Below are 144,179 nucleotides of genomic sequence, written 5' to 3'. Positions count from 1 at the left end.
CTTTCTGTGTGGAGTTTGCATGTTGTCTGCGTGGGTTTCCTCCGAGTACTCCGGTTTCCCCCACAGTCCAAAGACATGCAGGTTAGGTTAACTGGTGACTCTAAATTGACCGTAGGTGTGAATGTGAGTGTGAATGGTTGTCTGTGTCTATGTGTCAGCCCTGTGATGACCTGGCGACTTGTCCAGGGTGTACCCCGCCTTTCGCCCGTAGTCAGCTGGGATAGGCTCCAGCTTGCCTGCGACCCTGTAGAAGGATAAAGCGGCTAGAGATAATGAGATGAGACAAGTTATATAGAGCATAGATCTCTGTGTGTGTGTTTTTCTCAATATGTGGGGCCTGTTTAGTGTACCACATGCAACTGAGAGGAAATCAGACCAAAAGTCTGAAACTGAGCACATTTTTTATACATGGAACCCGGGGAGCCCACAGAAGGGCATTTTTCAAAGGAGAATTAATTGTCATTCTCCAAAGGAGAATGCTCAGCAGTAGTTGGTGAATTTTTAAACATGCCTCAACTAAAATGAGTGTAAAGAGAGCTGAAGGGAACCACCTTTTCATCCATTCATGATTAAAGAAGGGGGAAGGGTCATTTCCCTCTACCAACCATAAATGAAGATTACAATAAGCAACAGTTCATCTTTCCAGTCTTCAAACTGGAGATTTTTGCAAGACAGGGACTTCTGAGTGTAAAAAAGTATTTTGTGTTGCTTTTTTGTCTTATCTAGGTGTAACTTGTGAAGTTGTCACAAACATCTCTCTCTAGTATAAAAACATTTTCATTGTAAAGTTTGCTGAGCACCAAGAAAATAAACAAAATAAATATAGATTGTACTATACTTTTTAATAGTTAGAACTTGTCCATGCAAGTTTTTAATTGCCTGAAGTCTAAAAGTTCTTAAAAAGATGGGTATTTCACTGCTTGCCTTTCCTCTGTTCAATGCACCACTAATGTTTATAACAGCTATAATTAGCATTCTGATACCCCATAGGCATGAACCATGAACAAATTTTCTCTCCTAATTAGTATCATTTGATGAAATACAAAAAGCTATTTTGGTTTTGTGCTATTCAAAATAAATAAGATATTTATAGAACTGTTTCACTGTTATTATTTCCTATTTGTTGGATTCTTACATTTCTTACAATTCTTACATACTTTAAAAAATAATTAAATGTAAAACAAATTATAACCCCAAATCAGAAAAATTTGGAATGGCATGTTGAAATTAGATGATTGGGTCAACACATATCCAAAACTGTAGGTCATGGGGGTGTTCCCAGTATGTAGTGATTTATCATCTATCAGAAAGTGGTCCAAGGAAGGACAATCAGTGAACCACAGAAAAGCACCTGCACAACTGCTGAAAAAAGTTAATGCTGGCTATGATAGATGTTAGAACACACAGCACATCACAGCTTGCTTTGTATGGGCTGAGTAGCTGCAGACTGGTCAAGGTGCTCATGCTGACTCCTGTCAACCAGGAAAATGCCTACAATAGGCATGTGAGCATCGGAAATGGACCATGGAGCAATGGAAGAAAGTAGCCTGGACTGGGTTGTGAACAGGCGTCAATGATACAGAAATGACATTGATTAAAGTCAGACAGCAGAAAAGGGGTGGAGTTGAGGTGGAGGTGGGTTGCAAAATGGCTTGCAGAGGAAGCAACAAAGGTAGGCAGTTTAAAGCAGCTTAAATAAGGTGCTCTATGAGAGATTTGCCAATAGAATGCATAGAAGGGAATCAGCTGAGCTGACAGCTGATGTGGGCTGGTTTGAGACCAGCTGCAGTCAGCTGATGTAGCTGGGATTGAGGGCTGAGCTTGACTTTGTGGCCTGCCAGAACACTATGCTCGATAAATCACTGCTTTCTTTTTGATTTGCATTTTCCATACAATCGCAACTTTTTCTGATTTGGGGTTGTACATTTAAAGTATTGTTAACTACTTCTAGACAAAAAAAAAGCTTTACCATTTTACTTAATATATTTTTTATTTTTGTCAATAAATTAAAAAAAAAACTGTAGAGTATTCAAGGAAAATAAGGTCTCTCATATCAATGCATATACTTACCTTAACATAGATATATTTAATTTGTACAAGCTATAACAATGTCAGATGTAAATCCTATTCAACCACCACTTTGATAGTATGAACCAACAAGATGTAAATTTTATGGCAATATTGCAGTCTTTTATATGCATATGTCTTTTTTACAACCCCAATTCCAAAAAAAGTTGGGATGCTGTGTAAACTGTAAATAAAAACAGAATGCAATAATTTGCAAATCACAGAAACCCTATATTTCATTGAAAATGGTACAAACAAAGACAACATATCAAATGTTGAAATGGATAAATGTTATTGTTTTTTGAAAAAATATATATGTTCATTTTGAATTTGATGTCAGCAACATGTTTCAAAAAAGTTAGGCCAGGGGCATGTTTACCACTGTGTTGCATCAACAGTACTTTTAGCAACACTCTCTGTAAATGTTTGGGAAATGAAGAGACCAATTGCTGTAGTTTTGAAAGAGAAATGTTGTCCTATTCTTGCCTGATATACAATTTCAGTTGCTCAACAGGTCAGGGTCTCCTTTGTCATATTTTGTGCTTCATAATGCGCCAAAAGTTTTAAATGGGAGACAGGTCTTGACTGCAGGCGGGCCAGTTTAGCACTCGGACTCTCTTACTATGGAGCCATGCAGTCTTAATATGTGCAGAAAGCGGATTGGCATTGTCTTGCTGAAAGAATGAAGGCCTTCCCTGAAAAAGATTTTGTCTGGATGGCAGCATATTGCTCTGAAACATGTATATATCATTCAGCATTAATGATGCCTTCCCAGATTTAAAGCTACCCATGTCATGTGCACTAATGCACCCTCATACCATCACAGATGCTGGGTTTGAACTGTGCACTGATAACAAGCCGGATGGTCCCTCTCCTCTTTAGCCTGGAGAACATGGTGTCCATGATTTCTAAAAAGAATTTCTACTTTTGATGCATCAGACCTTGTGACAATTTTCCACTTTGTGTCAGTCCATCATAAAAGAGCTCGGGCCCAGAGAAGGTGGCCGTGTTTTTAATGCAGTGTCGCCTGAGGGCCTAGAGAGCACAGGTATCCAGTGTGATCTATTTTTCACCTTGTCTCTTGAAGACAGAGATTTCTCCAGATTCTCTGAATCTTTTAATGATATTATATACCACAGATGAGGTGATCCCCAAATTCTTTGCAATTTTACATTGAGGAACGTTATTCTTAAATTGTTGGACTGTTTTCCCACACAGTCTTTCACAGAGTGGTGAACCCCTCCCCATCTTTACTTCTGAGAGACTCAGCCTCTCTGGGAGGCTCTTTTTATTCCCAATCATATTACTGACCTGTGACCAATTAACCAAATTAGTTGGTTTTTTTTTTTGCATTACACAAATTTTTCAGTCTTTTGTTGCCCCGTCCCAACTTTTCTGAAACATGTTGCTGACATCAAATTCAAAATAAGCATATTTTTTCAAAAACCAATAAAATTTCTCAGTTTCAACATTTGACATGCTGTCTTTGTACTATTTTCAATGAAATATTGGGTTTCCATGATTTGCAAATCTTCACATTCTGTTTTTATTTATGCTTTACTGTGTCCCAACTTTTTTGGAATTGGGGTTATAATATACAATTTGTATATCCAGTCCACTACAAAAGTATTGGAATGGTAAAATCAATTATTATTATTATACTCTGAAGACATTTGTGTTTGAGATTAAAAGATGAATGTTAGAACATGGCACCTTTGGTGGCAGCCCATCCCATCGAAAAGTATTGGATCAGATATTCTTCATGTACGGTAAATGACACTTAATATCAATATACCCAGTCTGCTGATATTTAGTGTTGGTGGTGCTTTCTTATACTCCCCTGATCACTGAAGAAGGGTGAAGAGAGGCACCGCTTAGTGCCAGCTGTGACTACTTGCTCTGCCTCACCCTGTATCTCTGTGCTTTGTGTCTGTCCACAACAACTGTCCTGAAGGGAGCTGTCCATTCAGCTCCCACAGAGTAGTGTGAAGAGTGGTGAGCTCAGAAGGAGGGTTTTTTAGAGCCATCACCACAGATATTACTGAAGAAGTACTTTACAGAAAATATGTTTTACAGTTGTCATAGTCATCCCTGATGCAAGTAGATTACTGAAAAAGCTGCATTAAAATTTTTACTGCATATATATGTGTGTGTGTGTGTGTGTGTGTGTGCGCATGTGTAGTTAACTATAGCTTCTGCTTACACAACTGACAGGGCTTTATTCTGAAATGGTCTGTTTTACTGTACACATTGCATCTTATGCTGAATGTCTATCACCTCTATCATTATATACAGTGGTGCTTGAAAGTTTGTGAACCCTTTAGAATTTTCTATATTTCTGCATAAGTATAACCTAAAACATCATCAGATTTTCACACAAGTCCTAAAAGTAGATAGAGAACCCAGTTAAACAAAGGAGACAAAAAATATTATACTTGGTCATTTATTTATTGAGGAAAATGATCCAATATTGCATATCTGTGGGTGACAACAGTATGTGAACCTCTAGGATTAGCAGTTAATTTGAAGGTGAAATTAGAGTCAGGTGTTTTCAATCAGTGGGATGACAATCAGGTGTGAGTGGGCACCCTGTTTTATTTAAAGAACAGGGATCTATCAAAGTCTGATCTTCACAACACATGTTTGTGGAAGTGTATCATGGCACGAACAAAGGAGATTTCTGAGGACCTCAGAAAAAGCATTGTTGATGCTCATCAGGCTGGAAAAGATTACAAAACCATCTCTAAAGAATTTGGACTCCACCAATCCACAGTCAGACAGACTGTGTACAAATGGAGGAAATTCAAGACCATTGTTACCCTCCCCAGGAGTGGTCGATCACTCTGAGAGCAAGGCATGTAATAGTCGGTGAGGTCACAAAGGACCCCAGGGTAACTTCTAAGCAACTGAAGGCCTCTCTCACATTGGCAATTGTTAATGTTCATGAGTCCACCATCAGGAGAATACTGAACAAACAATGGTGTACATGGCAAGGTTGCAAGGAGAAAGCCACTGCTCTCCAAAAAGAACATTGCTGCTCGTCTGCAGTTTGCTAAAGATCATGTGGACAAGCCAGTAGGCTATTGGAAAAAGTTTTTGTGGACGGATGGGACCAAAATAGAACTTTTTGGTTTAAATGAGAAGCATTATGTTTGGAGAAAGGAAAACACTGTATTCCAGCATAAGAACCTTATCCCATCTGTGAAACATGGTGGTGGTAGTATCATGGTTTGGGCCTGTTTTGCTGCATCTGGGCCAGGACGGCTTGCCATCATTGATGAAACAATGAATTCTGAATTATACCAGTGAATTCTAAAGGAAAATGTCAGGACATCTGTCCATGAACTGAATCTCAAGAGAAGGTGGGTCGTGCAGCAAGATAATGACCCTAACCACACAACTCGTTCTACCAAAGAACGGTTAAAGAAGAATAAAGTTGATGTTTTGGAATGGCCAAGTCAAAGTCCTGACCTTAATCCAATCGAAATATTGTGGAAGGACCTGAAGCGAGCAGTTCATGTGAGGAAACCCATCAACATCCCAGAGTTGAAGCTGTTCTGTATGGAGGAATGGGCTAAAATTCCTCCAAGCCGGTGTGCAGGACTGATCAATAGTTACCAGAAACGTTTAGTTGCAGTTATTGCTGCACAAGGGGGTCACACCAGATACTGAAAGCAAAGGTTCACATACTTTTGCAACTCACAGATATGTAATATTGGATGATTTTCCTCAATAAATAAATGACCAAGTATAATATTTTTGTCTCATTTGTTTAACTGGGTTCTCTTTATCTACTTTTAGGACTTGTGTGAAAATCTGATGATATTTTAGGTCATATTTTGCAGAAATCTGGAAAATTCTAAAGGGTTCACAAACTTTCAAACACCACTGTAGCATATACAGCATAATATATATATATATATATATATATATATATATATATATATATATATATATATATATATATACTCAGTTTAAGTTAGACAATGGCTGTAGCTATCACACACTGGTTTAGTTAACTTGTTTAATTAAGTAATTACAGCTACAATTGCTGGCATTTCTGTTGCGGATTACTTATTTGGTTATCATTATCATAAATCAACTTTATGAAGGAAAAATATAAATATAGAAGGAAATAGGATCTGAATTCTGGAGAAGATGAACACATTACCATGTGCTCACACCTCACTGCTTACATTTTTTTCTTTTTTCCCCCCATTTTTCCCCACTAACGTTCACATTTTCACTGATATCCTCACTGGAGGTCTGATGCCTCATTTTAGTCTTAAACAGTCAATAAATCACTTTCAAATGAAAATATTTCTTTAATTTATTTTTTAAGAATGTACTTTGTAATATGTAAACATGATTAAAGATAATTCTATTGGGGAAAAAAATAAACAAGTCTTTTTGAGGTGTGACCAATCATCTGATAACCTATTCAGTTTACTGGAATTAATTAGTGACACCATCTGCATGAAGTTCAGTCAGTGCAATGCAACACTGAATGAATAATAATCAAATTTCAGTATTGTCTTGCTTTTGTCTCAATGGAAAAAAATTGAATCAAAATTGCACTCTACAGAGTGCAAGGTCACAGAAATTTGATTCAGTGAAATCATCAGGAAAATATTCAGTTAGATATCAACACCTTACAAAAACAACATGTAATATAAGCAATGTTGTGTTCTGAGTATGTGCTGCTTTCCACAGGAAGTCAGGACTGAGAAGGCCTACCCGTATGCACAAAAAGCTGACACCTCTACCAGCCTATGGTTGTTTGGTTTGTCCCACTATGGAAAATATTAAAGCAGGCCACATCTATTAAATATGAATGGAGTCGCACATAACACCCAAAACAACCCCTGCATTGTGTAGGTCTTAACATTAAAAAAAAAAACCTTCTTGGCAAAGGTCTAAAAAGAAAAATATCAGGTCTAGAGGATTCTTACACCGATCCACTGACTGACAGCCTTACCTGGTTTTAGATTAATGCAATGAAAGTTTCAAAAGTGGTCCTTTTCAGAATTTGATAGTTTTCCCAATAGGTTTCACATATTTCCTAGAATACTGCACACCTTTTCCTAAAACTACAAGCACCCAGTATGATACCCAACTATTAAACACCCAGTACCTAATTCTCAAACCTGATATAAACAGGGAAATGCTGAAATTTCTCTCAAGAGCACTATACACAAACACCTGGAAGCCAAATAATCCAGTTAAACATACATGAAGCATACACATATGCACATTGACCACCAAGTAGCACACTGTGTTACAAAACACAAATGGTCTTGTCAAATTACACATACCATATAAAAATATATTAATATATGTTTTACATTTTTAAATCAAACAATTTGTTAAAAAAATATTTGGACTATTTCTATACGAAGAAAGCAAACCAAAAAAGAATGTTTCAGCATCGTCTTATCAATCACGACAATTTGGCCATAGATTTTCAGCCACATCATAGCCGATGTCTTCCCTGGCCAAACAATAAGGATAGTAGCACATAGTATGCTGAATCCATCCTTGGCATGACTCTTGAGTCTGCAAATGCTTTGTGGCTTCCAGTCATATCCATCCCCAAGCTGAAAAAAATCAATTCAATTGAACTGAGGAACTGAGGATATCCTATTTGATGGGAGAAAGCTCGTCTGTACGTGTGAATGGTGATGAACCATCTATGCACATCACATACAAGAATGGTTGGAAAGTTTGGAAAAAAGATCTTTATGGTGCACTGAGGAATTTTATTAAGATTGCTGCATTATATGTGCCAGTCCATCAGACTAATAAGCTGATGAACCGTTAAGACTGATGACAGCACAGGTTCGAATTATTCCAACCACAGTATGATGGCACAGATGTGGCTGGACTTGCTTTCCAGCTTCCCTCATGCTCATACCATGATAAATAACACTATCAATGAAGAAGTTATTGCATGCTAGCAATTTAACCTGATTTAGTATGACAATATTGTTGATGTCTGACTTACAGTGCCAGTCAAAATTTGGACACACTTACTCATTATAATGAATGGGTAAGTGTGTCCAAACCTTTGACTGGTACTGTATGTGTTCAAGACTATTAGGACATTTGCTCTGACTGATGATCTGAGAGGGTGGCACGGTGGTGTAGTGGTTAGTGCTGTTGCCTCACAGCAAGACGGTCCGGGTTCGAGCCCCGTGGCCGGCGAGGGCCTTTCTGTGCGGAGTTTGCATGTTCTCCGGGTGCTCTGTTTTCCCCCACAGTCCAAAGACATGCAGGTTATTAACTGGTGACTCTAAATTGACTGTAGGTGTGAATGTGACTGTGAATGGTTGTCTGTGTGTATGTGTCAGCCCTGCGATGACCTGGCGACTTGTCCAGGGTGTACCCCGCCTTTCGCCCGTAGTCAGCTGGGATAGGCTCCAGCTTGCCTGCGACCCTGTAGAACAGGATAAAGCAGCTAGAGATAATGAGATGAGATGAGAATGATGAGCTGAGAGAGAGAGAGAGAGAGAGAATACCCATTTATATGTACACCTCACCAGTGTGCTATGTATTCTTATGTCATGAGGGGATATCTGGAGATATTGCTTATAATAAGTCAAATATTTCACTATTTGTGGTTGGCTTGCAATACTGCACTTAGAATCTTGAAATGCAGGTTTCTATCATCCCACACTCACATACTATATAGCAGTATGACGCTTTGATGGATCAAGGGATTTGTCATTTTATCACTGAGTGGCTATATCTTGTTTTAAATAGATTTCAAAACAGAATATATAACAATTTATACTGAGCTTTTAATAATGATGAAGCATATAGTGATATGTTCTGTGCTTGTGATAAATGTTGACTCTGTGTGTGTGTGTGTGTGTCTGTCTGTCTGTGTGTGTGTAAGTGAGTGAGTGAGTGTCTTGTGATGCAGGACTATAAGGGGATTCTCTTTTAAATGCAACCTGATGCTGCCTGCACCTCACATAGCACTCAGCACACCTGCTCATGGAGTGGAGTGTAAACAAGAAGAGGAAATCAAAACCCTATTCATCTCTCTCTCTCTCTCTGGCTCAATACTGAAATCATACAGAAAGCTAGGAATGAATAACTAAAAAACCCTGTCAATTCTTGTTAACTGAAATAATGAATTACCTAATTTATCTTTATTGAGGAATTTTATTGTTTTATACTTATTTTATCCACTTTAGTTTAATTTTTTTAATTAGTGCAGTTTTTCTTCATAACAAATTTATGTTAAATGCTAAATGTCAAGTTAAACGTCACATTAAAGATATTGACTTTCACCGGCTCCTTTTTAGACTGGATTTTGATGTATGTAAGTCATCTCTCTCTTGCTTTGATTTGCCTCTCTTTAGTTGGCACTCCTTTCCTAGATGGTATTACCAAATGTAACATTATGATATTTTAATGTTACATACGCTTAATATTGGATTATTGAATTGACTGAATCAACAGCCAAATGTTAGTTTGTTAGTTAGTCGAAACATGTCAATAATATAAAATACAGTATGTACAGCAAAAAAAAAAAGTATAGATGGAAGAAAATGTTTCTTCATAGTTTGTCCAAAATTTGCTTTGGTAAAAGTACTGAGAAATTATATGTAGGTGAAAGTACAGATCATATTATAATATAATGTTACTCAATTAAAAGTAGAAGTATACAGGCAAAAAATGCACTCAAGTGTAAGCAAAAAAAAAAAATCCCCCTTATAAATGTACTCAAGTATTTAAAATGTAATGTTTTAAATAATGAAATTAAGAAGAACCTAAGAAAATTGAATAGGTGCTTTAACCTGAAATTTAAGTTTAAAAAAAAAAAGTACATAAAATGCCTAGGAGCCCATTCTACCACTATATTTTATATATATATATATATATATATATATATATATATATATATATATATATATATATATATATATATACACACACACACACACACCACTGCTTGCTTTTAATGTAGACAGATATTCTGTGTGTGTGTTTCAGTGCTGATATAAAAATTGGGGCACCAGTTTAAAAAATGGTAAAAGAGTGTACAATTTCAGTTGTAGTAATTTATAAGCTTGTATTCAAGGTTAGAACTTGGATTTAGGAATTGGGGAACCATCCTTCTTTCATAAGTACCAATAATGCAGAAACAGTACTGTTCAACTGATGAATTATTATACGTATCACTCAGTGGCGGTTCTAGACCAAAATTACTAGGGGGGCCGAGGTGGGGCCAGTGTTTTTTCAGGGGGGCACATATGGACAAAACATGGCAATATTTAAGCGTTCAAAATGTTTAGTTTAGTTTATTTAAAACCAAAACAAAATACATTGAGCATAAATACAATGAGATAAACATTCTGTCTCAATAGCCTAAACATAAAATAAATTGTGCTCAATAAATCTTAAAACCATGTTTCTCTTTTTTGTAAAATAAGATTTCTATTTTTGCATACAGTGAATCTTTTCTTCAGATGTGGCTGCACTGGAGTGTCGTCCAAGCACTTGCTGATATCTGGAGAAAGATGAATACAGTAAATGAGAGTGCTACTGAGAACAACATTTATTTATCATTATTCATTTATTAATTTATTATTATTTATATTTTAGGGGCGGCACGGTGGTGTAGTGGTTAGCGCTGTTGCCTCACAGCAAGAAGGTCCTGGGTTCGAGCCCCGGGGCCGGCGAGGGCCTTTCTGTGTGGAGTTTGCATGTTCTCCCCGTGTCCGCGTGGGTTTCCTCCGGGTGCTCCGGTTTCCCCCACAGTCCAAAGACATGCAGGTTAGGTTAACTGGTGACTCTAAATTGACCGTAGGTGTGAATGTGAGTGTGAATGGTTGTCTGTGTCTATGTGTCAGCCCTGTGATGACCTGGCGACTTGTCCAGGGTGTACCCCGCCTTTCGCCCGTAGTCAGCTGGGATAGGCTCCAGCTTGCCTGCGACCCTGTAGAAGGATAAAGCGGCTAGAGATAATGAGATGAGATGAGATTTATATTTTATATTTATTAATTATTATTCAGACTTCACACTTTCAGGGTAGGCTATATGAATTGTAGGCCAACACTGCTCACACACATGCATTTGTTCAACATCACAAACCTGATGGTGCTGTACTTGATATGCATGGTGAATCTGGTTGTCCCAATGACTTGTTGGGTTGTCCCTCATTCTGTCCCTCAATCTGATCCTGAATGTCTTCATCCTCACTCTCAGATTGCCTTTCAGATGCTTCACTTTCCACCTCTCCAACCACCACCTCTGGCTCTCTCTCCACCTCTGGCTCTCTCTCCTCTTTCATAATCTTCATCTTCCTTACTCTCTCTATGTTGCTTTTTGCCAACAGGGGCAAAAAAGGACATAATGTCCTTCTTGCTCCTTTTCATGATGATAGCCTACAGTAGGTCTATACTAAAAAGTAAACGGAGAGGAATGTAGCCTCTACATATCACAAGGCCATTCGAGTTTTACAAGAAGGTTAAACTGTCAGTTATTTTACCCATTTCCCAAAAATATTAAAAGTTAGGCTACTTATTGCTGTGCAACGCACTTTTAAGAAAGCGCAATAAAACGGATTTATTATTGTAGTGAACAACAGTAAAACACAGATATGTGCAAACACTGATGTTACAAAATTGAATAATTTTCCTTACCTTCGCCCCTTTGCAATAGCCTAGTTCTTGCAGGGCTGCAGCTGTTATCTCTCACGTCCGAAGTTTACAATTCACGCTGCTGCTGATCTTTCTGCTGCAGGTAACAGTGTGCGTGTAGCGCTTTAAGGAGTCCATGTAGAACACTCCGTCATGTCAGTTCCGATCTTCGAGCCAGCGCACGTCGAAATTAATAAAGCTTATTATCTGTTCAGCACAGGGGCCAGGAGCAATTTTACAGGGGCACTGGCCCCCCCTGGCCCCCGTTTAAAACCGCCTATGGTATCACTTTTCAAGTTCGCCTTTGTTTTCAGTTTGGGAATCAATGACACATGATAATTAAATGAGGCAATGAAAATTTCATACTATCAAAGTGAGTATATTTTGCTTTAGTGATGAAATGCAAGTACACAATTGTCTTGACTGAAGGAAGAAGAAGAAAGAAACCTTTATTTGTCATATGCACACTTCAAGCACAGTGAAATTCATCCTCTGCATTTAACCCATCTAAAGCAGTGAACACACACACACACACACACAGAGCAGTGGGCAGCCACACCAAAGTGCCCAGGGAGCAGTCAGGGGTCAGGTACCTTGCTCAAGGGCACCTCAGCCCAAGGCCGCCTCACGTTAACCTAACTGCATGTCTTTGGATTGTGGGGGAAACCGGAGCACCCAGAGGAAACCCACACAGACAAGGGGAGAACATGCAAACTCCACACAGAAAGGCCCTCGCTGGCCACTGGGTTCGAACCCAGAACCTTCGTGCTGTGAGGCGAGCATGTTAACCACTACACCACCATGCCACCACTGGAAGTAACTTTTTTTTTTTCATTTTTAAATGAAACAGTTTATACAGTAGTGATTAAACTGTATGTATGCTGTCAGAAAAGTGTCAATATTATTATATATGTGTATGAATTGTGTTTGCTGTGTACATACACTATATTGCCAAAAGTATTTGCTCACCTGCCTTGACTCACATATGAGCTTAAGTGATATCCCATTCCTAATCCATAGGGTTCAATATGACGTCGGTCCACCCTTTGCAGCTAGAACAGCTTCAACTCTTCTGGGAAGGCTGTCCCAGAGTTTAGGAGTGCGTTTATGGGAATTTTTGACCCTTCTTCCAGAAGCGCATTTGTGAGGTCACACACTGATGTTGGACAAGAAGGCCTGGCTCTCAGTCTCCGCTCTAATTCATCCCAAAGGTGTTCTATCGGGTTGAGGTCAGGACTCTGTGCAGGTCAGTCAAGTTCATCCACACCAGACTCTGTCATCCATGTCTTTATGGACCTTGCTTTGTGCACTGGTGCACAGTCATGCTGGAAGAGGAAGGGGCAGCTCCAAACTGTAAAAACAGTCTGCATGCCGAGGTGCTTGATTTTATACACCTGTGGCCATGGAAGTGATTGGAACACCTGATTCCGATAATTTGGATGGGTGAGCAAATACTTTTGGCAATATAGTTTATTATTTCCCATGTGTGAATCTAAAATCACATCTCAATATTATTGTAATTTTTCTGATTCCATAATTATGCCATGCTATAGTTTCCATTTTTCTCAAATTATAGTACCATAGTTCAGCTGTGCTTGCCATTTACATAAACCAAAGATGATGGGCCTCTGCTTCAACGTATTCCTTCCAGTCAACCCCAGAATATATTAAAAGTATACAGGACACCACAAAGTTGCCTGAAAAAGGCTGTCAAACCTTTAGGATATATATTAGTATGTGTACAAGCCAGACAGTGAGAGAGAGGGAAATAACTCATTTTATTGATATTTTAACACTAACTCAGTTTGTCTCCAATAGATTTTTCTGCTATTTTCTTGGAACTCACACACATACACACACACAAGCAAATTCCAGACGCTTCATTGAAACATGCTTGTCAAGGCACTGAACATTGAGAAACTAAAGTCAGTCCATAAATCACAAATGAAATAATATGAATGAATGAATGAATGAATGAATGAATGAATGATTTCTAACACCTGATTTACTAGCATACTGTAACTACTCTGAAAGATATGGAGTCTGGTGTTTGAGACATTAAATATATGCAGGAATATCCAGTTGGGGTGAGCAAAGCAACCAAATGCAGTCATCAAAAGTTCACTACTTTTTGAAAGAAAAAAAAAATGCTGACTGAACTTTAATTCTGGAAAACAGAATTACTGATTAGTGAGGGCTAGCTCAATAATAATACAATTCTTACTGCTTTTCTCATGAATTATTAATAAGACCTTCATAGCCCCATGTGTGGTTAGAAATGTCACATTTACTTACACAACAAGAGAAACAGTGAAAAAGTGAAAAAAAAACTGATATTACAGGTTTTCTTCAATGGCATTAGAGATCTTTAATTTTTAGGATTTTCATCACAAGTATTGTAATAGAATAAAAAGGGAATAAATCATGAAAATCAATTATGTCATCTTTGTTATGTTTGGTGTGTGAGTGAGTGAGTGAGTGAGTGAGTGAGTGAGTGAGTGAATGAGTGAGTGAGAGAGAGAGAGAGAGAGAGAGAGATTGTCTGTATCATGCCTTGTGCCCTGTATAATTGTGCCCTTTTCAACTCAAGCTCATTAACAAAGGTGTGAGTACAGTATACTGTAACCCAAAGGTGTGTGTGTGTGAGTGTGTGCCTTGTTCAACCCACAGGAGGCTAATTGGCCAGTGGCATTTAACATGCTGTTCAGAGAGAAATGACAAAAACAGTGCACTGTGTGATATTGCCACACATAGTTCTATTCAATTTAGAGGAGCCCATAGTAGGGCGATTTTTTTCATTGACACAAATGGAAACAAAACACAGTGATTAGTATTTTATGCAATAATACCCCATTGGTTTTACTTACTGAAAATGCATATGGTGGATCCAAATAACTGGACTTAGTAATTACACACAAACAAGAGTGCTGTTGTAGTGACTATCAGCATGATTGTGTTTTGGTCATAGACACAAGGCTGCTGGTAGTCAGAGCCATGCCGATATTCAGAGCAACAGCATGACTGCCAGTGTGATTTTTTTTTTTAATATAACAGTTCTATAAATAAAAATTAATATGATGTAACTGACATCAGACACAGCATGGTCAAATATTTTGCTTATTTTTGCTCCATCAACAAAAATACAGTAGTTTGCAAGGAAGCCACAGCTAGATAGAGCATTGCATTTTGCTTTGCAATGTACTGTACAGACTGACAGACAGCATGTATGAAGCGTACTAATGGTTTCAATTAAAACAAACAAATAAACAAAAAAAAACACTATTGCTAAAATTGGCATTTTATACATAGCAAACATATACAAGTAGAGTGATACAAACAATGGAATGTACCAGTGTTGGTATACTGCATATCAGCACTCTTGGAATGTCACTTGTCCAATCAAATTAGTGGACCTGAACTAAAATACTCATCAAAAGTTTGGACACGCCTTCTAATTCAATGTTTTTTTCTTTATTTTTGTACATTAAAAGACATTTAATGTCTTAAAGTAATGATAGATGTCATTTCTCTTTACTTAGTTGAGTGGCTCTTGTCATAATATGGATTACTACAGTTGTGGAACAGGGCTATTTACTGTATTTTTATTATTTACTATTTACTGTTTGATCTCAAACACATTAAGAAGGCAAGAAATTGCACATATTAACTTTTGATGAAGCACCTATTAATTGAAAAGCATTCCAGGTGACTACCTCATGAAGCTAGTTAAGATAATGCCAATAGTGTGCAAAATGTCATCAAGGTAAACACTGGGTACTTTGAAGAATCTAAAATATGAAACATATTTTGTTTAACACTTGTTTGTTTACCACATACAGTAATTCCATATATGTTCCAGATGTTATTTCATAGTTTAGATGTCTTCAATATTGTTCTACAATGTAGAAAATAATCAAAATACAGAAAAACCTCTGAATGAGTAGGGGTGTCCAAACTTTTGACTGGTACTGTAACTGTTGTATAATGTGTATTTAATCAATAATGTGTAAAATTATTAGTTATATTATTGCTTATTAATATTAGACTCACTACACTCTTTAATCAAGTATTATTAAAAGTTTCTATTTGGGTTAAGAATGAATTGGAGATAAAACCTTGTACACTAAGGTCATGATTTCTAACTAAGGAATCTTACACTACAAAGTGGTCTGTTTGTCTTATACCACAGTAATTGTCAGCAATTTTAATTTTAATTTATTGTGACAGATCAGTCTTTGTAACTGTAGAAAGAACCTGATGTGGGTGGAGCACAGAAGCACAGCAGGCGGTTGTTTGTATCTTAGTTCTTTCCTTTATTGCTGCTTTTCAGCACAAAACTCAAAAACTCTTTCTCGCTCGTGTGCACACACATACACACAGGCTACAAGCAAACCCTCGGTGCAGACCTCCCTATTCTCACTCTCCTTTTATCGGGCACGGTCACTGGAGGAGACACACAAACACACGTTAATTGACAACAGGTGTAGTGACACAACCACTCACCTTCCCTGACTCCGCCCTCCATTCACAGACTGATGCTCAGCCATGCCCCCGCTGCCACATACCCCCACTGCCCGACTCAGGCTGGGGAGCCATCCGGCCTGAAGCTGACCCCCCCCCCGACTGGACAGGAAGTCCACCACCACCATCTGCACCCCCAGCCTGTGGACCACCTCAAATCTAAATGGCTGGAGTGCAAGATACCAACGGGTGATCCGTGCATTTTTATCCTTCATGCAGTGGAGCCACTGGAGGGGCACATAGTCTGAACAGAAGGTGAAAGGGCATCCCAGCAGGTAGTACTGGAGGGCGAGGACCACCCACTTGATGGCTAGGCACTCTTTTTCAATCGTGCTGTACCTGCCTTCCTGCATCAACAGCTTCTGGCTAATGTACAGCACGAGATGCTCCTCCCCCTCCACCTTCTGGGACAGAACGGCCCCCAGCCCTCTGTCCGACCCATCTGTCTGTAAAATAAAAGGGAGAAAAAAGTCAGGGGAGTGCAGCAGTGGCCCCCCACACAGTGCAGCCTTTACCCTAGAGAAAGCCTGTTGGCATTGCTCCATCCAGTGGACCGGATCTGGTGCTCCCTTTTTAGTGAGATCTGTCAGCGGGCTGGTGATGTTCGAATAATTAGGTATGCACCTCCGATAGTAGCCAGCCAGCCCCAGGAACTGTCTCACCCCCTTTTTGGTCTTGGGCCTCGGGCAGGCCGCAATCACTGCCGTCTTATTAATTTGGGGCCGCACCTGCCCATGGCCTAAGTGGAAACCCAGATACCGTACTTCCACCTGCCCAATCGCACATTTCTTTGGATTGGCTGTGAGACCCACCCGCCTCAGCGACTTTAGGATGGCCCTAAGGTGTTCAAGGTGCCGTGGCCAGTCATTGCTGTAGATGATATCATCAAGATACGCGGCTGTGTAGGTGGCGTGGGGGCGGAAGACCCTGTCCATAAGCTGCTGGAACGTAGCGGGCACCCCGAACAGCCCAAAAGGAAGTGTGATGAATTAGTGTAAGCCAAACGGTGTGGAAAAGGCCATTTTCTCTCGGGACAGAGGAGTCAAGGGGATCTGCCAACATCCCTTCATTAAATCCAGTGTCGAATAAAAACGAGCAGTGCCTAATTGATCAAGCAACTTGTCAATGCGAGGCATTGGATACACATCAAATTTAGACACCTTGTTGACTTTCCTATAGTCCACACAGAACCGAACCGACCCATCGGTCTTGGGGACCAGGATCACTGGGCTGCTCCAGTCACTGTGGGACTCCTCGATTATGCCCATTTCAAGCGTGGCTTCAAGTTCATCCCGGACCACCTTTTTTTAATGTTTGGGCAGGCGGTAAGGGCAGCTGCACACTACCACCCCCAGGGGTGTCTCAATGTGGTGTTCTATGAGGTGGGTGTGGCTGGGCAGGGGCGAAAACACGTTGGAAAATTCTTTCTGCAACTGGGCTACCTCCGTGAGCTGGGTCGGGGTGAGGTGGTCTCCACAGGGGACCGGAGCGGTGGGCGGTCAATTTTCTTTTTTGAACCTCCGGCCCCAGCTCCGCCTTCTCCAGAATTACCGACACCAATACTATGGGGACCTCCTCATTCCAATGTTTTAATAGATTAAGGTGGTAAATTTGTAATGCCCCACCCCTATCCATTCGCCTCACTTCATTGTTGATGTCCCTGACTCGCTATGTGACCTCGAAGGGCCCTTGCCACTTGGTGACCAATTTGGAGCTCGACGTGGGCAGTAATACAAGTACTTTGTCTCCTGGTGTGAACTCCCTAAGGCGCGTACCCCTGTCATACAGTCAGACTTGACATTCTTGCACCTGCTGCAAATTCTCCTGTGTTAAATGCGTGAGTGTGGAGTTTGGCACACAGGTCGAGAACATATTGAATTTCGTTCTTACTAGGTGAAGGTCCCTCCTCCCAATTTTCACGTAGCATGTCCAAAATGCCACACGGCTTATGCCCAGATAACAATTCAAATGGTGAAAACCCTGTGGAGGCTTGAGGGACCTCTCATACTGCAAATAACAAGGGCTCGAGCCAATTATCCCAATTATGTGCATCTTCGCTTACGAACTTCAGAATTATATTTTTGGGAGTTCGATTAAACCGTTCCACTAAGCCATCCGTTTGTGGATGATAGACGCTGGTGTGGATAGGCTTAATCCCCAGTAACCCTTACAGCTCGTGCAGTGTGCGTGACATGAATGTAGTGCCTTGGTCTGCCAGGATTTCTTTTGGAATCCTGACCCGGGAGATAAAGCAAAAGAGTGCTTCTGCAATACTGCGTGCTGAGATGTTGCAAAGTGGCACTGCCTCTGGGTATCACATTGCAAATTCTCCTGTGTTAAATGCGTGAGTGTGGAGTTTGGCACACAGGTCGAGAACATATTGAATTTCGTTCTTACTAGGTGACCAGGACTAAAATAAAGCAACATCCCCGTGCTGACCGATCTAATGGCCTGACGAGATCCATCCCAATTCTTTCAAAAGGGGTCTCGATTAAAGGGAGAGGGCACAAAGGCTCTTTTGGAGTGGCCGTGGGATTTACTAATTGGCATTCGCAGCACGCTGCACACCACCGACGGACATCCCCGCGAATCCCTGGCCAATAGAACCGGGCCATTATCCAGGCTAGTGTCTTATCCTGCCCTAAGTGTCCGGCCATGGGATTAAAGTGAGCCGCCTGGAATATGAATTCCCGGCGGCTCTTTGGAATTAATAGCTGCGTTATCTTTTCACCAGTTTGAGTGTCCTGCGTCACTTGGTATAACCTATCCTTAATAATAGCAAAGTAGGGGAAGGCCGGCGTCGCATTTGGCTGGAGAATTTGACCATTGATTACTCTCGTTTGGTCAAATGCATACCGCAGAGTCCCGTCTCATGACTGCTCTAATGGGAAATCCTCAAGGGAATCCCCGAGAGAGGGAGGAGGGGCAGGGCGCTCCTCACTCTGTGTATCGCCCTGACGTGGTGCTGACATAGACGGCTCTGTGACAGCTTCTCCCACCAATGCTACTTCAAGGCTTTCCCCAGACGGATTACTGCAGGACCCACTCTTCACTATGTGCATCATTAACTCTTTAAAACCCGGCCAATCAGTCCCCAAAATCAGTGAGTGGGTGAGACAAGGGTTAAACGCCGCCTTTACACTATGCTTTTGCCCCCGAAATAGAATGTGGACGGACACCAAAGGGTAGTCGTGAACATTCCCGTGCACACACAACACCTTCACCACTCATGCTCTCTCCAATGCCTCACCTTGCACCAGGCTTTGGTGGATTGAGGTCTGGTTACAGCTGAAATCCACCAAAGCCTGGTACGTATCCCCTTGGACACTTACCGGTATACGATACGCTCCGGCCCGATTGAGGGCGGTTTCTGGTGCGTCAGGGACCCGGACCACTGCGCCCACCTCCATCGCGGAGCACTGATGTTGAAGATGTCCTGGCTCCCCGCAGTGCCAGCACACCAGCCCAGGCTCTCCCTCTGCACTGGTGTTATGGGAATCACTTACCTGAGGGGAAGGAGACACAGACAAGGAAGGGGAAAATGGAAGGACACCACGGGTGCACCGGGCCGGCTGAGGGGGAGCCGGCCCCCACCTCCATGGTGGGGGAATGGGGCAAGGATGGGAAGCAGAGGGAGAGGGAGAGAGAGAGGAGAAGAGGAGACACACCTCCCTGCCGTTGGAACTGCCGCCATGTGGTCCTCTGCCAGCTTGATAGCTTGGTCCAGTGATGCCAGGCAATGACACTGGACCCACACCACTGTTCCTTCCAGAAGTCGCACAACGAATTGCTCCAGTGTCATCAGGTCAATCACTCCCTCGGCGTCACGGTCGTCTGCCCTCAGCCACCACTGGCAGGCGTCCCGGACTTGTTGCCCGAACATGAACGGTCGGCCGACCTCCTCCAAACACAGCGAGCGGAAGCGCTGCCATTGTTGCTCCGGGGAGCGGCCGACACACTGGAGGATGGCTCGCCCGAGGTCAGTGTACATGAGCCAGCTGTCGGTGGGGAGCTGCAGCGTGGCCAGTTGCGCCTCGCCCATCAGCAGGGGGAGGAGGCGCGCCACGCGCTGGTCGACCGGACGACACCAGGCCTCCGTTGCTTGCTCAAAGAGCGTGAGGATGGCCTCTGGATCATCGTGCGGACCCATCTTCATTAGGGTGAGGGGGGGAGGGTCCGCTCTGCTGGCAGTCGTGGGCTCCGCCAACGCGAGCAGGTGCTGGAATGCCTGACGGTCTTCCTGTTGGGCCAGCACCAAGGCTTCAAATCGTTGTTCTTGCTCCTTCCGGAGGGTGACCAGCGCATGGTGCTGGTTCTGCTGGGCTGTGATGAGGGCATGGATCAGCTCCTTGAATGGCGAGGACTCCATGGGGCTGTTCCCTTCTGCACTCTCCTGGGTTTCAGCACCACTGTAGAAAGAACCTGATGTGGGTGGAGCACAGAAGCACAGTAGGCGGTTGTTTGTATCTTAGTTCTTTTCTTTATTGCTGCTTTTCAGCACAAAACTCAAAAACTCTCTCTTGCTCACGCGCGCACACATACACACACAGGCTACAAGAAAACCCTCAGCGCCAACCTCCCCCTTCTCACTCTCCTTTTATCGAGCACGGTCACTGGAGGAGACACACAAACACACGTTAATTGACAACAGGTATAGTGACACAACCACTCACCTTCCCTGACTCCACCCTCCATTCACAGACTGATGCTCGGCCACGCCCCCACTGCCACAGTAACCATTTATAAATACATTTAATTTTATGGAATGTCCAGGAAACAAGTTAGTTCCTGTTATTGCTCACATTTTAGCAGCTATAAACAGGCCTACCCTCTCCAGCCTCTCTTTTATTCTCTCTCTTGAACTTAACACACAGCTTGTTATGTTACAAAGAAACCAGAAAGTTCTCCATCCAACTGTCCTACATACAGAGCTCAACAACAAAATAAAAATTCATTCAAGCAAACTGGTCTGGTTAAGGTCAGGGCTCTCCTTTGTATTGAACAATGTGAAACCATTCTTTCCCATCAGTGTTCCTACACATTCTGAAAGATCTGTTTGGTGATATGGATGATGTGATACAATTTGTTGTGTAACCTATTACACAAAAATTGGAAAGAAATGTTTGAAAGGAAGCAAATCACATCAAATGGCTTGTTATGAAAATTAGGAAAATACTGGTCCAACAGAAACTACTACAATAATTAAAAAAATATAAATGAAGTACCCTGGAAGTTTCTGTATGAGCCTGCATGCATGTGGTGTTGAGATTTTAATACATGCTTAATATTACAGAGCTAGGAGTGAAGAATAAGATGTGAATGCTGATATGTCATTCCAACCTAATACATAATCTTTGTGTCAAGAAGAAAATGAGAAAACACAATATCAAAAGGCCCCATTTGATCAACAGCAGAAACCACACACACACATCAAACCACATGGAAATGACATACATCCAGCAGAGAGAGTACGTTTGTTCGGGGTAATAAGTATTTTCAATAGTCTGTCATTTCTTTGCCTTGTAATGATGTTCTGTCCCCTCTCCCTCTTTCTCTATATGCCTCATGCAGTAATATTTTTAAGATACGTCTTACAAAGTTGTAAATCTGTAAAATGTTCTATATCTCCTGATATAATTTGTGGATTTTAAAATTAAATCATAAATACTGGATGAAAGTCTACAATGAAATTATGAGTTCCTGGATTCCTTCAGAAACAAAGAAATAAGAACACCAGGACACATTTGAATATATTGCCCATCAATCTACAATTAATTGCCCATAATGACAAAGTGAAAACATGTTTTTAAAGGTTTTTGAAAAATTAATTCTCATCTCATTATCTCTAGCCACTTTATCCTGTTCTACAGGGTCGCAGGCAAGCTGGAGCCTATCCCAGCTGACTACGGGCGAAAGGTGGGGTACAGCCTGGACAAGTCGCCAGGTCATCACAGGGCTGACACAGACACAGACAACCATTCACACTCACTTTAGAGTCACCAGTTAACCTAACCTGCATGTCTTTGGACTGTGGGGGAAACTGGAGCACCTGGAGGAAACCCATGCAGACACAGGGAGAACATGCAAACTCCGCACAGAGAGGCCCTCGCCGGCCACGGGGCTCGAACCCGGACCTTCTTGCTGTGAGGCGACAGTGCTAACCACTACACCACCGTGCCGCCTGAAAAATTAATTAAAAATCAAAAAGTTCTTATTCACAAAAGTACTCAGACTCTCTGCTCTAGCACTCCAAATTGTGGTCAGGCACATCTTGTTTGCTTTATATATCCTTGAGATGTGTCTAGAACTCAGTTAGAGTCCACCTGTTGCAAGTTAAACTGATTGAACGTAGTTTACTAAGGCACACACCAGGGTCTAAGGGTCAAAAATTTACACTGCATTGTCACACAAAAACCAAGCCATGAAGTCCAAGAAACTGTCTGTGGATCTCTGTGATCAAATTGTGGCAAGACATCGATCAGAGTAAGCGTATAAAGCAATTTCTAAGGCTTTGAGTATTCCTAGGACCACCACAGTGGCCTCAGTGATTTTGAAACAGCAGAAGTTTGCCTTGCACCTTCTTTGAGTTGGCCATTCATCCAAATTGGTCATCGAAGGAAGAAGGAAGGTAAGAAAGAATCCAAAAATCACTCTAAAAGAGCTCCAAAAGCCCTGTGAGGAGATGGCTCTCTTTGGTCGGATGAAACCAAACTCTTTGGGCAGAAAAGCAAGCATTATGTATGGTGAAAAACAGGCACTGCACATCTCCTGGCTAATACCATCCCCATGATGAAACATGGTGGTGGCATCATCATGATATGGGTATGTTTTTCAGCCACAGGGACATGGAAACTGGTAACAATTGAGAGATGGATGAATGTAGCCAAATATAGGAACATCCTTGAAGAAAATTGCCTCAAATTCTGGGGCTACAAACTGGGTCTACAGTTCACCTTTCAACATCGCAATGGAGTGGCTTTGGGGGCAAGTCTCTGAATGTCCACTGAATGCCCAGCTAAAGCCCAAACTTAAACCCCATTGAACACCTGTGGAAGGACCTGAAGGTGGCAGTTCACAGGTGCTGGCCATCCAATCTGATGAAACTTTAGAAGATCTGACTTTTGCACGCATTGTACATCACTCTGGATAAGAGTGTCTGCTAAATGCCATGTAATGTAATGTAATGCCATGAAGAATAGGACAAATGGCTCAAATCCAAGTCTGCAAAGCTTATAGAGATGTAGCCAAGAAGACTTATAGCTGTAATTGCTGCCAATGGGGCTTCTATAAAGTAGTGTAAAAAAGGATCTGAGAACTTTTGTGAATAAGAGGGTTTTTTTTCTTTTTTTTCATTTTTAATTAATTATTGAAAATAACTTTTTAAAAAAAGGCTGGTCTGATTATTTTAGAAACTGCTAATCTACTGGGGGTTTTTTACACACAAAAAACTTGAGTTTACAAAGAATGATGCAAAAACAAAAGACATTGCGTGAGAGACAGTTCTGTGGGTTGAAACACCTTGTTAATAAGAGAGGTCAGAGGAAAGTGGCCAGAAGCTGCCAGAAATTATTTAGTACCTCATATAATTACGCTTTACAATCATAGTGAGCAGAAAAGTATCTCAGCATGCCCAAAACACTGAACCTTGAAGTGTATGGGTTACACCAGCAGAAGATCACACTGGGTTCCACTCCTGTTGACCAATAACATGGGCACAGACTATCACAGATCCTATCATGGGCACAGACTCACCCAAACTGGATAGTTGAAGATTAAAAGAAAGAAAAAAAAACACCTGGTCTTTTTCCAGTCTTCAACTGTCCACTTTGGGTGAGCCTGTGCACATGATGGCCTCAGATTCCTGTTCTTGGCTGATGGTAGGAGAAGTGATGTAGTTGGAGCTCATCAACCTCAAAGTTTATGTTGTGCATTCTGAGATGTTTTCTGCTCGCACAATTGTAAAGAGTGATCATATGAGGTACTACAGTCTCATCAGCTCAGACCAGTCTGTTCATTCTCCTCTGATGTCTCTCATCAACAAGTTGTTTCAGCCTGCAGACCCTACATGCACAAGATTTTTTGTTTGTTTGTTTGTTTGTTTGCACCATTCTTTATGAACTCTAGAGACTGTTGTGGATGAAAATCCCAGGAGACCAGCAGTTTCTGAAATACTCAATCCAGCACCAACAACCACACCACAGTTAAAGTCACAAGGCCATATTTATAAATAGTGTTTTTTTTTCTCTTAGATGCATCTATCTTGGCTAATCACACAACTATCAGGTATAACTAATACAGTTCCAATTCACAAAGGGTGATTATCCAAGAGGCATTTAAATCTTAGTCACCTGTGACTAATGACAATGAAAAAATTAAGATGTTTGTGGGGTTTTATGGTTGTCTAATGCAATTGTATGGGCAGTTGGCAAAATGGATGCACAGCAAATACCTGAGGTTCCTTAAGAGGAGATCCAAGAACATAAGCACTGCCAAAGGGGATTGCAAATATTTCGCAATAGGAGCAATCCACTTGAAGACTTTGATGAAAAAAAAAAATTCATAACACAATATAAAATTTCCTAAGAGTCATTTTGCTGGGTTCTCAATCTTATAACAGATGGCCTACAACACCCTACAAACAGGAGCCATGCACTCCCAGGAGTCACAACAGCAGTTGTCTGTTGCTCTTCATTTCTATGCAAAGGCATTATTCCAGTTAGATATTGGAGATATGTGTGGAGTGTGACAGCCAATGTGTCCATTAGGTGCTAAAGAAGGCAACTGGACTTGCTTGAAATCCTTGAAGACGTTTCACCTCTCATCCAAAAGGCTTCTTCAGTTCTGTCTGACTTATGGGGAGTTTCAGGTACTTATTCTCTAGTGGACCAAAAGCAACCCTAAGGCCAAGTTTACATTAGACCATATCTGTCTCGTTTTCTTCGCGGATGCACTGTCCGTTTACATTAAACCGCCTGGAAACGCCGGGAAACGGGAATCCGCCAGGGTCCACGTATTCAATCCAGATCGTGTCAGCTCCGGTGCTGTTTAAACATTGAGAATACGCGGATATGCTGTGCTGAGCTCTAGCTGGCGTCATCATTGGACAACGTCACTGTGACATCCACCTTCCTGATTTGCTGGCGTTGGTCATGTGACGCGACTGCTGAAAAACAGCGCGGACTTCCGCCTTGTATCACCTTTCATTAAAGAGTATAAAAGTATGAAAATACTGCAAATACTGATGCAAATACTGCCCATTGTGTAGTTATGATTGTCTTTAGGCTTGCCATCCTTCCACTTGCAAGTGGTAAGTGATATGCGCTGGGATCACACACACAGCGGCTCAGTCCCGAATCACTGCTTGTGCACTACACTCGCGCGCTCTGTGAGCTGCACAGGGCCAGAGTGTGCACCCTCCAGAGGGCACTCGCTGTTCAGGGCGGAGTGATTTGGAGCGCAGGATGCCTGCGGAGCCGAGCGTATCCGTGTATTGGTGTTGCTGTGTGCACGCAAATCGTGTATTGGTGTTGCTGTGTGCACACTAATCGTTTTAAAAACGTTAATCTGATGATCCGCTGATACGGTCTAATGTAAACCCCACCTAAGGAGAGTCATTGAGGTCACATGGGTCATTGACCCTCTCAGTCATCCTGTAGGTTGTTAGGCCCTGTCCACACGGCAACGGATTCAGGTGACTCCGATACAATTGCTTATCATTTAGGCCTGGCGTCCACACGGCACCGGCGTTTTGGGTGCCCAAAACGCAATCTTTTTGAGAACGGGTTCCAGAGTGGAAAGATCTGGCAACGTTGCCGTTGTGAAGTCGTCTGGATGAGTAGAACGGATTTGTTTACGATGACGTCACAACCACATGACTGTGAGTGCTTCATGCCGGGTAGAAGTGTAACGAATATCACCAGGAAAAAGCCTTACAGAGCACTAGTGAGAGTGAAACACGAGCTTGGATATTATTATTATTATTATTATTATTATTATTATTATTATTATTATTATGTTCAGTGTTAGTTCACAGTAGTAATGCAAGAAGCAGAATAGTGACAGTAATAGTGAAGCAAAAACATGCAATTGTACAAACACTGCAGCTCTACAGCAAAATATTCATTTATGAAATGGTCTGATTCTTAACACCAGTAGTGCCAATGATCTTCTCATTGCGATGCGATGCGAGTTGTCAACAAATCCTATAACTTGGTTCATGAAATGCGCTTACAAAATATTTAAACTGTGAATATTTATTGTGTAATGGTGCAAAGTGAGAGACAGAGAGAGAGAGAGAGACTCTGCCCTTAGGGCAGAGTCAATCTCGCCGGGAAAAAAAGGAGCGATCTCACCTCTTCAGATGTTGGTTTAAGTCCGACAATACATTCCTCAAAAAGGGCGTAGAGGAGCAAATTAATCCATCAACGTGTAGCATTCAATTTATTCCGGACCATTAAAGACGCCGCCTTCCGCGTAGAATCATACGTCATCCTTGCCGCCATATTGGATAGGTCAAAGCGGAGAATAAAGATTCATGTGCTGCCTTTAACTGTACCAACAGGTTTACCGTCCAAACGAGATCACATGGGATTACCTTTCACAGGTGAGAAACAACAAATTAATCCATCAACGTGTAGTATTCAATTTAATCCGGACCATTAAAGACGCCGCCTTCCGCGTAGAATCATACGTCATCCTCGCCGCCATATTGGATAGGTCAAAACGGAGAATAAAGATTAGCTGCGTTTAACTGTACTAACAGGTTTGCCGTCCAAACGAGATCACATGGGATGACCTTTCACAGGTGAGACTGGAAAAATACTTTTCATTGTATTTGGTCATTATAATGTAATTTTACAAACAGATTTTCCTGACTTTGTGGCTAATATGAAGTCTCGCGCATAATAGTTTATGCGCATGCGTCCTTACTTCTTCTATTGTTCTGGTGTCTCCGAAGGGACCGTCTTACAGCGCCCCTAGAGGTGTGGCATGTGTATTGCATCGTTTTCAGCAAGCATTGCGTTGCCATATGGACCTGATATTTTACTGATCGTTGCCCATTTGGACGCGATATATTTTTAAATAACATCTCGTTGCCGTTGTCGTGTGGATGTAGCCTTAGGGTCACTGGAGGCCTGATGTGAACGGTGTTAGCAGCCTAAAGGGTTGTTAGGGTGATCTGTGGGTTGTTTGCTCTCTCTCTGCCATTATGTGAGTCATTGAAGTCAGCCGAGTCTTGGTGTGGATGTGTATTCAGTTTTCTGGGAAGTGTGCCAAGGACTGCATTGTAGGTGGCTGATAAGTGGCTGATAAGTGGTGCTTTCTCTCTCACTTTCACTTTCTCTCCCTCTCTCTCCACCTTTCTCTCCTAGCCCGTCCCCTACCCCAGCCCCACAGAAATGGGGTCCAATTCCCCTGAAACCCACTCCCCGCACTCATGTCTGTCCTCATGTTTCTCCTCTCCCTTCTCCTTCTGTGTCTGTGCCACCATTAACCCCCTCTCTCTCTCCACAGGTGAACTCATCTATGCCCACCAGAACTGAGAGCGAGCCCAGGCAGGTCTGTCAGTGCAGAGGGAAGGCAGAGAATCAGCGCTTCCGCAAGGAAGCAGGGCTACTGATTCGCATCCCTGATGCACCACAGGCTTCCCCTGCTCGAGCGAGGGCGTACAGGATAGTTATGGAGTATTCAAGAAGGTACACTTCAGGCTTTGGTGGATTCTGGCTGTAATTCAATTCAATTCAATTTCCTTTTATTGTCATTGCACAATGTACAACGAAATTCTATTTCTCTAGTGGATCATATAAAAAGACATAAAAACATAAATAGGTCATAAGAAACAAAGACATAAAAAACACATAAGATAATAATGAAACACCATAAGACAATAAAAGGTGAGGTAAAAGCCATAAATAGGGGACAATCACAACAGTAAATAAAGTGCATATTACACAGGACTGATCATATTGCACATCCAAAGATATGTTGCACACTCCAAAAAATCAGTTCTTAGAGTTTAGTTCTCTAATAGCACTTGGATAAAAAGTGTTCTTAAGTCTGGAGGTGCAAGTTTTTAAGGACCTGAAGCACCTCCCAAAGGGCAACAGAATGAAAACATGGTGATCAGGGGGTGATAAGTATCTAATGATGTTGGTTGTGCGGTGGAGGCACTGTGTCCTGTAAATGTCCTATAGTGTTTGTAACAGAGTTCCAATGATTTTCTGTGCTGCTGTGATTACTCTCTGCAGGGCCTTCTTGTCAGCTGCTGTGCAGCTCACAAACCACACCAGCATGCTATAGGTGAGAATGCTTTCAATAAAACAGTGATAGAATGAAAGAAGCAGCTGATGTGATATGTCCAGTCTTTTCAATGTCCAAAGGAAATACAGTCACTGCTGTGCTTTCTTCACCAGGGCAGTGATATTTGTAGTCCATGTGAGGTCTTGTGTGATGTATGTGCCCAGAAATTTAAATGAGGACACTCTCTCAACTGCATTACCCCTAATGTATAGGGGAGTAGGGCCTTCACGTTGTCTCCTGAAATCAATGATCATCTCTTTCGTTTTGGAGATGTTGAGTGCCAGGTTGTTCATGGAGCACCAGTCTGTTAGTCTGTGGACCTCATCCCTGTATGCAGATTCATCACTATTGTGTATCAGGCCAACTACAGTAGTGTCATCTGCAAATTTAATGATGGTATTGGTGCTATACTGTAGGTTGCTATGTGGTCATGTGTATAAAGGGAAAACAGGAGAGGACTTAGCATGCACCCTTGCAGGGCCCCAGTGTTGATTGTCAGAGAGGAGGAGTGATAAGTCCCCATCCAGACAACCTGAGAATGGTTGGTTAAAAAGTCCCTGATCCAGCTGCACATGTGCTGATTCATACCCAGGTCCAACAGTTTGTTCTCCATTCTGCTGGGTATGATCATGTTAAATGCTGAACTGAAGTCCAGAAACAGCATCCTCACATGTTTTAGGGTGTTCCAGATGGGACAGAGTGGTATGTAGTGCTGTATTAATGGCATCTTCCATTGACCTGTTGGCTCAATATGTGAACTGGTGCTTGTCCAGGATGGGTAGGAGTGCTGCTTTGATATAACTCAAGACCAGCTTCTCAAAACACTTCATAACAGTAATCAGACCTCCATGCATCAAAGCCTGATTCAGTGCAGGGCACTGGGAAATGCACAATTGGTGAAGGTCAAGTGTGTGCATGGGGACATTCATAAATATTCGCTAATGCCCATCACTATTCAGACATACTGTGTCTGTGCTTGAAATGTTCTCAAGTTCAGTTCTCTGTTTAATTAATGAAATTTGCTCCAAACTATACTGAGAGAGTGTATTTAACTTACAATTTCTGTTGTATGTTAGTTTATGGCAGTCAGAATCTTTCTTTAGTCCAATTCCTATAGAACAGGGAGGAAGTTCAGCCATTTCTAGATGTCTAAGAACAAACTCATTTATACTGATCTCAAATTGAAAGCAACTACAATTAAATTCCCTAGTCAACTATTCAAAATAGCCAATCCTTGCAAAGAAACACATTCAGTTAATAACATTGGTAAATTTTCTCAGTGCTCTGTATTACAATGTATTTAATATAATCCAAGCAATATAATGTTATCTGAACAAGTATGCAGTTTACAGACTCTAAAACTATAAGATATGAGCCACCTGTTCTGGTATCAAAGGTCACCTATTGTGCTGTGTTGATATTGATAAGGCTGGCTGTTGACTGGTACACAGTAGCTGGTCATTGATTGCTAATGTTACACAGTCTTAGATTAAAATCAATTTACAAATAATTAATACTGAGCATTAATTGAAATTTTATTTAAAATTGAGGAAGAAACATGTCTCCTAACCTACTTGAGCCTTACTGAAGCATTTATTAACCCTCAAATATCAGTTATATGAAAATATATCAAAAATTTGAATTTGGTGAAAATGGATTTTTTAAACCCCTGTAGTTTAAAAATACTTGCGAGACACAGAACAAAAATTTTGAAATATAAAATATGGGTCTTGGGGATTACTGAAAAAAATTTACAAGTTCCTAACTGCTATCCCACATTGGATTTCTTGCTACTGAAAATGGCATGTTTTAGAAATCGGCGAATTTCAAAACCCTATTACAGACAAACTAGGAATAGTGGAGACTTGGTAAAACTGAAATTGGTAGATATTTCTGTGTAGATTTGAATAACATTCTTAGTTTAAGCATTACTGCCACAGGCAAGCTTCCAGAATGAGTTAAAAATGCAAAAAAAATGCAAATTTGTCTTTTTAATTTCCTTGTTAAAATCACCATCTAATATACAATGACCATTGAAATTCTAAGTTGAAGCTTGTAGTACAAGACATTGAGTCTCTCTGTGCAAAATTTTAGGTTTCTATCTTGCATAATAAAGATTATATTGCACTTTGAAATATGTATGTTTTGAGCAAAATGCAAAAAAATCGAAAAATTCAAATGCCTGTATCTCTGAAACCGTTGGAGATAGGAAGCTCAAATTTTGGGGATTAACTTCTTTTAATAGTATCTCTGAGCCCTCCAAATTTCATTGAAATCTGAGATGGTTGAGCATAAATTTGTCAGATATTTGTTGATTTGGCATGGAATGACCCCAATACATTCTTGACCTGAGAGCAAAACTCCATGCACTGAGTCACATAACCCAGGAGAATTTGCTACAGGCCCAAGAACGTCAATCTTGCCTGTACAACAGAGGGGCACAGCTAAGGGACTTTGCATTGGGAGATCAAGTCTTCATTTTACTGCCCACCTCAAGTTCAAAATTACTCACCAAGTGGCAAGGGCCCTTTGAGGTCACACTGCAAATTGGGGAGACGAACTCTGAGGTCAAATGTCCAGATAGAGATGACACATCAAATTTACCACCTCAGTCTCCTGAAACCGTGGAGAGAGGAAGTCCCTGTGGCTCTGGTGACAATAGTTCCGGAGAGGGCAGAGCTGGAACCGGAGGTAAGTCTAAAAAGTGTGGCCCAATTCACTCCGGTCCCCTGTGGAGACCACCTCTCACTGTTCCAGAGAGCACAGGTGATTAGGTTGCAGGAGGAATTCTGCAATGTGTTCTCCCCCCTCCCTGGTCACACTGACCTCATAGAACACTACATTGATACTCCCCCAGGGTTGGTGGTGTGCAACCACCCATGTTGGCTCCCTGAGCACAAGAAAAATGTGGTTCAGGACGAACTCCAGACAATGCTTAAGGTGGGGGTAATTGAGGAGTCACACAGCGACTGGAGCAGCCTGGTGGTTTTGGTTCCCAAGACTGACAGGTTGGTCCGGTTCTGTGCGGACTATAGAAAAGTCAACACAGTGTCTAAATTTGACACATATTCAATTTCTCGCATTGATGAACTGCTTGATCGGTTAGGCACAGCTCGCTTTTACTTGACACTGGAGTACACAAAGGGATATTGGCAGATCCCCTTGACTCCATTATCCTGTGAGAAAATGGCCTTTTCCACACCGTTTGGCTTACACCAATTTGTCACCCTTCCTTTTGGGTTGTTTGGGGCTCCAGTGATGTTTCAGCATCTCATGGACCGAATTCTCCATCCCCACAATACATATGCGGCAGCCTACTTAGATTATATAATAATTTATAGTAATGATTGGGAGCAGCATTTACAACATCTTAGGGTGGTCCTGAGGTCACTGAGGCACACTGGGCTCACAATAAACCTGAAGAAGTGTGCAATTGGACAGGTGGAAGTACAATCCCAATTCCGAAAAAGTTGGGACAAAGTACAAATTGTAAATAAAAATGGAATGCAATGATGTGGAAGTTTCAAAATTCCATATTTTATTCAGAATAGAACATAGATGACATATCAAATGTTTAAACTGAGAAAATGTATCATTTAAAGAGAAAAATTAGGTGATTTTAAATTTCATGACAACAACACATCTCAAAAAAGTTGGGACAAGGCCATGTTTACCACTGTGAGACATCCCCTTTTCTCTTTACAACAGTCTGTAAACGTCTGGGGACTGAGGAGACAAGTTGCTCAAGTTTAGGGATAGGAATGTTAACCCATTCTTGTCTAATGTAGGATTCTAGTTGCTCAACTGTCTTAGGTCTTTTTTGTCATATCTTCCATTTTATGATGCGCCAAATGTTTTCTATGGGTGAAAGATCTGGACTGCAGGCTGGCCAGTTCAGTACCCGGACCCTTCTTCTATGCAGCCACGATGCTGTAATTGATGCAGTATGTGGTTTGGCATTGTCATGTTGGAAAATGCAAGGTCTTCCCTGAAAGAGACGTCGTCTGGATGGGAGCATATGTTGCTCTAGAACCTGGATATACCTTTCAGCAGTGATGGTGTCTTTCCAGATGTGTAAGCTGCCCATGTCACACGCACTAATGCAACCCCATATGATCAGAGATGCAGGCTTCTGAACTGAGCACTGATAACAACTTGGGTCATCCTTCTCCTCTTTAGTCCGAATGACGCGGCGTCCCTGATTTCCATAAAGAACTTCAAATTTTGATTTGTCTGACCACAGGACAGTTTTCCACTTTGCCACAGTCCATGTTAAATGAGCCTTGGCCCAGAGAAGACATCTGCGTTTCTGGATCATGTTTAGATACGACTTCTTATTTGAACTATAGAGTTTTAGCTGGCAACGGCGGATGGCACAGTGAATTGTGTTCACAATGTTCTCTGGAAATATTCCTGAGCCCATTTTGTGATTTCCAATACAGAAGCATGCCTGTATGTGATGCAGTGCCGTCTAAGGGCCCGAAGATCACGGGCACCCAGTATGGTTTTCCAGCCTTGACCCTTACGCACAGAGATTCTTCCAGATTCTCTGAATCTTTTGATGATATTATGCACTGTAGATGATAGTATGTTCAAACTCTTTGCAATTTTACACTGTCGAACTCCTTTCTGATATTGCTCCACTATTTGTCAATGCAGAATTAGGGGGATTGGTGATCCTCTTCCCATCTTTACTTCTGAGAGCCGCTGCCACTCCAAGATGCTCTTTTTATACCCAGTCATGTTAATGACCTGTTGCCAATTGACCTAATGAGTTGCAATTTGGTCCTCCAGCTGTTCCTTTTTTGTACCTTTAACTTTTCCAGCCTCTTATTGCCCCTGTCCCAACTTTTTTGAGATGTGTTGCTGTCATGACATTTCAAATGAGCCAATATTTGGCATGAAATTTCAAAATCTCACTTTCGACATTTGATATGTTGTCTATGTTCTATTGTGGATACAATATCAGTTTTTGAGATTTGTAAATTATTGCATTCTGTTTTTATTTACAATTTGTACTTTGTCCCAACTTTTTTGGAATCAGGGTTGTATGGTATCTGAGCTTCCACTTGAGGCATGGGCAGGTGCATCCCCAAATTGATAAGACTGCAGCAATTGTGGCCTGCCCAAGACCTAAGACCAAAAAGGGGGTGAGGTAATTTCTGGGGCTGGCTGGCTATTATAGGCAGTTCATGTCTAACTTTTCGAACATCACCAGCCCACTGACTGACCTCATTCAAAAGGTGGCTCCAGATCAGACCTAGTGGATGAAGTCATGCGAATGGGCTTTTCTTCAGGTAAAGGCAGTTTTGTGTGGGGGCCCGCTGTTGCATTCTCCTGACTTTTCTCTCCCTTTTGTTTTACAGAACGACATGTTGGACAGGGGGCTGGGGGCCGTTTTGTTCCAGGTGGTGGAGGGGGAGGAGCGTCCGGCGCTGTACATCAGCTGCAAGCTCTCTATGTGAGAGTCAAAGTACAGCACCATAGAAAAGGAGTGTCTGGCCATCAAGTGGGTGGTCCTCACTCTCCAGTGTTCATCTGTCGTATCGACGATGACCACTTTGTCATCCTAGGGCTGTGAGGTTGGCCTGTGAGTCCTCAGGTGGCTGATTAGGCCAATCTGGGCCTGAAAAGTCCTGTTGCAGTGTGGACAGGGGAGGTGGGTGATATCATCTGGAGGGTTTCTGTCCCGCTTCTTCCTGGCCTGTCTCTTCTGTTGAGCTGTGGTAATGTGTGATTCCTCGTGGATGACAGCTCTCTCACAGGTTAGGTGTCGCCATTTGGGTTGGTCAGTGGCATTTTGTTCCCATGTGTTGAAGTCTATTCCAAATGATTTCAAAGAAGCTTTCAGTGGGTCTTTGAAACGCTTTTTCTGGCCACCACGGAGTCGAGCACCTTTTTCAAGTTCACAGTAGAATAGCCTCTTGGGCAGCCGGTGGTCTGGCATACGAACCAGGTGTCCTGCCCATTGAAGTTGGTGCTGCTTTAGAATGGTGTGGATGCTGGGTAGGTCTGCTGTGGTGAGTACATCCATGTCTGGGATTTTGTCCTGCCATTTGATGTTGAGTAATTTCCTGAGACATGAAGTGTGAAAGTGGTTTAGCTTCATAGCATGGCGTTGGTAGACTGTCCATGTTTCACAAGCATACAGGAGTGTTGGGAGAACAACTGCTTTGTACACCTTCAGTTTTGTCTCCATGCAGATGCCTCTTCTGTTCCAGATGCTGCCGTGTAGTCTGCCAAAGGTAGCACTTGCTTTTGCGATCCTGACATTTACTTCATCATCACTGTTGACATTCTGGGAAAGTGTGCTGCCAAGGTAAGTGAACTTAATCACCACATTGAGTTTTCATTGTTGACTGTGATGTTAGGCTCCACAAAGGGTTTTCCTGGGTCTGGTTGGTGAAGCACTTCTGTCTTTGCGCTTATTGTCAAGCCAAAGTTTTTACAGCCAGACGAAAACTTATTGACGCTCTGAGCCAGCATTGAGGGCACAGTCATCTGTGAACAGAAAGTCTCTAACAAGGTCTGTCTTGGTTTTGGTTTTAGCCTGCAGTCTTCTTAAGTTGAATAACTTAACATCAGTTCTGTATCTGATGTTGATGCCAATGTCTCCTTCCCTGAAGGCATCTGACAGCATTGCAGAGAACATAATGCTGAACAAGGGGTGGCACGGTGGTGTAGTGGTTAGCGCTGTTGCCTCACAGCAAGAAGGTCTGGGTTCGAGCCCCGTGGCTGGCGAGGGCCGTTCTGTGCGGAGTTTGCATGTTGTCTGCGTGGGTTTCCTCCGGGTGCTCCGGTTTCCCCCACAGTCCAAAGACATGCAGGTTAGGTTAACTGGTGACTCTAAATTGACCGTAAGTGTGAGTGTGAATGGTTGTCTGTGTCTATGTGTCAGCCCTGTGATGACCTGGCAACTTGTCCAGGGTGTACCCCGCCTTTCGCCCGTAGTCAGCTGGGATAGGCTCCAGCTTGCCTGCGACCCTGTAGAACAGGATAAAGCGGCTAGAGATAATGAGATGAGATAATGCTGAACAAAGTGGGTGCTAGTACACAGCCTCGTTTTACACAATTTGTGGCAGGAAATGGGTTGGAGAAATTGCCATTCTCCTGAACATGTACTTGCATGCCATTGTGAAACTGTTTGATAGTGTTAATGAACTTAGGTGGGCACCCATATTTGGCCATGATCTTCCATAGGCCTTCTCTTGAAACAGAGTCAAAGGCCTTTGTTAGGTCGACATAGGTGGAGAATAGCTCAACATTCTGTTCCTGGCACTTCTCTTGCAACTGTCTTGCAGCAAAGATCATGTCTATGGTTCCTCTGTCTTTCCTAAATCTACACTGGCTCTCTGGTAGGAGTCCTTGGTTGAGGTGTCCTATGAGTCTGTCAAGGAGAATTCTGGCAAGTATCTTTCCTGCAGAAGAGAGAAGGGATATGCCTCTATGATTGTCACAAGCCTGATGGTTCCCTTTGCGTTTGTACAGGTGAATAATTGTTGCATCTTTGAATTCCTGTGGAATTATCTCTTATTGCCATATTTGAGAGAATAGCTGATGGAGCTTGTCAGTCATTGCTGTGCCACCTTCCTTGTAGATCTCAGCTGGGATGGAGTCTGGGCCAGGAGCTTTACCATTAGAGAGTAGACTTACTGCTTTCTGTATCTCTGAAGGGATTGGGGGGGTCATCAAGCTTATCGTTTATTGGCGCTTGTGGAAGCCAGTCAATGGCTGCATTGTTGATTGATGAGGGACAATTTAGTACACTGTTGAAGTGTTCAGCTGATTGTTTCAGGATCTTTTCCTTCTCTGTGATCAGTGTGCTTCCATCTGCACTCAACAGGGGGGATGATCCTGATGATGTAGGTCCATAGATTTCTTTTAGGGCATCATAGAAGTTCTTGAGGTCGTGCCTGTCAGCATAGCTTTGAATTTCATCAGCTTTATTCCTCAGCCATGTGTCTTGCATGTTTCGTAGTTTCACCTGCACGGTCCTCCGAATATTGGTGAATGCATCATTCTTTGAGGTAGATTTGGGGTCGTTAAGGTAGTTTTTGTGTAATTTGTTTGTCATTGAGTAGTTGCTGGATTTCCTCATTGTTTTTCATCGAACCAGTCCTTGTGATTCCTGTTTGTGGGCCCCAAGACCTCCAGTGCAGTGTTGTAGATTATGTCTCTGAGGTTTGCCCAGTTGACTTCTACATCCTGATCATCCAGTGAGGTGGATTCCAGGTGATCTTGTAATATTTCAGCAAGGGATTGCTTGGTTTCAGCATTCTGTAGCTGCTTGGTGTTTAGTCATTTCAGAGCTTTCCTGCCCTGTGGGCGCCTCTTGGGTTGAATTTGAATGTTGAGTTTTGTTGTTATGAGATGGTGGTCAGTCCAGCATTCAGCACCACACATGGATTTGGTAGTTCTTACATCTTGTCTGTCCCTCTTTCTGACGATGATATAGTCAATACGATGCCAATGTTTGGACCATGGATGCATCCAAGAAGTTTTGTTGCGTGTGGGGAGTTGAAATATGATGTTGGTTATCAGCAGTTCATGTTCAGCACAGGTCCGGAGCAGCAACAGACCATTACTATTACAGTGTCCTAGACCATGTTTACCAATGACGGTCTCCCAGACACTGTCAGATTCTACCCGAGCATTGAAGTCGCCAAGTATGACAAGCTTGTCAGCTCTTGGGACATCCATAATTGTAGTGCAGGTCTTCGTAGAATTTGTCTTTTACTGCATCAGGATTTGACATGGTTAGGGCATAGGCACTGATGAGAGTAAGGTGCTTTTTCCCCAGACAGAAGGGAAAGTTTCATAATCATCAACCTGTCATTCACTCCCTTGGGAAGTCCTGCTAGCTTGCTGATCAGGGATGTCTTCACTGCAAAACTGACACCTGCCTCACGTCTCTCTTCATCTCTTCTTCCACTCCAGAAGGTGTAACCAGAGCCCCTTTTGCATAGCTCACCTGTGCCAGCAAGTCGGGTCTCACTCAATGCTGCTATGTCAATACTGTAGCATGCAAGTTCCTTTCCAATAAGTGCTGTTCGTCTTTGGGGCCTGTCTGTCTTTTCTCTATCAAGAAGGGTGCATACATTCCATGCACCAAGAATTAGGGGAACAGTCCTCATCTTTTTCTTTGATTCTTGACTGCTGTACATAGGGCCCCCTCCAGCCACAGAGAACTGGATAGGGTTAGGCGGAGCAGGCAATTTTTAGGGCACCTTTTCTAGCCCCTTCCTCAGGCTACAGAGATGAGCAGTGCTGTCCTGAATAGGGCTGCTCAGACACCCAGACGATTGCTGGATTCCCCATCTGCTCCAGTTCTGAGAAAAAATGACCATATAGCCTGGGCTGCCCGTGTGTAAGTCTGCAGCTATGGCTTCCAGTGTACCCACACCTGTCACTTCATCACTCACCCATTGCCATGGGACTTAAGGGATGACAAAGGGACTTGCGCAGTGAATTGGTTTATAGTGTGGAGGAGTTGCACACATCGTCGACCACACTCTCTCATCCAAAACCATCTCGGTCCAGTAGCAAGACGATGTCAAGACAGCTGGGGATGGAGTCGGATGCAGTGGATGACCATGACGTCCTTGTGCCTTGTCATGTCCTATGTGTCCCACAACACATTGTTGGCCTTTGCCTTTCTGCCCATTGAACCTGTCTTGTGGTTTCCTCTGCACAGTCTGCTGAGAGTCCAGACTTCACATGCTTGGGTAGGCATGCCCAAAAGTCACCGAGGGCCCAAGGCCGGCCCATTGGCTACCCTCACCTGGTTTAGCCAGCCTGTCGAAGCTGTTGCCTGGGGTGTGGCTGCTGCACATGTTACAGCTTCTTGGAGCCACAGGTGAGAGTTGGATGCCAGGTGAGGACCAATGGTAGATGAACAGCCCTGAGGACTCGACAGTCTCCCAGCCAGAGGTACTACCCCTCCCAAAACACCCCATTCACCCCAACTCTCCAGTACTACCTGCTAGGATGCCCATTCACTATATACCCAATCATGATACTGACCAATTGACAATTAACTTAATCAGTTGTGAGATGTTCTTTTCCAGTCTTTTGTTGCCCCTGTCCTGACTTTTCTGAAATGTGTTGCTGGCATAAAATTCAAAGTTATATATTTTTATAAAAACAATAAGATTTCTCAGTTTCAACTGAGATATATTGTCTTTATATTATTTTCAAAGAAATACCGGGGTTTCCATGATTTGCAAATAATCGCATTCTGTTTTTATTTACATTTTACACAGCATACCAACTTTTTTGGAAACGGGGTTGTATAAAAATAAAGATTATATTGAGATAAGTGACAAATCTTTAGAATTGTATATGACACTGGTGTACACACACACACACACACACACACACACACACACACACACACACACACACACACACACACACACACACACTTTTCAGGTCCCCTTTTCTCAGGTATTTCTGAAAGCATCAAGTTTATGATGATTAAGGACCCTGTTGTGCTTTAGGTAATCCAATAACTTTTCTCCACTGGGCTAGACTGTACAGACGTAATACTATTATGAGAAAAGTAGCAGGAGACAGAGGGCGCCAGCATGCATTCCCTGCCCTTCAGGACTGACTCATAAATGCCACTCATACCTGAAATGTGTAGCATGATGTCATGAGTCAAGGGCCAGCTTTTTGAAAAGAAAGCCTTGGACTATAAAGATATGAAAAATATGGTCCCCTGAGCTGTTCTACAGACATTAAAAACATTTCAACAAATCATCCATGGAAAACAATTCCTAAATAAATTCATATAACTGGTTCTTAATTTCTATTTCTGAGATTCACGCAGACATCACTTCTACAAATAAGTTAATTTTACAGATAAGATATAAAATACTTTATTCAGAACAGGAAATAACAGAACAGTAAATAACTGAACAAGCAACAAATGTTTCACATATTTAAACCTTGTTAGATGTACAAGTAGTTGTGGTGGGGAAAAAAAATATATATATTTTTTACTGAATCTTAATCATTAGAACTGACTTGTAGTTTTGTTCCAGACTAATCAATATTTATATTTTAACAAAATAAGTTTGTATTTTCAAATCAGACTATTATTGTGAATCGACAAATTATAAATAATAACCCTCTCCAATTTCCTTTGTCACAACTACTTTTACTTTTAGACAACTTTTTTTCTTATTTTTTTTTATCCATTTAGTAGTGTTTCAAAAGTCTACATATTGGAGCAGGCGGCACGGTGGTGTAGTGGTTAGCACTGTCGCCTCACAGCAAGAAGGTCCGGGTTCGAGCCCGGTGGCCAGTGAGGGCCTTTCTGTGTGGAGTTTGCATGTTGTCCACATGGGTTTCTTCCGGGTGCTCCGGTTTCCCCCACAGTCCAAAGACATGCAGGTTAGGTTTGGTGACTCTAAATTGACCGTAGATGTGAGTGTGAATGGTTGTCTGTGTCTATGTGTCAGCCCTGTGATGACCTGGCAACTTGTCCAGGGTGTACCCCGCCTTTCTGGGATAGGCTCCAGCTTGCCTGCGACCCTGTAGAACAGGATAAAGCGGCTAGAGGTAATGAGATGAGACATATTGGAGCAGTCAAAAATTGTCTCTCATTTGCAAGAATAATTTATTCAAAGATGTGACAGTGAACTACATACTGTTAAGGTTTTTGCTTGCAGGCACATCAATTTGTTTACTTTCCAGCAATGTATCATCTGAATCAACTAAAGACCCAATTTATTGGATTACCCAGAAGTGCATACTCGTCTAGTATTCCCAACAGTCATAAAATTATTATCTTCAACACTAACAGGATATTGCATTTACTTTTGAAAATTACAGTGTGTGTAGCTCAGTTGTATACACATGTATCTGCTGGTGCCAGTCACAAAAGCAATAATACGTTTATTATTAAACAAACATGCGTACATATTCTTTTATATCAGAAATATAAATACACCAAGACATGTTTTCACTTGATTGTTTATTTGGCATTTAATGCATTGGCCTATTGCTTTAGTGAGTGTACCTTAGGTGCGCGCACACACACGCGTGCACGCACCTGTCACTGTTGTAAACCTGTTTGATGTGGAATGGAACATTATTACTAGATAGTAATCCACATAACTCTTTAATATGAGGGAGGTTTGGTACAGTTACACAAACACACTTGCACACTCATCTATCTGAAACAAGGTGCCATAAAAAGCAATAAATCCTGCTCATGTATTTCCAAACTAAAGCTGTCAGTTTGAAAAGATCAACTCAAAGGACAGAGACTAAGAGAGAAAAAAAGATAAATTATCATAAGAGAGCCTCACTACACTGCCAACAATGAATATATAAAATAAGAGAGTAAGCAATGTACAGTTTCAGATAGAAATTTACATACATAGACACGATGTCATAGCAATATTGGACTTTCAATGATTTCTTTGGATTGTTCTTTTCCTGTGGTAGAATGATTGTACAACATACATATTTAATAGCAAAAAAAACCCAAGAATTCGATGCACAAATTTTAATTTTCTTTGTGGTTTCTGAAATAAACACAGGGTCAAAATTATGCATACAGGTTTAAGAATATACATTGAGCACATCTAATATTTAGTTAAATGTCCCTTAGCAAGTTTCACCTTGAACAGATGCTTTTGGTAGGCATTAACAAGATTCTGGCAGAATTCTGGTTGGATATTTGACCACTCTTCTTGGCAGAATTGGGAGAGTTCAAGTAAATTTGTGTTTTCCATGGCAGGACCACAACCTTTAAGTACAGTCCAAATATTTCCAATAGGGTTGACATCCAGACTTGTTTTAAACTTCATGTTAGCGTGCTTTATACATTAATCCACGGGCGCAGATAGAGGGGGGGACGGGGGGGACTCGTCCCACCCAGATTTAAATTCACCTCGTTCGGTCCCCCCCACTTATAGGGAGGAAAAAACGTCTATGCTGTCTTTCTTTGCATAAGGCAAACCTCACGGAAAAATCAAAAGACTAATTACCATTCGGTTTATTGAGGTGCACAGCAGTATATACTTAGTTGCAACAACTCACATAAAACAAAGACTGATATTCGGTTGGTTGAGCTGCGCAGACTGCACAGGTTGCGAGCTCGAGCTTGGTTGCTATGGAAACCCATAACAAGTTTGACAGGCGTATCGGGGTTGGGGTTGGTTTGCTGGCAGCTTTGTCCCCCCCAGTTTTTTGTCCCCCCAGTTCAAAAAACGTATCTGCACCCCTGCATTAATCAACCAGCTTTGGTGTATATTTGGGGTCATTGTCCTGTTGGAACACCCAATTGTGTCCAATTTCTGATAATTCAAGGCTTTGCTGAAACTTCTTCATTATTCCATCCACTTTGTACAATGCACCAGTTCCACTAGCCCCAATGTATGATGCTACCACCATCATGATTAACCATGGTACAGTATTCTTCTGTAACTCTGGGTATTGTGGCCAAACAACTTAATCTTTGTCTCATCTAACCATGAACTTTCTTCCAGAAGGCTATAATTTGTCCATGTGATCAATTGAAAACTTAACATGAAGGTGTCAATTTGGAGCAGGGGCTTCTTTCTTGGATGGCAGCCTCTTAGTCCATGGCAATGTAAAACTCACTTGACTGTATACAGTGTTCCAGCAGCTTCCAGTTAATGGCAGGCCTGTGCCTTGGTGGTTCTTGGGTTGTTCCTGATCATCCAAACCAGTTCCCTCTTGGCTGAGGGTAACAGTTTAGGTCTTCTTCCAGCAAAGGGGCTTGACAAAGTGGCTACATGACCCAATAACTTGTACTAACATCCAGTCATTTGAACTGATGATCTTCGAATATGCAGTTGTTTAGAAATGGCTCCAAGAGACATTCCGTAGCTGTGTAAATTTATGATCCTTTTTCTCATATCTGCATTGACTTTCCCATTGTACTGTGTGTTGGTCAATCCAATGAGTGCTGTCAAATAAACCCATTTTATATTGGCACAGAGAAGCACCATCCATCAATCCATCCATTATCTATACTATTTATCCATCAAGGTCACTGGAGAAGCTGGAGCCAATCCCAGCTGAGTTCAGGTGAGAGACAGGGTACACCCTGGGCAGGTCGCCAATCTATCACAGGGCCAACACAGAGACAAACAACCATTCACACTCACATTCAGACCTATACTCAATTTAGAGTAGCCAGTTGACCTCATCTGGATGTCTTTGGACTGTGGGAGGAAACTGGAGCAAAAGGGTGGAAACCCATGCAGGCATGCAGAGAACATGCAAACTTTCAGCACCGCTGAATTTGTAATCTAAGTGGGCACATCTCAGTTTTTGATTCTGTATGTATAATTTTGAGCCTGTGTTGATTTCAGAAAACCCAAAATAAATAAACATTTGTGCACCAAATTATTGTTTTTTCTATTAAACATATATGCTGTACAATAATTCTGCCACAGAAAAAGAACAGATCAAAGAAATCACTGAAAGCCCAAGAGTGCCATGATATTTGTGTCCCTATTTGTAAACTTTTGACTTCTGACCGTAGTTTTGGACCCAACAATGGGCCCTGGGAATGTATGGTAAGAAGCTAAAGAGCTTTAGACTTACAATATTGTTTGCAAGTTTCCAAATTAATCACCCAACATGTGTCATATTAGGTTCAGACTGAATAAAATAAAAAAGAAAGATATTTATATGTTATATGAAAATAGATACATTAAATGTGTAAAGCAATCTCAGTCTGTATCTATTTAGTGTTCCATTCATATCTGTGTGGGCATGGACCAGATATTTTAGCTACACAAAAACACTAGAAAACACTGAAAAAGTAATTTGAGAAATTTGCATAACATAAGAAATTACTAACTTAGTAAAAACAAACAAACAAACAAACAAACAAACAAACAAAAAACTAACTGTGGGTGTTTAGGTTTGATTTTCCCAGAGGGTTTTGTTGTACACACATACAGTAAATAGAGTAATGAAAACATTCAGAATCTTTTGTGAGAAATAAATGTCAAATTTATTCATGCAGCTATATGACAACCTGAGGACTTTCTACTGTTATTCTTCAACCTGTACGGGTGTCTGTGGAAATATTGTTTTGTTTTTTGTTTGAAGTAATCAGACAAGCATAGGTGTGTTTGTGTGTGTGTAGATGTTGCTCTTTGCATCTCTATGGAGCATCTCATTTCATTCCAGAGATCAATCAGTAAGACCAGACAGGAAGGTAAATTCATAAGAACACCTTTGCCCCCCTTTGCCCACATACTCAAAAACACAAATTGATCATAAAACATATACTGCATTGAACATTGACCAAATAAAATAAATATGGGTTATTCATAGTAAAATGTTTGGTAGCAGAGATAAACAGATCTCTTTTGACTGTTTAACAGTATGTAAGCTCAGTAGGAGCTGTAATATGGACCAACGACTCAACAGTGTCTTATCAAATTATGTAATTATTGAATTATGTGGCTTGCATGCTGCTGTCATTGAGTGTTGCATATTAGAAGCCACAGTTATTGTCACAAATTTTGGTTTATGTGTTACCACTGTGATCATTTTGAAAAAGTATCAATAATATGTTATGATATCATCTTTATCATTTAGTTTAGATTTAATATGACCACAGATGTACGGTTATAAATCTTCTTCTGCTTGATGTTATCTGCCTGCCATGTCTCCTGTTAATGAGTTTATGGAGTTCACTGGGAACAACACTGTAAACAGAGTTTTAATTAGAATTCCTTTTAATAGGCAAATCCAATCGCTCTGGTTCACCTTTATTGACTATCTTTGGTTACCTCATAGAAACCAGGTTTATTCACAAACACTGAGAATATATGCACAAGCCCAGATCAGAAAGCCAAAGTTGGGAGAACATTGATATGAATAGAAGAAATATTAAATAGTTTAACTTCATTGTCATTATAGTATTGAGCACAATGAAACTACTGTATTTTTTTACATATCACACATTGGTAATCATTGGAATCAGACTGCAGGTTCAGATACTGGGAAGACCCCACTGCAGTTCACAAATAATTTGGAGAAGCCCTTGTATTTTAACTTCCAATCCTCTGACTTAGACAACCTTTATTGTCATCCAGTACGCAACAAGTGTACACAGAATGACATTTCGTTGCAATTTGGCTCAGCACAGAATTATATGAAGTGTATTAAATTAAATTATGCAGCAGCAAAAAAATTATAAAGTGCAATAGTATAAAGTGACCTGTGGAATTAGGAAATGTTCAAGTTATAAATAGTAGTTTATTAACATCTCATTCTCATCTCATTATCTCTAGCCGCTTTATCCTTCTACAGGGTCGCAGGCAAGCTGGAGCCTATCCCAGCTGACTATGGGCGAAAGGCGGGGTACACCCTGGACAAATCGCCAGGTCATCACAGGGCTGACACATAGACACAGACAACCATTCACACTCACATTCACACCTACGGTCAGTTTAGAGTCACCAGTCAACCTAACCTGCATGTCTTTGGACTGTGGGGGAAACCGGAGCACCCGGAGGAAACCCACGCGGACACGGGGAGAACATGCAAACTCCACACAGAAAGGCCCTCGCCGGCCCCAGGGCTCGAACCCAGGACCTTCTTGCTGTGAGGCGACAGCGCTAACCACTACACCACCGTGCCGCCCTAGTTTATTAACATTGTGCTCATTAACACAACATATTCAGACATTTTAATTTGAATATGCATATTAATAACAGACTATTTACCACATAGGATGGCACAGAGGTGCAGTGGTTAATACTGTCGCTTCACAGCAAGAAGGTTCTAAGTTCGAACCTCATGGCCTGCTGGGGCCTTTCTGTCAGAATTTGCATGTTCTTCAGAGTTTGCTCTGGGTTCCTCACACAGTCCAAAGACACATATGGGGCTTTTCCACTACCAACGCGGCTGAGTTGGGCTGAGTCGAGCTGAGTGGGGCTGTTGGGGTTGCATTTCGACTACAACCACGCTGAACCGTGCTGGCTGGAAGTGGGTGGACACATTGGGTGGAGTTAGCGAAAGTGGGTGGACGTCACGTGATGTCGTTAGGCGGCGCAAACAGTGACATCAGTGACCTTTTAAGCGGTAGTCACGACCCGGATAGTAAACAATAAACATGGAGGACATGGAGTCGTTAGTGTTGCTGGTCTTGGTGCTGTGGCTTGTTGTCACCGACAACGCCAACAGATACTGGCAAGAGCGTATAGATGAGGCGAGGCGCATAAGGCTTCAGAAAGAGAATTCTTCTTCTTCCGGGTTTACGGTGTTTACAGATCCCAGCGTGCTCGCGGGGCGTGTGTGGGCATGTGAGGACACTCCTCCTCACCAATCAGTGCACAGGGGAGTGTCTCCTCACACCCCTAGCCCCACTCGGCTCAGTTGGGCTCACTTCAGCCCCACTCCAAAACCATGCGAGTTTTGGGTGCTGAGTAAGGCTGAAGTGAGCTCAGTCATGCTGCTCTGAGGTAGTCGAAACGTGAGCCATGTTGGGCTGAAGTGAGCTGAAGTGAGCTGAAAAAGGGTAGTGGAAAAGGCCCAATAGATTAGGTCAACTGGGTACTCTAAATTGCCCATAGGTGTGAGTGTGAATGGTTGCTCATCAGTGTGTTAGCTCTGCTATGGACCCTTTTCAGTCACGTGACCTTCGTAAACGTGACCGCCATTTTGGACATGTAGTGGACTTCAGCTCAAATCGGTTTGAATGCGAGGAAGGCGACAAACATAAAAGAAAAAGGAGCGAGATGCAGAAAACTGTATTTACTAGTTTACTGTAATTATGATCTGGCAGCTATTTACACCGGATCCAGTGTAAATAGCTGCCGGAGCCAACGTCCGGCCGGGCCGCGAGCAAGCGCGCTCCGGAACCTCGGACGTTGGCTCCGGCGGCTATTTACACTGGATCCGGTGTAAATAGCTGCCAGATCATAATTACAGTAAACTAGAATGGAATGTTAACAGCAATGTAATGCCTTTTCTGGCTAATTTTATTCGTCTTACCTCCAACAAAGTGGTCACTACACAAGTGCTGGTATGCCACTATCCATCTTCTCCGTCGGTCAGCATCTACCGGGATCCGATAAAATGATAACCCTTGCCTTGTTTGTTGATGGTTACTACATCCAGGTGCACAACAACATAGTGGCATGATGGAAGTCTTGCTGAAAATAAACACTTTCTTTGCTGCCGTTCCTCAATATTGGCTGTGGTAAACTACTGGTAGTACATGTCCAAAATGGCGGCCGCGTTTGTCGTGACGTCATGTGAAAAGGGTCCATAGACTGGCGACCTGCCCAGGGTGTACCCTGCCTCTTGCCTGAAGTCAGCCGGGATTGGCTCCAGCTTCCCCATGACCCTGATGGATAAACAGTATAGATGATGGATGGACTCTTTAGCACACTTGATCAGTATCTGTTTCAACAGTACAACCGTGCTCTGTGTATAGATCAGATTTTCTGCAGTTCCATAGCCTTGATTATTATCACATTCATATAATAAACAGATTGTCTGAGGAACCACAGGAAAAAACATGACATACATACTGTTCATAACATAATGAAAATCTGTCCTTCATGAAATGACTATGATGCATGCATAAGTTCCTTTAAAAATTAATTCCAAATGAAATTATTTGATCTCTAATCACTAATGAAGGCAAATGGTAATCACCACATAAGTTGCTTTCTTAATTTCTATGAAATTAAATAAAATCTATCACCATCCCTTGTTTCCTAAATTCAATAAGAATTACCCATGAGAAGAGCTTGAATAATATACATTACGATAAATACAGAGGTGATTATAGGAAATTGTGCACATTGATTGGTTGAAAAATTCGGACTATTTCTCTATAATCACTTCAACTGACTCAGCAAAATGGCGGCCAATTGCTTTGTCACCTGAGGAAGAATTACAAATTATAAAAGAAAATGCTGTTCCTAAATGCACTAAAATGCTTCGAAGTTTGGTCTCAAACTATTGAAAGGTAAGGTGGAATTGTGATTTATTTTATCTATTTAAAAACAAAGTAGGTGGCACAGTGATGTGTAATGGTTAGTACTGTCACCTCACAGCAAGAAGGCTCTGGGTTCGAGCCCAGCGGCTGACGGGGGCCTTTCTGTGTGGGGTTTGCATGTTCTTCCCATGTTTGCATAGGTTTCCTCTGGGTGCTCCGGTTTCCCCCACAATCCAAAGATGTGCAGGTTAGGCTAATTGGGGGCTCCAAATTTTCTGTAGGTGTGAATGTGAATTTGAGAATAGTTTGGCATTCTCAAGTGGCATTCTAGTGGACACACAGTGCAATATACACCGATCAGCCATAATATTAAAAACACAGACAGGTGAAGTGAATAACATCGATTATCTCATTACAATGGCACCTATCAAGGGGTGAGATATATTAGCGGAGCTCCAGCGGAGCACCATACCTAAGAAAAAATGGTAAACCCATCGAGTCGATTTTTTGTGGTTTGTCCATGTACATGTACCATCACTCATACACACCACCTAGTGGTCAGTGTTAGTAATTACCAGTCATACACACCGCCTAGTGGCCAGTGTTAGTAATTACCAGTCATACACACCGCCTAGTGGCCAGTGCTAGCCAGTAAAGAAATAAAACAAAAGAGACTGGCTATGATATAAGAAAATTCTACAACCCAGAAACAGATGGGGGCTCTGCTTTTAGGCAGTGCCTAAATCTATATATTAGGCAGCAAGAGAACAGTCAGTTCTTGAAGTTGATGTGTTGGAAGCAGGAAAAATGGGCAAGTGTAAGGATCTGAGTGACTTTGACAATGGCCAAATTGTGATGGCTAGATGACTGGGTCTGAGCATCTCCAAAGTGGCACATCTTGTGGGGTGTTCCCAGTATGCAGTAGTTATTACCTACCAAAAGTGGTCCAAGGAAGCACAACCAGTGAACTGGCGACAGGGTCATGGGTGGCCAAGGCTCACTGATTCACATGAGGCATGAAGGCTAGCTCATATGGTCCAATCCCACAGAAGAGCTACTGTAGCACAAACTGCTGAAAAAGTTAGTGCTGGCTAAAACAGAAAGGTGTCAGCATTGACTCATTGCCACATTACAGTCTTGTACTTTTGTAGGTTACTGTTGTATTTTATTTTATTTTCCTTGACTGGCTAAATGAAAGCAACAAACCAATGTGATCGTGTGCTCTACTGAGGATACCTATAATAATACATGTAGACATTTACATTTTAGACAGTGAGATATTGGAATAAATTGAGGTATATTTAACAGTTATTCCATGAAATTGAGTCATACATGAGCTGATAGCCAATGAGGCGTGTAGCGCCGAGTTGGCTATAAGCCATGTATAACAAGACTGATGGTTTTATTATATCCATATTCACTTGATTTTGAGAAACAGAGCATTTTTATTTTTTGCAAATTCGATAAATAAAAACTTGATACAAAACATCTGACAAAATCATTTCTGTTTAGAATGTAAACAAACTGGTGAAATGACAGTAGTAATTTGTGAAAAATGCAACAATAATAATTCTTGAAAAATTTTAAAAAGATATGTTCTTACCATCAAATACTTTTATTCCATATTTTCTTCCTTTTTTGTGGTTTTGTTTTTGAGTAGAGTTTTTATTTCATCCTTGGTTGGCTCAGCAGCACACTCCATCATTTTGTTTTTCTCTACTCATGGTATAAGAGTTGATAGCCTAGTAGTAGAGTACCCAATCAGAGCACACGATTGCTCTTATCCAGTGAATGTGGATAGAATAATAGGTAATAGATCTCCAGGAGGAAGGTAAGGCTCAGCTATTGGGAATTAATGTTGATGTGAAGAGTAATTAATAAAAAGCCATAAGTAACTGGTAGTTTTACAGGAGAAATTAGGTACTCAGTAATGCTTTAGATTCAATTAATTACTGCTTAGTTAATAGTGAACTCCTACTGACATACTTATTGAGTAACCAACTAATAATTCTTAGTAGTTAATAAGGAGATAATCATCCATCCATCCATCCATCCATCCATCCATCCATCCATTATCTGTAACCGCTTATCCTGTACAGGGTTGCAGGCAAGCTGGAGCCTATCCCAGCTGACTACGGGCGAAAGGCGGGGTACACCCTGGACAAGTCGCCAGATCATCGCAGGGCTGACACACAGAAACAAACAACCATTCACACTCAAATTCACACCCACGGTCAGTTTAGAACCACCGATTAACATAACCCGCATGTCTTTGGACTGTGGGGGAAACCGGAGCACCCAGAGGAAACCCACGCAGACACGGGGAGAACATGCAAACTCCACACAGAAAGGCCCCTGTCGGCCTTTGCTGTGAGGCGACAGTGCTAACCACTACACCACTGTGTTGCCCAAGAGTTAATCAAGAACTACTAAATTGTTCCTGCCTATTTTCTGCATTATTACCTGTGAGATACTAAAGAGTATTGCAAAGTGTTTCCTACATTTACATCAGAAAGAAATACTCTACTGTTTCATCTTGGAAAACATCTGAGAAGATAAACTGGCTCAAACAAAGACTAAACAGGCGGTAAGTCAAATTAAACACATTATGATCTCCGTTCAAATCTTCAGCTTCTGCATTGCTCCCAGAATGGCAGCCTCAGATTGCAGCTTCATTTTTTGTGTATAATTGAGGCTAATTGCAGTGATTGGATGAAACTAAATGCAATATGACTGCACTACAAAGAGACATTATTAGATCTGGGTACAAGATGAATGTTAGTTATTACAAGGATCCAAACAGAAAAGTCCTTTCATATATGAACAATCAGTTAACAGACAATACAGAGGACACTATGAAGTTAGTATATATACCAGTGTTGTGTAAGCAAGGTTTTTCTTTCATCACTTGATCCATCTAGCCTTGCTGTTCTATTGGGTTGATTATACTATCTCTCTCTCTCTCTCTCACACACACACACACACACATGTACACACATGCATGTACACAGATACACACAACAGAAACAGCACGTATGCACACATAGTATACTTCTGTCTATATTTAGAGTGTTAATTAACTCTGTTCCTCCTTCCCCTGAAACTTCCTGCTGCTCACTCCTGTTTGTCTCTTCCAGGACTCCTTACTTTAAATAAGCATATTTTTCCTCTTTTCCTGTATCCCTCATACACCTCTCAGTTGTTTTTAAAGGTATGTGAGCATTTGGGTTGAAATATACTGTAATGGGAATTCATAAGCATTCTGATTCGATCTGTAGACTTTTACACAACAGTGTGAGGACAGTTTGATGAGTGGTTGCTAGGCAATGGTGTCACTGCCATCTGTTGACTTCTTGGTACATGGTGAACCCCACCTCTGTAGTGTTAGTTTGTGTCAGTGGGGAGAGGGTGCATGGCTCATTTGTGTTCTCTTTGTTTTTTATCGAAAACAAAAATGCACAGAAAGAGACACATACAAATAGTTCACACCAGGTATTATTACATTTGATGATTTAACAGACAGAACAAAGGTGAAAGCTTAATGAAATGTTAAAGGTCAGTGAAAATATCTATGAATAAAAAATATCTATGAATAAAATTCAGTTTAATTGTAAGATCCATCATAACATATTTAGAATTATTTTTGAAAATGATCAACTACATTTAGACATTAAACAAATAAATAATTGAATAATATAATGCGTGTTTGGTCATGCAACTCTTTCAGACATGGTGTGAGAAGAGAAGAGCTACACTGGTGGTGGAGAGATTTTGTGTGGGTGGGAGAGAGACAGGGACAGAGAGGGAGAGAGAGATGACAAGTGGGTGCTGGGAGAAGAAAATGAAAGTAATATATATAGAGAGGAAGAATCAGGAAAGGTCAGTGTTCTGTACTTACCTTTAAAGTCCAATTTAACATTACTAGTGCTAAGGTACTATAAATAAATCTACTGTACCTAAGCAGATGGATGAATGAATGAATGAACATTATGAATATGGACCATAGAAGCTTTTCTCACAGCCTTTAACCAACTAAATTCCATAGAATCACTGACAGTTCCACACTTCCCCACCTGCTGTTATGACTTACAATTTGCTTAATTATTTTCTTTTTTTTTGTCATGTAGTTACCAGATAATAAGACTTGATAAAGGTAAAGGAGCATGAGAGTTAATCAACTATGCCACCTCTCTTGCACAGAAACAAATGGGTCTAAATAGAACAAACATCACAAGGTACCATAGGAAATGTACATTCACTGAACACTTTATTACAAATGCCTGTACACCTACTCATTCATGCAATTATCTAAATCAGCCAATTGTGTGGTGGCAGTGCAATGTATAAAATCATGCAGATATGGGCCAGCAGCTTTGGGTAATGTCCAAACCATCAGAATGGGGGTAAAAAAAATTATCTCCATGATTTTGACTGTGGCATGATTGTTGGTGCCAGATTGGCACCAACCACTCTGTACAAATGTTTTGAGCAGAAAAGCATCTCAGAATGCACAACATGTCAAACATTGAGGCAGATGGGCTACCACAGCAGAAGGCCATTTCGGGTGCCACGTCTGTCAGCCAAGAACAGAAAGCTGAGGCTGCAGTGCATAAAGTCTCACCAAAACTGGACAGTCAAAGACTGGAAAAATGTGGCATCATCTAATGAATCTTGAGGCACAAAGATGGTATGGTCAGAATTTGGCACCAACAGCATGAATCCATGGAAACAACCTACCTTGTGGCAAAAGTTGAGGCTGGTGGAGGTGGTGTAATAGTGTGGGAAAATTTCTTGGCACATTTTGGGCCTGTTAATACCAATCAATCATTACTTGAATGCCATAGCCTATTTGAGTATTGTTGCTGACCATGTGCATCCATTCAGAGCCACAATGTATCTATCTTCTAATGGCTATTTCCAGTATGATAATGTACGTACCATGTCACAAAGCAAAAGCAAAGCAAATAGACTTCCTGCCTGGAACATAATCTCCAAACAGTTGGGCCTATCCACTGTCAGTCTCAGATACATGCACAATTAAGGAGTATGTGCAGGGGGCTTGGGGTCCTTCCATTTCACCAGCAGCTACAGACTTCTTCTTTGTGGATAAAAGTGCATTTATTACAGAGGTCTGAATGAAGTTACAGACTCCAGTAAAGTATTGCTATCCTTTACCTTTAATGGCAACAGTGTTGGAACAGGTACAGTGGGCCCAAGATTTATGCAGTCTACACAATCTATTCTGCATCAGAGAAGGGGATGAGTGGAAGACAGTCTCCATCAGAACATCTGGTCACTATGAATATTGAGTTATGTACTATGGACTGGTTGATGTCCCTTTTGTGTTTCAACCTTTGACAGAATACTGTGAGTTTCTAAAAAAAAAGTGGTGGACTGTACTGATTCATATCCTCATCTTCTAAACAGGAACAGATGCAATACTTCTGAATGGTTCTCCTTAAAATCACCTCCTGGAAAATCATCAGTCATCAATGAAGCCATAGTAGCTTTCTTACATGAGATTCTCCCATGATTCTACTCATAATCCAGGGCTTCAGTTCAGTGGCTGTTCCACATCATTGCTCAAGAGCAAGTCCAAATCCCAGATCATTCAAGTCTTTAAGGAATGATTCATAATTGCAAGCTGATATCCTGACTCATTATTACCATTATAGTATAGCATAAGGCATATAGGCAGTCTTGAATTGATGCACTGCCTGGAAATAGCAGAGCACCCCTTCCTTATCCTGACAAACCACCACAACTTAAAAAAAGAAAATGAATCTTTGACACGTGTAATGGGCAACCTTTTTTGTGTTGTTTAAATTTACCCTTAAAAACAGACTTGGAGCCAAGAATTCAAAGGCAGGCACTCTCTCTAGAATTTATAAAGGAAACATTGAATATATAAAATGGAACAGACCATCCTTCCAACAACTTGCATCTTAGCTCCCATCCAATGGGAAATTAGAGATGAATTATGTCCCCTGGACAAACTGTAAGCAACAAATTCTGGTGGTCCCCCTTGATCATGATATCAACAATGGAATCACAAGTGGCATCAAAGAATGCTCAGTTGTGTCCAAACCTAGAATCTCCTGCCATCTGTCCTTAGGACTCTAAGAACCCTTTCCCTGTTCTAACATTACTACTAGACTTCATCTACCAGTGATTCACCACCATCCTCATTGTCTGACAGTTTCTCAAAACTATGGTGTCTGGTACCTCTGCCCAAACTCCTCACATCCCAAGAGAAGCAGCAAAGATAAGCAGAGTTTGGGTAGGTATTTAGGTATTATGGGATCCCAGTCTACATCACTGTTGATAAGGGAATGCAATTTACACTAGTCTTTGCAGTGGTTTGTCAGTCTTTCATCGAGTTACCATATCCAAATAAGTTGAACAGCTGAATCAAGAAATTGGAAGATTCCTAAACTTGTATTGATCTGATAACCAGTATGACTTAAACCATTATCTCTCCTGAGCAGAGTAAATGGAGAATTCCCTCGCCCACTCTTGTACAGGGTACAAACTGTTCTAGTGTGTCCTAGGATACCAACCCCCACTATTTTAATGATCTGGTGAACCTTCAGAAGTCAGGAGGAGAAGTATCTAAAATACCTGGGAAGCAGTACACTTTCATCTACAGTGAGTCATCCATATTCATAAGTCTCAAGCTGAAAACAGATGCAGGTCACATCCACATTTATGCACAAGGCAAACATTCTGGTTGTCCACCATGGATCTCCACCATGGATGGTTCCCCTCTCACAGGTTCAAGGGTTAGAGTAAGTTCAAGGTACATTGGTCCTTTCAATATGCTTAAATCAATTCTGTCATTTACCACATTGAGTTATCAAAGTTATGAATATCAAACACTTTTCTTGTATCATTACACAATCCTGTGTCTTCTTCTTCTGTTCAGAGGCAAGCAACCAAAGCTGAGTCATGTTCAATGCTGGAGATTTGTGGCAGCAAGGGTGTGGTCGAGCATTGGCTCTGAATGGTGAGGAGTCAGGCTGAACCAGTAGGTAATGTGTGACGAGGTGCACCTGTGTCTAATTACTGGCTGTTTATTAATGTGTGTCTTTCAAACAGCCAGGAACGAGAGAGAGAGAGCTGTCACCCCATCGTGTGTGTGTCTAGTAGCAAAAGTCACTGAAAAGTGCCAATAAAGTCAAAGCAGACCTCGAATTGCAGTGCCTGTTTCCAGTTCCTCAGTGACCACTCCTATAAAGTTGTTATAAGATCAATGGTAGACAAGGCTAAAACAGAGGTTACTCAGATCCAAGTAATGGGACTGTTGCATGCATCACTTATCACAGATTTCCATTGTAAACATCTGCACTGACATGCACCCAGATGACCTTTTCCAATCTCCAATTGTCCTATTCTTGGCTGAGAGTATTGGAACCCAATATGGTCTTCTGCTGTTGAAACCCATCTGCCTCAAAGTTCAACATGGTGTGTGTTCTGAGGTGCTTTTCTGCTCACAATGGTTGTAAGGAGTGGTTATTTGAGTTACCATATCCTTCCTGTCATCTCAAACCAGACTGACCATTCTTCTCTGACCTCTTTCATCAACATTGCACTTCTCTTTTCAGAACTGTTACTCAGTAGAATATTTTTTTTGTTTGTTTCTTTTTAAAACCATTCCTTGTAAACTCTAGAGACTTGTTGTGCATGAAAATCCCAGGAAATTAGCAGTTTAAAGTGTATGGTAAATGCGTTTTCTTTCATTCATACATCTTGAGTACCCACATTATACTGGATAGGGTCACAAAAGATGTGGTGCTAAGTGTCCCAGGAACACTGGGTATGAGAATACATGCTGCATCAGAGCACCATTATAGGACACCATACACACATACACACCTAGATGCAATTTATTGTGGACAATACCCATACATGCATGCTTTCTGGGAAGTAGTAGGAAACCAGAGAATCCCACAAGAAAACAGAAACCCACACAGACAATAGGAAAACATGCTAAACTCTGCACAGATAGTAACCTGAGCCTTGAATTGAACCAGGGACCCTGGAGCCGTGAAGCAGTAATGCTACCTACTGTATCACTATGCTGCTTTTGAGATTTATTTTTATTTTATTTTATTTTATTTGGATCCCCATTAGCTGATGCCGAAGACATCAGATACTCTTCCTGGGGTCCACACACAACATATAACACACAAGAAATCAACATACAAGGCAACAGAAAATAAAAAATAAAAAAAATAACTAAACCATCAGCACCCAAAACAGACATCAATACAAAACAAATAGAATTACCAAAAAAGAAAAAAAGTATAACTGAGTAAATACAAGTAAAATTTAATGATACAATGTATCATAAGGATTCAGTGCTAACAGCCATGAGATGTTGCTTCACTTGTTTTTTAAACCTAACTTTATTCTGGATTTTTGAAATTTGATCTGGAAGCAGGGCGGCACGGTGGTGTAGTGGTTAGCGCTGTCGCCTCACAGCAAGAAGGTCCGGGTTCAAGCCCCATGGCCGGCGAGGGCCTTTCTGTGTGGAGTTTGCATGTTCTCCCCGTGTCTGCGTGGGTTTCTTCCGGGTGCTCCGGTTTCCCCCACAGTCCAAAGACATGCAGGTTAGGTTAACTGGTGACTCTAAATTGACCGTAGGTGTGAATGGTTGTCTGTGTCTATGTGTCAGCCCTGTGATGACCTGGTGACTTGTCCAGGGTGTACCCCGCCTTTCGCCCGTAGTCAGCTGGGATAGGCTCCAGCTTGCCTGCGACCCTGTAGAACAGGATAAAGCGGCTAGAGATAATGAGATGAGATGAGATCTGGAAGCAAGTTCCATTCAACCATAGCGCTACATAGTACTGTACGTTGTTTTGAGTTTGTCTTAATTGCTGGTATAATGTAGTTGCCACTAGTGGCATGTCTAGTGGGATACGTATGCGCATTAGAGCTAAGTGTGAGCTGTCTACTCAAACACTTAGGGTTGTTTAATGTATTAATATTTTTTATGAAAGAAATAAGTGATGCTCTCAACCTTACATCAGCTTTCATCCAGGAGAGTTGATCATGCATATTATTTATGCTGGCTCTCGGTGTGCATTTAAGGGCAAGCCTAGCTGCTCTGTTTTGTACCCGTTGCAGCTTCCCTAGATTCATTTTTGTGGTACCTGACCAGACCACTGAGCAGTAACCTAGATGTGGCAGTACGAGGGTCTGCAGGACCTTTTTGATCAGGTGAGGTGTTAGAAAAGAGGAGCATCTTTTGACTACAGATATATTCCTCACCATCTTTTGCGCCAGTAAATCTATATGTCTTGGCCATGATAATTTACAGACTAAAGTTACCCCCAGAAGCTTTGTTTCCTGTACTTGCTCAATAGCAACATTGTTCATTACCAGATTCAGCTGTGGTTTAGAGCTTAATGAGTGTTTTGTTCCAAATACAATACTCTTGGTTTTAGATATGTTCAGGACAAGTTTGTTATCAGAAACCCATTTGAATACCATCTGCAGCTCTTTATTGAGGGCTGAGGTGATTTCGTCAACTGTTCGTGCAGACATATAGAGTGTTGAATCATCTGCATACATAGACACACAAGCTTTTTTACAAACAAGTGGAAGATCATTTGTAAAAATTGACAAGAGCAGTGGCCCTAGTGAAGAACCCTGTGGAATTCCACACTGTATGTGTCTTGCATTTGAGAGGCTTCTGTTAATATTCCGATATATTTTCTGAGAACAATGTTACTTCAATTAAAGTTTAGATTTCAATTATATTAAGCTAATTATTCACAAAGCTATTATTTATTTATTTATTTTTATTCAGCAATACAATAATACACCTAGCTGTCAATTTGTCAGTGACATGAATGCAGTTTGAGGTCCAGGGCAGGAGAGAAAGTCTCTCTCTCTCACACACACACACACACACACACACACACTGATCAGCCATAACATTATGAGCACTGACAGGTGAAGTGAATAAGATTGATTATCTCATTACAGTGGCACCTGTTAAGGGGTGGGATATATTAGGCAGCAAGAGAGCAGTCAGTTCTCAAAGTTGAAGTGCTGGAAGCAGGAAAAATGGGCAAGCGTAAGGATCTGAGTGACTTTGACAAGGACCAAATTGTTATGGCTAGATGACTAGGTCTGAGCATCTCCAAAATGGCACATCTTGTGGGGTGTTTCCGGGATGCAGTGGTTAGTACCTACCAAAAGTGGTCCAAGGAAGCACAACTGGTGAACCAGTGACAGGGCCATGGGTGGCCAAAGCTCACTGATTTGCATAGGGCACGAAAGCTAGCCCACATGGTCCAATCCCACAGAAAAGCTACTGTCGCACAAACCACTGAAAAAGTTAATGCTGGCTAAAACAGAAAGGTGTCAGTGTAGACTTTAGTGTTGCTTATCAAACAGCAGTATGGACATAGAACTCATGTGTTAAGCAAAATGGTAGTCAGCTATTTTCCCGTGCTGGTTCACATTTACTAAATGCATAACATGGTCTGGTCACTGTTCAGCTACTCATAATAAACCACTTTAACATAGTCACATAATATATTTATTGTCAAACTATGTGAAAAATAGATAAAAGTAATATAAACTGCTATGAATTAAAAAGAATATATGGCCCAACAATACCTTGACCACACCCTTATTAACTAACCTACATCCAAGTATATTTCAGACATTTGGGAAACACTGTAAATCTTGATTTACAGCTGTTAGGACTATAGATTTCTGATAAAGCATTAAAAAAAATCACGACATATAATTAATCTCTAAATCCACAAGTATCACATGGATTTGGTGCTGTGTTAAAAATTGTTGCAGCTCTTCTAAATTGTGGCAGTACAATTTTAAGACAAATTACCACCTCTCTACGTTTTGTCCCCACAACATTCACAATCATATGAAGTTCATGAATAATTATGAAACTGCTATTTGCATTTAATACAGAGACTTGGTATTGGTGCACACTTATAATTCACTTAATTGCCTTCCATTAAAATGCCATTAATGTTTCATGGTAGTTTGCTTTCATTTACTGTTTGGATTCATGAGATGCAATTAAACCTCACTCAGTGAAACAATCCTGTCATCTCAGAGGACACAGCCTGTTCCACCACAATCCTCATTATTTTTTTCTTCTTTCTTTCATGCACATACTTTCTGAGTGTAAAATATCACTGAACAGCAATGAGACAGATGTTAGGAGAGGTAATTGAATGGAGAGAAGGCTAAGTCTGAGTAACTCAACAGTTGTTAACTATTTAATATTGGGGGCTCATATTTTACACTTTCCTGAAAAGAAATGAAAGTAATTATAATGAAATTACATGCATTTGTACTGATAAACAGAAGTGTACCTGTAGCAAGTGAAATGTACTGTAGGCATCTTTGTTCATAGAGATAAATGATGCTGTAGTTAAAGTGATTACATTAACTCACTTATGTGCAGCTCTCCAAAGTTTTAATACACCCAGATGTTAAAACTAATGTTAATTGTTAATTACAAAATAAAATGTTCTTGCCTGTTATTTGTATCAGTATAGTTATTAGTGTTTTGTGGATGGTCAGACAAGGTCACAGAACATAGATGTTCACCTATAACCTAAACTATCTTATTGATTTTATAGTAATTAAGGCTACATGAGTAGAATTAATTCTTTTTTTCAGGTTTTCAGGTGCAGTACACACACACGCACACACACACACACACACACACACACACACACACACACACACACACACACACACACACACGTTCACACTCATAAACACCTGAACATCTGATGTGTTACTCCTAATGAACAAGTGTCTATTCTGGTTAAGGTTTTAATTTGACTTCTGGGTTATCTTTCTCAAAAACATAAAGGATTTTGATATTGCCTAAGCTAATTAGTCTACATCTACAGCTGAAAGAGTAATTTACAGGGGAACATTGCATTACTTAAAATGAATCCAGGAAGAATATCACGCCATAAAACAAAGAGCTCAGTGATTGTTAAACATGGAAGCCAGATGGATGCACATGCAATGTGTCTTTATTAGAGCTTAACTAGGGTTATAATCTGGAGCAAGGGTGAATGTTTAACAAAGGTTTATTAGGTTTGATAGAGGAATATTAAAAGAAATACAATTACAAAGGATTGCCTACTGGAGGAAGCTGAGGGTGGGGAGGGGACGAGGGGGACTTGAGTGTTCTGGCAGTGAGATTGCAGAAAGACCTGAGGCCTTGATAATCGCTCATGATTTTGAGACTGGACACAATATCACAAAGTTTTCTTGAACAGAGTGTCACTAATATATGTGACTCAGAAGATGTTTATGTAAAAACAATATTGTAGGCTCACACTGTTAAACTGTGTTTCCATAAGATTTCTATAATATTTTACTGTGCACCATTTTAACCAACTTATAACAATTTAACCATCCTAAGACTGTCATCAAATACAACCCTGATTCCAAAAAAGTTGGGACAAAGTACAAATTGTAAATAAAAATGGAATGCAATAATTTACAAATCTCAAAAACTGATATTGTATTCATAATAGAACATAGACAACATATCAAATGTCGAAAGTGAGACATTTTGAAATTTCATGCCAAATATTGGTTCATTTGAAATTTCATGACAGCAACACATCTCAAAAAAGTTGGGACAGGGGCAATAAGAAGCTGGCAAAGTTAAAGGTACAAAAAAGGAACAGCTGGAGGACCAAATTGCAACTCATTAGGTCAATTGGCAATAGGTCATTAACATGACTGGGTTTAAAAAGAGCATCTTGGAGTGGCAGTGGCTCTCAGAAGTAAAGATGGGAAGAGGATCACCAATCCCCCTAATTCTGCGCCAACAAATAGTGGAGCAATATCAGAAAGGAGTTCGACAGTGTAAAATTGCAAAGAGTTTGAACATATCATCATCTACCATATAGTGCATAATATCATCAAAAGATTCAGAGAATCTGGAAGAATCTCTGTGTGTAAGGGTCAAGGCCGGAAAACCATACTGGGTGCCCGTGATCTTCGGGCCCTTAGACGGCACTGCATCACATACAGGCATGCTTCTGTATTGGAAATCACAAAATGGGCTCAGGAATATTTCCAGAGAACATTATCTGTGAACACAATTCACCGTGCCAGCCACCATTGCCAGCTAAAACTCTATAGTTCAAAGAAGAAGCCATATCTAAACATGATCCAGGAGCGCAGATGTCTTCTCTGGGCCAAGGCTTATTTAAAATGGACTGTGGCAAAGTGGAAAACTGTTCTGTGGTCAGACGAATCAAAATTTGAAGTTCTTTATGGAAATCAGGGACGCCGTGTCATTTGGACAAAAGAGGAGAAGGACCACCCAAGTTGTTATCAGCGCTCAGTTCAGAAGCCTGCATCTCTGATGGTATGGGGTTGCATTAGTGCATGTGGCATGGGCAGCTTACACATCTGTAAAGACACCATCAATGCTGAAAGGTATATCCAGGTTCTAGAGCAACATATGCTCCCATCCAGACGACGTCTCCTTCAGGGAAGACCTTGCATTTTCCAACATGACAATGCCAAACCACATACTGCATCAATTACACCATCATGGCTGCGTAGAAGAAGGGTCCGGGTACTGAACTGGAACTGAATTTTTTTTTTAAATCATGCCATCAAGAACTGAAACCATGTCTTCTTAACATATATAACCATCAAAGGTCCTCTATGAGTGAAATATAAAGAGAATAAGCAGAATTTGCTAAACACATATAGCACAAAATAGTCAATATAATTAGTGAGCAGTACGTACAGCTACCATCTGGATTACTGTCCCCGAGGACAAAATAAAGGAGGGGGATAGTGAGAAAGAAAAGTGTGTGAATATTCTGACCATAGCAGATGTTGCACCGTGTGACCAAATAAATAATGTCCAACAGGAGACAACTGTGACATCACACTCTCTACAGGCATGCAGGCATACACTCACATACAGTCTTTCACCTTCCTTCCGACACATTATACTGTATACACTCCCAATTGCTTCAGGTATATGTGTTTGAAGGAATGATATAATCACGTCTTACTTTTGCTTTTGACATTTTGCTTTAACACCTTCTGTTTCTCTTAGTCTTGCTTTTCAACACTTTCTGAGTTCTGTCTATCCAGTTTAATAGTGACCTCGCATCTGCTCAAATTGTGGCATAAATTTAGATGTGATGGAAGGGAGGGAAAAAAAAACTTTCACTACCTAAGGCAGTTGTAGCAAGCACTGATGAAAGCGCTGAGAACCCATATTTATTTATGGAAAAGACCAGATGGTGGCAGCTGCTAAAAAATCTTTTTTTGTTGTTGCAAAAAACTGGTGTTACGGTTGTGGCCCTTTCTTTGTCTCAAACGCATCTGTGTTTTGGATACATGTGCAATAAATCATCAGCAGATATTGTATGTCCTTCTGTACAGAAAGTCTTTGTTTTGTCAAATGGGTCCATACTTTCATGTGCTGCGACCTTCTGTCTGGATATTATTGAGGGCCTGATAAACAGACTTGGCAATGCAGTAAACTAATGTAAATCTCATATCTCCTCAAGAAACCCATCCAATCAATGACTTAGTAAAAAGACTGTACTTAAATAATTCACAGCTCCAGTAATCTAAGCATATAGACTTGATAAAACGTAATCAGACTCTTGCTATTTTAAGGCTCTTAACAGCCTGGCAGTCTGAATCCGGCTGTGATAATCAAGTGCAAATTGCTTTAGTAGGACTCAAGAGAGTTTCACTTGAAATCATTGATACTGCATTTACCTCATTCATATTAACACTTCAGTAACACACTCCAAAAATCAATTACAGTTTAGTGACAGGCTGAGTCACTCTCTCTTCTCACCTACTATCCCGTCCTTGAAAACCCCAACACTGTGAAACACACACACACACACACACACACACACACACACACACACACACACACACACACACATTCATGATATGAATTTTCTTAAATTGCATCCAAGAATGTGGCATGTGATGAGGAACAATTAGAACTGTGACTGCTGCCCCACTATTGTGTGTTTGTACAGGATCTTATATAGACACAGTTTTCAAAGACACACATACGGTACATGCAGCAGCAGTGTGTGTGGGCAGGGGGTCATGGGGGAGAGGGGTCTGTTGCATTTAATAACACACACTCACACCCTCCATTGAGTCACTATGTGACACAAAGTGTGTGCAATACCATATGGTGTTTATGGAGATTATTTAAACAAAAGGTAAAATTGAGAAGGAAAGCTGCTGGCTTAAGGCAACATCTATTCTGGCTCAGTGCTTAGGCTGCAATTATATTAATGGACTGAAAAGAACTGAAGTGTGGACCTTGTTTCAGATTTAGAAAACTCACAGCTTTGTGAAATCAAATTCTTGTACCATCATCCATTCCACTGATTCACACAATAAATAAAATGCAATGGCTTTCGGATGGTGCGGCACGGTGGTGCAGTGGTTAGCACTGTCGCCTCACAACAAGAAGGTTCTGGTTTTGAGACCAGTGGCTGATGGGGGCCTTTCTGTGTGGAGTTTGCATGTTCTCCCTGCGTCTGCGTAGGTTTCCTCTGGGTGCTTTGGTTTCCCCCCACAGTCCAAAGACATGCAGGTTAGGCCAATTGGTGTCTCCAAATTGATCATAGGTGTGCATGGTTGTGTGTCTCTATGCGTCAGCCCTGCGATGATCTGGTGACTTCTCCAGGATGTACTCTGCCTCTCGCCCACAGTCAGCTGGGATAGGCTCCAGCTTGCCTGCAACCCTGCATAGGATAAGCGGTAATGGATGGCTTTCGGATGGTTCACCATTTTCTTTACACACATGCCCAGACCCATGATTTTTTTGCTATCCTTGTGAGGACCTTCAACTGTTAATTATTGCTATGCCTACATATAAACTGAACCCTCAGTATCTTTTGTGCTTGTTTGTTTGTTTTCATAAAAAAGGTCAGATATCCTATGCTTGTGAGAACATTTGCTCCCCACAATGATATAAAGACACACACACACACACACACACACACACACACACACACACACACACACACACACACGTCCACCCATTCATTAGGAGTAATGGCTATAGGCATTAAAGATTTAGGTTCTCATTTAGCTGATGATTACACAGAGGAGGAGAGAAAGAGCTAGGTGATAGAGAACAAATGATCTTTTTGTTTTGTTCCTCTCCTTTCATCTAAATTAAAAATGAATGTCTTGAAGCAATGGTCTGCTGAGACCTTTCTCTTGGTACCTGTGCCTTTTCATCCACATATCTCTGTCTTCTCTCAAGTTCTTTCCTCCACATGAGTCATGGCAGCTCTCAGACCTCATCATCATAGGTTGTCCTTGTTGTCATCATAACAAAAAAAAAAAGGAGTAACAGCAGATACCAAATCAGTTTTAATCTGTCGGGAATTTGTATATGAATTATGTATAATTAATTATGCACCCATCTGGTTTTAAATAAGAAAGCAAAATAAAGTAAGCATGCTTTTTTTTCTGAGTTGTTCATTCAAGACAACAATTTTTAATTCTATGGTCACAATTAACCATTTGTGGTAATTAGAAAATTATTAGGCATAAACATCTTATATATAAATGTATAAACAAACATATGGACTAAAAGCAAATGGCAGAAATATAATAATGCAGTTAAAACGTTTTGGCAACTACTAAACACTGGGATTTATATACTGTGTATACACACACACACCCACACCCACACACCCACACAGTGTGTGTGTGTGTGTGTGTGTGTGTGTGTGTGTGTGTGTGTGTGTGTGTGTGTGTGTGTGTGTGTGCAAATATATGCACATGGATTTCCACATGTAAAAATGCAAGTACACACACACACACACACACACACACACACACACACACACACACACACACAGCATAATCAGGCTAATAGTTTTCATGTTAATCTCCTAAAGACCAAAGAGAAATACACAGCTGAATAGTATTAATGTGTTCATATTCTCAGCCTTGGGTAGTGTTCCAAATCCTTGGGCTGCCTGTGCATCAGAAGAAGAGAGCCATATACATCAGTGTTTATTGGTTATGCCTGCCAGTGTTTATTGTACCTCTTTAGGGCCTAGAAGCAGAAAGGTGCCCTCTACAGCTGGAATTTGCATTCAGAGTGCCAGCTTTACCAAGTTGTTTCAGGGCTCTGGGGTCTCTGAGACCACCCTTAGCTACAATCATGTTGAGAGTGAGGGATTGTAGCGTCCATCTCTACCACATTGCTATGCAGCATATCAAGCAGCTATCAGTCTGCATTTACTCTTCAGATTCCAGTACTTAGCATTCTCTGCTGAGCGCTCTGAAACCCTGGGAAGATGTTAGTAAATAAGGAAGAAAATCTTAAAAGAGAATCATTTTAGGTTTTTCTCTTTTCAAAAAACACCAGCAGGGATCAACAACCTGTCATACATTGATTGCAAGTAAAATGCACCATAGGCTTCATTAATGTATCTTTGCTGAGCCTCTGAAAAAACACACTATTTGCACCTTCTTGCCCATTCTTTTGCAAGGCATAAGGGTGCAAATAGCCTTCAAAATCTTTCACTTGTGTTTTGTAGCCAGGGCCATCACTAGAGATTTATGGGTAGGAGTCTAAAGTCCTTCTCGCGCCATGCCCTGGTCTTCCCAGGCAGTCTCCCGTCCCAGTATTAACCAGGCCCTTAAGGTGCACTGGGTGGCGCCGATCTCCACTTCTATAGCCCTCAGCCCCTCGCCTATACAGCTAGTGTTACAGTGGGGGGCTAGTCCTCTGGTAACTGTGAGAGTTTGACTCCCCACTCACATCTGTATTGCAGCGTGCCTTGCCAGATGGCAGTAGGTACCATTTTTATGATGTTCTTTGGTATGACCTGACTGTGAGTCGAACTCACTATGGGTAGGAGACTGTGCCTTTATTAGGGGGCATGATTTCCAGAAGAATGACCCCAAAATATCTGTTCTTCATGAATTTTTAAATTGGAAATAGGTAAAATGTGCTCTGTTTGTAGACATAAATATGACCTAAAATGTTATCCATCCACTTACATCAGGCAGAGATCAAGCTAAGTCCAAACATAATAGCACGATACACCTATCAGCCACAACATTAAAACCACCTGCCTAATATTGTGTAGATCCCCCTTGTGCCACCAAAACCGCTCTGACCCATCAAGGTGTGGACACCACAAGATCTTTGAAGTTGTACTGTTGTATCTGGCACTAAGATTAGATAGATAGATTAGATTAGATAAAACTTTATTGATCCCTTTGGATGGGTTCCCTCAGGGAAATTAAGATTACAGCAGCATCATTACAGATAAACAGAGAAAAGAAATAGAGAAAACTTCTAGATAAATTAAAATAAATTAAGTATTTACATATACAAATATATAAAAAGAATAAGATATGGGGAAGAGAGGAAGGGGCAGGGGGGGAAGGAGGGGGAAGAAGAAAAAAAAGGTGGGGAGAAGGGGGGGCGGTAGGAGAGATATTGCACTTTATGTTGCACATTGTCCGGTATTGCTTCTTGTTAGGCTAGGGTACTGCTCCTTCCCATCCTCTGTCCTCCTGTTACCCCTCCTCCTCCTCCTAAGACATTCACTGCAGATCCTTGAAGTCATGTAAGTTTCGAGGTGGGAAGACTATTTGCATCCTCATGCCCTGTAAGAGAAAGGGCAAAAGGGTGCAAATAGAAGATTTATTCAGAGGCTCAGCAAAGATACAGGCACCAAATGAGACTCGAGCCTGTTGAGATATGGACTCGACAAGACATCTTCCTGGGGGTGGCACATGATGCCCACACACACAAAAATAAAAAAAATCCAAATTTTGAGATTTGTCCAATTGGTTTTCTGTCACTCATTTGCACGTCACTTCAATGATATCATGTCACTGTGTGGGTTAATCAACCTGTCAGAGTGGCACCCTGATTCTAGTTTGTGAGTCAGGTAGCCAGGCTGCTTCCTGGTCTTGCACTCAGAAGTACAGTATGGGGAGGGAGCGGAGTGGGGGTAGGTTCACCTATGACCTCAGGTCTCCCCACTAGAAGGCCGATGTAAGGGGAGTGAAGGAATGTATCAAATAGCGTACATACTACGAATGCAGAGTAAACTCAGATACACTACAAAGTTCCACCAAATAAATGCATTCATAATACTGTGAACATATACTTTCACAGACATATTGTTGCATTTTTTTCTGATTTGTGCAAAATCCTTAAGAATAATATAAAACCAGTCTGCACACCACCAAGGTGAATTGAGTTAGTCTTGACTCTTGGTTAACAGTGTTGGGTGATTGGTAATGTCGTGATGCTGAAGTGACAAATCAACACAAATGGATGAGAGTCAGCTGTCAGGTACCCAGTTTAGGAAAGCAAGAAAGAGGAGAAACATGCAAAAGATAAAAGGTATGCATCTCTTTATGAGTATAATATTATGCATGTAATGAAATAAGCAAGTATAACATGTTTGTCAGCCTAGGTTGCTTGCTCTGCTATTGCAGATAGGTGATGATCTTCTGTTTTCTGTCCAACTACCTTACATCATATTGGATATAATTTCACAGTTTCATCATGGTAAGATATGTATCCTGTAGCAAAAACCTAACTAGCACATTTATTCAATTAATTTTGTTAATTTTTATTTGTATTTATATACTACAATTTGCTTCTTTTTGCCTGTGCTACTTCTTTTTGATATTTATGAGTCTTATATACAGTGTAAAAAAATTTCTGTGTAATTTACAGTAAAATACTGGCAGCTGTGGTTGCCAGAACTTCACCATGAAAAATATGGTGATAATGTATAAGACATTACGGTAGTCATCTGTAAATTTCACAGTTTAGAACTCTTGTTTGTTTATTATAAATTACTGTCAAAACAATGTCTATATTGTAAACCTGTTTACGGTAAGTTGCTTTAAAAATAGCAGCTGTAACATAAACCTGTTTACGGTGAACTATTTTAAAAACTACATCTATGCTGTAAATAAATAAATGTTAATTTGTTCCAAATATCTGAATAAAAGCTACAGTTAGTGCAGAATGGTCCTTTTTTTATGCTGGGGGAGGTTAAGGAGAGGTGGATAATCACAGTTTTAGTCCTTTTAGTCCTTTGTCCTTTTTTTTGGGGGGGGCACCATACTAGTTAGAACTGCCACTGGGTATCAGGCACCAAGCAGCAGATCCTTTAAGTCCTCTAAGCTGCAGGGTGTGGCCTCCATGGATGAGATTTATTTGTCCAGCACATCCCACAGATGCTCGATTGGATTGAGAACTGGGGAATTTGGAAGCCAAGTCAACACTTTGAACTCTTTGTCATGTTCCTCCAACCATTCCTGAACAATTTTTTCAGTGTGGCAGGGCACATTATCCTTCTGAAAGAGGCCGCTGCCATTAGGGAATACCATTACCATAAAGGGGTGTAGTTGGTCTGCAGCAATGTTTAGGTAGGTAGTCTGTCTTGAAGTAACATCCATATGAAAGCCAGGACCCAACCCGAATATTGCCCAGAATATTACACTGCCTCCGCTGGCTTGCCTTCTTCCCATAGTGTATCCTGGTGCTATCTCTTCACCAGCACACACACACACACACACACACACACACACACACACACACACACACACACACACACACACACACACACACACACACACACACACAGACCAGGCCACCTTCTTCCATCTCTCAGTGCTTCAATTCTGATGCTCACGTGCCCACTGTAGGTGCTTTTGACAGTGGACAGGGTCAGCATGGGCATTCTGATAGGTCTGTGACAGCGCATCACCATATGCAGCAAGCTGCAATGCAATGTGTGCTATGACACCTTTATATCATAGTCGGTATTAACTTTTTCAACAATTTGGGCAACAGTAGGTCATCTGTGGGATTGGACCAGACAGGCCAGCCCTTTCGCCCCACCCACACCAATGAAACTTAAGCACCTATAACGCTGTTGTCAGTTCACCAGTTGTCCTTCCTTGGACCACTTTTGGTAGGAACTAACCACTGCATACCAGGAACACCCACAAGATCTGCCATTTTGAAATGCATTAACCCAGTTGTCCAGCCATCACAATTTGGCCCTTGTAAAGTAATTCAGGTCTTTATGCTTGCCCATTTTTCCTGCTGCCAACACATCAGCTTTGAGACCTGAGGGTTCACTTGCTGCCTAGTTCCATTCACCTGCCAGTGGTTTGATTAGCTGATAGGTGTATAATGGCTGTAATATAATGGCTGTATATAATGGTGTATAGTGGCTGGCTGCTTTATGTCCCGGGGCTCCCTCATGCCTGTGTTACCTTCTGGCTCTCTCCTTTTAGTTATGCTGTCATAGTTAGTTGCCGGAGTCCCTGCTTGTACTCGGTGCAATATGTATACTGTTTCTACTTATTCAGGTGACATTGGGCATACCTAACCACCTGTGTTTTCTTTCCCTCCCCCCCACCCCAAATCTGTCCCTCTGAGTTACATGGAGTCAACAGGAAATCTTTTGGTGGAGAGGGTGGAGACCTCGACTGGCTATCGTAGCCTGCAGGGAATCGGCCGTCCGACATTCTGTCGCATGTCCCAGACCCGGTGAAATGTAACTGAATTGTCTTGGCCAGCCCTAAGGGTCCCATCTGCATCTCATCATTGCTGAGGAGTGTGCTCCCATCACCCAATCAAGCATCCAGCCAGAGCAGGTCATGATATATTTTACCATATTAACATGCCATTGTTGTGTGTTATGCCTGATGTAAAGACTCTCGTCTCTGCGAGCCTACCACACAGATTTAATACTTGTCATTTTTAGGGCATACCTAACAACGTGTTTTCTTTCTCTCTCTCTTCCCCCCCCCCCAATCTGTCCCTCTGAGTTACATGTTGATCCTGGGATTGAGATGCTGGCCTCTTCTGCCCCTTGGACCTGCTTGATCCATCCTGGTGCCCTGTGTCTGGTCGGAGTTTTATCGCACCACTCCTGTGAAGGACGGCCCCATGAGGACAGTTGAGGGTTATACCTGTTAAAACTGTTAATATTATAGTCAGGCTGTCTGTTGTTGCCCAAATGAGGATGGGTTCCCTTTTGAGTCTGGTTCCTCTCGAGGTTTCTTCCTCATGTCGTCTGAGGGAGTTTTTCCTTGCCACCATCGCCACAGGCTTGCTCATTGGGGATAGATTAGGGATAAAATTAGCTCATGTTTTAAGTCGTTCAAATTCTGTAAAGCTGCTTTGCGACAATGTTTATTGTTAAAAGCGCTATACAAATAAACTTGATTTGATTTGATTTGATTTATAATAATCATTAGATAAGTGAAACCCTAGTGTCTACCTTACTATATACAACCCCAATTCCAAAAAAGTTGGGACGCTGTGTAAACTGTAAATAAAAACAGAATGCAAAAGTTTGCAAATCATGGAAACCCTATATTTAATTGAAACCAGTACAAAGACAACATATCAAATGTTAAAATTGAGCATTTTTTTTAAACTGAGAAACTGACAAATTGTTTTTTGAAAAATATCTGCTCATTTTGAATTTGATGTCAGCAACATGTTTCAAAAAAGTTGGGACAGAGGCATGTTTACCACTGTGTTGCATTACCTCTACTTTTAACAACACTCTGTAAATGTTTGGGAACTGAGGAGATCAGTTGCTGTAGTTTTGAAAGAGAAATGTTGCCCCATTCTTGCCTGATATACAATTTCAGTTGCTCAACAGTTCAGGGTCTCCTTTGTCATATTTTGAGCTTCGTAATGTGGCAAATGTTTTAAATGGGATACATGTCTGGACTGCAGGCAGGCCAGTTTAGCATCTGGACTCTTTTACTATGGATCCATGCAATTTTAATATGTGCAGAAAGCAGTTTGGCATTGTCTTGCTGAAAGAAGGAAGGCCATTCCTGAAAAATATCTTGTCTGGATGGCAGCATATTGCTCTGAAATGTGTATCTACATCATTCAGCATTAATGATACCTTCCCAGATGTACAAGCTACCCAAATCATGTGCACTAAAGCACCCTCATACCATCACAGATGCTGGATTTTGAACTGTGCACTGATAACAAGCTGGATGGTCCCTCTCCTTTTTAACCTGAAGGACATGGTGTCCACAATTTCTAAAAAGAATTTCTAATTTTGATTCATCAGACCTCAGGACAATTTTCCACTTCACCTCAGTCCACTGTAAAAGAGCTCGGGCCCAGAGAAGGTGGTAGTGTTTCTGGATATTGTTTATATCTGGTTTTAACTTGCATTTGTGGATGCAGTAATGAACTGTTTTCACAGTTGATGGTTTTCTGAAGTGTTCCTGAGCCCATACAGTGATTTCCACTACATACACAGTCTGCTTTTAGTGCAGTGTCGCCTGAGGGCCTGAAGATCACAGGCATCCAATGTCAGTTTTCAGCTTTGTCTCTTGCATACAGAGATTTGTCCAGATTCTCTGAATCTTTTAATGATATTATGTACCACAGATGATGTGATCCCCAAATTTTTTGCAATTTTACATTGAGGAACGTTATTCTTAAATTGTTGCACTGTTTGCCCACGCAGTCTTTCACAGAGCGGTGAACCCCTCCCCATCTTTACTTCTGAGAGACTCCACCTCTCTGGGATGCTCTTTTTATACCCAGCCATGTTACTGACCTGTTGCCAATTAACCTAATTAGTTATTTTTAGCATTACACAACTTTTTCAATTTTTTGTTGCCCCATGCCAACTTTTATGAAATGTGTTGCTGACATCAAATTCAAAATGAGTATATATTTTTCAAATAACAATAAAATTTCTGTTTCAACATTTGATCTATTGTCTTTGTACTATTTTCAATGAAATATTGGGTTTCCATGATTTGCAAATCTTCACATTCTATTTTTATTTATGTTTTACACAGTGTCCCAACTTTTTTTTGGAATTGGGGTTGGACTAAGTCACCCAGTTAGTAGATTTCTATGCTTGAAAGAAAAAAAAATCATTTATAAAAACTGTTCTTGATGAATGAACCTCCAAAACCAAAAATGAAACCTAATTTATGCCTAAAAGTAATAGGCCTCTATCAAATTCAGTGTAAATTTAACTAATGGCTTAAACAATTCCCACTCGCATTCCTCTTGATCACTAACCTCCATGAGACATGCGCCTTCAGTTCTGTCTGTCACCATCAGCTTTTTTACTCTCTCTTATGTTTTAGTAACACATTTTTTTTTTATTTAGGCAGCACAATGGTACAGTGGTTAGCATTGTCACCTCACAGCAAGAAGGTTCTGGGTTCAAGCCCAGTGGCCAACGTGGGCCTTTCTGTGCAGAGTTTGCATGTTCTCCCCGTGTCCGCGTGGGTTTCCTCTGGGTGATCCAGTTTCCCCCACAGTCCAAACACATGCAGGTTAGGTTAATTGGTGGTTCTAAATTGACTGTAGGTGTGAATGTGAGTGTGAATGGTTGTTTGTCTCTGTGTCAGCCCTGTGATGATCTGGCAACTTGTCCAGGGTGTACCCCGCCTCTCGCCCATAGTCAGCTGGGATAGGCTCCAGTGCTTAGTTTGGAACTGGGTTTTCTGTTTCCACTGACAAAGAACTGGCTCTGGGGCCAGAAAAACCGGTTCCAGGCTAGCACCAGCTCTTTGCTGAGCCAGAGGAAAGAACCGCTTATGTCAGCGGGGGTGGAGTTGTTAAGACCAACAACAATCGCAAGACTGTGAAAGGTCGCCATTTTTAAGTGACAAGAAGCAGCAGCTGTACAAACGCGAAGTCATCCATTATTGTTGTTGTTGTTGCTGCTTCTTCTCCGTGTTGTTGTTGTTGCTTCGATATTCACACCAAGGTTTATGCAAACGCAGCGACGTAACTGACGTATACAGCGACGTAATGACGTGGCTCCCCTTAGCACCACAAGCTATGAAAAAGCAAACTGGTTCTCAGCTGGCTCGCAAGTTGAACGAGTTGTGAACCAGCACCAGCACTGGCTCCGAACCAGCCCTGGAACTAATTTGGTGGAAACGGGGTATGTGTGGGTGTCCTCTGGGTGCTCCAGTTTCCCCCCCAGTCCAAAGACATGCAGGTTAGGTTAACTGGTGGCTCTAAATTGACCGTAGGTGTGACTGTCAGTGTGAATGGTTGTCTGTGTCTATGTGTCAGCCCTGTGATGACCTGGTGACTTGTCCAGGGTGTACCCCGCCTCTCACCCATAGTCAGCTGGGATAGGCTCCAGCTTGCCTGCAACCCTGCACAGGATAAGCGGTTATGGATAATGGATGGATGGAGTTTGTTTATTTAACTGTGATTTACAAGAACTGCAGGTTAATTAGAGATCACGCATGTCAATGCATATGTCAGTTATTTTGGAAATGCCATGACATTACTCCCTCCAAAGTGTGTCTAATACAATTTTTCTACAGGTATTTTCATAGATATTGAGGCATTACCTCAAGTCAGACAACTAATGTATGAGAGAGCACAGGCAACAAGGCAGTCTTTACTCTTGCAGCAAGCTTCAAGACCCACTTTATTCTGGTTAAGGTCACAGTGGATCAGGAATCTATTCCAGAAATGCTGGACGTGAGATATGACCCTGGATGGCAAACTAGTCCATTGTAGCACACTGGTCACACACGTTCACACAGTCATTCACACTAATCATAGCAGACAATTCACCTACTGCCATGTTTTCAGAAGGTAGGAGGAAGACACAGAATCCAGAGAAAAATGCACACAGTTACTGGGACAACATGTGACACAGACAGTAACGTAAACCATGCACCATAACAGTACCTGCTACACAAATGTCTATCCTGATTCATGTTTTATATAGGCCAGCAATTCATAAATTCTTGCTAACAATGATGTTCATAGGCTACTTCTTAAGACATTTCTTAAAATACTAAGAACAAAAAGTATTGTTAAATTTGTATGTTAGGAAAAGTGTCATGTAGCTGCTGGGGAGTAGTTTGCAATAAGTAGCAAGATTACTGCCGTACCTACATATTTTAGTTGTTTGTCAGTAGCTGAGCTTCTTTACCAAGTAATGGTGTAGTGCAACAAAATTCTACATTGCATTTTCCCTTTACAAATAGCCAGTTCAACATTATTTCTAAACCAAACTATTGTATCCATCCAGAACCCAGTTCAATACATCTCAGACTCATGTGGAGCACAACAGGATTGCACTACAGCGAAAGAAGCTCCATTCTTCTACTCATGAAAACATGGCTATTAAACAAGCATGCCATATTTTATATTGTGCAATAAATCATGATTTTCGTCAAGTAACTTCAGTGTAGATAGCTCATTTATCAAAATGTAGTTTGGCTGCAGCTTAGCTGTTTTAAATCATGAGTAACTTGTATCTTGACAAAGTTATATTTGCAATATAGCTTCCCCAACACTGGAAATTTGCTTCTCCTTGTAATGAATTTAACGTCAATTAACAAGTGATGTTTTTGTACTGTATTTCCTTAAGTAATATTAAGAACACATCACTCAGTAATAAATCTTATGACTTAGTTTTATGTAATTTAGTCATGCAAAGATAAATATGTAGAGGCAAAACCTTATGAAAGCCTGTGTCTGGTCGGAGTTTTATCGCACCGCTCCTGTGAAGGACGGCCCCATGAGGACAGTTGATGGTTATACCTGTTAAAACTGTTAATATTATAGTCAGGCTGTCTGTTGTTGCCCAAATGAGGATGGGTTCCCTTTTGAGTCTGGTTCCTCTCGAGGTTTCTTCCTCATGTCGTCTGAGGGAGTTTTTCCTTGCCACCGTCGCCACAGGCTTGCTCATTGGGGATAGATTAGGGATAAAATTAGCTCATGTTTTAAGTCGCTCAAATTCTGTAAAGCTGCTTTGCGACAATGTTTATTGTTAAAAGCGCTATACAAATAAACTTGATTTGATTTGATTTGATTTGATTTGATTTGATTTGATTTGATTTGATTTGATTTGATATGAAAGACCTGGTTACTTGAGTGAAAAAGAAAGTACTACATAGTGTGTGTGTGTGTGTGTGTGTGTGTGTGTGTGTGTGTGTGTGTGTGTGTGTGTGTGTGTAAGAGAGAAATACTGAAGGCACAGGAAGGAAGAGTCTAGACATACACAAAAATTACCAGATGAATGTTCATCCTGTACAGTTCTTTTTAGGAAAAAATTCATTTGGCTCGATCCAATCAGGTCATAAGCACATCATCCATCACTGCCACACCCAGAGACACAGAGACACAGAGACAGGGTCCTTCTTTGAGCCATTGCCTAGTAACGGAGGCTGATTGAGTTTTGGTGTGTGTGTGTGTGTGTGTGTGTGTGTGTGTGTGTGTGTGTGTGTGTGTGTGTGTGTGTGTGTTGTTTGTTTTGGTAAAGTTCAATGTGTTCTCCCCACTGTGATGCAGTGTTATGAGTGTTAATAGCCCTAATAGACTCTGGCAGACACTAAAAGGTTCTCCTGAACTCCTAGGGACTTTACACCTGAAGAAGTCTATGTGCAGGATAGCACACCTCTTCCTCTCCAGCTCTCTTTTCCTTTTCTGTCTCACAAATACACACACACTGGCACACATACCAGTCAAAAGTGAAGCTGAATGCTATGTAAGAATTTATTTTCAAAACAAAATATCGATAGAGACAGATAGATTGATATATCAATAGACTTTTATATAATCAGTTCGGTAAATCTATATAGATAAATTTGTTTTTGTATGATATGTCTATGATATATCTTTTGTCAGACATGGGTTCTAAATGTTTCACAAAGGAAGATGAAGGTATGAAGGTTAACGTTAGCATTAGTGATAAAGTTTGCACTTTTTTCTAAACTCACTTGGTATGAGCACAAATACCACGCATCTTATCCTCACTTATTTGAATTTATATAAATCATTCATGAAATCATAATTATTAGTTTGAAGTAGCTTTAGCTTCTTATACTGTAGGGCTGCTTTCATTTGAACTTAACTTGCTGATCCCTTATATATAGTCTAGTCATACTCTCCCCATCCAATTTAATCCAATAAAAATTAGATACTGTTTACAGTAACTATATCTAATCAGGGCATAATTGGGTGGTCTGTCACTACTCCACAGAGGAGATACAATATCCTTCTGTATCTTCCTTCATTTTGGTTTCTTGGCAGACAGATTTGAAATATGCAAAAATATCCCAAGGTTGCTCATGAATTATTAATGATGAGACATGTTTTGATTACATTCATTCACCTTTTTGGCATATTTGTTTTGACATTTTGCACCTTCAGGTTGGGGTTTATTTCTTCATCTGTAAAAACTGTATCTCACAGATACCTACTTTACTCTGACACTCAGGTATGTTGAGGTATGCTGTATGTTTCATATTGTCGAACATGTTTAGGCCTAAAGAGAAGGAGTGAAGATATAAATTCCATCCATATGCCGTACGTGCATAAGTTAGATCGTTAGTCATGGTTAAGCTGTAGTTTCTGTTGCAGCAGATGGTCTACCAAATGACATAGGTTGGCCACTTTTAAAAAATAAATATGATTCGTTGTGTGATTGGATGAGCATGGTATTATTTCTCAGTTCTTTGACTTTTAGTTCATGAATTTAATTTGCAAAGTTTCAAAGATTAGACAAAATATTGTTGTTTACAAAAATTTATTCATACAAATCTTACAACACCTTATTTTTGACATTTATACTGGTGACCTCTTTTGCGGTTCCCATTTTTTATAATCTACCAATTATCTACACAAGAAATAGATTTGTTTATTTAAGATTCATCTAAAGTAAGGCTTCAGGCGCTCTCAAATGTTACACACAGGATGAATTTCAGAAGTGTGAGTGTCCTATGATTTCTACTCGGTTATCAATCACACACTACGTATAGTGAAGCTAAGACAAAAAAAAACAGGAAATGGTGCAGGAAGTTAAACAAAATATAGTGGGCCAGGTGGCAACTGAATGAAAGTCATGTGATCCAGTGAAATGGAAAGAGTGTGAGCAGGTGATGTGCAGCATTGGAGGGCCACTAACGTGCCATCTGAGATTGGTGGCCATTTTTAAAGTTGAAGCAAAGGCACCCGAACTGCAAGCTGCCCTCCTGCGTCACAAAGCCTGCAGGAGAATGCATAATTAAACAAACATTGATTTCACACTCACGCCCTCTCTCTTACACTTTCACACAAACTGCAGCTTTGAGTAGGTGTGCTTTAAGCATCATTTTTTCGCTCAAATTCTTTAACTCTGAGATTTTACTCTATTCGTTTTCATTTTGTTGTATACATGAGCAGTCATAAGCATGAGCAAACGGACGGTAATATGGTAACATTATTTCTACAAGTAATTAAGACTGTCCATAGCCTCATACAGCTGTGAAATCATAATTAAGGCTAATAGCATTTGCATCTAAAGAGACACGATACACGAAAAGTGCCCAGACGTCCCAAATCATGCCTCCACATACAGCAGTAACACGAACACAGGAAGAGATGAACGTGGAAAACGCAGATATCTGGCTTTAACAAGAAGGAGACTTTAATCTGTAAATCTAAAGGTGCCCAGTGTGTTTAGTTCAAATACAGAATAAATGAATAGAAAAAAATCCCAGATTTTATTTTCCATAACCACAAATTCATGAGAAAGGTTTTGCACACATACACACACTCCACAGCTGTAAAAGCTGAACTGTATGCTTGTAATAAATGAGAAAACACATTCACAAGCTCCCACTCTCAAGATAGAGATGTGAAGAATAACAGCTTGGAAAATAGTAGACAAGGTGCTTGGACATACTTTTACAGAAATAGGAAAGTTTATGTGGTGGCTCAGAGAAAGAGGCATGTCTGAGGAGGCCTCTATTCTACAACTGTGTTCTGGAGAGTGATTTATGTTTACTTTATAAAGGGAACCCAAGAGCTATTTTCAGAGCAATCTTCCTAAGTGAGATCATACTATGGTGTGAAACTTAATGTGTTTATCAAGTAGAGTGTGAACAGGTGAGAAAGGAAAGGTGTTGGCTTGTGAAATTTAAGCTCTAGATGATAGAAGGGGAGAGAAGGAAGGAGCGAGAGGCACTTTACCAAAAAGTAAAGGGCTGAGGTACGGCCCAGAGCTGCAAAGCCACTCACCAGGGTATTGGAAGGGAACTGAATCAGCCAGTTTCTCATAAATGCCTCAAACTCATCCCCATCCGGGAGCGCCCCAATGTCTATGCCTTGTAGAAATTGGTGCAAATCTAAGTCTTCAGGGCTGTTGTAAATAAAGAAGACTACACGCTTAATTTCAGGTTCCAACAAATAAAGAAGAGAGGTAACATTCAGTGCAATGATTGTCTTTAAGACAAATTTATTTACTCATACTCATAATGGTAGATTGATATATTTAAAAGACAAAATATCGGAAGCATACCCTCCAAGTGCACATACACTTTGTTAAGGTCTAGAAAATAAATAAATAAAGAAATATAGACTATATTTGGTCAGACTAAACGACTGGTCCACAAAGTAGTGCTGTGTGATTTCACGTGCTTCAGTACAAAAAAAGAAAGAAAACAGTGTCATTATCAAAATATTCATTTCAACGTCTTTACTTCATACATAAAGTACATGTTTTAAAATAAACAGCGGTCACACTCTTCATCTCAACATTCTTGACTGACCCGGGACAGCACAGAACAGGGTGGATTAAGCGGCTGTGGCAGGGTTTGTGTTTGTGTTGAAAGCGCTAAAAATAGGCGAATCGTCGTCCTTTGGTTCTAACTCTCTGTCTGTACCTTTTGCCGAGGACCGCGGCCAGATATTTCCGCACGGCCATTTGCTTCCTGTAGCGGCTGTAGCTGTCAGTGAACACGCCGTCTGCGTGGCGCTTAGCCAGAGCTTCTGCATCCTCCAGAGCACTGCCTCCTCTGAGAGAGAGAGAGAGATCCAAGAGAAGACAAGACAAGACGCAGGCACGTTAATCTTATCGAAACCACACACACTTCCAAACTAAATAATAACCTGTAACAAAATAGTAAACTACGCCTTCATGGATATGAAATAAGATGAAATAGATAACTTTGTGTCTGGCTTTTCCTCTTGTGGACTTGTGTGCGTGGCTTTAAGACTTCACCTGAAGCCCCAAACATCTGTTGGCCAAAAATGGAACAGATATCTGGGGCCATATAATAAACACCTGTTGGTTTATTGATTGGTGGTTGTTTGTTTGTTTGTTTGTTTGTTTGTTTGTTTGTTTGTTTGTTTGGTGGTTTATTGATTGTTGGATTGTTTGTTGGTTTGTTTGCTGTTTGTTGGTTGTTGGTTGTACAACAACAGTATTTGGTTTGAAGTCTCTAACACAAGAACATTAGGCTGCAAAGAGTTTTTCATCACTCCAAAGTATCCTAACCGTAGCGCTAAATGATTTTATATTTTTCCATCAATGAAGTTTGTTTTTTTTTTTCTTCAGCTTTGGTTTGGGGAAAATGCTTAATTAACTAATACCATTATGGATGTACAATTTATGCACAACACAAAGCATCTGGGCACAAAGATAATCAACCAGCGAACAAGACTGTGTAACTCTCTCTCTCTCTCTCTCTCTCTCTCTCTCTCTCTCTGATAGATTAAGATTAACTTTATGTATCTTTTAGGAAACTGTGTTCAGGTTTTTTTTTATTATTATAGACTAATTTTATTCCGTCACTTCTTTGTGTGTGTGGGTGGGGGGTGGGGGGCATCCATGAACACAGGAACAGAAAGAAAACACTGAAACATAGAATATTCCGCACTATCTCATCTTAATAGCTGCTAGTTTGTTTATACTGCTTATTTCATTTTTCATGTTTACCTGCTATACCTCAAGTGCCCTTGTGTTTTGGTTATTTGAACCAATTTGTGTATATATATATATATATATATATATATATATATATATATATATATATATATATATATATATATATGAGTGTTTAGTCTACGTCTAGTTCATATCTAGAGTGTTTATACTGTTTATATTGTCTGAGTGTTTAGTCTATGTCTTGTTCTTATCTAGTGTTTATACTGTTTATTTATACTGTTTATATTGTTTGTCTGAGTGTTTAGTCTATGTCTAGTTCCTATCTAGAGTGTTTATACTGTTTATATTGTTTGTTTTTTTCAATTATTCTATTTTTATTTATTGCATTGCCTGTTTGCACCGTGGGTCAGAGAGGACTGATATTTCATCTGTGCTATATGTCGAGCATGTATAGCATATTTGACAATAAAGTTGACTTGACTTGACTTGAATAGCGGTGTGAACATTCACAAAAAAAGACGCACTAAAACAGAGATCAAAAAGTACAAATAATTACTACAAGTTAGGGAGGTAAGGAGAGAGGGAGAGAGAGAGATGCTCTTACCCTACGCGTTTTGCCATCAGAGAATGCAGGTATTTCCGGGCTGATAACTGGCCCAGCGCTTGCCTGTAGGCTTTATTAAACATCCCGTCTGCATGTCTTTCCGTTCTGGGTGACAAAACACCAAACACACACATCGTCACACCCTGCACGCTGACTTCCACTCACACTTTACAAAACTAAGACAAAGCTCTTTCACATATCCTATATGGCTCAAGGCTAAACACTCATTTCATCCGATTTGTTTCATACACACTCAGTTTGTAAGGTAAACCTGTTTAATTTAACCAGACTGGCTCGAAGGTTTTTTGTTTTGTTTTTTAAGCCGGAGTTAACAAACTCCTGACACAGAACACACCTTAATATCAGACAAGATCACACACTGATGAAAAAAAACTCACAGACACTTATGGACAAAGACGAATAATGTTGAAATGAGTAAAAAAAAAAAAGGAGAAATGGGGTGAAGCTTCACCGTTGCTCTGGAGGAGAATATATCTCATAGACATCATCCGTTCCTGATGGGGGGCTTCTGAGTGCGAGCTGCTCTGAGTCAAAGGCCAAGTCTGCTAATGAAGTGCCATCTTCATCATACGCCGCAGTCTCCAGTCTGCAAGAAGAAACACGGCAGTAAAGGATGCTGATTTGTCAAGTCAAGTCAAGTTAATTTGTATAGTGCCTTTAACAATTGGCATTGTCGCAAAGCAGCTTTACAGAATTTGAATGACTTTAAACATGAGCTAATATGATCCCTAATCTATCCCCAATGATCAAGCCTGTGGAAACAGTGGCAAGGAAAAACTCCCTCAGACGACATGAGGAAGAAACCTCGAGAGGAACCAGACTCAAAAGGGAACCCATCCTCATTTGGGCAACAACAGACAACATGACTATAACATTAACAGTTTTAACATGAAGTCAGTTTCGTTGATGTTATAACTCTTCATTTGATTTGACCAGTTTAACAGTTTTTCACTTTCACAAATGCTTGCCATGTAGAATGAACCTGATCCGCGACACTGAGTGACTCAGGATGGAATAAAGGATTCCGCCAGTGATGCTGGTTAATAAACGACAAATCAACTGCGCCTCGTTCCATTATCAATTCATTTACTCCAACAGTGCAATATTAACGTCAACTTATATTATTTATAATGGAAGTTTAAGTTCATTTTCTCCGGCTTTATTTCAATGTATGTACAAGAAAACATAAAGGCACGGGCGGTATTTGTGTGCAAAACGATAAATCGCCTTCTAGTCGAAAATAATTTGAAATCTTATAATATGTACAACATATTTATGTATGTCACGTTTCTATTACTATTAAAATGATGGTTTGATCAAACATTTTGGGCTTATTGAACTTTATGGCTGGTTTTGAAAGTAGAAGAATCTTTGAATCCTGTTGGCTGGATGCGCCATCAATGAATGAAAATAGCATCGTCTGTTTTTGGCACATGACAGGTAACAAGTAAGTTCTGGGTTGTTGGTTTTTTTTTTTCTTTCCACTGATATCCCTACCATCACCACCATTTTACCGTGTTTTTCCTGCGCACGGTGGTGTTGTCTTACCTGAGCGGCGAGGACGCACTGTACTGCACCAGGAGCGCGTAGATGAGGAAGCCTAAAGTCCCTCTGCTCCCCGACATCATCATTCTGCAGGAGAAAAGAAAGATCAGACCACATCATTACATTACACATACTGGCTAACAGTGTGTAAAGGTGTTCAATCAAAGTGTTTTAATTATTTTAATTAGGGAGTTTCGGGAAAAGGTTCTAAAGTTGAGCGGATAAAGCGCAGCAGGTGTCTCGGGTTCCATCACACTAAGAGAGAGAAACAATTAAGCAATCAAGTCGGGCTGATCATGGAATAGATTTCTGTTTAAATCACGACGTGTTTACAACTTTGCCGAACGCGTATCCAATTAGCTTAAGTTTAAAATTTGTATTAAAATATTCGCACAACATCTCGTCGTGTGATTTGTCTTTCACGAGCTAGAAGTTTTTGTCGGGCTTTGACATACCTACAGCTGTGCAAGTATCGGGATGTAGTCCGGTGAGGCTGCGAGATAAAGTCTCTCTCTCTCTCTCTCTCTCTCTCTCTCTCTCGCTCCTTCGCTCCGTCCGACGTCCCCCCACTTCTTATAAAACTTCACTGCTGCGCTCCCTGTTCTCTGCCCACCAGCAGGGCGCAAGACTTCTGGACTTATAAGCGCGGTGTGGTGATGCTCAGAGTTCTCCGCCAGAAAGATCGCGTGCCTCCATCATATGTCTCACTCTCACGGCGGCAGGGCGAGTTTTATTGTGCTGTGCAGAGACGAGCCCTTTTCACTCCCTGTCGACGTCACACACCTCGTTCCACCAGGACCGACGCGCTTTCTTCGTCATGGGTTTACTTGGGCTGGACGTGTAGAAAAAAAAAATAGACAAGCGTTCCTTTGACACTACAAGTGAATGCTAATATTTGTCTTTTTTTATGAGGTGAGGTGGGGTGAGGTGGAGGGTGTTGGCGTGGGCAGGTTCAGGTTGAATGACTCATCACCGCCTGCCCGGTACACCGCGCCTGGATGCGGAGCTGTCCACCATCCTAGTGCTGAAATCGCCCTTTTGGCTGCATTAAACTTGTTTGATCTTCTTAGAGACCAAACACCTGAGTGCTAGGCCTGTTGCCGCATAGATCAGAAAACATACAGGCCACACTATGGAAGAAAACTGGATGCTCGTGTAACAGATTTTATAAACATCAGTGAAACGTACAGCAATAGGTGCAAAAGACTGTATTTTCCAGGCTGATTGATTGAGACTGTATGGAAGCTCTAGGATAAGTTGTTTAAAAAATAATGAAGAAATTAAAAAGTAAGATGGAATGAGCTTAGTGAGACTTGAGTTTAAGTGCACGGTGTTACAGATCTCGCTGATGTGAGTACAGCCGTCAACCTTCCTAAAGGATTTTAAATTTATGAACAGGATTTTTTTTTTTTAAATTCCGCTGAGACTTTACTGAATGAATCACCCGGCCTCTTACGTCATGTGGCCATGTGACGAATATTCCCCAGTACTCGGCTGTAGAACTGATAAACTTTAGTTAAAAGTTCTACAGTAACGATCTTTTTCATTCCAGACGGAGCTCAAATTACTTGAGCGCGCGCGCCATCCAGCGTTTGACACTAATCAAAAGGCCTACATTAGTGAACATTATATATATATATATATATATATATATATATATATATATAATATACACACACACACACACATATATATATATATATATATATATATATATATATATATATATATATATATATATATATATATATATGTGTGTGTGTGTGTGTGTGTGTATATATATATATATATATATATATATATATATATATATATATATATATATATATATATATATATATTCGCATATATAAAATTGGATCATAGAGCTGCAGAACCCCAGCTGAAGTCTGTGCTTTGTAGCCTACTCCAATTGCCTGATAAGCCAAAGCAAAATCTATAAAACATTATGCCATATCATATCGTGTTCTCCAGCAACAGCCCTGCTCCAGACTCTCATTCTGCGTAAATCCCTGGAGAACTCTGTGAGCTGCTCTTCCCCGAAATAAAACCACACCGGTAAATAGCTCAAATCTAATACTGGAGTCACCATCAATATCTCAGCGGCATGACGACCTCAAACAGAGAAGCAGTAAACAGGCGGAGTCCTGTCATGCAACTGATAAGACTGTTTACTTCATTATTTTTTGATTCACAAAAGGATGTTTAGTGTACAGATAGGATCTGGTTACAACCCCAGATTAGATTACCTAAGAATTTTGTGAATGTGAGCTATTATATGAGCAATAATATGGGCTACTGTCATCTATAGTAGACGCTCTCTCTCTCTCTCTCTCTCTCTCTCTCTCTCTCTCTCTCTCTCACACACACACACACACAGACACGCACAGAGAGAGAGAGAGAATTTGAATGAAAGTAATTGCAGGATTGCTTAATTAAGTGCAATATATAATTTTCTAATTGAGAGAATTTTGCCTCTGCTCCCATGCAGAAGCTTCCCCTCTCTCTCCTCTGACTCAACTTTAGCACAGGCATCTTCTTTTGTGTCTTGTCACTGCTGGAAGCCAAGAAATTGTCAGTGCTACATGGTCCACTGCCAAGACAGAAACGTTCTTTGCTTGTTTGGAGGTCATAGAATCAAGCCAACTAATCTTTTACTAATAGTGGTATACTGATTCTGTGAAAAACTAAACAGAAAATCTATTCTATGATTAGTATGAGGTATTACCTCTAAATTATGCATTATGTTGTTGGTTTTATATGAGCTTCCACAAAGAAATGTTAAATATTCATTATTTCATGTCCAGTAATCATAATATTGGAATATGATCACTTTATCCATCATCCCAGTGATGCCACTTGACATCATTACTAATTGTTAACCTAGCAGACAAAACAAACAAAGAAAAAAAATCAAAGTACCTGGCATTTTACAGATGAGTTTTTGGATTAACAATAATAATTAGCAAAATAATAGATAAAACTTTTGATATTTTGCATTTTCATGCTTGATGTTTTTTTGCATCCAGTATAAAAAACAAACAAACACAGACTTTTTTAAAACACTTTGTTACAGCTCACTACAAAGTAACAGCACGACGTGAAAACTTAAAAAATGACAGTGACAGCTCGAAAGTGGTATGTTATAGCTAAGTGGTGCTAAATGGCAGAAGGAGATCTGCACACGCACACAACCTGCCATCACCTCCGGTATTGTCAGTGGGAGTGTGGTGAATCTTGAAAAAGGTGTGTGTGCTCTGTGGTGAGATGGATCTACTGAAATGTTAATCTCTTCAGGCCCTTTCAGTCTAGCTCTGTCCATTGAAACTAACATCAGCCGTTTTGCCCATTTTTGATTCTTGCTTTGTGCTTTCAGGTTTGACTATACTGGTATCATTTGACTACCTCTGTCCTTCGTGCATTTGTGTGTCAATGTCAGAGTTGGTCTAACACACGCTTCTAAATCATGTCTAATCAATTGACTTTGAAAAAGGTTGACTGTTTCACTCAAGTTCTAGATGTATCCCAAGATAATCATAACAAATAGGATGCACCAGAGGTCAATTTGGAGTGCTTTTGCCAAGGATCTGAATACTTTTCGAAATGTGATATTTCAGTGTTTCAGAGTTTTAACAGCCAAAAAGGACCATTTAATCAATTTAAAATTAAATTTATAATACAATAAAGTGTGCAAAATGTGAAAGGGTCTGAATATTTTCCAACCCCACTATACATCTGCCTTATTTATTTATTTATTTATTTATTTTTACTTTGTTGATGCTTTCATGATCAAGCCAATGAACTGTTAAATTGTACCCGTTTAAAATTATTCCTTCAGCATCCAGTTCCAGCTGATATCCAGTACAGCTAATGCAACTAATGAAGGGCACATTACCTGGATCAAAGCAGCACGGTGGTGTAGTGGTTAGCACTGTCGCCTCACAGCAAGAAGGTTCTGGGTTCGAGCCCAGTGGCCAACAAGGCCCTGTCTGTGTGGAGTTTGCATGTTCTCCCTGTGTCTGCATGGGTTTCCTCCTAGTGCTCCAGTTTCCCCCACAGTCCAAAGACATGTAGGTTAGGCTAATTGGTGACTCTAAATTGACCGTAGGTGTGAATGTGAGTGTGAATGGTTGTCTGTGTCTATGTGTCAGCCCTGTGATGACCTGGCGACTTGTCCAGGGTGTACCCCGCCTTTCGCCCATAGTCAGCTGGGATAGGCTCCATCTTGCCTGCAACCCTGCACAGATTATATGGATGGATGGATGGATAGATGGATGGATGGATGGACATTACCTGGATCACAGGTAATATGTGCATGTGTGAAAGGTAGGCGTTAATAAACATCCATGGTGTTTTCCTGCCTCATGCCCAGTGTTCCTGGAGCAGGCTCCAGAACCACCACAATCCTAACCAGGACAAAGCAATTACTGAGAGTGAAAGAGCGTATTTACACTATCAGCAGGTAATCAAAATCATGCTATTATTCAGTATAACAACATAATTGTGTGTAGGATATTGCTTTTACACCACAGTCTTATAAATAAGCAGTTAATATAGAGTAACTCTCATTTCAGACACAATATCATCAAATAATTTGTTTACTTTTGCTCACAATGATTGGTAAATTCCAGTTAAAGGTGCATCTGAGGAGCTTTCATATTTTAACCCAGAGGTTATATTTATGAGAAATGTATAATTTGTCATGTCTGCTGATGATGCCTGTAACACTACTGTAATAACCGTTTGAGTCAGATTTTTGCTAGAATTGGAATTTTATTTGGCAAACCCAGACAAGAGCAGTGATACAAACAGGGAAACATCTTGACTAAATATAAGCACTCTTGCCACTCGTCCAATCAAATTAGTGGACTGGAACTAACTGTTCTATAACAAAGATCAATAAATGAATGAATGATACAGGTGCTTGTTGATAAATTTATTCCAGTTTCTGATAAATTAATATTGACGATATTGGGGATACTGAGATTATTACACATTTGTACAGATATGAAGTTTATCTTCAAGTGGTGAATATATTCACGAGTGAGCGAAGTGAACGAGTTAAATGTTTTTCAACACAAGAAGATAAATTTCATATCTTCGTGCCACCATGTAATGTTCTTTATATTATATGGACACATCCACAAAAAATACAAAATCAAAAGAATTTTAATTTTGAACCAGTTTACCATTTTGACAACATGCATCTAGTCAGCAGAAAAACACTGGGAGTGATGTCATTGGAGTGATATATCGGGAATTATTATACATATGGGCAATTTTTTTCCATGGAATAAAAACATGTATTGTGTTCCCTTCTAGTGGGTTTATTGATGGCATGCAATATTGTTATCATATTGCTTATCCTACATGTATTACACCACGCTCCCCAATGGAGAATGAGTGTGCAATATTGTTATAATATTGCATGTTGTCAAGACAACACAAAGTCACACGTCGGAGCTCATGCGAAGATCCAATGACAAAGCTTTTCTGTTGCACATGTGCACAATCATTTCTTTGTCGGCCGGGAGAGAGGGAAGATGGGGTTAATCCAGTACTCGGTTTAAGCACTAAATAAATAAACTGAAAACTGAAACTAAAGATGTGCTGAACACCCGAAAGGCTACCAAAACTTCATTATATATTCTTCATGCATATTTACAAGAGAAAAACATACCAATGGATATCAAAAAACTGGAAAAGAGACACGTCAGAGATGTAAAATTTCTGCGCTAGCGAGTTACTGTGACAATTTGTACACAAACATGGTCGCAAGGTTTGCTTCATTAAAAGCAGAAGATTTAAAGAGAAAGACATGCTGAACACCTGAAAGTCGACCAAAACTTCACTGGATATTCTTTACGTATATTTACAAGAGAAAAACAGACCAACAGACATAAAAAAACTGGAAAAGAGAACAATAACAGAAATGTTGTCAAAGTTCTACTTGGAGGTGAGGAAAAGTGACGGAGACTTTTACAAGAGGACTTCACTCAGCAAAGCCCTTTTGGTTTGAACAACTGCAATGTAGCAATTAACTACAACCAAAAGTAACTGTGAACTTGAACTGTCAACTTGTATATAGCTCGTATATAAGTTGGGTTGTTGTTCAGGCTTTTTGGACTTGTACCATTTTTATTGTTAGAACTTTGACTTTGTACATTGGATTGACAGAACATTGAATTACATTCGATCAGCATTCAGTATTGGTAAGTCACCCCCCTTTTCTTAACTTCTTGTAAAATATATAATTGTTCCATTGAATGTGTATGTATAATAACAATATTATTGGCTGTTTTTTTCATGGTATATCAGACATATTCCATTCATCTTTGACTCGTTCAATATCATACTAGCTGAATGGAATATATCCAATATACCACTCAGTGCCAGCCAATATTATTTAATTATGTTACAGTTGTAGTTCTCCATGTCCTGGTATATAGTTTGTATGAAAAATACGAGTGGCATATTTTCCAGTAAAACACTCGTGTCTATGTAATATATTGTTATATGGTGTGACAGGATAGTTGAGGACACTAGTGTTTTCCCTGCTCTAACACGCCCATTTCAACTAATCAGCTAACTAACAGCACTTCCTGAGTGGAGAGAACATTATAACTCAAATACCAGGATTGGAAACCTGTTACATGGTTATGTCACCCCACAACATTTTTGATGAGATAAACTAGTGATGGAACATACTTTTGTCTGGATTCAGATTTTGATCATAAGAGAATTTCAGATCAACATTTTGTATCATCTTTTGTTGTTCTTTACTGTAAGGTGTATATATATTCATCCTGTTCTGAAACTATACCAATGATGAGTTGATGGCAGGGAAAACTACAGATTTATGTGTTTACAAAGTTTTATAGCTAAATAATAAAATCTTGCTTATTCATCCAGCTTTTACTGAGACAACTACAGTGTCTTGCAAAAGTATTCATCCCCCTTGGTGTTTGTCCTGTTTTGTTGCATTACAAGCTGGAATTAAAATTGATTTTTTTGGGGGGTTAGCACCATTTGATTTACACAATATGCCTACCACTTTAAAGGTGGAAATTGTTGTTTTATTGTAACAAAAACAATAATTGTCCCAACAGCCAGCCGCTGTGTCCGGGGATCAGGTCGTCAAGGCCCCTGCCTTCGACTGCCACCCAATCCACACTGCACCAAACCCCTACTGCTACCTCTGTGGGTGGTGAACCCACAGGAGGTCGGGCCCACATCACCTCTTCGGGCTGAGCCCAGCCGGGCCCCATGGGCAAAGGCCCGGCCACCAAGCGCTCGCATACGAGCCCCAACCCCGGGCCTGGCTCCAGGGTGGGGCCCCGGCTGCATCCTACCGGGCGACGTCACGGTCCTGGATTTTTTCTCCATAGGGGTTTTTTGGTGAACTGCTCTTGGTCTGGCCTGTCACCTAGGACCTGTCTGCCTTGGGAAACCCTAACAGGGGCATAATGCCCCCGACAACATAGCTCCTAGGATCATTCAAGCACACAAACCCCTCCACCACAATAAGGTGGCAGTTCTAGGAGGGGCGAATTCGACCAATAGTCAAACCTCGGATCCAGGAGGAACAATGCGGTTTTCGTCCTAGTCGCGGAACACTGGACCAGCTCCCTACCCTTCATAGGGTGCTCGAGGGTTCATGGGAGTTTGCCCAACCAGTCCACATGTGCTTTGTGGATCTGGAGAAGGCATTTGACCGTGTCCCCCGTGGTATTCTGTGGGGGGTGCTTCGGGAGTATGGGGTTCGGGGCTCTTTGCTAAGGGCTGTCCGGTCCCTGTACAAACGGAGCAGGAGTCTGGTTCGCATTGCCAGCAGTAAGTCAGACCTGTTCCCAGTGCATGTTGGACTCCGTCAGGGCTGCCCTTTGTCACCGGTTCTGTTCATAATTTTTATGGACAGAATTTCTAGGCGCAGCCAGGGGCCGGAAGGAATCCTGTTTGGGAACCACAGGATTTCATCTCTGCTTTTTGCGGATGATGTTGTCCTGTTGGCTTCTTCAAACCAGGACCTTCAGCATGCACTGGGGCAGTTTGCAGTCGAGTGTGAAGCGGCTGGGATGAGAATCAGCACCTCCAAGTCCGAGGCCATGGTTCTCGACCAGAAAAGGGTGGCTTGCCCTCTCCAGGTTGGTGGAGAAGTCCTGCCTCAAGTGGAGGAGTTTAAGTATCTTGGGATCTTGTTCACGAGTGAGGGAAGGATGGAGCGTGAGATCGACAGGCGGATCGGTGCAGCCTCCGCAGTGATGCGGTCACTTTACCGGTCCGTCGTGGTGAAGAAGGAGCTGAGCCAAAAGGCGAAGCTCTCAATTTACCGGTCGATCTACGTTCCGACTCTCACCTATGGTCATGAGCTTTGGGTAATGACAGAAAGAACAAGATCGCGGATACAAGCGGCTGAAATGAGTTTCCTTCGCAGGGTGGCTGGGCGCTCCCTTAGAGATAGGGTAAGAAGCACAGTCACTCGGGAGGAGCTCGGAGTAGAGCCGCTGCTCCTCCACATCGAGAGGAACCAGCTGAGGTGGTTCGGGCATCTTTTTCGGATGCCTCCTGGACACCTCCCTGGGGAGGTGTTCCAGGCATGTCCCCCCGGGAGGAGGCCCCGGGGAAGACCCAGGACACGCTGGAGGGACTATGTCTCTCGGCTGGCCTGGGAACGCCTCGGTGTTCTTCCCGAGGAGCTGGCCGAGGTGTCTGGGGAAAGGGAAGTTTGGGCTTCCATGCTTAGACTGCTGCCTCCGCGACCCGGTCCTGGATAAGTGGAAGAAGACGAGACGAGACGAGACGAGACGAGACGAAAAACAATAATTAAGATAAAAAACAGAAATCTGGAGTGTGCATAGGTATTCCCCCCCCCAAGTCAATACTTTGTAGAGCCACCTTTTGCTGCAATTACAGCTGCAAGTCTTTTGGAGTATGTCTTTATTTGCTTAGCACATCTAGCCACTGGGATTTTTGCCCATTCCTCAAGGCAAAACTGCTCCAACTCCTTCAAGTTACATGGGTTGCGTTGGTGTACAGCAATCTTCAAGTTATGCCACATATTCTCAATTGGATTGAGGTCTGGGCTTTGATTAAGCCATTCCATGAGATTTAAATGTTTCCCTTTAAACCACTCCAGTGTAGCTTTAGCAGTATGTTTCGGGTCATTGTCCTGCTGGAACGTGAGCCTTCATCCCAGTCTCAAACCTCTGGCCAACTCAAACAGGTCTTCCTCCAGAATTGCCCTGTTTTTCGTGCCATCCATCTTTACTCCAGTCCTGACCAGCTTTCCTGTCCCTGCAGATGAAAAATATCCCCACAGCATGATGCTGCCACCACCATGCTTCACTGTAGGAATGGTGTTCTCAGGGTGTTGGGTTTGTGCCACACATGGCATTTCCCATGATGGCCAAAAAGAGCAATTTTAGTCTCATCTGACCAGAGAATCTTCTTCCATGTGTTTGGGGAGTCTGCCACATGCTGTTGGGCAAACTCCAAACGTGCTTTCTTAAGCAATGGCTTTTTTCTGGCCACTCTTCCATAAAGCCCCACTCTGTTGAGTGTATGGCTTAAAGTGGTCCTATGGATAGATACTACCATCTCCGCTGTGGATTTTTGCAGCTCCTTCAGTGTTATCTTTGGTATCTTTGTTGCATCTCTCATTAATGCCCTTCTTGCCCGGTCTGTGAGTTTTGGTGGGCAGCCTTCTCTTGTCAGGTTTGTAGTGGTGCCATATTCTTTCCATTTTGAACTGTGGGTGGTAGAAGAGAACAACTGGACTTGTTTGAAGATTCTTAAAAACGTTTCGCCTCTCATCCGAAAGGCTTCCTCAGTTCTATCTGACTAATAGGGAGTATCAGGTATTTATCCTCTCATGAATCATAATAAAATCAGAATCAAAATTCTGATGGCTACATAGTAGGTGGCTGATAATTGATGTCTTAGACTCCCACCTCTGTTCAGTGATGACCGTTCCAGGTTAACAAAAAAAGAACGATCCTCTCTGGCTAAAACGTCTGCCAGTTTTCTGGAAGTCCTCTCATACTCCTGCACCAGTCGAAGGGATCTCATCCCAAAGTGCGTAGAAACATGTCTGTGAAGATTCTCAGTCATCCAGGTCATAGTAAACTGTGGGTGGTAGAAGAGAGCAACTGGACTTGTTTGAAGATTCTTAAAAACGTTAAGAATCCAGCTGCTCTCTTCTACCACCCACAGTTTACTATGACCTGGATGACTGAGAATCTTCACAGACATCTTTCCATTTTGCTATAATGGATTTAATGGGGCTCCCTGGGATATTCAAAGTTTGGGATATTTTTTATCACCCAACCCTGATCTATACTTCTCCACAACTTTGTCTCTGACCTGTTTGGAGGCTCCTTGGTTTTCATGTTGCTTGCTTAGTAGTGTTGCAGAGTCAGGGTCCTTCCAGAACAGGCTGATTTATACCGACACCATGTGACAGATCATGTGACACTTTGATTGCACACAGGTGGCTCTTAATCAACTAATTATGTGACTTATGAAGTGAATTGGTTGGAGCAGCTCTTATTTAGGGGTTTCATACAGAAGGGGGTGAATACTTATGCACACTCCAGATTTCTGTTTTTTTTTTCCATCTTAATTATTGTTTGTGTCTAGATTAATCTAGATTAAAGACCAAGCTGTTTTCAGATGCTTTCTGCTAACTGATAAATACCATCTTTACATGTTTTAAACTTTACTTAACTTTTATTCTATTTTATTCTGCTGTTTTTTTTACTGAACTTTTACTTCATTTTATTATTTTATTTCTACTATTGTTTAATTCTTTTTTTTTCTCTCTTCTTCCCCCTTTATTTTATGTAATTTTATTTTCTATTGTTTACTGTTTTGCCTTTACCTCTGTAAAGCACATTGAACTGCCACTGTGTATGAAATGCGCTATATAAATAAACTTGCCTTGGCTTGTGTCACAATAAAACAACAGTGTGAACTTTTAAAGTGGTAGGCATGTTGTGGAAATCAAATGGTGCTAACCCTCCAAAAACTCCAGCTTGTAATGTGACAAAACAGGACAAACACCAAGGGGGGTGAATACTTTTGCAAGACATTGCATAGGCTAACCAATCATAGCCTGAGTGGGCGGGACAAGTGGTCATTTTGGAAGTGCACTTACTTCCGGAAAGCAGTGAAAACTTTTGACGAGAAGAAGAAATGTTGAAATCTGAAATCATCAAAGTGACAGTAAGCGATGTGAGGTTTCCCACATCTTTGGAGCAGCATGGATCAGACGCCATGGTGTGTATAAACAATGCATGTTTACATATATACATGCTTACAATAATACCTGACATTTATAAACAATAAATGTCAGGTATTATTCATATCCTAATTTGTTCACTGCAGTCACTTAAAGGAGCATGTTTTATATGTTGACATTAGACCAGTTTAAATGGTTCCAGTCCGCTGTGTTTAATGGTCGGACTGTGTCCTTGTGTCATGTGACCTGTTTCAGCACCCCGACCCGGATTACTCTGCAGCTTATGTTGTGCTCGATTCAGACACGAGTCTGAAGGGGTTTGGTTTAACCTTCACAGTGGGAAGAGGCACTGAAATCGGTGAGCTTCAGTCATGCATTAAACCTCCACTCACTGGAGCACATTTTCACCTTCCTGTTTCCGCCCCTTTATACAGCTCTGGCTGTAAGAAGGCGCCACCATGTGGTCTTCTTTTCTTCTCTTTTTTACAAATTAAAAATTGTGACTTCTGAAAGCGTTTTGTTTTCAATGAAGACATAATTTAAAATATAGACCTCTCGTATCAAAGGAAATATAGGCTATAACTTCTCATCTCATCTCATTATCTCTAGCCGCTTTATCCTTCTACAGGGTCGCAGGCAAGCTGGAGCCTATCCCAGCTGACTACGGGCGAAAGGCGGGGTACACCCTGGACAAGTCGCCAGGTCATCACAGGGCTGACACATAGACACAGACAACCATTCACACTCACATTCACACCTACGCTCAATTTAGAGTCACCAGTTAACCTAACCTGCATGTCTTTGGACTGTGGGGGAAACCGGAGCACCCGGAGGAAACCCACGCGGACACGGGGAGAACATGCAAACTCCACACAGAAAGGCCCTCGCCGGACCCGGGGTTCGAACCCAGGACCTTCTTGCTGTGAGGCGACAGCGCTAACCACTACACCACCGTGCCGCCCAGGCTATAACTTAGTCAAGTTTATTTGTATAGCGCTTTGAACAATATTCAGGGGCGATTCTAGCATCTGATCTTTGGGGGTGCTTAGCCCCCAGAGCTGACAGAGGCACCTGGCTTGAACGACAGTGTTTCCACGTTTATTCCGCATTTAGACTAGACTTAACTAGACAAGAAGACTAGACTAGACAAGACTACACTTATGCAATGTTTTAACAGAAGCTGACCCAATAAACTATGATATCTACACATTTACAACCACTGACACAAATATTTACGTTATATTTTTAACTAAACAAGACCTACTACTGCATTTGTAATGTTGGAGCTATTCATTTTGAACAGTGGTAATTGTTAATTAATGTGTTATTGTGTATTGTGTAATAATAGTGTGTATTATTATGATTTAACATTAGTTTATATTTTTTGTTGATAAGCATGATAAGAATGATAAGCAAACGTAAACGCTATGTTACATTAAATAAAACTGACTAACACACGGTGGTCTAGCACCGTAGCACTTGTACAGCTCTGCACAAAAGTATCTCGATATGGATGATAAATGTCGTTTTTATCATTCTGTTCATAGACCAGGGAACATCAATATTGCATTATGCATATTATTGTGTTGTGTTTAACAATTGTAACTCCAGTCCGTACCTTCACATCTCGCTATGCCAGTAATACTCAGGTGCTACTTCGACTTCCTCATCGGCGTGGAATCCAGTTAAAAAAAACACCATGTCGTAGCAAGCACTCGTGCGGACAGGCAACCCAATTAGAGGGGACGCAAGGAGGAGAGGGATTTTACTGGCCATAGAACTATCACGTAATAGGTGAATTCAAGAACACACACACGCCCGTGCACACATTCATTGCGCAGTGCGCAAGGGCACTTATTTCTGAAAATTACGTCCAAAAGCAGTGTTTTTGAGGGTGCTGAGCTAGGGGGTGCTGAGCTCATTTTGGGGGGTGCTTGAGCACCCCCAAAAATAGGCTAAACACGCCCCTGAACAATATCTAAACATTGTAAGCAGGGAGGGGCGGCACGGTGGTGTAGTGGTTAGCGCTGTCGCCTCACAGCAAGAAGGTCCTGGGTTCGAGCCCCATGGCCGGCGAGAGCCTTTCTGTGCGGAGTTTGCATGTTCTCCCCGTGTCCGCGTGGGTTTCCTCCGGGTGCTCCGGTTTCCCCCACAGTCCAAAGACATGCAGGTTAGGTTAACTGGTGACTCTAAATTGACCGTAGGTGTGAGTGGTTGTCTGTGTCTATGTGTCAGCCCTGTGATGACCTGGCAACTTGTCCAGGGTGTACCCCGCCTTTCGCCCGTAGTCAGCTGGGATAGGCTCCAGCTTGCCTGCGACCCTGTGGAACAGGATAAAGCGGCTAGAGATAATGAGATGAGATGAGATGTAAGCAGGGACGTGCACAGGATTATATTGAGGTTTTTCACCCATGTGACCAAGTCATTTGAGGCTGCCATTTTGGACGTCACGGCTCGAATCAGTTTGAATGCGAGGAAGGCGACAAACGAAAAACATAAAAGAAAAAGGAACGAGATGCAGAAAACACCTTCACTATCCAGCGACGTAGGGCATTTACAGGGCGAGCAGAGGGAGAGGTATTTGCAAAAATTGAGGTTAGCAGGCTTAGAGAACGACATTTACCTGCTTCCACCAGGATTGTTCACTGACGTACAGAAGTACACGAAGCCCTCGTCTTTACCTGACTTCGGCCCACATGATCTGTATACCTATGTCGTTAAAAACCCATCGCCGTACACAGGTCTTGATCTGAAAGCGTATAAGAGTTTGGATGCCTACAAATATTTTGTGTCAGGCTGGGTAACATGCCTACATCAGCGGGTCGTCCCTGGAGCCGGTGGTCGCCATCTTATTACAGCTAAGGTTTGTTCACATTTTCATTTACTTTCGGTCCTCAGGATAAACAAAATGTTATTAAATGTCATTGAAATAACTTCTTAGTCTGTTGAGACATGGCCCGTTATAAATTTGCTGTTACCAGGCAATGACCAAGAACTGTATTATTAGGGTCGGTGTCTGTGTTGTGTCTGTGTTCCGGGAGCAAGCCGGAGCGCGCTGCTTAATTTGAGGGGGAGCAAGCCGGAGCGCGCTCCGGAACCTCAGCCGGAGCACTCTGGGAGCAAGCCGGAGCGCGCTGCTTAATTTGAGGGGGAGCAAGCCGGAGCGCGCTCCGGAACCTCAGCCGGAGCACTCTGGGAGCAAGCCGGAGCGCGCTGCTTAATTTGAGGGGGAGCAAGCCGGAGCGCGCTCCGGAACCTCGGCCGGAGCACTCCGGGAGCGTGCTGCTTAATTTGAGGGGGAGCAAGCCGGAGCGCGCTGCTTAATTTGAGGGGGAGCAAGCCGGAGCGCGCTCCGGCAGCTATTTACACTGGATCCGGTGTCTGTAACACGTTTTTTTTTTCAAGCTGGTTCTCCCTCTCTGTCTGCAGCGTTAGTATGTAGCTTGACCTTCAAAATGGCGGACACCGGGGCATCACGTGACCCTGTAACATCAGGTGAAAAACCTCAATAGAGGGGCAGGGGCTCAAAGTCAGAAAAAGGGCAGCAGGTGCATGATTTTTTTTTTTCCTGGTCCTTTCCAAAATATTGGAAATGTAGAATTAAAATTAACGTACTAATAGGAAGGTAAGTACTTAGCTATGTGTCCTGTGTTGGTGAAAGTGATATGCAATTGCCATTTCTTTTGTGTCAGCAAAATTGTCACTCACATTATCATAGGCTTGGAAGACATGCAAAGCAATAAAACACTGGTGCATTATTAGACTTTTTTATTGTTAAAGATTTAACATTGAACAGTGAAACCTGAACTTTGAACAAATAAGTAAATAGCCTAATGGATAAAATGATAAAAATCAGTCCTTCCTCTCATAAGGTAGAAGCCTAACATTCCAGGGGCCTTAAAGCAGTAACCTTCTGGGGCCATGTCCCTGTAGATATTAATGACCTCATTGTGATTTATGGGTATGTCTTTTTCAATCGAGAGGAGAAGGAGATCAGAGAGCCTCTCTTCTTTGCATAGGCTTCTGAGTACATTTTTCACAAGCTTTTGTTTTTTTTCTGAAACATAACCCACATTTGATTTGAGCACGTTGTGGAAGAGGTCGACGACTAGTTATATATACACAAGAGGAGAATGTAAGCTTCCCGACGATATATGATACTTGCATGTACACCGAAGCACGGCCGAGGCAATCGATTGTGAACAGTAACAGGTCAGGTCACGTCAGTTAACAAGCAGATTATTAAACTACAGAGACTTAAATTACTCGCACAAATTTCAGTAGCCCTACAAACGCCCAAATGTCATGTACATACAGTTTGAAAGGGCTAACTGTTAGACCATAACTCACATGTTCAAGCTGCTGCACTGTCACGTCTCCTCTGTTATCATTGTGGCAGCGCGCGCAGCGGCTTCTTCCCCCTCACTCAGTCCGCGCGCCCTCTCTCAGTCCGGGCGCGCCCCCTCTCTGGCCACGCTCGAGCGGAGCAGCAATGGACAGAGACGCGGCAGCTCAGCGCACACAGCCACCCCGGATTACAGGAACATCGGTAGATTGCCGTGGAGTTTTTGTACCGCCGTTGTTTTAAACTTCTAACAGGACTGTATTATTTATTATTAGGATTATTATTATTATTTTAAAAGGGCAACATTTAATTCGAGGCAAAAAGGGCAGGGGCTCAAGCACCCCTAAAGCCTTATGTGTGCACGTGCCTGATTGTAAGTTATGCTGTGTTCACACTTATACCGGTACGATAGTGGTATAACTGTATCGATACAAAGTATACCGGTACAGTTTAGTGCAGGAGTTTTCAAAGTGTGGAAGAGTCAGCCCCCCCCCCAGAGAGCAAATAAACAACAGCGCCCCCCCTTACAATTTTTGTTGTTGCTATACCTAATGTTCCATTCGTATTTTTAAAAAATGGGTGTTGTACACATTTTTTTTTTCTTTTACACATTTTAAACATCTTTTTTTTTTACACATTTTAAACATCTGTGCTTTTTTAAAACATCTTTTTTTTACACATTTTAAACATCTGTGCTTTTTTTTTTTAAACATCTTGTTTTACACATTTTAATTAAACATCTCATAGCATCGTTAGCTAGCACCTCTCGGCAGACAACACACTGTGGCAGTGGAGCATCTTCAGATCCAGTCCATCAAAATCCAAACTTTAAAAAATAATCGTTGTTAGGTTTCTTCACCTCTGGCCCTCACCATCTCAAGATCAGTCCCCTCGTGTCACCCAGACGTCTGGGGGTGAGTCGCAGAAAAAAGAAAGGAACCCCACAAAGTAGTTCGCAAGCATATTAGCAGATATCAACATTTACGCACAACCTTAGGTCAGAGATAGCACAGTTCTGATAGAATGTTCCAAAAGATATCAATATTACGTCTCAAGCAATGTGTCTAGCTTAGACAGAAGGTCACACAGTAACTTGGTACACAGTTACACAGGAAACAAAAGGTCACAGAAGAATTCAATGCCTTCTAGCTGAAATAGTAAAATAGAACAGAACAGAGCAATATTAAGAATAAATCCTTACAATTTTGTCACAAAATAAATTACTGCCTTACTGCCAAGAATAAATACTTACAATTATTTATCCTTACAAAGGAATAAAACCTTACAATCGTGGTCATACTTCCTTCTTTTTTTGCTTGGTCCAGACTCTGTCTCCTCACTCACTGTAGCTTTAGGTACTAAAAATCGATCCATTTGGTCTCTGGCAAAGGCTAGCTGAAGTTCGCTAAATGTCAGCAATAGTAACTTATTCTGGCTTATTTTTCCTCACGTTGCGCCCCCCCCTGAAGAACTCTGGCGCCCCCTAGGGGAGGCGCGCCCCACACTTTGAAAAGCCCTGGTTTAGTGCATCTGTCCACACTAGCGAGAAATGTTTGCGGTTTTCTTTCACGGTAGTTGAAATGCGCGTGCGTGAAATGTTTCCGTGGTTACCAAGTAACTTCCTTCCGAGAATATATGGCGGATGAAACAACGTGTGTGTGCTTTTTGTTGTCAATGTACAGTCTGTATTTCTGGTGGTCATTTATTCAGTCAAATCGTATAAAACGCGCGAGGCAGTTGAGAAAGAAACAAAGAAAACGAATCTCCTATTCCAGCTGTTCCTGGCATTGCTCGTCTCCCCAAAGCTCCAACAAACACATAACTTTGTCTTTGTTCCATGTAGCTCCACGGTCGTTTTGAGCCATTTTGACATTTTATTTACAGCTGGAAAGCACATGCGTATTGTATTGTATGAATAACCCGGAAGAAGTAGGAATGGTTCATTGCGCATGCGCATTATATTTGTATCGCTACAGAACCGCTTCATCTGTCCACACTACAGCGAAGCGCTACAGTACCGATACTGTACCGGTACGAAACCCATACATTTGTGGGTTTCGTACCAATACAGTTATACCGCTACAGTACCGGTATAGTTGCTAGTGTGGACAGGTGTTGCGGTACGAAAGTAGTATCGTATCGGTACAAAATCCCTAGTGTGGACAGGGTATTAGTAAATTTAATTTATAAAGCACATCTAATGGCGGCATGGTGGTGTAGTGGTTAGCGCTGTCGGCTCACAGCAAGAAGGTCCAGGTTCAAGCCCTGTGGCCGGCGAGGGCCCTTCTGTGTGGAGTTTGCATGTTCTCCCCGTGTCTGTTGCCCCTTTTCCACCAAAGCAGTTCCAGGGCTGGTTCGGGGCCAGTGCTTAGTTTGGAACCGGGTTTTCTGTTTCCACTGACAAAGAACTGGCTCTGGGGCCAGAAAAACTGGTTCCAGGCTAGCACCAACTCTTTGCTGGGCCAGAGGAAAGAATCGCTTACGTCAGCGGGGGGCGGAGTTGTTAAGACCAACAACAATTGCAAGACTGTGAAAGGTCGCCATTTTTAAGCGACAAGAAGCAGCAGCTGTACGAACGCGAAATCATCCATTATTGTTGTTGTTGCTTTTTCTTCTCCGTGTTATTGTTGCTTCGAGATTCGCGCCAAGGTTTATGCAAACGCAGCGACGTAACTGACGTATACAGCGACGTAATGACATGGCTCCCTTTAGCACCACAAGCTATGGAAAAGCAAACTGGTTCTCAGCTGGCTCGCAAGTTGAACGAGTTGTGAACCAGCACCAGCACTGGCTCCGAACCAGCCCTGGAACTGATTTGGTGGAAAAGGGGTATGTGTGGGTTTCCTCCGGGTGCTCCGGTTTCCCCCACAGTCCAAAGACATGCAGGTTAGGTTAACTGGTGACTCTAAATTGACCATAGGTGTGAATGTGAGTGTGAATGGTTGTCTGTGTCTATGTGTCAGCCCTGTGATGACCTGGCAACTTGTCCAGGGTGTACCCCGCCTTTTGCCCGTAGTCAGCTGGGATAGGCTCCAGCTTGCCTGCGACCCTGTGGAACAAGATAAAGCGACTACAGATAATGAGATGAGATGAGAAAGCACATTTAAAATAGTTTTCACTGACCAAAAAGTGCTGTACATAGGGTAGCTAAGAAATCAGAGGTGAAATGCACAAACATAAACACAACACAAAAGAAAAGATGCATTAATAGCTGAAACAAAAGTACACATTACAAACACAGAGATTGACAAATAGACAAAGAGGCCAGAATTACACAAACACAAATGAACAACAACATTGAATAACACCCACTACAAAAAGAACTAGGGAATGGGCAGCTAAGAGGTTGCAAAAGCCAGTGAGTAGAGGTGAGTTTTGAGCCTGGATTTAAAAGAGGAAATAGAGGGGGCGAATCTAATGTCTGGGGGCAAACAGTTCCACAGACTTGGAGCCGCTACTGCAAATGCCCTGTCACCTTTTTGTTTGAGGTGAGTCCGGGCCACATGGAGGAGACCTTTATCAGCAGATCTGATATCCCTTTTCCACCAAATCAGTTCCAGGGCTGGTTCGGGGCCAGTGCTGGTGCTGGTTCACAACTCGTTCAACTTTTTCCACCAAAGCAGTTCCAGGGCTGGTTCGGGGCCAGTGCTTAGTTTGGAACCGGGTTTTCTGTTTCCACTGACAAAGAACTGGCTCTGGGGCCAGAAAAAAACGGCTCCAGGCTAGCACCAACTCTCTGCTGGGCCAGAGGAAAGAACCGCTTACATCAGCGGGGGGGTGGAGTTGTTAAGACCAACAACAATCGCAAGACCACGAAAGGTCGCCATTTTTAAGCGACGAGAAGCAGCAGCTGTACAAACGCGAAGTCATCCATTAGTGTTGTTGTTGCTGCTTCTTCTTCTCTGTGTTGTTGTTGCTTCAATATTCGTGCCAAGGTTTATGCAAACACAGCGACGTAACTGACGTATACAGCGACGTAATGATGTGGCTCCCCTTAGCACCACAAGCTATGGAAAAGCAAACTGGTTCTCAGCTGGCTCGCAAGTTGAACGAGTTGTGAACCAGCCCTGTTTGCTTTTCCATAGTTCAGGGTGCTAAGGGGAGCCACGTCATTACGTCACTGTATAGTCAGTTATGTCACTGCATTTGCATAAACCTTGGCACGAACATCGAAGCAACAACAACATGGAGAGGAAGAAGCAGCAACAACAACAATAATGGATGACTGGTGCTTTACTGCATCCATGATATCTCGTCGCTTATTTAAAAATGGCGCCCTCTCGCGGTCTTGCTATTGTTGTTGGTCTTAACAACTCCGCCCCCCGCTGACATAAGCAGTTCTTTCCTCTAGCCCAGCAAAGAGCTGGTGCTACCCTGGAACCGGTTTTCCTGGCCCAGAGCCAGTTCTTTGTCAGTGGAAACAGAAAATCCAGTTCCAAACTAGGCACTGGCCCCGAACCAGCCCTGGAACTGATTTGGTGGAAAAGGGGTATGAGGGACCTAGGTGCAGGGGGTGGTTTCAGAAGATCTGAGATGTAAGTGGGGGCTTGACCATGCAGCGCCTTGTAGACTATTAGTAGGACTTTAAATTGGATCCTAAAACTAATGGGGAGCCAGTGTAAAGAAGCCAGGACAGGGGTAATGTGCTCTCTCTTTTTGGTACCTGTCAGCAGTCTAGCAGCTGCATTTTACACCAACTGTAAACTTATTAATTGAGACTGGGGGAGACCAAGATAGAGGGAATTGCAGTAATCTAGCCGGGATGTAATGAAAGCATGGATGACTTTTTCTAGGTCTTCAAAGGATAAAGAAGGTTTGAGACGGGAGATCATTCTCAGCTGGAAGAAGCTATTCTTAATAACAGTACTAATCGGCTTTTTAAAGCAGAGTTCTGAATCAAGAGTGACACCTAGGTTTTTAGCATATGACTTAATGTATGGAGAAAGATGAGAAAGCTTGTCAGCCGCTGAGGATCTAGATTTGGGAGGACCAAAAATGATAACCTCAGTTTTGTCGTTATTTAGCTGGAGGAAGTTATTGGTCATCCAGCACTTAATGTCCTCAAGACAATCCAATAATGGCTGTATGGAATCCCTAGATTTAAAGGGGAGGTACAGTTGTGTATTGTCTGCATAGAAGTGAAAGGAGATATCATACTTTCTAATAATGTTACCTAGGGGGAGCATATACAAACAGAAGAGTACTGGACCCAAAATAGAGCCCTGCGGGACCCCATAAGAGACTGGGGCTGAGGAAGAGGAGAAATAACCGACAGATACAGAGAAGGTTCTGTGTTTTAAATAGGATCTGAACCAATGCAGTCGCAAAGCAGCTTTATACAATTTGAACGACTTAAAACATGAGCTAATTTTATCCCTAATCTATCCCCAATGAACAAGCCTGTGGCAACGGTGGCAAGGAAAAACTCCCTCAGATGACATGAGGAAGAAACCTCAAGAGGAACCAGACTCAAAAGGGAACCCATCCTTATTTGGGCAACAACAGACAGCATGACTATAACATTAACAGCTTTAACAAGAAATCAGTTTTGTTGATGTTATAAACTCTTCATTGATGGAAACTTGAGTGCAAAACTGTTCATGACAACTGCAGTCCTAAAGTTAGCAAGTCAACTGTAGTCCTCAGCCATAAAAGCGTTACTGTAAGAGTCCAGAGCGTCTTCCAAGTGTGACTTTCAACTATCCTCATGGGGTCGTCCTCCACAGGAGCGATGCGATGAGACTCCAACCAGACATAGGGCACCAGGATGGATCAGGCAGGTCCGAGGAGCAGAAGAGGTCAGCATCTCGATCCCAGGACCAACTTATTATTATTATAGACAGGAGTGTTTTACTGGGAAATACACCACTCATATTTTTCATACGAGTTACATCCGGGACATGGAGAACCAAAACTGTGACATAACTATATTTTTTTCGTGGTCCGGTTTCCATCAAATCTCTGATTGGCTGGTGAGCCATTCACACCTATGGTCAATTTAGAGTCACCAGTTAACCTAACCTGCATGTCTTTGGACTGTGGGGGAAACCGGAGCACCCGGAGGAAACCCACGTGGACAACATTGCAAACTCCGCACAGAAAGGCCCTCGCCGGCCATGGGGCTCGAACCCGGACCTTCTTACTGTGAAGCGACAGCGCTAACCACTACACCACTGTGCCGCCCATGTGTGGATGTGTCTGTATAAAAAAAGAATATTACACGGTGGTAAAAAGATGTGTAGTTTATCTTCTCGTGTTGAAAATATATTGCCACGTTCACCACTAAGACTTTTTGCACAGTACTGTATTTTAATCATTCATTCATTCATTTTTCACCAATCACATTACTCTGGTCAAGGTTGAGGTGTATTTGGAGTGTATCCCAGAAACACTGTGTGAGAGCTGGAATAGGGATGCCAGTCCATTGCAGGGCACCATACACACACTCATTCACACAGATACTCACTTATATTTTAGGGAGGAAATTTGAGAAACTTGTGAATTTGAGGGCATATGGAGGATGTGCAGACAAAATTCACACAGATATTAACCAAGCTCATGATCAAACCTTGGAGCTGTGAGATGGCCACACTACTCACTGTGCCAAACTGCTGCTGTTATTTAAAAAAATTGAGCAGTCTAAATGCTTAAGTCATAAAAGTTAAACATGGTCATTTTTATTTTTTTAGTGGAACTGTCAGAATTCGGGTTAACTCCAGGATTCTTCACCTCTGGTATCATTGTGTCTCCGTGTAGTTGTGTGTGCAGTCAAGGCCTTGTCAACTTTGGTGATTGGAAAAACACTGGAGGAGATAGTAAGTGACTTTAGAAGATTCTACAGACTCCTGACAAATGATGGGCAAATGAGATGGGTAAGTAGCCAAGCATGGACAGTCTGTGGACAGTTTGGCCTACATTTACTGACTTTATATTGTACCAGATTGGACCAGAGAAGGGGGTCATCCAGCTGGCAACGGCTGCCATCCTCAATGCTATCTGGGATATGTGGGCGCATGCAGAGGGCAAGGTGAACCATTCTTTCCCTTTTTATTTATTTATTTAACTTCTGCAGTTTATGCCAGATTGAGCCCATAAAGTGAAGTTTCTTATGCTCTTGTACCAATATCATTGAACCCATTGCAAATATCTTGCACCATGAGCAGTCGCAAAAAATACAGTAGAAACTGATTCTGATCAAATGATACCCAGTACAAATATATAAAACCTACAGTTGTCACAACAGGTGAGAACCTGTATTTTAAGTTGCATGCATGTAATGTCTTCCCCCCCCCCTCCCCCCTAATACAGCCCCTGTGGAAGCTCCTTGTGGACATGGTAAGATCAAATGGCAATATAACCTCAATATGGAGTATTTAAATCATCTCCGTCTGTAGCATCCTTATTTCTGTGACTTTATTAGCTACAGGGCGAAGGTTAAGAGAGATTCGTGTAAGTGGTTAGGGGTATATCTATGTGTTTCACAGGACCCAAGGCAGCTTATCCGCTGTATAGATTTCACTTACATCACTGATGTGCTCACTGAACAGGAAGCATTCGGTGAGAAAATTATTATTAAATGATGTTTACGCAGAATTTTCTGGCTTACAAAGCTCTCTCTCTCTCTGGAGATAGATATTCTGGAAAAAGCCAACAAAGGAAAGCAGCAGAGAGGTAGGAAACTCATGTTTTGAGTTTTGGATATAACAGATGTCTAATGGAAGCTGGTCATCATATACAGTGGTGCTTGAAAGTTTGTGAACCCTTTAGAATTTTCTATATTTCTGCATAAATATGACCTAAAACATCATCAGATTTTCACACAAGTCCTAAAAGTAGATAAAGAGAACCCAGTTAAACAAATGAGACAAAAATAATATACTTGGTCATTTATTTATTGAGGAAAATGATCCAATATTACATATCTGTGAGTGGCAAAAGTATGTGAACCTTTGCTTTCAGTATCTGGTGTGACCCCCTTGTGCAGCAATAACTGCAACTAAACGTTTCCAGTAACTGTTGGTCAGTCCTGCACACCGGCTTGGAGGAATTTTAGCCCATTCCTCTGTACAGAACAGCTTCAGCTCTGGGATGTTGGTGGGTTTCCTCACATGAACTGCTCGCTTCAGGTCCGTCCACAACATTTCCATTGGATTAAGGTCAGGACTTTGACTTGGCCATTCCAAAACATTAACTTTATTCTTCTTTAACCATTCTTTGGTAGAACGACTTGTGTGCTTAGGGTCGTTGTCTTGCTGCATGACCCACCTTCTCTTGAGATTCAGTTCATGGACAGATGTCCTGACGTTTTCCTTTAGAATTTGCTGGTATAATTTAGAATTCATTGTTCCATCAATGATGGCAAGCCGTCCTGGCCCAGATGCAGCAAAACAGGCCCAAACCATGATACTACCACCACCATGTCTCACAGATGGGATAAGGTACTTATGCTGGAATGCAGTGTTTTCCTTTCTCCAAACATAGTGCTTCTCATTTAAACCAAAAAATTCTGTTTTGGTCTCATCCATCCACAAAACATTTTTCCAATAGCCTTCTGACTTGTCCATGTGATCTTTAGCAAACTGCAGACGAGCAGGAATGTTCTTTTTGGAGAGCAGTGGCTTTCTCCTTGCAACCCTACCATGCACACTATTGTTGTTCAGTGTTCTCCTGATGGTGGACTCATGAACGTTAACATTAGCCAATGTGAGAGAGGCCTTCAGTTGCTTAGAAGTTACCCTGGGGTCCTTTGTGACCTCACTGACTATTACACGCCTTGCTCTTGGAGTGATCTTTGTTGGTCGACCACTCCTGGGGAGGGTAACAATGGTCTTGAATTTCCTCCATTTGTACACAATCTGTCTGACTGGGGATTAGTGGAGTCCAAACTCTTTAGAGATGGTTTTGTAACCTTTTCCAGCCTGATGAGCATCAACAGCGCTTTTTCTGAGGTCCTCAGAGATCTCCTTTGTTCGTGCCATGATACACTTCCACAAACATGTGTTGTGAAGATCAGACTTTGATAGATCCCTGTTCTTTAAATAAAACAGGGTGCCCACTCGCACCTGATTGTCATCCCATTGATTGAAAACACCTGACTCTAATTTCACCTTCAAATGAACTGCTAATCCTAGAGGTTCACATACTTTTGCCGCTCACAGATATGTAATATTGGATCATTTTCCTCAATAAATAAATGACCAAGTATAATATTTTTGTCTCATTTGTTTAACTGGGTTCTCTTGATCTACTTTTAGGACTTGTGTGAAAATCTGATGTTGTTTTAGGTCATATTTATGCAGAAATATAGAAAATTCTAAAGGGTTCACAAACTTTCAAGCACCACTGTACTTTCATGCAACATAGTCGAATCAAGCATGATGTCACACTAAGGGTATGCAAAATGTTGCAATCTTTTGCAACCTACTCCAAACCAAGGGGAAAAATACACTATACTGCCAAAAGTATTCGCTAACCTGCCTTGACTCACATATGAGCTTAAGTGACATCCCATTCCTAATCCATAGGGTTCAATATGACGTCGGTCCACCCTTTGCAGCTAGAACAGCTTCAACTCTTCTGGGAAGGCTGTCCACAAGGTTTAGGAGTGTGTTTATGGGAATTTTTGACCATTCTTCCAGAAGCGCATTTGTGAGGTCACACACTGATGTTGGACGAGAAGGCCTGGCTCCCAGTCTCCGCTCTAATTCATCCCAAAGGTGTTCTATCAGGTTGAGGTCAGGACTCTGTGCAGGCCAGTCAAGTTCATCCACACCAGACTCTGTCATCCATGTCTTTATGGACCTTGCTTTGTGCACTGGTGCACAGTCATGTTGGAAGAGGAAGGGGGCAGTTCCAAACTGTGAAAACAGTCTGCATGCCGAGGTGCTTGATTTTATACACCTGTGGCCATGGAAGTGACTGGAACACCCGATTCCGATAATTTGGATGGGTGAGCAAATACTTTTGGCAATATAGTGTATCTCCGATTAAAAAGGTCATTCATCTCAGAATTCCAAGTTTTGTAACCTTTGGAAGTTTACATTTGTCATGTAATAACTGATATTTTAGCCCAGTGTTTCTAAGACCATTAAGAAGTCTTATGACTATGATCAAAAGACCACCATGACCATTTTTATGAGCAGAAATGACAATATAGTTGACCTATTTTTTTATTTTGATTCTCTTCACTAATTTTGGAAAAATAGTACACACATCTTCTCTGAACTTGATAAACATCTTGGTAAACTGTATGTTTATCAAGTTCAGAGATTAGCTATATCTTGCTCTGGACATCCAAAGCACTAGGACACGTTTAGATAACAGCTTATTGAAGGACTTGGAGAGTCCCAAGAACAAGGGATTGCAGCATAAGAAACAATATTCAGACATTGGTTTTGGTTGTTTGAGGATTGGGTTGTCCAGGATGCTGCTTACTTGCCTGAATAAAGGGGTTTCCTGACCGTGACAACCACTGAAATGAACATATTTGTTACAGTCTTATTATTATGGGTATATTTTTCCAATTTCATTCACTTTTGCCTGAAGTTTCCTTGTTCCTTTCAATGTTCACACCTATTATGAAGTGTGGGTGGTGAGATTTTCCCCAGCAGAGAGTAGTGGTGTGATGTCAGTTAAAACGTGTTCACATTCAGACGGACTCAGCAGCCGCACAGCAACGTTTGTATGTTTAAAACCAAATTCAACTTCATTTAGGATTCTTTCAGACTTCCACTAACAATTTGCCAGACAGACCATACAATACAACCATATCAGCAAATTACACTAGCAAATGACACGATGACCCCTTTGATCCTTGTAGAGGACCAGATGGTGAAGGAAGGATATCCAGCCTACACCACATCCTGTGCCTGGCTAGGATATTCAGATGAACAGCTTACACAGGTGTGTATGTGTTTTGATCACTGACTAATGAGAAATACTACAGAAAAAAAACATGCAAGTGTGCATATGTAGTCAGGTTGATTATACTTGTGTATGTGTGTAGTTGTGTTCTGCTGCATTAAGTGAAGGATGGACCAGGTTTAAAGTGAAGGTCGGGGCAGACTTACAGGATGACATTCACAGATGCAGGCTCATTCGAAACATGATTGGCCCAGAAAACATGCTGGTAAATCTAACATTTTGCTCATGTTCAGAATGCAGGTTAAGTCTCATTTTATTTTACAAATTTTATATGGTTGGTTGTCTGCATAGCAAATAAGTGACCAAACCTGATTTACTTTGTTCACACTGCAGGGACATCGACTCGTACAACCCCGATTCCAAAAAAGTTGGGACAAAGTACAAATTGTAAATAAAAACGGAATGCAATGATGTGGAAGTTTCAAAATTCCGTATTTTATTCAGAATAGAACATAGATGACATATCAAAATGTTTAAACTGAGAAAATGTATCATTTAAAGAGAAAAATTAGGTGATTTTAAATTTCATGACAACAACACATCTCAAAGTTGGGACAAGGCCATGTTTCCCACTGTGAGACATCCCCTTTTCTCTTTACAACAGTCTGTAAACGTCTGGGGACTGAGGAGACAAGTTGCTCAAGTTTAGGGATAGGAATGTAACCCATTCTTGTCTAATGTAGGATTCTAGTTGCTCAACTGTTTTAGGTCTTTTTTGTCATATCTTCTGTTTTATGATGCGCCAAATGTTTTCTATGGGTGAAAGATCTGGACTGCAGGCTGGCCAGTTCAGTACCCGGACCCTTCTTCTACGCAGCCATGATGCTGTAATTGATGCAGTATGTGGTTTGGCATTGTCATGTTGGAAAATGCAAGGTCTTCCCTGAAAGAGACGTCGTCTGGATGGGAGCATATGTTGCTCTAGAACCTGGATATACCTTTCAGCATTGATGGTGTCTTTCCAGATGTGTAAGCTGCCCATGCCACACGCACTAATGCAACCCCATACCATTAGAGATGCAGGCTTCTGAACTGAGCGCTGATAACAACTTGGGTCGTCCTTCTCCTCTTTAGTCCGAATGACACGGCGTCCCTGATTTCCTTAAAGAACTTCAAATTTTGATTCGTCTGACCACAGAACAGTTTTCCACTTTGCCACAGTCCATTTTAAATGAGCCTTGGCCCAGAGAAGACGTCTGTGCTTCTGGATCATGTTTAGATACAGCTTCTTCTTTGAACTATAGAGTTTTAGCTGGCAACGGCGGATGGCACGGTGAATCGTGTTCACAGATAATGTTCCCTGGAAATATTCCTGAGCCCATTTTGTGATTTCCAATACAGAAGCATGCCTGTATGTGATGCAGTGCCGTCTAAGGGCCCGAAGATCACGGGCACCCAGTATGGTTTTCCGGCCCTGACCCTTATGCACAGAGATTCTTCCAGATTCTCGGAATCTTTTGATGATATTATGCACTGTAGATGATGATATGTTCAAACTCTTTGCAATTTTACACTGTCAAACTCCTTTCTGATATTGCTCCACTATTTGTCAGCGCAGAATTAGGGGGATTGGTGATCCTCTTCCCATCTTTACTTCTGAGAGCCGCTGCCACTCCAAGATGCTCTTTTTATACCCAGTCATGTTAATGACCTATTGCCAATTGACCTAATGAGTTGTAATTTGGTCCTCCAGCTGTTCCTTTTTTGTACCTTTAACTTTTCCAGCCTCTTATTGCCCCTGTCCCAACTTTTTTGAGATGTGTTGCTGTCATGAAATTTCAAATGAGCCAATGTTTGGCATGAAATTTCAAAATGTCTCACTTTCAACATTTGATATGTTGTCTATGTTCTATTGTGAATATAATATCAGTTTTTGAGATTTGTAAATTATTGCATTCCGTTTTTATTTACAATTTGTACTTTGTCTCAATTTTTTTGGAATCGGGGTTGTACATCCATGGTGGTTATTAGTATAGTAATAATACAGGGATTTCATGCTGTATAAAATAAATCAATGTCTAGATTTCACTGTGGATTAAAAACAACACACTGTTTGCCTGTCTAAACAGCCTTTGTGATTGAAATACTTCAGTGACTTGTGACCTAACTACTGTTAGATGATTGACGCCAACCAACGATGGGATGTCAATGAGGCCATTTCTTGGGTAAGCAAACTAGCAGAGTTCCATCCACTGTGGATTGAAGAACCTACCTCTCCTGATGACATCCTTGGACATGCTGCCATTTCAAGGGTAATCAATAAGTGTCAGAATAGCAATGAGCGAGTCTGTTATTGATTTTAACCATATTCTTTATAGGGCCTGAGAGATCCAGTCAGTCATCATGACATTAACATTCATGTGTGTTTCAGGCTCTTGCACCTTTGGGTATTGGAGTCGCAACAGGAGAACAGGTGGGTAAGTGTGATTCAACTCTTGTACTTTGTGAAGTTTAAGAAGAATGATTGTGTATTTTTGTGCATCAGTGCCATAACAGGGTGATGTTTAAGCAGTTTCTGCAAGCCTCTGCTCTGCAGTTTGTTCAGATTGACAGCTGTAGGGTGGGCAGTGTCAACGAAAACCTTGCCATCATGTTGATGGCTGCCAAGTTCAAAGGTGAGATTTGTAATGAGCTCTCAGTAGTTAGTGTTTTAAATATTCTTAGTGGGCGTTTTTGCTCGTTTTTAGTTCTTATAAATACAATCTCTCAAAGAGCCACAGGTTTAACATGTGCAATATTTTATCCGTTTCAAGTTCCAGTATGTCCTCACGCTGGTGGAGTGGGACTTTGCGAGCTTGTACAGCATCTCATTCTGTTTGACTATATCTCTGTGTCTGCAAGTTTGGACAACAGGTGAGTGGAAGTCCAGTTACTTTTGAGCCTGTGAAAATGGGAGGACTTAAACCAAATTGACTTTTTTTTAAACCTGAAAACGAAATTTACACTACAAGCACATGTTGACTGCTTAATTTCAAAGCCATTGCAGTGGTGTATAGACGCAAAAGTTACAAAAACTGTCACTGTCCAAATACTTGTGGACCTAGCTGTACATCTACTTGTGTTGATCTGAAAAGGTTCACTCTTAGCAAACCCAGTGTATTTCTGAAATATAGATTGAAATAAATGCACACCACCATAAATGACTTGTGAAATTTAACGTATTGTGTTGTTTTTAAACACGCTCACTGTTCTGTACAAAAGGATGTGCGAATATGTGGACCACCTTCACGAGCATTTCAAAAATCCTACCGTAATCAGAAATGCACACTACATGCCTCCTAAGGTGAGTCCATATTTCAAACTATAAGACCGCAGGCTTGTGACAGGTCATGCTCTTAACTTGTAAAAGCATCTTTCAGCAGCATTTGTTTGTGATTAACATAATGCACGTGTGATTCAGATTTAAAAATTGTTAGTTCACTGAGGCTTTCAATATTCAAATCAAGTTTCTGCATTGTTTGTCTCATGGCTGGTTTGGGTCTCATTAGGATCCTGGATTCTCATGCGAGATGTTGGAGTCATCAGTGCAGAAACATCAGTTTCCTCATGGAGAGGTGTGGAGATGCATTTTGGGGCAGAAACACTCACCAATATTCTGAGTAACTGCTGATTTAACAAACAGCAAATCTTTAATTTAGCCAGATCTTTTCTTACAATGAACAAAAATGATTTCAAAAAGTACTAAATACTGTGAAAGTTAATAGTTTTTGATAGAAACATTGATACTTTTATCTGTAAGTTGTCTGAAGGTTAGTAATAAAAGGGCATTAAAATAACTAATTAGAAAAACATTGCACTTTAACCTGTGCCATTTATGAATTTCACAATTAAACTGTACTCTCATCCTGCTTAGTCTGCATATTATACTTTAAGCTAAGCTTTACATTAACCACACTGCATATTCAAGTATAGTGAACTTATTGTTAATTGTATGCTACTGAAATAGTTACATGTGGAGTGTTAATTTAGATTGAAACGAAGCCAACCAAGTATTTTACCTGAATATTTACATTTCTTGCAAAATCACTGACTAACAATATAATGGACAGTATGTAATCCTAAATGAGACTGTTACAGAAGGATGCCTGTTTACATTTACCAAGAGGTTATGTTGTTTAAACTGCCATCTGCATCTTGATTGCGGAGTGTGGCTCATAGTTGCATAAATCAAAATCCTCAGCTCGAAAATCATCAATGCGTTCCACGTTGCGAAGGATCTTCAGTTTAGGAAAAGGTCGTGGCTCCCTTTGAAGCTATAGGAGAGAGGAGGAAGAAAAACATTAACGTAAACCAATACATACGCTGTTTGCGTGCACACGCTTTAATATAGTATTCACCTCACCTGCACTTTTAGAGGCTCAATGTGATTGAGGTAGATGTGGGCATCACCAAGAGTATGTACAAAATCACCAGGCTGAAGAGGATAGAAGGAAAAACAAAAAACCAATGCAGAACATCCACCATGAGAATAAAAGGAGTGTTAATATTTTTAGTATCCATCACTGTGGAATTGAATGCTTGTTTTTTTTTTTTTTAACCTGTCATGATGCACAAAAGAGGAGCCGTAAACTGGCAAGGATTAGGACTTCTAATTTTAAGAAGTTTTAAAAGTTAGCATAACACCATAGGACCGCGAGTTGGCCTAGTGGTTAGTGTGTCTGCCTCTCGACCAGGAGATCACAATTTCTATTCGCAGTCAGGTCATACCAAAAGACAATCATAAAAATGGTACCTACAACCATCTGGCAAGACACGCTGCAATACAGATGCGAGTGGCGAAGTCAAACTCTTGCAGTTACCAGAGGACTAGCCCATCACTATAACCCTAGCTGTACAGGCGAGAGGCTGAGGGCTATGGAAACTGAGATCGGCACTGCACCCATACACCTTAAAGGAGAAATGAAGTCATTTTTAAACTTGCTTTATTTCTTAATTAACGTGTTATTCAATTACATTTTCGGTTTTAGTAACCTTACATCGTGACTCGTATTGGCAACTAATTGCAATTAAATATTATACTTATCGGCCTATTCGGTTTTTAGCCATGTTGAATTTAGTTCGTTTGGTCCACGGCAGGTGTCAGTTATCCTCACAAGACTTGTGCAAGACTTCGAAACGTGAAGTGTCAGCCAGGTGTCAGTGCCACCATTTTGAAAGCTATTTTCCAAATGAAATATTGCACAAAAACGAGTTTAAATGACAATTACTAACTACTTTTTCAAACTTTCCTGATTGCTATCAAAACAAACAAAACTTCCAGCTTGATTACGTCAGCATTCGAAAGAGGGCGCGCGCGTCTTTTGACAACGTTGGCAGATGTCAGTCACTTTGATTTCCGCTGTACGTTTTACTTCCATCCTACAATGTCTCACAGGTCTCAACGAATCTCGTTTACTGCCATTGCTTTGACATACATACTGATTTATTACACAGCATATTTCAAAAACACAACTTGCTATAGCAGTGACGATAGCTATCAAAAATGCATTCCTATATTTAATAAAATGAGAAATAGAATTTTGAAAAAAAAAAATTTTTGCCTTCAGTTCTCCTTTAAAGAGTTGTTAGTAATGGGAAGACCATATTCTGGCATGAGAAGGACTTTGACTTTAATACCAACAGCCAATCATGAAAAATATTTTGTAACTTTATATAGTTTTTAGCTTCTTATATGGTTGGTTAAGATAATGCTGGCACAAATTATTCTGAATCAATTACACTGATAAATTGATAGGAAATAATACGGCTCCAACATTTGGAAGAGTGTATACTGTTATACATCTTATATTGATAGAACTCATGAATGAAATGTGGATAATCAATAAACGGCCACAAAAGTGTTATTTGCAAAAGGAAAGTTAGAATGTTAAACAAAGGGCTTTAAAGTACACTGATACTGACCTAAAAAAAATAAAATCAGAATGCAAGTTATTTATATTCAGTGTGCATGTTTACCTTGAGCCCTGTGATATGGGCAATCATGTATGTGAGTAGGGCATAGCTAGCGATGTTGAAGGGGACACCCAGGCCGATGTCTCCTGAACGCTGATATAACTGACATGACAGCTCACCATCAGAGACATAGAACTGGCACAGCGCATGGCAGGGTGGAAGCGCCATCAAGGGCAGATCTGAGAAGAGGAAGAGAGATTATACTTAAAATAACGACCTTCAAAATTAGGACTAGACACTTTCTCTCCCCCCCCCTAATTTTTTTTATCTCTATATAAAGCATGGAAAAAGAGTAAATGCTGCCTTTAAGAAATGGTGAGTGAATACAGTATACTGATATATGAAACATAGTAAGTAAAGTCAGAACAAGTGTCTCTGCATCAAAGAAGTCAAAGAGCACTCCGTGTGCAGAGAAGTCACAAATTACTGCGAAAATGGTTATCTAGCAGTATCAAACAAAACGTAGACTATACTGACTCGACAGAAACTCATTAATGGAAAGTTTATAAAAATCGATTAGCTAACCTCTGTGCACTGCGTTATCATTAGCCAAATCCACCAAGGTCATTAAAGAACATAATGTTGCCCAAGAGCAGGGCAAACTGCTCAATCCAGGCTTCTAGTACTCGAGTCCAACTCATGCCCGAATTTTAAGGACTCGTGAATGAATCGGACTCTGATTTTTTTTCTTTTTTTTTTGTAACATGCCATAATAGTTTGGCACAAGATATTTATATCTACATTAATTTTTATACCAATTTTGTGCAAGAGAATGCACATTCACCTGTTCATACGTCATGTTCAGGAACAAACTAACATTAATGGTGCTAAAATGCCTGGAGAGAAGCCCCTAGGATCGTCCGCTTTGCTTATACAGACTTCTCGTGCAGTGGGAAAAAAAAAATGCACTGCTGTGTGCGCCATATGTAGAAGAACTATCGAGGAGACGACAGGGACGACCTCGAACTTCAACTGTCATTTGGTAAGACTTCACCCAGAGAAACGAATGACACGCTGTGTTCATTGCCCTGTTGATAGCGGGCGGGGCTTGCTGAGTGATGAACAAGCTTTTTATCTGTAGCCTATTAACTAAAATGGGGCAGTCAAGCAGTAACATACATGAGTCCAACATAGTAGCAGAGACGCTTTCACATAAAGGCAGCAACAGCCACCGTCAAATGGTGCAGATGGAGTCTTGCTCTCAGACTCGACTCAGATCAACAGTGGACTGACTTGGACTTGAGGTTTAGTGACTTGACTACAACACTGGTTCATTCTCCTGGTCTGAGACGATAAGAAATGTTTGAGAAACCTGCTGAACCACTTCAAAAAATTCTCGACTTGTAAAACCTGTACTGAAGTTCCATAAAACCAATAAGTTGAATTTTAGTAATGCCCTCACACGCATGTCGACAAAAAATAAAAAAATAAAAAAACAACTAATTCCTAATTCTACAATCCTCTGGTATTCCAAACCAATTCCTTTGCACTTAGTGGTGCCTGAAAGTTTGAACCCTTTAGAATTTTCTATATTTCTGCATAAATATGACCTAAAACATCAGATTTTCACACAAAAGTCCTAAAAATAGATAAAGAGAACCCAGTTAAACAAATGAGACAAAAATATTATACTTGGTCATTTATTTATTGGGGAAAATGATCCTTTATTACATATCTGTGAATGGCAAAAGTATGTGAACCTCTAGGATTAGCAGTTAATTTGAAGGTGAAATTAGAGTCAGGTGTTTTCAATCAATGGGATGACAATCAGGTGTGAGTGGGCATCCTGTTTTCAAGACCATGGTTTCCCTCCCCAGGAGTGGTTGACCAGTAAAGATCACTCCAAGATCAAGGCGTGTAATAGTCAGCAAGGTCACAAAGGACCCCAGGGTATCTTCTAAGCAACTGAAGGCCTCTCTCACATTGGTTAATGTTCATGAGTCCACCATCAGAAGAACACTGAACAACAATGGTGTGCATGGCAGGGTCGCAAGGAGAAAGCCACTACTCTCCAAAAAGAACATTGCTGCTCGTCTGCAGTTTGCTAAAGATCACGTGGACAAGCCAGAAGGCTATTGGAAAAACGTTTTGTGGATGGATGAGACCAAAATAGAACTTTTTGGCTTAAATGAGAAGCGTTATGTTTGGATAAAGGAAAACCTTGCATTCCAGCATAAGAACCTTATCCCATCTGTGAAACATGGTGGTGGTAGTATCATGGTTTGGGTTTGCTGCATCTGGGCCAGGACGGCTTGCCATCATTGATGGAACAATGAATTCTGAAATCATACCAGCGAATTCTAAAGGAAAACATCAGGACACCCGTCCATGAACTGAATCTCAAGAGAAGGTGGGTCATGCAGCAAGACAACAACCCTAAGCACACAAGTCGTTCAACCAAAGAATGGTTAAAGAAGAATAAAGTTAATGTTTTGGAATGGCCAAGTGTCCTGACCTTAATCCAATGGAAATGTTGTGGAAGGACCTGAAGCGAGCAGTTCATGTGAGGAAACCCACCAACATCCCAGAGTTTAAGCTGTTCTGTACGGCGGAACGGGCTAAAATTCCTCCAAGCCGGTGTGCAGGACTGATCAACAGTTACCGCAAACGTTTAGTTGCAGTTATTGCTGCACAAGGGGGTCACACCAGATACTGAAAGCAAAAGGTTCACATACTTTTGCCACTCACAGATATGTAATATTGGATCATTTTCCTCAACAAATAAATGACCAAGTATAATATTTTTGTCTCATTTGTTTAACTGGGTTCTCTTTATCTACTTTTAGGACTTGTGTAAAAATCTGATGTTTTAGGTCATATTTATGCAGAAATATAAAATTCTAAAGGGTTCACAAACTTTCAAGCACCACTGTATGATGTCAGATGTCTGTGGTTCTGCTCAATATACAGTACCAGTCAAAAGTTTGGACACAGCTTCAAATTTCATGTTTGTTTTTTTTAAGATTTTTTTTGGGCTTTTTTCACCTTTATTATTGGATAGGACAGTGTAGAGACAGGAAATGAGCGGGAGAGAGAGATGGGGAGGGATCGGGAAACGACCTCGGGCCGGAATCGAACCCAGGTCCCCGGATTTATGGTATGGCACCTTATCCACCTGAGCCACGACACCCCCTCTCGTTTTTTCTTTATTTTTATTAAGAGCCTTCATGTCTTAAAGTAATGATGAATGTAGTTTCTCTTTACTTAGTTGAGCGCTTCTTGACATAATATGGATTACTACAGTTGTGGAATAGGGTTATTTACTGTTATTATTTACTGCTTGATCTCAAACACATTAAGAAGGCAAGAAATTGCATTAATTAACTTTTGAAGAGGCACAGCTGTTAATTGAAAAGTATTCCAGGTGACTCCCTCATGAAGCTGGTCAAGATAATGCCGATAGTGTGCAAAGCATCAAGGCAAACACTGGCTACTTTGAAGAATCTAAAATATGAAGTTTGTTTACCATACAATTCCATGTGTTATTTGATATCTTCAGTATTGTTCCACAATATATAAAGTAGTCCAAACGCAGATAAACCGATGAATGAGTCGGTGTGCCCAAACTTTTGACTGATACTGTACCATAAGAAATACTACGCACGGTCAAAGTCTGTACCTTTAGGATTCCAGGCACACATGATGATCCTCCTGTCCTCAGGATTGGATTTGATTGTATCGATGACTTTCTGCAACTGGTCAACACCTTGGCCAGAATAATCTGGTAATGAGAGTCAGAATTAGAATACATTGTGGTATATAAACAAGCCATTTAGAGTGGTTAAATGTAGCATTTTATGGAAGACCATACTTCCTGTTTTACATCCTGATTTTTCATTCTTGCAATCAGTGATGACTTATTAAAAGTTAACAGACCTGACATCTAATACTGGTTATCTGAATTCTGAATGTGGCTTTAAAAGAACTTCTCAGTAGTGTGATGTTACTAAACCAGGTACCTGCTAAGTAACATCAGTTTACTTCCATATATGAGATTAATCTGTACATAATCCAGCAGGAGTAAAAATACTTTTTGCTGGTTACTGAAATGGCCATTAATTCAATTAGATCAGTGTTTCATACTTGTACTGTGCTTGTTGTGTGTCCAGTAATTTTTCTCCATCAGTTATTTTAGAATTAAATTCAAGTTTGTTTGAAAATTATTCAAACAAACAAATTATTCAAGTTTCTTCTTCTCCGTGCTCTCACGGAAGGCGGTCGCATTTCTCTGCCTCTCCCTTCCCTTATCTTCCCTACTTCTGCTGTCTCGTCTGTCTATTGTCTATACTTTTGAGAGACTCTCTCCGCACTGCTCTCCAAACTAAAAATCATGGAATTGATAAACTGGTCTCTTCACACAATTGACACAATCTTCTCGACGAGAAGCCTGGGTTCGGGGGAACCAGCCTGTCCTGCCAGAACGTTCGCAGCTGGCTATACGATGGACGCGTGGGAGAGGTGGGGGGGTCGTGTACCTGGCAGTTCTTTCTGTGGAGGACACTGAAGACATCTACCTACTCGGAACCATGATTACAGGACTTTTGCTGATTGGATTAGGCATTGCCCTGGTTTATCGAGGAAAATCAGAAAACAGTGACAGCTGTCCAAAGCCCCATAAAGCTGCCCGACATGATTGAAGTGGCGGGCAGAGCTGTCGGCACTCAGACCGTGGCTATTCAGAACTTGAACCGCAACATGGATAACATCATGGAGAAGCTTTTGGCTTTGCAAAGGAAAATGGATCGATTCGGAGACCAGAATGGACAAACAGAGTGGTCGTGTAAAGGAATGCGTCTTCTCGCCCCAAGACCAAACAATCCCAATCTTATCTGCTTTCGGCTCCCTCAGACAGCACTGGCCTTGGCCAAGGCCGTTGCTGGGACAACAACTCCCCCTGAAGATCACTGCAGTGAGACACTCTCGTATTCCTTCCCCCACTTCCCACGGTCGCCGCTTTTACCCCCAGTGTGACAAGTGGGTAAGCGCCATCTTCGGCTGCAGGACTGGACTGCTTGTTTGCGCTGGGTTACCTATACCTCTGCCCCTCCCCCCCCACCATGATCGCCCCCTCCCTCACCCCCTTCCCCTTCGAGTCCCGAGTTTTTATGTTGTAAAGTGTATGGTGTTATTTTTGTGCTTATGTGCGGAGGTGTTTTTTTAATGTTCCCCACACTGTACTCCCCACAGGAGCATAGTGTGGGGGTTGCTTTTTTCTCCTCCCCTCATGTTACTCTGTATTTTTCATCCCTGTCTACTCCCCCTGTGTCAATTGTATGTATGTGTATATGTATGGACGGGTTGACGGCTAATTTCGCTGGTACTTGTGACTAAGTGACAATAAAGGGTTGATTCATTGATTCAAATTGAAAGAAAAATTAAGTTTCTAGTTTAAACACATCAAAAAAAAAATCTGCTCATAGTCTTCCTCAAAATGTTAAATGACTTTCGGATTTATTTATTTATTTGCTACCATTACTATACAACTGCACAGAGATGTTCAGCTTCTCAACTGTGCCATACAATCAATGATCCAAATATTGCTTTGCTATCCTGTGTATTTACTGTACATCACACTGATGTGCATTGTAGATTTGCACTTTATCCTGTACACTGTGCTGCTCATGTGACTTTCCCTGTCCCTTTACAGAAAAAAGATGCAAGAATGCACATTTTTTCCATTTGTAAACATTTTTTTCTGAACCACACAGCTCTGTGCTTTGTGTAGTTTTAAATGCCAAATATTGTGGCATTTTTATGCTGCAATAGTTTTCACACACCCACCAGTATGCATGTCTTTGTATTCTGCTCCAAAGTGTCTCCACTGGAAACCGTACACAGGGCCCAAGTCCCCTTCCTCACGCTCCGTGAATCCATTCTTATCAAGAAACTCCCGTGAGCCGTTGGCATCCCAAATCTTCACACCTTTCTCTGAAAGCTCTTTGGCATTTGTTGAGCCCTACAAAAAAGATCCGTGTTAGATTGCTGCCCTCTATTGGTAACTCATTATGACTAACCCACCAGTCAGATTTACGTAGATGTTAAATGTTCAATGCAAAGTTAAACAAGTTTGACTAGTGGATGCAAAGTCCAATTCAACCATGCATGCTGCGCCTGAAAGAAAATCAGCTACAGCAGCTGAAATTGTTTAGGTTCAATTTCCGTATATTACTCTTAGACACGGAACTGGTACCAGGGTTTTTTCTAGAAAAATTTAGTATGAGGGCGCTCACCATGGCGAGGGAGTAAAGCGGGGGGGGATGGTGCCGGTTGTCTCCCCCCGCTGTGCAAAGCCTTTGAAAAATGCTCCAATGGGATATTCTGAGGCTATCTGAGAGGGAAATTGTAATAAATTGTCTGTCAACATTGAAAAAGAAAGAAGTAATCTTCTTCTGCCCCGGACAGTCTTTGGCTTTCTTCCGCTTCGTGCCGCGAGATGACATCTTTAAATGCCCAAGTGTCAACAAAAACAACTCGTGAACTTCTTGTCAAAAGCTCCCACGCCGGTGGGTGAAAGGTCATTCAGTCTCGAGAAATCTCGCTCTACAAGTCAGCTGACCTTGTATGTAACCCATGTCAAATCTCGCGAGAGCAGCCGCGACAAGGCGACAACTAAACAACATGGCGCCTCAGTTTGGAAAACGCCAATTCGGATTGTTTTTGCACCGTCTGGCGGTGTATCTACTATGATTGGAATATTTTTGGAGCAATTATAACGTATTTGATGATCAGACACATTGTCATGTAGTGTTGCTGGGATGTTTTCATGGAGTCGGTAAGGGGGCGCACACCGAGAGTAAGAGGGCGCAGCGCCCCTGTTCCCCCGTTTAGATGAAAGCCTGGGTACAGCCTGGCTACTTTTGTGGGAGGAAAGAGGGAAAAAAAAAAAAAGTGTGCTATAGCCATGACATTATTTGACTTAAAATTCAAGAGCAGTCATTTAATGCAAGAGCAGGACTACAGCAGTTCTCAGGCAACTTTCCTTTATACTAAACAAAAATGTGTACCCCAGTATCAGCTGTGTGTGACGAACCATTAGATAAACACAAAAGCAAATGGATGATATTTAGGACATGATTTGTGATGGGTCTCTAAAGGTTAAATGGGTGGATTTGATTGATTTTTAAATGTTTTTTTTTAAATTAACTTTAAACTCACTGAGCCCAACCCAGGTCCAGCCATGTACACAGAACTCACCCATGTCTGGTGGCTGTGTAACAAGAGTTTGCACTTACAAAGACAGTCATGACATCACTTTCAAGTGCATTCAGACATTCAACTACTTGAAAGTAAAGTTAAAATTCTAAACATGCAATGTGCTTTAATAAATGATTTATGAGGATGTGAAGAGGAAAAAGTGTTCAGGGCGTGTCTATAAAATGACTGACAAGAAGCCAATTCTTATTTAGATTCTGGACCAAAAGCCGGCTTTTCTAACCCCCCCCCAAATGATGTAAAGTTTACTACATAAACACCCATAGTGCATCTGGATCAAGCCTTTTGTCTTTGGCTCAGGTTGACTGACTCAAGAATGCTTTACATGTTTAAGAACAATTAAAAAAAAATCCCACAACAGGTTTTTCAAGCCATGCAATACACTTGTTCTAAGACAATGGCTTGGATTGATCAAACTATTGAATAGATCCATCCATCCATTATCTGTAGTCGCTTATCCTGTGCAGGGTCGCAGGCAAGCTGGAGCCTATCCCAGCTGACTACGGGCGAAAGGCGGGGTACACCCTGGACAAGTCGCCAGGTCATCGCAGGGCTGACACAAAGACAAACAACCATTCACACTCACACCTACGCTCAATTTAGAGTCACCAGTTAACCTAACCTGCATGTCTTTGGACTGTGGGGGAAACCGGAGGAAACCCACAGAGACACGGGGAGAACACGCAAACTCCACACAGAAAGGCCCTCGCCAGCCACTCGGCTCGAACCTGGACCTTCTTGCTGTGAGGCGACAGTGCTAACCACTACGCCACCGTGCCGCCTGGAATAGATTGGATTACTTCAACTTCTTTTAAATCCTTTCTACATAAATTTTCCACATGATTAGTACTTGTAAGAAATGAACAATCAGTGTTGACTATCGCACCTTTTAAGAGTACGTAATGTATCCAATTTGGAATGGAGTAAAGTAATAGATGCAAAATTGCTACAGGGCAATTTGGATTAATGTAGATTTTTTTCCACATGTACAGTACTTCAGGTTTGCATGAAATGCATCAATATGTAATTGACTTTATATTTCATATCATCCATAAAATGTTCAAGTTATGCACGGAAAAACCTTGGCGTACCATTAAAACTACTCATTGTTAAGGGTACACTCTCGTCCAACAGCTCCGCATTTCTAGAGATCACCAATGAAGGTTATCACCATTGATGTTTCTGCAAACAAGCAAACCCAACTGAAGGCTGCATTTTAAACTCAGTAAAACTTTCGGTCGTATTTTCTGATGTTATTACCGTCTGATAACCAGAGCATATAGGTGATCAGGAAATAATCGCTTACCTTTATGAACCACAGTAACTCCTCCAAGATCCCCTTCCAGAAAACGCGTTTAGTCGTCAGCAAAGGAAACTGATCTTTAAAAGAAAAATCATATAATGGATACATTATGATTAAAGGGCTGGGGGAGACTTAGCAGGAGCTCAAACACAATGTAAAGTTAACTATGTAAGCACCCATAATGCATCTGGATCAAGTCTTTGGATTTTGGCTCAGATTGGATTACAGTATCAATAATACTTTACATGTTTAAGAACAGTAATATTAAAAAAAAAAAAAAGAAGAAAAAAAAAAAACATTGTGTTAGGTTCTGATCTGTCTGTACTGAAGGAACTGACAAAGTATGATCCAGGACTGTCGACCTCTAGTGCCTAGGAGATCCTGACTCACGGATCTGGGAGCAGTCACTGACACGACTGTTCAGAGATGTTTCTCAGTTCATTGTCAGACAAACATGGGTGTGTGTGTGTGTTATTTATATATATATATATATATATATATATATATATATATATATATATATATATATATATAAAAATTTTCTTCAAGTGTGTTGTAGCTATGTGACTGGATGATGATTTCATTGATGAAGCAAAGTTATGTATGTATAACGTAAATGGGTGAAGACACAAACGAGACACATTAGGCATCATTACATCACCCGTCAGGATCATAGTTTTATGTAAAGTAAGGATGTAAACGGTTAATCGACTATCGGTTAATTGTCGAAAAGAATTTAAATCGATTATATTAAATTGTAGGTTAACTGAATCGAGGGCCATTTTCCACAGGAGTTTTTTTTCAGTGAAATGTCATGTGTCACCAGTTGAGGGTGCCATTGCTTAATCTAGGCCACACTGAACGTACTTGAACGTAACGCGGAATTCTCATGGGCGGCGAGAGACCCGGCACACAAACACGAGGCGGTCAAAATGGAGTGGAGTATGGGAGCATTTCAAGCTAATTAATGATGACAAAGACGCTCAATGTAAACTCTGCGGTACTACGTTTAAGTTCAGCAGCTCTACGAGTTCGCCAAGATACCACCTTCAAAACCTGCATGCAGCCGTGTTGCAGGGAGGAAGTCCATCGCCTTCACAACCGACTAATCGCCGCGGTGATGGGAAGGCAGGAAAGCTGAGGGCATTACTCAGAAGATTTGCGGCATGATCGAAAAAGATATGATGCCAATTAGCACCACTGATGGCGAGGGATTTCGGGAGTTAATACACTTCATGGAGCCAGGTTATAATATCCCTTCTCAAGCGACCATAACTACCCGCCTGGAAGCACGCTACAAAAACAAGGCTGAGCTAAAAACACAGCTAGCCGTGGCTAATGTGGCTTTGACGACAGATTGTTGGACGGCACTGACTACAGAAAGCTACATTACAGTGACTTGCCACTACATTGAAAACGACTGGCAGGTAAAGTCAGCAGTCCTTCTCACCAGGAGCTTCTCCGAGAGACATACAGCTGATAATTTGGCTGACAAACTGAACCAGGCTGTGGAGTCATGGGGACTCACCGGGCGTGCAATAGCCTGTGTTCACGACAACGCTCGGAACATTGTCTTGGCAAACGACCCCACACGTCATTTGGAAATCAGTTTCGTGCTTTGCACATACTTTAAATCTGGCTGTCAACGACGGATTCACTGCTGCTGGTGTCAACTGAGTAATTGCAGCTGCTGGCAGGTTGGTGAAACACTTCCACCACAGCACTCCAGCAACAAAAGCGCTAAAAGCAAAACGAAAACAAATGTAGCTACCAGCTCATCGGCTCATTCAGTCCTGCAAAACCAGGTGAAATGTTTGGCAGACTCGTGGAACAGCGATGGGCCGTGTGTGCTGTACTATCAGACCGCTCAGTGACCAAGCTTACAGATGCGAGGACGCTGGAGTTGAGAGACGACTTCTGGCAGCTGATGGAAGACATGGCGCCGGCACTGGAGGCTCTCAAATGTGCAACTACTGTAATGTCTGCAGATACTGAGGTATCCATATCCAACACTTACCCAATCACATTCAGTGTGATCAACACGCACCTCAAGACGGCAGATGGAGACGGCAGCAGAGTGGCGGAATTCAAATCTAAAGTGCGCACTTCGTCGGTTGAACGGATGAAGGTAAGCTATGGCCATTAATTAATTAAATTCTCAATCATCACCACATTTGAGCTCTATATTAACAGATTGTGGGGTGCATAACTTACTCATCACTGACACGTTGTCACAGTATAAACTGCGTTTTTATGCAGTTGTTACAGTACCCTTGTCATGTCAAACCTTATTAAATAAAACTCTGATGCTAGCTTTCTCCTTTATTTAATTTTAACAGGTTGAGTCTGAAGACCTCACATCAACAACGCCAATGGTAGCAACGATGCTGGACCCACGGCATAAGCACCTGGGATTTCTGGTGCCGGTAAGCAGGATCTCAGCTCATTCCAAGCTGCTTGAACTGCCTATGGCAGAACATGTGAGCTGCACATCAAGAGATGATGAAGCCACCACTGGAGATGATGTGCAAGTCCAGGGAGCTGCACTTCAGAGGCACACTTCTGCTATGACTCGTCTACTGGGTGAAAACTATACCACCAGCTGCAACAATGACATAGAAAAAGAAGTGGACATGTTTCTCAAGGATCCCTCACCACTCCTTGATTCCAGTCCCACAGAATGGTGGAAAGTCAATGAAGGGCCATTCCCGAGGCTGGCAAATGTGGCACGATGATATCTGTGCATACCGGGCACGTCTGTCTCATCTGAACATGTATTCTCAGCAGCTGGCCTCACTGTAAACAGGCTGCGCACACGACTTACTCCAGACCATGTTAATATGCTTATTTTCCTGAACAAAAATACAGGGGTCTAGGTCAGGAGTCTATTGAAAACACATTGAGACAGGAATGTTTTTGTTTCAGGAGAGGTAGCCTATATCTTCATTTAATTGTTTAATAGAGGCCCTCTAATTTTACTGTCACCTTCCTCAGGGATGATTTAAGTTGTGTTCAGTACTACGTTATTGTAAATTTCCAGGGCTAGTAATCTTACTGTTACCTCTCTCAGAACAAGGGGGATTATAAGTGCTACTGCTAATGTTTCAAGTTTTCCATACAAGTACTTTACCAGATAATTATATGTAGGCTTAATATTGTGTAGGCCAAGCCCATATTGTTTCATCTCATTATCTGTAGCCGCTTTATCCTGTTCTACAGGGTCGCAGGCAAGCTGGAGCCTATCCCAGCTGACTACGGGCGAAAGGCGGGGTACACCCTGGACAAGTCACCAGGTCATCATAGGGCTGACACAGACAACCATTCACACACAAACCTGCAAACTCCGCACAGAAAGGCCCTCGCCGGCCACGGGGCTCGAACCCGGACCTTCTTGCTGTGAGGCGACAGCACTAACCACTACACCACCATGCCGCCCAGCCCATATTGTATAGATTTAAAAATTTATTTTATGTTGCTTAATGTTTCACATGCAACAGGTGAGCCAGTGCACAATTATTTTTTTTATGTATTTCAACTTTCTGTGCAGAATTTATTTTGGTTAAATGCCATTATCTGTACCGTATCCCAACTGGTGCAATAAAACATTAATTGAGGAATATAACCTGCATTTTTTATTCAGTGTATATAAGCAATATTTTGCTTTACATTAAAGACACCGTGATAAATGCATGTTCTCAGGAAAAAAAGTCGCTTATCAGTTAATCATTAATCGATCGATAAAGTCAATCAACTAACGATTAATGAATTAATCGATAATTTGCATCCCTAATGTAAAATAAAGAAGAAAGGCATTACTGGCCAACATAACCTTCATTAAGCAGAGAGCAGAATGTGGGCATGAAGATAAATCTCAAGGATTTAACTAACCAAAACAAGTAGCAATCAGACCAGCCTGTACCAGTTTCAAGCATGGACAGGGTGTTTCAAAAAATTTGATATCATTTCACAGTCTAATAACTTGGCCAATTCTCATTCAACTGACCTCAAATTAACAGCATGTGTGGAAACAGGTCAAAATTATGTTTAATGTCTTTTGTTTTTATCTTTTTAGATATAGAAATGCCATTCACTGGAAAAGAAAAGGTGTTTTGTGTGCCAGAGTGTCGTGTCTCAGGTGGTGCGAATATCAAAAATTTGTGAAATCGTTCATGGAATCCACATACCTTTGAATTTCTTCAGATTTTGAGGAATAAATCTTCTATTGCTCAACATTCAGCCTGTTCAGTTTCATTTGCCTAGACGGTGTAGTTTCTGGGATATTTACATCTCAAATATCAATTTTTCTTTTAAAACACCCTGTTTTTCTATCACACTGCTAATAAGATTGAAATGTTTTGTATTATTATACAGGTGACCTTTTTTTCAGCAGACAGCGGGAAGCCTTCTGATTGGCTTGTTTGGAATCACGTGACCGTTTGGGTGCACTTATTATAATAATAATAATAATAATAATAATAATAATAATAATAAGTTAATGTACATTCAGAAAGTTATGCTTAAAATCAAGTTACAAGAAGACAGTCATCTGTATCCCCCACCCTATATACCAACTATAAATAATATCTTGAAAATTAGTACATCACATGTTTCAAGTTCTGCTGCAGGAAACCAACCCTACCTCTTTACACTGACCTCAGCAGCCCATGGCATAAACCCAGAAGACCTTTGGTCCAGGTGAGCTAAAAATTAAAGTCTCTCACATTTCTTAGTATCAAAAAGCACTTATACCAATTTTCAAGACCATACAGTGCCTTGAAAAAGTATTCATACCCCTTGAACTTTTTCACATTTTTCCACCTTACAACCACGAACTTGTTTTTTATTGAGATTTTATGTGATAGACCAACACAGTAACACATAATTGTGGAGTGAAATGAAAATGATAAATGGTCTTCAAAATTTTAAACAAATAAAAATCTGAAAAATGTGGTGTGCATTAGTATTCAGCCCCCTGTACTCTGATACCTCCAAATACAATCCAGTGCAATCAATTGCCTTCAGAAGTCATCTAATTAGTTAATAGAGTCCTACTGTGTGTAATTTACTCTCAGCATAAATACACTTGTTCTGTGAAGGCCTCAGTGGTTTGTTAGAGAACACTGAAGAACAAACAGCATCATGAAGACCAAAGAACTCACCAGACAGGTCAGGGATAAAGTTCTGGAGAAGTTTAAAGCAGGGTTAGGTTATAAAAAAAAAAAAAAAAAAATCTCTCAAGCTCTGAACATCAAGAAGCACTGTTCAATCCATCATTCAAAAATGGAAAAAGTATGACAACTGCAAACCTACCAAGACATGGCCGTCCACCTAAACTGGCAGAGCGAGCAAGGAGAGCACTGGTCAGAGAAGCAGCCAAGAGGCCCATGATCACTCTGGAGGAGCTGCAGAAATCCACAGCTCAGGTGGGAGAATCTGTGCACAGGACAACTAGAAGTCGTACACTCCACAAATCTGGCCTTTTTGGAAGAGTGGCAAGAAGAAAGCCATTGTTGAAAGACCGGCATAAGTCGTCCCGTTTGCAGTTTGCCAGAAGCCATGTAGGGGACACAGCAAACATGTGGAAGAAGGTGCTTTGGTCAGATGAGACCAAAGTTGAACTTTTTGGCCTAAATGCAAAGCACTATGTGTGGCGGAAAACTAACACTGCTCATCACCCTGCACACACCATCCCCACTGTGAAACATGGTGGTGGCAGCATCATGTTATGGGGATGCTTTTCTTCAGCAGGGACAGGGAAGCTGGTCAGAGTTGATGGGAAGAGGGATGGAGCTAAATACAGGGCAATCCTGGAAGAAAACCTGTTGGAGGCTGCAAAAGACTTGAGACTGGATAGGAGATTCAACTTCCAGCAAAGACAATGACCCTAAACATACAGCCAGAGCTACAATGGAATAGCCTGGGAAATCCCATGCTGCTTTGCACAATCGTTCCGATCTGAAAAGACAGCATGGAAACTATGGTCAAAGGCTCGCCTGAGTTAGGGAGCCAATCAGAGAGTGGGGAGGGGTGGAAAGATGGTGACGCGTACTACTCGACAAACGGAAGCTTGTAGTTTATTTGGGACTGTTTACGGATCACATTTAACATGGCGGCGAGCGATACGAACCAAACTTTCGATCAAGCTTTAGACACTGTTCTGAATAGTTTAGAGCGAAAGTTTGTTTTAAAAAAAGAACAGCGTTTGGCGTTACAGTCTATTTTTGTTTTGCCTTCTCTTTCCTTCTCTTCTTCGCTCCAACTACGTCACCGGGTACAACTGCCATGATTGGCCATGGGCTACGTATACGCCAAATGATAGACATTCGCAACGTCCAATAAATGGCCGTTGACAATCGTAAACCACACCTCCCCTACGAGAAATTCAATAGGCGGATTCCAAACCATATTTCACTTGTGTTATGGTCTGGTGTTAACCAGACTAACAATGGAATGGTTTAGATCAAAGAATATTCATGTGTTAGAATGGCCCAGTCAAAGTCCAGACCTAAATCCCATTGAGCATCTGTGGCAAGACTTAAATTGCTGTTTACAGATGCTCTCCATCCAATCTGGCTGAGCTTGAGCTATTTTGCAAAGAAGAATGGGCAAAAATTTCAGTGTCTAGATGTGCAAAGCTGGCAGAGACATACCACAAAAGACTTGCAGCTGTAATTGCAGCAAAAGGTGGCTCTACAAAGTATTGATGCAGGGGGGCTGAATACTAATGCACATCACATTATTCAGATTTTTATTTGTTTAAAATTTTGAAGACCATTTATCATTTTCATTTCACTTCACAATTATGTGCTACTCTGTTGGTCCATCACATAAAATCTCAATAAAAAAACTTAAGTTCGTGGTTGTAAGGTGGAAAAATGTGAAAAAGTTCAAGGGGTATGAATACTTTTTCAAGGCACTATACCACTCAGTTTTCAAGTTCTGCTCCAGAAACAAAACCTACCCCTAAGACTAACCTGAGAGACCAAGTCTGAAATTGTTTCCATGGAAACATGAAAAATTAAAATCTCAAATTTCTTAGTATGAAAAGGCACATCTACATCACCTTGTTAACATCTATACCAAGTTTCAAATCCATATCATGAATTGTTGTGGATATATGCTCTGGAAACAAGCATTGCTCTTAGAAACGACAGTGGTGCTTGAAAGTTTGTGAACCCTTTAGAATTTTCTATATTTCTGCATAAATATGACCGAAAACATCATCAGATTTTCACACAAGTCCTAAAAGTAAATAAAGAGAAACCAGTTAAACAAATGAGACAAAAATATTATACTTGGTCATTTATTTATTGATTGAGGAAAATGATCCAATATTACACATCTGTGAGTGGCAAAAGTATGTGAACCTCTAGGATTTGCAGTTCATTTGAAGGTGAAATTAGAGTCAGGTGTTTTCGATCAATGGGATGACAATCAGGTGTGAGTGGGCACCCTGTTTTATTTAAAGAACAGGGATCTATCAAAGTCTGATCTTCACAACACATGTTTGTGGAAGTGTATCATGGCACAAACAAAAAAGATTCCTGAGGGCCTCAGAAAAAGCGTTGTTGATGCTCATCAGGCTGGAAAAGGTTACAAAACCATCTCTAAAGAGTTTGGACTCCACCAATCCACAGTCAGACAGATTGTGTACAAATGGAGGAAATTCAAGACCATTGTTTCCCTCCCCAGGAGTGGTCGACCAACAAAGATCACTCCAAGAGCAAGGCGTGTAATAGTCGGCGAGGTCACAAAGGACCCCAGGATAACTTCTAAGCAACTGAAAGCCTCTCTCACATTGGCTAATGTTAATGAGTCCACCATCAGAACACTGAACAATGGTGTGCATGGCAGGGTTGCAAGGAGAAAGCCACTGCTCTCCAAAAAGAACATTGCTGCTCATCTGCAGTTTGCTAAAGATCACGTGGACAAGCCAGAAGGCTATTGGAAAAATATTTTGTGGACAGATGAGACCAAAATAGAACTTTTTGGTTTAAATGAGAAGCGTTATGCATTCCAGCATAAGAACCTTATCCCATCTGTGAAACATGGTGGTGGTAGTATCATGGTTTGGGCCCGTTTTGCTGCATCTAGGCCAGGACGGCTTGCCATCGTTGATGGAACAATGAATTCTGAATTATACCAGCGAATTCTAAAGGAAAATGTCAGGACACCTGGCCATGAACTGAATCTCAAGAGAAGGTGGGTCATGCAGCAAGACACCGACCCTAAGCACACAAGTCGTTCTACCAAAGAACGGTTAAAGAAGAATAAAGTGAATGTTTTGGAATGGCCAAGTCAAAGTCCTGACCTTAATCCAATCGAAATGTTGTGGAAGGACCTGAAGCGAGCAGTTCATGTGAGGAAACCCACCAACATCCCAGAGTTGAAGCTGTTCTGTATGGAGGAATGGGCTAAAACTCCTCCAAGCCGGTATGCAGGACTGATCAACAGTTACCGCAAACGTTTAGTTGCAGTTATTGCTGCACAAGGGGGTCACACCAGATACTGAAAGCAAAGGTTCACATACTTTTGCCACTCACAGATATGTAATATTGGATCATTTTCCTCAATAAATAAATGACCAAGTGTAATATTTTTGTCTCATTTGTTTAACTGGGTTCTCTTTATCTACTTTTAGGACTTGTGTGAAAATCTGATGTTTTAGGTCATATTTATGCAGAAATATAGAAAATTCTAAAGGGTTCACAAACTTTCAAAACACCACAAAGCCAAGATCTATTTTTTATGTAAAAATTTATTTTTAAAAAAAAATCCAAAATAGCAAAAGGCACCAGTTCACATGTTGCTTGATATGTACACTACCGTTCAAAAGTTTGGGGTCACTTTGAAATGTCCTTATTTTTGAAAGAAAAGCACTGTTCTTTTCAATGAAGATCACTTTAAACTAATCAGAAATGCACTCTATACATTGCTAATGTGCTAAATGACTATTCTAGCTGCAAATGTGTGGTTTTTGGTGCAATATCTCCATAGGTGTATAGAGGCCCATTTCCAGCAACTCTCACTCCAGTGTTCTAATGGTACAATGTGTTTGCTCATTGCCTCAGAAGGCTAATGGATGATTAGAAAACCCTTGTACAATCATGTTAGCACAGCTGAAAACAGTTGAGCTCTTTAGAGAAGCTATAAAACTGACCTTCCTTTGAGCAGATTGAGTTTCTGGAGCATCACATTTGTGGGGTCGATTAAATGCTCAAAAAAATGTCTTGACTATATTTTCTATTCATTTTACAACTTATGGTGGGAAATAAAAGTGTGACTTTTCATGGAAAAAAAAAAACAAAATTGTCTGGGTGACCCCAAACTTTTGAGCGGTAGTGTATACAAAAATTTCATGAAGCTATCTTCAGTAGTTTTAAAAATAGAGCCCGGAAATGAAAACGTGACCGGACGAACCAGTTTTTAAAATTTCCCGCCAAACTTTGTTTGAACAGGAGATAAAAAGAGCCAAAGAGTTATCAGGAGTGTCGCTAGGACTAAATCTCAAAGGGTGATTTATAACCTGTATATGTGCACTTTATAAAGGAGGAAATAATGGCTTTCAGCCCTTGCTGTAGTGCACATACATACATATTATATATAATAAGCCGAACATTATTAAGCAGAGAGTCTACACTATGAATGAATGAATGAATGAATGAATGCTTATTGACAAACAGCTGTGGGATATTTGGGGATGGGAGTCACTTTGTTTTCCTGCTGAGCCTTTGAGAGTTGAAAAGTGTAGTGTGTTGTGAATATGACCCACCTCGGAGGCTGTACCTGGCCTGTAACCCGAACACAGAGATGACTCCTGTCCCGGTGCGGTCTCCCTTTCTCACTCCATTCTGCAAAATGTATCTGATCTGATTCAAATATCCGAGTTCATCACAGAACAGAGAGAACAGAGCTGAGTCCTGCAGGGTCTTCTGCTCCTCTGCTGTGCTTTTGTCTCCGCTTGTGCAGATTTCACTCGTGGCTGGCATTATGTCCCCCCCCCAAAAAAATCTAAAGTTAGTGTTAAAAAATAGTGAAGTTCATAAGCAGCTTATGCTGAAGGCCCACAAAGCTTTAGACTCCTCTCTGAATTACATTTCACAGGGTTCTCTGTGTGTGTGTGGATGTTTTGCTTTTTTTTTTTTCCTTAATCCACCAATAAGATTAGTTTGAATGACACACGTGTCCTTTTTGTCAACCAAACAGCGGGAAGCCTTCTGATTGGCCCGTTTGGAATCACGTGCTGCTGTTTGGGTGAACTTATAATAAATAATATTATAACTATTATTACTATGACGAGACACTGTAAAATCAATCAAAAGTCACATGCAAAGAAATGCTGAAGAGCAAAGAAGGCGTAAAAGTAATGAAAAATGTTTCTACATAAAAAATACGATCAAAAGCAGTAGCTAAGAAATGAAGTAAAGTCAATATTTGGTGTGATAACTGTTTACTTTATATATACATCCATCCATCCATCATCTGTAGCCGCTTATCCTGTCCTATAGGGTCACAGACGAGCTGGAGTCTATCCCAGCTGACTACGGGCGAAAGGCAGGGTACACCCTGGACAAGTCACCAGGTCATCGCAGGACTGACACATAGACACAGACAACCATTCACACTCACATTCACACCTACGGTCAATTTAGAGCCACCAATTAGCCTAACCTGCATGTCTTTGGACTGTGGGGGAAACCGGAGCACCCGGAGGAAACCCACACAGACACGGGGAGAACATGCAAACTCCGCACAGAAAGGCCCTCGCCAGCCACGGGGCTCGAACCCAGGACCTTCTTGCTGTGAGGCGACAGTGCTGCCACCCCGTGCAAATAAATAATATTGTTATATAATATATTTATTATATATTTTTCTGGTTCTTGCAGAACCATATACAACCCCGATTTCCAAAAAGTTGGGACAAAGTCCAAATTGTAAAAAAAAAACGGAATGCAATAATTTACAAATCTCAAAAACTGATATTGTATTCACAATAGAACATAGACAACATATCAAATGTCGAAAGTGAGACATTTTGAAATTTCATGCCAAATATTGGCTCATTTGAAATTTCATGACAGCAACACATCTCAAAAAAGTTGGGACAGGGGCAATAAGAGGCTGGAAAAGTTAAAGGTACAAAGAAGGAACAGCTGGAGGACCAAATTGCAACTCATTAGGTCAATTGGCAATAGGTCATTAACATGACTGGGTATAAAAAGAGCATCTTGGAGTGGCAGCGGCTCTCAGAAGTAAAGATGGGAAGAGGATCACCAATCCCCCTAATTCTGCGCCGACAAATAGTGGAGCAGTGTCAGAAAGGAGTTCGACAGTGTAAAATTGCAAAGAGTTTGAACATATCATCATCTACAGTGCATAATATCATCAAAAGATTCAGAGAATCTGGAAGAATCTCTGTGCGTAAGGGTCAAGGCTGGAAAACCATACTGGGTGCCCGTGATCTTCAGGCCCTTAGACGGCACTGCATCACATACAGGCATGCTTCTGTATTGGAAATCACAAAGTGGGCTCAGGAATATTTCCAGAGAACATTATCTGTGAACACAATTCACCGTGCCATCCGCCATTGGCAGCTAAAGCTCTATAGTTCAAAGAAGAAGCCGTATCTAAACATGGTCCAGAAGCGCAGACCTCTTCTCTTGGCCATGGCTCATTTAAAATGGACTGTGGCAAAGTGGAAAACTGTTCTGTGGTCAGACGAATCAAAATTTGAAGTTCTTTATGGAAATCAGGGACGCCGTGTCGTTCGGACTAAAGAGGAGAAGGACGACCCAAGTTGTTATCAGTGCTCAGTTCAGAAGCCTGCATCTCTGATGGTATGGGGTTGCATTAGTGCGTGTGGCATGGGCAGCTTACACATCTGGAAAGACACCATCAATGCTGAAAGGTATATCCAGGTTCTAGAGCAACATATGCTCCCATCCAGACGACGTCTCTTTCAGGGAAGACCTTGCATTTTCCAACATGACAATGCCAAACCACATACTGCATCAATTACAGCATCATGGCTGCGTAGAAGAAGGGTCCGGGTACTGAACTGGCCAGCCTGCAGTCCAGATCTTTCACCCATAGAAAACATTCGGCGCATCATAAAACGGAAGATACGACAAAAAAGACCTTAGACAGTTGAGCAACTAGAATCCTACATTAGACAAGAATGGGTTAACATTCCTATCCCTAAACTTGAGCAACTTGTCTCCTCAGCCCCCAGACGTTTACAGACTGTTGTAAAGAGAAAAGGGGATGTCTCACAGTGGTAAACATGGCCTTGTCCCAACTTTTTTGAGATGTGTTGTTGTCATGAAATTTAAAATCACCTAATTTTTCTCTTTAAATTATATGTTTTCTCAGTTTAAACATTTAATATGTTATCTATGTTCTATTCTGAATAAAATATGGACTTTTGAAACTTCCACATCATTGCATTCCGTTTTTATTTACAATTTGTACTTTGTCCCAACTTTTTTGGAATCGGGGTTTTGTGTGTGTGTGTGTGTGTGTGTGTGTGTGTGTGTGTGTGTGTGTGTGTGTACAGTGGTGCTTGAAAGTTTGTGAACCCTTTAGAATTTTCTATATTTCTGCATAAATATGACCGAAAACATCATCAGATTTTCACACAAGTCCTACAAGTAGATAAAGAGAACCCAGTTAAACAAATGAGACAAAAAAATTATCCTTGGTCATTTATTTATTGAGGAAAATGATTCAATATTACATATCTGTGAGTGGCAAAAGTAGGTGAACCTTTGCTTTCAGTATCTGGTGTGACCCCCTTGTGCAGCAATAACTGCAACTAAACGTTTGCGGTAACTGTTGATCAGTCCTGCACACCGGCTTGGAGGAATTTTAGCCCATTCCTCCGTACAGAACAGCTTCAACTCTGGGATGTTGGTGGGTTTCCTCACATGAACTGTTCGCTTCAGGTCCTTTCACAACATTTTGATTGGATTAAGGTCAGGACTTTGACTTGGCCATTCCAAAACATTAACTTTATTCTTCTTGAACCATTCTTTGGTAGAACGACTTGTGTGCTTAGGGTCGTTGTCTTGCTGCATGACCCACCTTCTTTTGAGATTCAGTTCATGGCCAGGTGTCCTGACATTTTCCTTTAGAATTTGCTGGTATAATTCAGAATTCATTGTTCCATCAACGATGGCAAGCCATCCTGGCCCAGATGCAGAAAAACAGGCCCAAACCATGATACTACCACCACCATGTTCCACACATGGGATAAGGTTCTTATGCTGGAATGCAGTGTTTTCCTTTCTCCAAACATAACACTTCTCATTTCAACCAAAAAGTTCTATTTTGGTCTCATCCGTCCACAAAACATTTTTCCAATAGCCTTTTGGCTTGTCCACATGATCTTTAGCAAACTGCAGACGAGCATCAATATTATTTTTGGAGAGCAGTGGCTTTCTCCTTGCAATCCTGCCATGCACACCACTGTTGTTCAGTGTTCTCCTGATGGTGGACTCATAAACATTAACATTAGCCAATGTGAGACAGGCCTTCAGTTGCTTAGAAGTAACCCTGGGGTCCTTTGTGACCTCGCCATTACATGCCTTGCTCTTGGAGTGATCTTTGTTGGTCGAGCACTCCTGGGGAGGGTAACAATGGTCTTGAATTTCCTCCATTTGTACACAATCTGTCTGACTGTGGATTGGTGGAGTCCAAACTCTTTAGAGATGGTTTTGTAACCTTTTCCAGCCTGATGAGCATCAACAATGCTTTTTCTGAGGTCCTCAGAAATTTCCTTTGTTCGTGCCATGATACTCTTCCACAAACGTGTTGTGAAGATCAGACTTTGATAGATAACTGTTCTTCAAATAAAGCAGGGTGCCAACTCTCACCTGATTGTCATCCCATTGATTGAAAACACCTGATTCTAATTGATGAGACCAAAATGGAACTTTTTGGTTTAAATGAGAAGTGTTATTTTTGGAGAAAGGAAAACGCTGCATTCTAGTATAAGAACCTTATCCCATCTGTGAAACATGGTGGTGGTAGTATCATGGTTTGGGCCTGTTTTGCTGCATCTGAGCCAGGATCGCTTGCCATCGTTGATGGAACAATGAATTGTAAATTATACCAGCGAATTCTAAAGGAAAATGTCAGGACATCTGTCCATGAACTGAATCTCAAGAGAAGGTGGGTCATGCAGCAAGACAACGACCCTAAGCACACAAGTTGTTCTACCAAAGAATGGTTCAAGAAGAATAAAGTTGATGTTTTGGAATGGCCAAGTCAAAGTCCTGACCTTAATACAATCGAAATGTTGTGGAAGGACCTGAAGCGAGCAGTTCATGTGAGGAAACCCACCAACATCCCAGAGTTGAAGCTGTTCTGTACGGAGGAACGGGCTAAAATTCCTCCAAGCCGGTGCGCAGGACTGATCAACAGTTACCGCAAATGTTTAGTTGCAGGGTCACATACTTTTGCCACTCACAGATATGTAATATTGGATCATTTTCCTCAATAAGTAAATGACCAAGTATAATATTTTTGTCTCATTTGTTTAACTGGGTTCTCTTTATCTACTTTTAGGACTTGCGTGAAAATCTGATGATGTTTTCGGTCATATTAATGCAGAAATATAGAAAATTCTAAAGGGTTCACAAACTACCGGTATCAAGCAGCACTGTAAGCTTATAGTGCATAGACCAATTTTTTTTTTTTTTAATATGAAAGAATGTCCCTTTACACACTCATCCAGAAGGGTAATTTTGCACAAGGCCATCTGTCTACAGCAGAAAAAAATAAAATAACAAAACGCATCTGGAAAAATCCCAAGGGAGTCTGGAGCCAGATTTGTGATGTCACCTGCAGAAGCGCCAGCAGGCTGCAAGAGCTTGCACAGCTTCAGTGCACAGCCTGTGTAGATCAAGTTTAGCAGCGAGCGATTTTGCATTGAAATATGGAATTGTCACCTGAGCGCAATGTGGGAAACGATGAGTACTCATCCCATCAAGATTGGTGTTGCTACACCCTCCTACGATACATCTGTTAACCATTTTAATAATTGCATGATAACATTGAAGAAATCTGCAGAAAACCACCAGTTCATTTTCTCATAAACAAGCCAACGCTGACGTAGGATTCAGAGGAAGTCATCCTGCACGTGACGTCACGAAAATCAATGTTTGCTTGGAAATCCAAATGCCAAGTTTTTTCAGAGGCGGACCAATTCGCCTCAAATGGCTTGATTTCAACTGAATTTTTCTGGTATTGCGCAAGGTAAAAAAAATTGCACAAAATGCAAAATGTGACAGATATTTGACCAAAGTTTAATATAAATTAGGAGAATTACATTGATCTTGCTCCTGAATTTACCCGTGATATGCACTTTAAGGCATTCCCATACACCCCTGCTATTTCTCACAAGAAATATATTCCCTAAATGATATACAACCCCGATTCCAAAAAAGTTGGGACAAAGTACAAATTGTAAATAAAAATGGAATGCAATGATGTGGAAGTTTCAAAAGTCCATATTTTATTCAGAATAGAACATAGATGACATGTCAAATGTTTAAACTGAGAAAAGGTATCATTTAAAGAGAAAAAATTAGGTGATTTTAAATTTCATGACAACAACACATCTCAAAAAAGTTGGGACAAGGCCATGTTTACCACTGTGAGACATCCCCTTTTCTCTTTACAACAGTCTGTAAACGTCTGGGGACTGAGGAGACAAGTTGCTCAAGTTTAGGGATAGGAATGTTAACCCATTCTTGTCTAATGTAGGATTCTAGTTGCTCAACTGTCTTAGGTCGTTTTTATCGTATCTTCTGTTTTATGATGCACCAAATGTTTTCTATGGGTGAAAGATCTGGACTGCAGGCTGGCCAGTTCAGTACCCGGACCCTTCTTCTACGCAGCCATGATGCTGTAATTGATGCAGTATGTGGTTTGGCATTGTCATGTTGGAAAATGCAAGGTTGTCCCTGAAAGAGACGTCATCTGGATGGGAGCATATGTTGCTCTAGAACCTGGATATACCTTTCAGCATTGATGGTGTCTTTCCAGATCTGTAAGCTGCCCATGCCACACGCACTAATGCAACCCCATACCATCAGAGATGCAGGCTTCTGAACTGAGCGCTGATAACAACTTGGGTCGTCCTTCTCCTCTTTAGTCCGAACGACACGGCGTCCCTGATTTCCATAAAGAACTTCAAATTTTGATTCGTCTGACCACAGAACAGTTTTCCACTTTGCCACAGTCCATTTTAAATGAGCCTTGGCCCAGAGAAGACGTCTGCGCTTCTGGATCATGTTTAGATACGGCTTCTTCTTTGAACTATAGAGTTTTAGCTGGCAACGGGGGATGGCACGGTGAATCGTGTTCACAGATAATCTCATCTCATCTCATTATCTGTAGCCGCTTTATCCTGTTCTACAGGGTCGCAGCTGACTACGGGCGAAAGGCGGGGTACACCCTGGACAAGTCGCCAGGTCATCACAGGGCTGACACATATACATAGACAACCATTCACACTCACATTCACACCTATGGTCAATTTAGAGTCACCAGTTAACCTAACCTGCATGTCTTTGGACTGTGAGGGAAACCGGAGTACCCGGAGGAACCCCACACGGACACGGGGAGAACATCCAAACTCCGCACAGAAAGGCCCTCGCCGGCCACCGGGCTCAAACCCGGACCTTCTTGTTGTGAGGCGATAGCGCTAACCACTACACCACCGTGCCGCCCGTGTTCACAGATAATGTTCTCTGGAAATATTCCTGAGCCCATTTTGTGATTTCCAATACAGAAGCATGCCTGTATGTGATGCAGTGCCGTCTAAGGGCCCGAAGATCACAGGCACCCAGTATGGTTTTCCGGCCTTGACCCTTACGCACAGAGATTCTTCCAGATTCTCTCAATCTTTTGATGATATTATGCACTGTAGATGATGATATGTTCAAACTCTTTGCAATTTTACACTGTCGAACTCCTTTCTGATATTGTTCCACTATTTGTCGGCGCAGAATTAGGGGGATTGGTGATCCTCTTCCCATCTTTACTTCTGAGAGCCGCTGCCACTCCAAGATGCTCTTTTTATACCCAGTCATGTTAATGACCTATTGCCAATTGACCTAATGAGTTGCAATTTGGTCCTCCAGCTGACCCTTTTTTGTACCTTTGACTTTTCCAGCCTCTTATTGCCCCTGTCCCAACTTTTTTGAGATGTGTCGCTGTCATGAAATTTCAAATGAGCCAGTATTTGGCATGAAATTTCAAAATGTCTCACTTTCGACATTTGATATGTTGTCTATGTTCTATTGTGAATACAATATCAGTTTTTGAGATTTGTAAATTATTGCATTCTGTTTTTATTTACAATTTGTACTTTGTCCCAACTTTTTTGGAATCGGGGTTGTACACTATAGGGTGGCACGGTGGTGTAGTGGTTAGCGCTGTTGCCTCACAGCAAGAAGGTCCGGGTTCGAGCCCTGTGGCCCGCGAGGGCCTTTCTGTGCGGAGTTTGCATGTTCTCCCCGTGTCCGCATGGGTTTCCTCCAGGTGCTCTGGTTTCCCCCACAGTCCAAAGACATGCAGGTTAGATTAACTGGTGACTCTAAATTGACCGTAGGTGTGAATGTGAGTGTGAATGGTTGTCTGTGTCTATGTGTCAGCCCTGTGATGACCTGGCGACTTGTCCTGGGTGTACCCTGCCTTTTGCCCGTAGTCAGCTGGGATAGGCTCCAGCTTGCCTGCGACCCTGTAGAACAGGATAAAGCAGCTAGAGATAATGAGATGAAATGAGATATACACTATTTGGTCCCAATTATGTGAACACGTAATCACACCCATATGTACTTATTCAACATCTCATTCCAGATTTAGTCCACCTCTTTGCTGATATAATAATCTCCACTCTTCTGGGAAGGCTTTCCAATGTATTTTAGAACATGGCTGTGGGGATTTACTCATTCAACCATCAGCCTATCATGAGGTCAGGCACTGATGGCAGTCAAGGAAGCCTAGAACATAGTCTGCATTCCAATTTATCCCAAAGGTGTTCAGTGGGGTTGAGGTCAGGGCTCTGTGCAGGTCACTCAAGTTCTTCAACACCAACTCTGGCAAGTCATGTCTTTATGAACTTTGCTTTGTGCACAGGCCCATTGTCATGCTGAAACAGGTTTGGGCCCCTTAGTTCCAGTGAAGCAGACAAAGGTATTCTAAACAAGTGTACACTTCCAACTTTATGGCACCAGTTCGGGGGAAACCCACATATAGCTGTGATACATACCTTTGACCATATAGTGTATCTGGTTAGCAAAACACCTTCTTTAACTGTCATATGCATTATTGTTCAGTGTAAGATGCTAAAAGATGTTGAAAGAAAATGTGCATATCAATATATGTAAAAAAGAAAATAACCACAGTGCATGAATACTTATTTTGTATAATATATTCCGGCTAACCGAGCTGGGTGTGTATGGATGTGGGCTGAATCAAGCTCTGCTCACATTTGTTGACTTTGTAAACCAAGACCCATTCATGTGGCGCACTACAGCCAGTAAAGGGAATGAAAGCCCTTTTTTCAGGACAAGCAGGGAGCTGGAAAAAAAATCCACCAGGATTTTATCAAAGTGGTGAAGGAATGCCACAAGACCCTTAACAAAGATTCTGACTTCAACTAACATCAGCCTCTAAAACATCCAGCTAAGGCTCATCACCTCATAGAGAACACACACACAGCAACTCTGAAACAGTTCATCAAGCTGTTTGGCAGGTTATTTGCGGTTAGTTGCTTGCAGATCTAGAAATGAACCTGAAGTGCTTCTTTTTGTAGGTATAAGTGTTCGTATGCATCTGAGTGCAGAGAAAAGGATGTGTGTGTATGTGTGTCAGGAGATCAGGAGACACACTTGGATTTCCACACTCTAAAATGCGCATTTCCTATTGCTTTTGGGATGTGTGGCCTCCATTCCAGTGCACTAAGCTTTGAAACGTTTCTTAATGATTTGCAGATGTTTGACCCGTGGTGGAGTGCTCCACTGGGGTTTGGTAATGTAATCCCGAGCCTCGCAGTGCCAAAGAACTATCTCCCCAAAACCCTTCAACCTTCGCGCACTTGGCAACTTAAGGAGTCATGTGGTCTGTGCAGTATGGCGTAGGTGCACTGCCGAGAAATTGCGCAGAGGTGTTGCCAGTTGCACAGATTTCTGTAAAAATGTATTACATTCAATGTCAAGTCAAGTTTATTTTTATAGCGCTTTTAACAATAGACATTGTCGCAAAGCAGTTTTACAGAATTTGAATGACTTTAAACATGAGTTAATCCTATCCCCAGTCTATCCCCAATGGGCAAGTCTGTGGCAACAGTGGCAAGCAAAAACTCCCTCAGACGACATGAGGACGAAACCTTGAGAGGAACCAGACTCAAAAGGGAACCCATCCTCATTTGGGTGATAACAGACAACGTGATAACATTTTGAACAGTTTTAACATGAAGCCAGTTTCGTTGATGTTATAACTCTTCATGTGCTTCAGTGGAATGTTTTTTTTGTAGCACAGTTTAAAGAAAAAAAATTAAAAGGTAAATAAGTTAACAATTGTAAAAAATAAATCAAAATCTTTGTTTTTGAGGACTTATTCATGACCATTCTTATGGGACTGTAACTTAGTGCTTTACTAAACTCAAGTGCACTTCCTTGGTGAACCACTTACTCTGAGAATGTAGAAATTATTGCAACATGAACAGGGAGGGGCGGCAGGGTGGTGTAGTGGTTAGCGCTGTCGCCTCACAGCAAGAAGGTCTGGGTTTGAGCCCCGTGGCCGGCAAGGGCCTTTCTGTGTGGGGTTTGCATGTTCTCCCCGTGTCTGCGTGGGTTTCCTCCGGGTGCTCTGGTTTCCCCCACAGTCCAAAGACATGCAGGTTAGGTTAACTGGTGACTCTAAATTGACCGTAGGTGTGAATGTGAGTGTGAATGGTTGTCTGTGTCTATGTGTCAGCCCTGTGATGACCTGGCGACTTGTCCAGGGTGTACCCCGCCTTTTGCCCGTAGTCAGCTGGGATAGGCTCCAGCTTGCCTGCGACCCTGTTAGGACTAGGACTGTTTTGGCCTCTAGAGGCCGCTGTTATTTCCTTTTCATGTCGTGTTTATTTTGGCCTCTAGAGGCCGCCACTGTTCCTGTGTTTTGTGTTTGTGTTAATTGCCTAATTATCTTCACCTGTGTCCTTAATTAGTTTGTCTATTTATACCCCTGAGTTCAGTCCTCTTGTCACGGAGTCTTTGTGCTGTTATGTTTATCTCCAGTTTCCTTTGTACTGTGTTTTTTGATCTTCTTAGCTTTTGTATTTTTGCACTTTGCTTTTCTTTTGGATTATACTCTTTGGTTTTTCTTTGTCTTTTGTTTTGCCCTGTATATAGTGTATATAGTTTAAATAAACCTTTTGATTCTTTTTCTACTTCCGCCTCACGCCTCTGCATTTGAGTCATCCCCCTGGTGGCCTAGTGGGGGTTTGCTGGATTATCACACCAACGAACCAGGTTCGAATCCCAGCAAAACCCTAACAGAAAGACTCCGTCATGACCGACTCAGCAGAGGCTGCTTCAACTGTCTACCCGGCTAACCTTCAGGGAATTATGGCAGCTTTGACACGCTTCGGAGCGACCATGGACGCTCATGGACGTACGCTCACCAGCCAACGTGAGGCCCTCGCTCGCCACGAGGAACTGCTTCAGCAAATTGGGAAAACCCTGGCACAGCTGACATCTCTGCCTGCATCTCCTGCTCCTGATCCAGTTCCTGATCCAGCTCCCACTCCTGCTCCAGCTCCCACTCCTGCTCCAGTGCCTCCTGCAATGCTGCCTTCTTCACCTCGCGAACCCAGCCTTCCTGCACCACAGAGGTATGACGGCAAGCACAGTGAGTGCCGAGAGTTCCTTACCCAGTGTCAACTCACCTTTGAGCTTCAGCCTACCACCTACACTACGGATCGCCGCAAGATTGCCTTTGTGATCACCTTATTAGCTGGTAAGGCGCGAGCCTGGGCTACTGCTATCTGGCAAAGACAGGGACCTGAGTGCTTTGATTTCCAGCTGTTTTCTGAAGAGATGCTTCGGGTCTTCGATCAGGCAGACATCAGTACCGACGCAGCCCGAAAGCTCATGTCCATCCGGCAAGGAGGAAGCGTCGCAGATTACGCCATCTCGTTCCGAACACTCGCAGCAGTAAGTGGATGGAACGAGACTGCCCTGGTGTCAGCCTTCCACCATGGTCTGTCTGACCCCATCAAGGACGGTCTGGCCTCTATTGGATGCCCAAGTGACCTCGAAACCCTCATCTCACATGCTATTCGTCTGGACAACAGGATGAGAGAACGCCACCAAGCCTTGAGCCCCCCCAGCCTCCCTACCTCTACCTGGAGACCGTCTACCTCCTTCAGTGACTGTCCAGAACCCATGCAAGTGGGTCGTACTCGCCTCTCCGCATCTGAGAGGGAGCGCAGAAGGAGGGACAAGTGCTGCATCTACTGTGGCAAGCCTGGTCACTTCCGAGCATCATGTCCCGAACTCTTGGGAAAAGGACCGCCCCGTCCAGCCGAGGGAGGGTTGTGACGGGGCCTACCCTCTCTCCCGGACTCCCTGGCCAAGGAATCTACATCCCGGTCTCCATCTCCTGGGGTGAGTTTGTCCACTCTTGTCAAGCTTTGATAGACTCAGGGGCGGCTGGGAACTTTATGGATATTCACTTCGCCCAAAGCATCAATATTCCGACTGCACCTCTTGAAGTCCCACTGTCTGTGTCTGCCCTCGATGGCC

The 144,179-nt window shown here is 41.5% G+C and overlaps 4 protein-coding genes across 9 annotated transcripts; 2 read left to right on the top strand and 2 right to left on the bottom strand.

The window, feature by feature from the left end:
• Nucleotides 1-76,166: 76,166 nt before the first annotated feature.
• Nucleotides 76,167-82,038, bottom strand: adcyap1a (adenylate cyclase activating polypeptide 1a). The gene is made up of 7 exons (XM_060923256.1): nt 81,858-82,038; nt 81,406-81,489; nt 80,309-80,443; nt 79,837-79,941; nt 78,229-78,360; nt 77,585-77,705; nt 76,167-76,571 (listed from the first exon to the last, which is right to left on the bottom strand). The coding sequence occupies exons 2-7, from the start codon at nt 81,486-81,488 to the stop codon at nt 76,563-76,565; spliced, it is 585 nt and encodes a 194-aa protein (XP_060779239.1). The 5' UTR covers nt 81,489; nt 81,858-82,038; the 3' UTR covers nt 76,167-76,562.
• Nucleotides 82,039-92,519: 10,481 nt separating this feature from the next.
• enosf1 (enolase superfamily member 1) lies at nt 92,520-113,840 on the top strand. Of its 6 annotated transcripts, XM_060932836.1 has the most exons (15): nt 92,520-92,679; nt 92,897-92,999; nt 103,743-103,858; nt 103,927-104,013; nt 104,295-104,321; nt 104,471-104,543; nt 104,619-104,657; nt 107,806-107,888; nt 107,992-108,114; nt 110,027-110,161; nt 110,281-110,322; nt 110,395-110,524; nt 110,663-110,762; nt 111,111-111,192; nt 111,398-113,840. In XM_060932836.1, the coding sequence occupies exons 1-15, from the start codon at nt 92,596-92,598 to the stop codon at nt 111,506-111,508; spliced, it is 1,335 nt and encodes a 444-aa protein (XP_060788819.1). In that variant the 5' UTR covers nt 92,520-92,595; the 3' UTR covers nt 111,509-113,840. The 6 variants fall into 6 exon arrangements, with proteins under 6 accessions (XP_060788819.1, XP_060788825.1, XP_060788833.1 ...); XM_060932842.1 differs by lacking the exons at nt 92,897-92,999; nt 104,471-104,543 and having other exon boundaries at nt 92,592-92,679; XM_060932850.1 differs by lacking the exons at nt 92,897-92,999; nt 104,295-104,321; nt 104,471-104,543 and having other exon boundaries at nt 92,592-92,679.
• On the bottom strand, nt 111,554-132,522 carry tyms (thymidylate synthetase). Its single transcript, XM_060932886.1, has 7 exons — nt 132,149-132,522; nt 122,380-122,453; nt 119,643-119,817; nt 117,481-117,582; nt 113,865-114,040; nt 112,252-112,323; nt 111,554-112,162 (listed from the first exon to the last, which is right to left on the bottom strand). Exons 1-7 carry the CDS (start codon nt 132,363-132,365, stop codon nt 112,025-112,027), a joined length of 954 nt encoding a protein of 317 aa, XP_060788869.1. The 5' UTR covers nt 132,366-132,522; the 3' UTR covers nt 111,554-112,024.
• Nucleotides 116,691-125,998, top strand: LOC132893764 (uncharacterized). Its single transcript, XM_060932896.1, has 2 exons — nt 116,691-124,504; nt 124,716-125,998. Exons 1-2 carry the CDS (start codon nt 124,187-124,189, stop codon nt 125,109-125,111), a joined length of 714 nt encoding a protein of 237 aa, XP_060788879.1. The 5' UTR covers nt 116,691-124,186; the 3' UTR covers nt 125,112-125,998.
• Nucleotides 132,523-144,179: the final 11,657 nt, after the last annotated feature.

This window comes from Neoarius graeffei, chromosome 1 (genome assembly GCF_027579695.1).
Source record: "Neoarius graeffei isolate fNeoGra1 chromosome 1, fNeoGra1.pri, whole genome shotgun sequence".
NCBI classification, from domain to species: Eukaryota; Metazoa; Chordata; class Actinopteri; order Siluriformes; family Ariidae; genus Neoarius; species Neoarius graeffei.
This window is presented reverse-complemented; position numbering and strand designations above follow the sequence as displayed.

Bases quoted from the DNA above. Each gene is read 5' to 3' on its own strand.
- adcyap1a (XM_060923256.1), bottom strand. From the start codon at position 81,488: ATGATGATGTCGGGGAGCAGAGGGACTTTAGGCTTCCTCATCTACGCG. The intron at 80,444-81,405 runs GTAAGACAACAC...TTCTTCTTGCAG, and splicing joins AGTGCGTCCTCGCCGCTCAG to ACTGGAGACTGCGGCGTATG. The intron at 78,361-79,836 runs GTAAGAGCATCT...TCTCTCTCTCAG, and splicing joins CTGATGGCAAAACGCGTAGG to AGGAGGCAGTGCTCTGGAGG.
- enosf1 (XM_060932836.1), top strand. From the start codon at position 92,596: ATGTTGAAATCTGAAATCATCAAAGTGACAGTAAGCGATGTGAGGTTT. The intron at 104,544-104,618 runs GTGAGAAAATTA...CTCTGGAGATAG, and splicing joins CACTGAACAGGAAGCATTCG to ATATTCTGGAAAAAGCCAAC. The intron at 110,763-111,110 runs GTGAGTGGAAGT...TCTGTACAAAAG, and splicing joins TCTGCAAGTTTGGACAACAG to GATGTGCGAATATGTGGACC.
- LOC132893764 (XM_060932896.1), top strand. From the start codon at position 124,187: ATGTTTGGCAGACTCGTGGAACAGCGATGGGCCGTGTGTGCTGTACTA. The intron at 124,505-124,715 runs GTAAGCTATGGC...TAATTTTAACAG, and splicing joins CGTCGGTTGAACGGATGAAG to GTTGAGTCTGAAGACCTCAC.
- tyms (XM_060932886.1), bottom strand. From the start codon at position 132,365: ATGCCAGCCACGAGTGAAATCTGCACAAGCGGAGACAAAAGCACAGCA. The intron at 117,583-119,642 runs GTGGGTGTGTGA...TCTCATTACCAG, and splicing joins ATACAAAGACATGCATACTG to ATTATTCTGGCCAAGGTGTT. The intron at 112,163-112,251 runs GTGAGGTGAATA...TCTCTCCTATAG, and splicing joins TTGAGCCTCTAAAAGTGCAG to CTTCAAAGGGAGCCACGACC.